Consider the following 121,896-nt stretch of genomic DNA (forward strand, 5'->3'; position numbering starts at 1 on the left):
TGTGGCAATAGTTCAAGTGGCTCATTCACCCCAGGGTCCTCAGCAGTATTCGAAGGGTAAAATCATGCTTCCTTTGGCCACATCCTTTCCACAGCTGGTAGGCCACAGAGTTCTTCCTGCATCCCAGGGATCCTTCTTATTACCTATATTTTACAGTCCACCAGGGTGATGACAGTGTGATGCTGGCAAATTCATCAGGGAACATCAGTATTGGGGGAGGGTCATGTGGGGGTGGCTCAAAGGACAATCTCAGTCATTGTCATTATGTTTTATTTGTTTTCCAGAGCTGAGGACTGAACCCAGGGCTTTGTGCTTGCTAGACAAGCGCTCTACCACTGAGCTAAATCCCCAACCCCAAGTTTTGTTTTATGACAGGGTCTCTTTAGGCATGCCAGTGCACACCTTTAATCCCAGCATTTAGTAAGCAGAGGCAGGTAAATCTTTGTGAGTTTGAGGCCAGCCCGGTCTATATAGTAAGTTTCAGGAGAGCCAAGGCTATGTAGGGAGACCCTGTCTTAAAACAAAAACAAAAACAAACAAAAAAAGACAGGGTTTCTCCGTGTAATGCCTGGGGGATGCTCACCAACCTAAGACAGAGTGCCTGTGTGGCCTGGACAGGTGTTTCCATGATGGGTAAGGTGACCTGCTGACATCCCATGCAACCTAAGTCAGATGCTCATTTTTTTAGTAAAAGGGGGGATCTGTAGGACCCTGGCCCCGTTTTGGGTAACTGTTGCCTTGCTTGCTGACCTTGACCTTGATGTCCTCCCTATGCTGATTCCCTGCCGGGTTCCACCCTCCTGAATACTTAAGGGAAGTTCCTTGTCTGTGTATCTTGCATATTGGGCATCAACAGCTTAGATGCAAGAATGTAGAACATCGGTAGCAAACTTCTACCCTCCGGGGTTCTCCCATTGTGCTGTAAGCCTGTATTTAAGACCTCCTCCCTCCTTCAATAAACGGCATTCGGCACTCATAAATAAATAAATGAATGAATGAATGAATGAACAAATAAATAAAGGTATCATCATCAAAAAAAAAAAAAAAAAAAAAAAGACAGGGTCTCTCACCGGCTGGGAATTTGCCAAAAAGGTTAGGCTGGCTGGCCAGCTAGCCTCAGGGATATACCTGTGTACAGCTCCCCCAGCACTGGGATTACAAGTATGCACCATCATGCCAACTTTTTTTACATGGGTTTTGGGGACTGAACTTAGGTCCTTGTGTTTGCAAGACAAGCACTTTGTCAAGTGAGGTATGTAACCAACTCATTTTTTAACAACATGAAAACTAGTAGACTAGAAAGAGAACTGATTGGCTACTTGTGTTTGGCAGATGTGGTGGCCTGACTCTATAATTGTCTGTATTAGTTGTAACCCCAAGATGCCTCCAATTAACCACATTATTAATTATGAAGGAGCTCAGTAGCAAATTCTAACCTCTTTTGTGTTTTTATTTTTTGAGACAGAGTTTCTCTGTGTAGCCTTGGCTGTCCTGGAACTCACTCTGTAGACCAGGCTAGCCTTGAACTCACAGAGATCCTCCTGCCTCTGCCTCCCCAGTGCTGGGATTAAAGGCATGCGTCACCACCACCTGGCTAGATTCTAAGCTCTTAACATTAGCCAAGGAGGTCCTCAAGAAGCAGGAAACAACTGAAATTTACTCTATTGAGCTTAGCCTTGACTCACTTCAGTGTAGGGCGTTCTGAAGTCTCCACCAAACTGCAAAGGCAGGCTTGGCCTGACAGCAGTGGTCAAAGGGCAAGGTCAGCACAGATGGGTAGTACCCATCACTAAGAAAAGCTTTCAAGTGGTGGGAAGAAGCAGCTAGGGCAGTTCTTTTTTTCTGAAGTAATCATTTTGTTTGTTCCAGAAAAGATTAAAGTGGGTCATCAATCTCCTGTGTCTCCAGCTACCTCCCCCATTGCTTTGACAAGATCCCAGAGCAGAAACAGCAGAGTCACCATGAATACAAATAACTGATGATCCAAATGCATACTTAGGAACATGAAATCATTTATATTTCAAAATAAGATTTACCACAATGAGTAAAGGCATATACACAATCAACAGAGATTCCAATAGAGACTGCCAGCCATCACGTGTCCAGCTCTTACTGTTTCTTACTGCTCAATAATGCATCCATTGTTACTATATTCTTCCTAGAATGCTAAAATACACACAATACTAAGCAATCTGGCAATGCATTTCTATGAAGTTTAGGTTACACTGCGGTTTCATTTGTGCCTTTGTAACCATGAAAAACTCAGAGCAGTAAGATGTTTGTGTTGAGAGCATCATCATTCAACATGTTTCTTCTACAGCTGCAGAGAAAGAGACCAAGGCCAGAAAGGAAAATCAGGACTGAGTAGACTGTCCCCTTAAGCAAGATGATGTAGAAGACACTGCTGGAAAATGTTAACTGCAGGTGAAGGAGGCAGACTGTGTGACATTTGAGAATGAGGTCTATCATACATCAAGCACTATTTTGAGAACATCACTGAGCTCTGGAAATTGGATCATTTCTTTATCTCTAATGCTGGCATCTAGGAATGCTCTAAATGTTCAAAGCACTTTGGGAGGCTACGTTCTCAATAAAGATGAATAATATAACTATTGACTCTTGAAATTTGTACTCCAGGACTGACGGTATAGCTCACTGGTAGAGTACTTGCCTGACATATGTGAAGCTCTGAGTTTGTTCCTTAGTACTAAAAATAAAATAAAACAAAAAGTAGACAAACTAGGAGTGTTGTGTGCCTATAATTCCAATACTGGGGAGGTGAAGGTAGGAATGTCATCCTTAGTTGTATAGAAAATCTGATGCCAGCCTAGGCTATATGAAACATTGTCTCAAAAAAGGAAATAGGCTGGCATGGTAACCTTTAATCTTTAACCCCAGCACTCTGGAGTCAGATACAGGCAGATCTCCGGGCATTCTAGGACAGCCTAGTCTACACAGTGAGTTCCATGCCAGCCAGGGCTACACAGTGAGACAAGGAACAAAAATTGTCAGGAAGGCAAGAATATTGAAAGTTCAAAGCTACTGAAGGCTATAGTTCAAAGCTACTCTGGAGAATTTAGCAAGACTCATCTCAAATAAAACAACAAAAACAAAAACAAAACTAAAATGGCTGGGAATGCCGGGCATGATGTCTTAAACCTGTAAACCCAGCACATGGGAGATTGAAGTACACAGAGTGCCACAAGTTCCAGGCCAGCCTGAGCTACAGAATGAAGGCCTGTCTGAAAAAAGAAAAGGGAACTGAGAAATAGCTCAGTGGTAGAGGTTTTGCATAGTGTGTGAAAGGTTACAGGTTCAATCTCAGGGTCACAATTGTTTCTTTTCAAAAAATTAAAATTGGGACTGGCATGTAGCTAAGTTGGTAGAAGGCTTACCTAGTATAAAACTGCATGTAGGGCTGGAGAGATAGCTCAGAGGTTAAGAGCACCAACTGCTCTTCCAGAGGCCCTGAGTTCAATTCCCAGCAACCACATGGTGGCTCACAACCATCTGTAATGAGATCTGGCGCCCTCCTCTGTATACATAATAAATAAATAAATCTTAAAAAAAAAAAAAAAACTGCATGTAGTATCCCATGCCTGTAATTCAAGCACTTGGAGGGTGGAGACAAGAGGATAAGAAAGTCATCATTCAGCCGGGCGGTGGTGGCGCACGCCTTTAATCCCAGCACTCAGGAGGCAGAGCCAGGCAGATCTCTGTGAGTTCAAGGCCAGCCTGGGCTACAGAGTGAGTTCCAGGAAAGGCGCAAAGCTACACAGAGAAACCCTGTTTCAAAAAAAAAAAAAAAAAGAAAAGAAAAGAAAAGAAAAAAAAAAAGACAGGCCTAGGCTACGTGAGACTGTCTCAAAAATAAATAAATAAATGTTATGCTTATAGATGGGCTTGGTAGCACACACTTGTAATCCTGGCACTTTTGAGCATGAGGATCCTGAGTTCAAGGCCAATCTGTGTAGTGGTAGCCATTCCAACTTGGTTCTGAAGTTCAACCCCATTGAGACTCTGGCAACTGTCACGCTACGAGGCGGACGAGGGAGCGCCTGGGACCGGAGCTGGATGGCAGCGCTCGCTCTGGCGCTCTCTCGTGCGGACGCTGACCAGTGCAGATTGACTGTGTAGAGCTCCGGAGAACACCGTTGACTGCATTACACCTCCCAGACCTGCGACCTACCCATTACTTAATTTGTGAGTTCGCATTAAATAAATATTTTAATAGTGGATGGCCAAAATAATTTCTCAATAAATCTGTCCAGAAAACCAAAAAGGAGGAAGAGTCTGATGGGTGATATATCAGGGACCATGTTGGTAGGCCAATGACATACAGGCTGTAAAAGAACTCATCTAGTCAGAAGTAGCATGTATTAGCTACACTGTGGTATAATGGGCAAGGCAGATAGAAACTATCAGCCGGGCAATGGTGGCGCACGCCTTTAATCTGAGCACTTGGGAGGCAGAGCCAGGCGGATCTCTGTGAGTTCAAGGCCAGCCTGGTCTACAAAGCAAGATCCAGGACAGACACCAAAACTACACAGAGAAACCCTGTCTCAAAAAACAAAAAAATAAAAAAAATAAAAAAATAAAAAAAGGGCTCACCACAATCACCCATACACCCATACTAACTGATATCCATATTTTGCAACTGGAGTTGTTATTAACTATTTCTGGTGAGATAATGGTCCTGTTCTGTTTGGAGGCAGCAGCGACCTTGCTCTGAGTCCAGCCGGCTGTTCAGGAAAAGCAGCCTTGTTCTGCGGTTACAACAGCTCAATGCAGCCATTCATCTCATACGGTATTCACACTGGGGAGGTAGCGCAGTGGTAGAGTGCTTCTCTAGCATGAGCAAAGCCCTGTATTAAGTTCCCAGCACACACACACACACACACACACACACACACACACACACACACACTGCACTTTCAAAACAGACCTAGAGCTGATTTCTTCTTTTTTTTATTTATTTTTTTATTTTTTATTTTATTTTATTTATTTATTTATTTATTTTGGTTTTTCGAGACAGGGTTTCTCTGTGTAGCTTTGCGCCTTTCCTGGAACTCACTTGGTAGCCCAGGCTGGCCTCGAACTCACAGAGATCCGCCTGTCTCTGCCTCCGAGTGCTGGGATTAAAGGCGTGCGCCACCACCGCCCCGCATCTTCTTTTTTTTTTTTTTTAAGATTTATTTATTTATTTATTTATTTATTTATTTATTTATTTATTTATTTATTATGTCTACAGTGTTCTGCCTACATGCATGCTTGCAGGTCAGAAGAGGGCACCAGATCTCATTATAGATGTTTCAGATGTTTTTGAGCCACCATATTGTTGCTGGGAATTGAACTCAGGACCTCTGGAAGAACAGCCAATGCTCTTAACCACTGAGCCATCTCTCCAGCCCTAGAGCTGATTTCTTGAAGATATTTACAAAATTCTAACTTAAAAAAATCAACAACTGTCACACATTATGTAGAGGGCCTAGGTCGGTCCCATGCAGGCTCCTGGGCTGTTGATCCAGAGTATGTGAGCTCCTATGAGCCCAGGTTCGTTGTTTCTGTGGATTCTCTTGTAATGACCTTGACCCCAACCAACCCCCACCCCGCCCCACCCCACCCCACCCCTGGCTCATCCAATCCTTCCTCCCTCTCTTTAACAGAATTCCTGAGCTCAGCCCAGTGCTCAGCTGTGGATCTCTGCATCTCTTTCCATCAGTCAGCTGTGTAGCTTGATCTACCTGTGCAACTCCTAGAGGTGGGAGCAGGGGGCCTGGCCCTAACGCTTTGGCTGGCTTCCAGGAACCTATTCTAATCCTGGGTTGCCTTGCCCAGCCTTAATACAAGGAGAGGAGCTTAATCCTACTCAACCTGATATACCATGCTTTGTTGATATCCATGGGAGGCCTGCTCTTTTCTGAACAGAAACAGAGGAGGAGTGAATTGGGGTTCAGGGAGGAGAGGGAGGGGGAGAGAATGGGAGGAGAGGAGGGAGGGGAAACTGCAATTGGGATGTAAAATAAATGAATAAATTTAATAAAAAATCAACAACAACCAGTGTGGTGACTCACACCTGTAATAACAACACTCTGAAGGCCAGCCTGGGCTGCATGGTGAGTTCCAGGCCAGCACACCTGGATTCAATTCCAGCATTGCAAAAACTGGGCACAAATGGCAAAAGGATCAGAAATTCAAGATTATTCTCCTCCACTACATAATAAGTTTGAAGCCAGCCTGGGATACAAGAGACCTTGTCAAAAAGTGAAAAAAAAAGAAGTTAAGGAAGGAATGAAAGGAAGGAGGAAGGAAGGGAAGAGGGAGAAAAGGGAGGGAGGGAAGGAGGGAAGATCACAGCATTGAGAAAAATTAAAACTGTCAAAAGGTCCCTGAAATTAGCAACAGCTATGGACTCAGTGCTCACACTCCCCATGTTCCCATCTCCCCCATGATGAGGGCATGAAATGTAATTAGCTACAAGTAATTTATGCACTGGACACATTTCCCTGTCATCTGTCTAATTCAGTAAATCCAACCAAAGTAATCCACTTGATAGTAAATGATATCCTCCACACTAATGTGGTCTCCTGGCTAATCACCAACAAGCTTTATTAAAACTGTATTTTAATGCCTGATTTGTAATATCTTTTTTTACTTAAAAATTTTATATACAATATATTTTGATCATTATCTTTCCTCTCCCCAACTGTCCCAGATTCTCCCCACCTCCCTTTCTACTCAACTTCATGTTTCCCTCCTTCTCAAAAACAAGACAAAGGTAAAAACAAACAAACCAATAAGACAAAAAAAAAAAAACCCAAAAGTGCACAACAAAAAAAGGCCCAAATTGGGGGCTCAAACTGCATGCCTTTATTCCTAGCACTTGGGAGGCAAAGGCAGAAGGATCTCTGAGTCCAAGGCCAGCCTGGTCTACAGAGCGAATTCCAGGACAGTCAGGGCTACGAAAAGAAACCCTGGCTCAAAAATATAAAATAATGAAGAATGAACCCAAACATTGAGTCTGTTTTGTGTTGGCATGGGATGTGTCCTGGAGTGTGGTTGATATACCCAGTGAGATTCACTTACCTGTTCCCAGGAAGTGTCAATTGCAAGTACCTTCTCAGTTAGGGGTGGGACTTTGTGTCTATTTTCCCTTCTCAGGGCTGGGGTTTTGTGCAGGGCTATGTGCTGTGCTGTCGCAGTCTTTGTAAATTCATATGTATATCAGTCCTACTGTGTCTGGGTGACATTGTGTTCTTGGAGTCATCCACCACCTCTGGCTCTTATAATCTTTCCACTCCTCTCTTTTAAAGATTTCTAAGCTTTGAGGGGAGGGGTTTGATAAAGACCATTTAGGACTCTCTCTCTCTCTCTCTCTCTGCACATTGTCCAGTTATGGGTCTTTGAGTTAATTACCATCTACTGCAAGAAGCTTCTCTGATGAGGGTCAAGTGATGCTCTGATGTATGAGGACAGCAATATGAGTCATTTTATTGCTATATTCCTTTAGCAGTTTTTCCCTAGGCCCATTACCTACCTATCTAGTCTAGTAGGTTAAGATACGGATGGATTCCATCTCATGGAGCAAGCCTTAAATCCAATCAAAGAGTGGTGGTTACTCCCGTAACATTTGTATCACTATTGCACCAGTATATCTTGCAGGCAGGTCACAGCTGTAGGTCAAAGGATTTGTAGCTGTGTGATACTGATGATTACTTTTCTTCTCCAGGTAGTATGCAAAGTACCTTCTAGCACCATGAATGCTAGTCAGTAGAGGTGATGCTACTAGTTGGGCACCAGCTTTATTTCTATATGTTCAATTACATGAGTGTTGTCTTCAGCAATAGAGCCTTAACTGTTAGATTGTGGAGGGTAACTAATACCCTAGGCAATAGCCTGTGATGTTTGAGGGACGCTTTGGCCAATGATTCAACAAGATGTAATCTAATCCTTGCACTGGAAGTTTTATTTGGTGGTATAAGATGTCTCTTGAGCCATTGTCTCCCCCATTATATGGTGACTTATATAGACATTGCAATATCTTTATTATAAACTCTCTTCACTCACCAAATACACAAAATAATCTCTACCTTTTTTTTTTGTTTATGCTGGGTTTTTTTTTTTTTTTTCAAGACAGGGTTTCTCTGTGTAGCTTTGTGCCTTTCCTGGAACTCACTTGGTAGTCCAGGCTGGCCTCGAACTCACAGAGATCCGCCTGTCTCTGCCTCCCGAGTGCTGGGATTAAAGGAGTGCACCACCACCGCCCGGCTTTGTTTATGCTGTTTATTAAGACACAGTCTGCTATGCCCAGCTGGTCTCACTCATGAGATCCTCCTGCTCATGCCTCACAGTTTCAGAGATTACAGCATGTACTTATATTACCTGGGGCTATTTTGTTTGTTATTGTTGTTTGTTATTTGGGTGGGTTTTTTGAGACAGGGTGTCAAAAATGTCAAACTCACAATGTAACTGAAAATGACCTGATTTTAAGAAATAAATAAATTGTTATGGATGATGGCATAAGTTATAAGTTGTACACCTTTAATTCTAGAACTTGGGGGGCAGAGACAGGCAGATCTCTGAATTCAAAGCCTGTCTAGTCTACAAAGGTAGTTACAGGCCAGCCAGGGCTACACAATTGAGACCCTGTCTCAAACAAAAACAACAACCAAGACAAAAATGAAAACTTGATAAAAATTTTAAAAGAACTTCTGATCGTCTTGCATTCATCCCTCAACCGTTAGGAGCACAGGTGTGTATCACTCAGCCTAGTGATTTAGCTATTTTTGTGAATAAAAATATTATATTCAAACACTAGCTATTTCCACAATGGTACAATCTGAAACTTTTAGTGTCTCTGTTTTAAAAACTGAGAGGTGGCCAGTTGTGGTGGTGCATACTAGCAGCAAATGATGAAAAGGAAGGAGGATTGACAGTTCAAGGTCAACCTGAGAACTCTTGAAAGGTGGCAGGGGGAGGTGCAAGCAGCCAGACTTGTTAAGGCAAGCTGTAATCCTAGCTACTCAGGAGACTGAGACAGGATGATTGAAAGTTCAAGGCAGACTATAGAGTAATTCAAGGTTAGCCTGGTCAACTTAGTGGGCCTCAAAAATAAAACATTTAAAAATGATTGGGATAGAGCCCTGGAGAGTGTTTGTCTAGTATGCATGAGACCTTGGGTTCAATATATCAATTTTTCAAATTTTACTTTACATGTATGAGTATTTTCTTGTATGTATGTATGTTCACTGATTGTATATTTGGTGCCTTTGGAATCCAGAAGGCTGACTTGGATTCCTTAGAACTGGAGTCACAGGTGGTTGTGAGTCACCATATGGGTGTGAACCTGGATCATCTGCAAGAGTATTCAGTATTTATAACTTCTCAGCAATCTCTCCAACTTCCAGTACATCAGCTTTTAAAAGTGAGAGTTGCTGGACATGGTGGCACACGCCTTTAATCCCAGCACTCTCCCTAGTTCTAGACTAGCCTTGTCTACAGAATGAGTTCCAGGACAGCCAGGGCCACACAGAGAAGCCCTGTCTCAGAGAATGAATGAATGAATGAATGAATGAATGAATGAGAGGCAGGGGCTGGGATGTAGCTTAGTGAAATAGCTTATGCCTAGCATGCAGGAGGCCATAGGTTTCATCCCAATGCTAAGAGTGGGGTTGAGGAGGTGGGGAGAGTGGAGGGGAGGGCTTTGGTTTCATTATGAGAGTCTCCAGAAATGCTCAGCCCAGGCAATATGAATGACTACATTGTAGCAGCTAATGAACAAGTCTAGTCTCTTCTTCAGCAACATAATAATAACCTCCATTGTCTTGATTGTGGTTAAGACAAAGATACAAGGAACAGCTGAAATTTGAGGAGTGATGCTAGAGAAAACAGCTTTGTCTTTTTTCCAACTTAATGCCAGCAGTACTAACTAGTAAGTCAGCCATCTCCACTACACTGTTACATCCATGCCTTGCCATCCCATGATGAAGAGCCATTCTCAAAGCAGAGTGGCATCAATCACATAGAGTAGGTTGGAAAGCAGTAAAGCTAATGAATGAGATGACCTAAAATAATTAAGTGACCTCTAGAAAGTTGCCCTACCAACATGGCTCACCCTTCAAGTAACAGGAATACATTTATTTTCTTTCATTTTTTTTTAGTTTTTTAAAGCTTATATATATTATTAACAGAAGTTGAAAACATTTTCTTTTTCTATAAACACCAAACTTGCTCTAATGCACATTTTAGAAGACAGGAGTGGAAAGAATGTAGCTTTGGAAGGAATATCTTGCTAAAGATATCACTTACTTGCTAACTGCCCTTGGGCAAAATTCAGAATAGCTTCATCATCACATAACTGGACAAGATAACACCACATCCCTGAGTATTATTATGAAGAATCATGAGAAGCCATCTGTAATTTCCGAACTCCTATAAACATCATTTTTATGATATTAGAACAAATATTTTTAAAATAATTATTAAAGTATTTTGGTTGCCAGGGTAGATGCAAGCCAGATTTGATTTTCAAATACATATTTTAGCTGGGTACAGTAACATACTACTGGAACCCCAGCACACTTTGACAAGCTAAGGAAAGAGGATCTCTGGCTTTAGGCCAGCCTGGGCTATAAGGAGAATTTGTCTCAAAAACAAAAAAGGATGAAGGTGAGCTGGGGCCATAATATTAGCTCAGTGATTGAGTATATGTCTAGCAAGCACAATGCACTAGGTTTGATCCCTAGTACTGAAAACTATCTTTTCTTTTTTTTTTTTTTTTTTTTTTTTTTGGTTTTTCCAGACAGGGTTTCTCTGTGTAGTTTTGGTGCCTGTCCTGGATCTCACTCTGTAGACCAGGCTGGCCTTGAACTCACTCACAGAGATCTGCCTGCCTCTGCCTCTCAAGTGCTAGGATTAAAGGTGTGTGCCACCACTGCCTGGCGCCAGTACTGAAAACTACCCTTCTGAACAGTTTGTAGCCAGCACTTGGGAGAGTGAGGGAGGAAGATCACAAGATCACTGATGCTACACAGTGAGACCTTTTGAGACAACTTACTTCAAAAACACAAAATAAGATGGTGGTACATGCTTTAATCCAATCTCTGTGAGTTCGAGGCCAGCCTGGGCTACAGACTGAGTTCCAGGACAGGCTCCAAAGCTACACAGAGAAACCCTGTCTCAAAACATCCCACCCCCAATAAATAAATAAATAAAAACAAAGATTTATCAGGTCATGAAAAGTTATAAACATTTCACAAGTACATTACCTATTTTGAACTTAAAGAAATTTAAGCCAGGCATAGTGATTAACACCTGTATTCCCAGCTTCAGAAGACTAAGTCAGGAGGACTGCCAGGAGATCAAGGCCAGTATGGAATACATATTGAGTATCAGGTCAGCCAGCACTACATAGAAAGACTCTGTCTCAAAAAAAACTAAGAAAGACTTTTTAAAAGTGTGATAGTGCTAAAAAGTAGTAAACTGAGCCAGGCATCATAGCACTAAAGAATCCCAGTACTTGGGATTGCAGAGGCAGTCTAGGGGTGGAGGTGGAGGAGTAAACTGATGAACTGATAAATATAAGCAAGGTCTCACTATATAGCTCTGGCTGTCCTGGAACTCACTCTGTAGACCAGGTGGGCCTCAAATTCACAGAGATCCTCCTGCTTCTGCCTCCTGAGTGCTGAGTTAAAAGCATGTGCCACAAACACCTAGACCTAATTTCTCTCTCTCTCTCTCTCTCTCTCTCTCTCTCTCTCTCTCTCTCTCTCTCTCTCTCTCTCTCTCTCTCTCTCTCTCCATGCAGGTGCCAGAAGCATTCAGATTTCCATGGACATGGAGTCACTGATGATTGTGAGATGCCCGAAATGGGTGCAGTGAATTGAACTCTAGTCCCCTAGAAGAGCAATACATGCTATTAACTGCTGAACTATCTCTCCAGCCCTGAGACAGGGTCTCTATATGTAGCCCTGGCTTTACTAGAACTCACTATACAGCCCAGAGTGGTCTTGAACTTGAGACAATGCTCCTGTCTTGGCCTTCTAAGTGCTGGAACTACAGGTATGAAGCACTACACCTGGCTCACAGAGAAGGATTCTAGGAAGCAGCTCAGTGCTTGCATCGTGTGGGTAGCAGCAGTGTTGATGTCACCAGTCAAACAGAACACACTAATAATTACAGTCACCACAGAGAGAACTCAGAAAGTTCTCACCTCAGTCCCAAACTAAGCACTTTTTGGACCCACTGAACAAATCTTAACAGTAATACCTGAAAAGATTACATTCTTGCTAAGAAAATATAATTCTCAAGACCTGCATATTCAATGCAATCCTCATGGGAATCCCAGTGTCATTCTTCACACATATAGATAAAACAATCTTAAAATTCATGTAGAACCACAAAAGACTCTGAGTGGCCAAATAACCCTGAGGGGAGAAAAAAAACAAAGCTGAAAACACTACACTGCCTTATCTCAAAATATCTGTAAAGGCTCAGCACATCAAGAGTGTACTGTGTAGAGTGTAGTACTGGCATAAAAATACTTACTGAGCAGTGAAGCAAGAGAGCCTGGGAAGAAGTTCTCATCCTTATAGACAAGTAAATTTTTGACAAAAGTGTCGAGAACAGGCAATGGGAAAGGACAGTCTCTTCAATAAATGATGCTGGGAAAGTGGATAGAGACATGAGGGAAAATGATACTTATTTCATACCATATACAAGAATCAACTCAAACCAAGCACAGTGCCACACACTTGTAATCTCAGCATTTGGAATGTGCAGGCAAGAGGATCTGACATTCAACCTCAGCTACACAGTGAGCTCTAAGCCAGCCTTCACTACATATGATCCTGTCTCAAAAAAAAAATCAGGCCAGACCAGACCAGACCAGGTACTGTTATCTCAATATTTGGGAGGTAAAGGCAAGAGGATATTAACCTATCATAGTGGTGCACGCCTTTAATTCCAGCACTTGGGAGGCAGAGGCAGGCAGATCTCTGTGACAAGGCCAGCCTGGTCTACTTAGTTCCAAGACAATCAAGGATATGTAGAGAGATGTTCCCTATATATCAAAATCAAAACAAATACCACCCCCAAACAACAACAAAACAACAACCAAACAGATATAAGACCAAGGCTAGCCTGGAATGTGAGACTCTGTCTCCAAATAAACAAATAAAACATGTTTAGCTGATATAGCTCAGCAGATAAACTCACCTGCACCAAGACTGAGTTCAATCCCTGGGACCCACATGGTTGAAGGAGAGAACTGATTCTCAAACATTGTCATCTGACCTCCACCTGTGTGCCATGCCCCCCCACTGCACACAAAATAAATGTTAAAAATCAACAAATTCAGAACTAATAAAGATATTAACTAGTACAGAACATCATTGTATAATAATAATGATGTGATATAATATTCTTGATCTTTGATTGTGGCATAGAGCTAAAACTCTGGGATTCCAGGTATATACTACCATGGCCAATGTTACATTTTATTCCATTCTTTCCTTTTCCTTAGTGACAGTGTGGGAGGAGTCCACTGTTCATAAAAAGCCCTTTCAAGCATACTTGAGTTTATAGTAATGAGGTGGCCCTTGGCGTGTCCCCAAATAGCTTCAGGATAGGGGCTCATTGCTATAGGAAATTATCTAGTGGTTAGAAAACTGGAACTTTAGGACTAGCACGGTGGTGCAAGACAAAAACCCCAGCAGGAAGATCAGGAGTTCAAAGTCATTCTTAGCTACATAATAAGTTTGAGGTTAGCCTGATTGTCTCAACACCCCCTCACCCACCTCTAAAAAAGCAACCAAGACTTTCAGCCCCCACCACCCTAGGTAGGGGAGAGGGCTGGAGATTAAGTTAATCACCGACAGCCAGCGATTTAGGCAATTATGTCTATTTACCTATGTAATGGAATTTCTGTAAGCACCCCTATATTAGGCTTGGAGAGCTTCTGGTCAGTAAGCATATGCATAAAGGGTCTGGAAGGAGCCCACTCCCCATATCTCACCCTCTACATGTCTTCCACTTAGCTGTTCCTGAGTTGTATGTCTCCTTTCTTTTACTTTTTTTCCAGGCCACTGCAAACTTAGTGGAAATAGCTCTTTGGGTGCCACTAATCAGTACTCCCTCCCTCACTAGGGCTAAGTAGCTTAGTTATATCCAGATGCCACACATTTATCCTGTCTATTCCACCCATAGCTGTTCCCAGAGGTGATGATTGGCTCCCCTGGGCAGCATCCTATGAGGGATGTTCAGTATTTACATGGTATTTTTTGACTATTCAGTCACGTCCTTTGGCAAATACTCCCACTGTATTTTTCTCTGGGGAGATAGGGGGGCAAGTTCCTAGTGGGGGTTGTGGTCCTGGTGGGACAGGGGACCAATCCCAGAGATAATAGAAACAGCTGGCCGATCTGGCCCAGGTATACTAGCTTCATAGTTCTTCTAAGGACAGTCTTCTCAGAGGGTAGTATTAGGACCTGAGTGGTGGTCGGTGAGTATCTTTATGCCCCCAAACAATGTTTGCCCACAGCTATGCCTGTCACTTCCACATGTGTCCTCAGTATATTATCTTAGTGCATTTCAGATCCCTCAAAAGATCTTCAGTTCAAGAATCTAGACTAATACACAGATAAGCTGATAGAACCAAAGCCATTCCTTTACTTCTGTACCTGTTTTCCTGAAACTAGAGATGACAATTTAGCAAGAGTCTACTATGAGAGCAGAGTTGATATTTGTAAAACACCTTGGAGCCAGATGTGGTAATGCATGCTTGTAATCCTAGTGTTCAGGGGGCAGACAGGAAGACTGCTTCAAGTTCAAGGCCAGCCTGGTCAATACAGCAAGTATTTTAAAAGCTTTTGAAAGGCAGCACCTATGGCACAGGCGATTGATAACCAGTCAAAACTGCCAGGTGTTGTAGCCAAGCCTTTAATCCCAGTACTCGGGAGGCAGAGGCAGGTCAATCTCTGAGTAGAAAGAAGGCCAGCCTGGTCTACCCAGGGAGTTCCAGGACAGCCAAAGCTACATTGACAGACCCTGTCGCAAAAACAACAAACCCACTCAGAACAACATCAACCACATACCACACCTGATCTTCAATAAGTACGCAAAACAAAGACCTATGTACGTAGGGAAGAAAACGGTAAGTACATAGAGAAAAAAACAACAACACTGCTAAGCATGGGACAGACTGGAACTTTTATGTATATTTAACACAGCAGAAGGAATATGGTGTCAATAAGAAAATACACTCTGTGTTCATGTGAACCCCTTATCAGCTACTAAGAACACTTTGGGGTAAGGAAAAGATGGGAAGGAGCAGCATAAATAAGACTAAGAGGGGAAGTCACTGCTGTACGGGCACACACAGGCAGGGGCACACACAGGCAGGGGCACAGGGCCTCTTCTTTCTGAGAGAGTAATACAGCGGTACAAGAAAACAGTAGCCACAGACTAAGCCTGCAATGCCTGGGGGGCAATGAACACAGGTAAGGGCTGGGGGAGACATGAGGGAGTGGTGAAAGGGGCTTCCTTCTCTGTGGTAGTTCCAGTGCCCCTAGTTAACATCCATGATTTCAGGGTTGGGTGTAGAATCAGAGGCAGGAGAAGCCGGGGTGTCAGATGAAGCAGTCTGGGACTGGCGTCGACCCACATCTTGGCGTTGGTAGAACAAGACATAGGCTGCCTTGGACTGTAGGAAGAGGCCATGGGTCATTTTGGAAGTCAGAAGGGGATAATAGGAAAGGGGGGCAAGTGGGGATACAGAAGCTATACCTCAATCTGATTCTCATTCACAGGTGAGACACTATTGTCATCAAAGTAGTGCCACTGGCCACTGTCCTTGTTGCAGGCAAATGTTGTATCTGAAATAAACAAAAAGCCATTCTTACCACCCTCCTGGCTCTCTGGGTTATCCACATCCACTTTTATGCTCATCCTGCCTTGATAATTTTGTCTCTGGCCCATATACCTAGTCACATATTGGGTATATCCTGACCCCTAGTCTAACCCCCTACCCCCAGGGCATTTCCCTGCCCAAAGGCTGGCACATACAGTGTCCATCACGCATGCCACCATAATGGTTGGAAACTGCGATGAGATCATATTTGTACAGGTCTGGAGCAGACTCATTCTTTGGTTTGATGACAAACTCAGAAAAATCCAGGTCCCTGTGGGTGAGAAGACAGTAAATACTGGTGGGCTCCACCTGTACCTTCCCATTTCCCACACAGTCTTTCTCTCCTGACCGGATAGGAAACTGCACCAGGGTGTCCAGCTTCTCCCGAGAAAATTTGGAAAACGAAAAACGCTTCAGGTGGATAATGAGAACTTCAGGCAACATCCAGAGGTCCAGCTTCTTGGTGGCCAGCTGGTGCTGCTTGCAGGAGGAACAGTACCTACAGATAGAACCCAAGTCAGGAATGGACAGACACTCTGAGCACCTGTCTTGTGTGTTCTTCATGCACACCATCTGGCCTACAGAGCTTCCTTCTCATTCCTTCCCTCTCCCTCTCAGACAGCTTTACTAAGAGACTGCAGGCATGTACCACTTGCTTTCATTTTGTAAAGGATGCTCTGACTTTCAGTATGCCTGGTACTCTCATTTGTTCTTGTTTGTGAGTACTTCTGTTAAACAAAGGCTCTAAACTAGTACCACTCATGGAATCTCTCCTGACCATGCCAGGCCCTCACCAAGGGTTCTCCTTCTCCAGTGTTTCCACAGTGGTAAAGAGTTTGATGCACTCCTGCAGCTGCACTGGACTTTTCTTCAGCATGTATCCCACGCAGTCATGCTTCACATAGCCCTGGGGAGGGGAATTAGTGTCCAGAGGATCAGGCATGAGGAAGGTCAAGAAAAATAGGGCAGTGTGGAATCACAGACCAAGTGAGTCAGAACCTGAGGCCATGACACTCCCAGAAGTGTGCAGGTGCCAAGACCAGGCCGGTCCTGGACCTGAATCTCTTGGCTCTGCTCCTAGCTGAAGTTAGGGGGAGGATGCATAAAGGGTTGAGGTATGAGCTGCAAAGGTCTCCCATCCCTACGGTCCCATTTCTATTTACCTCAGCCTCCACTTCATCGTAGTAACGCTTCTTCATCTCTGGCTCCCAATCCATGGCAATGTATGGCTGAGCTAGGGGTGCAGAGGAGAGGGCTAGGTTCCTGTTGCTAAGAGACCCTTCCTCCTGCTCTCTGCAACCCCAGGCAAATGACATACTTTGAACTTCCTCAGGGGAGGTGGTCCGGTCACTGGTTCCATTGGAATTCACTGTCTGCAGAGTAAACAGTTGCTTTCGTCGTCGCCTTGGGGGCCACTGAGATGTGTGAAGGCTGTTGTCTAAGAGGAATGGGCATCTCCTGGTGACCCCAGAGCTGGGCCCAGCCTGCTCCTGCTCTGCTTCTTGGACACTACTGCTAGTGGAAGGCCCAGGCACTTCCTCTTTTTCTTCATCACTGCTGCTGTCTTCATTGTCATCATCATCCTCATCACCTAGGATGAGAAGGACATCAGGGATGGAAATGTGGGTACTCCAGGGAACTGGGCTTCAACACATATCCTGAAGGACCCCATATGGGTCATACATATCCCCCAAACCTACTGCTCCTCAGCCCTTTACCCCTACGAAGTAAGATACATTCATCCTTATTGGGCCTCTCTCCCTTCTCACCTCCTTGTGGCCTCACCTTTCTCATCCCCATCATCCTCATCTGAGGTGGGTTTGGTCACGTAGCGTCTGTAACAGAGCAGAGAAGACTCCCAAGGCAGGGGCACAAGGATGGTAAAGCATCCCAAGGTTTTACTTGGGTATGGTAAAGAAGTCAGTGGTAAACTTACACATAAACAGGTTTCTTTCTTCCCTTCCTAGGTCGTGAGAATGGTAAGCTAATGCTTCAACACTGGGCTACATTCCCAACCCTTATCTGAAAATTTTTTATTTTGAGGCATTTTTTTTTTTTTGGTTTTTTGAAACAAGGTTTCTCTGAGTAATAATAGCCTTGACTGTGCTGGAACTTGCTCTGGAGACCAGCCTGGCCTCAATCTCACAGAGAACTTCCTGCCTCTGCCTCCTGAGTGCTAGAATTAAAGGCATGCACCACCACCGCCTGACAAGGATGAACTTTTGAATTAGAATGTAGGAGAAATTAATCCAGATAATGTAGCTTTGCTTGCCTTTGATGGTAAGGACTCTGGATTTTAGATACAAGAATAAACTACTAGTAAAAATACATCCAAGTCTGCGGAGCAAAGGGAACACTCCTCCACTGTTGGTGGGAATGCAAACTTGTACAACCACTGTGGAAACTGGTATGGCGGTTTCTCAGAAAATTGGGAATGGATCTACCTCAAGACCCAGCGATTCCACTCTTGGGCATATACCCAAGGAATGCTCAATCATACCACAAAGATACATGCTCAACTATGTTCATAGCAGCACTATTCATAATAGCCAGAACCTGGAAACAACCTAGATGCCCTTCAACTGAAGAATGGATTAAGAAAATGTGGTACATATACACAATGGAGTACTACTCAGCAGAGAAAAACAATAACAGCATGAAATTTGCAGGCAAATGGATGGAACTAGAAAAAATTATCCTGAGTGAGGTAACCCAAACCCAGAAGGACAAACATGGTATGTACTCACTCCTAAGTGGATACTAGATATAAAGTAAAGAACAATCAGACTGCAACCCACAGATCCAAGGAGGCTACATAGTAGCGGGGGACCCTAGGATGACTATAGCTTACAATAAGTTTTGGTTTTACTCAATCACTGGGCAAGCCTCAGTGAAACATTTCACTATTAGACTAAAAATTTATACTGTATCAAGCTGATAATTAAATAAATAGATAGATAGATAGATAAATAAATATGAAAATAAAATACATCCAAGTCTCTCTGTAGAGATAATTACATACAAAATGAAATTCTCTCTCTCTCTCTCTCTCTCTCTCTCTCTCTCTCTCTCTCTCTCTTTTGGTTTTTTGAGACAGGGTTTCTCTGTGTAGCTTTGCGTCTTTCCTGGAACTCACTCTGTAGCCCAGGCTGACCTTGAACTCACAGAGATTCTCCTGCCTCTGCCTCCCAAGTGCTGGGATTAAAGGCGTGTGCCACCACTGTGGCAAATTGTCTTTACTTTATCTTGTTCACCTCTGTATTCCCAGTACCAAAGAGAAGCCAGAGGTTTAGAAAAAGAAAAAGCCCTGAAGTTCTTCTGCCATGTTCAATTTGAACTGTCATTTGGATGTGCCAAACTCAGAACCCAAGTCTGAGTGCTGACCTTGGTCTCCTCACTCAAACCCACTCCCCCAACCCTAGAAAAGTGGTACTTACGAAAGCCGGTACATCAGGATGTTATATAGGCCCTCCCAGGAGAACCGGTCCCGGGGCACAGACACCAGGAGAGGGTGCCCAAAAAGTATCAGACCATAGTAGGAGTTGTTGTAGTCTCGGGATGGGGTGCGCTCTCGCAGGTAAACAGGAACCACAATATCATCTCTTGAACCCTCGACAGGTTCAATCCGACCGGTCACCTCATATCTGTGTGTGTATGGTGAGGGTGGGGATGATTAGTTTATTTTTGACTAAGGAATCACAAGAAAGATTCCCTAACTTTGCCCTCCAATTGCTCCATTCATTCACCTCAGTCCAAAAAAATGTAGGGTTTTCTTTTTTTCATTTATTATTAGTGTGTGTTTTTGAGTATGGGTATTATGACTACATTTTTCAGGAGTCAGTTCCCTCCCCTCCATCACGGGTTCAGGTTGTCAAGCTTGTGCAAGTGTTTTTTTTTTTTTTTTTTTTTTTGGTTTTTCGAGACAGGGTTTCTCTGTGTAGCTTTGCGCCTTTCCTGGAGCTCACTTGGTAGCGCAGGCTGGCCTCGAACTCACAGAGATCCGCCTGGCTCTGCCTCCCCAGTGCTGGGATTAAAGGCGTGCGCCACCAACGCCCGGCTATGTGCAAGTGTTTTTACCCACAGAGCCATCTTGCCTGCCTCCCCCAAATATTTTATCATTGTTATTTTATGTGTATGGGTATTCTGCCTGTATGTATGTCTGTATATCAAACGTGTACCTGGTGACTGCAGAGGCTAAAAGAGGGCATTGGAGCCCCTGAGACTGGAGTTACAGATGGTCGTGAGCTTCCATGTGGGTACTGAAAATGGAACCTGGGTCCTCTGGAAGAGTAGCCAGTACTCTTAATCAGAATAATCTGTCTATCCTTTTCCCAAAATATTTTAAGGGGCCTAAAAATCTGTAAAATATTTATTACTTTATGAACTACTAGATGACTTTCATAGTACTTTGTCTATATGCTGTTTTTAGAAAGAGCTTTGGTAACATGGAAATACTGAGGAGGTTAATAAAAAACAAGGATGAAAACACTTTTCCTGTGGAAAACACTTTGGTTTACAAAGAAAATTTCTATTCACAAAGCACTGTTTAGTTTTTAGTTGCCCAAAGTTTAAAAACTCTATGGAAAGCAAGGCATAGTTCAGTGGTAGGGCACTTGCCTAGCATGCAGGGGGCTTGGATTCTAATTCCAGTACCCACAAAATGGATACATTTCAAAAGGAGCATATTGCTGGACATAGCGGTGTATACCTTTAATCCCTGTACCTGGGAGGCAGAGGTGGGTGGATCTTTTAAGTCGGAGGACAGTCTGGGCTACATTTTCCAGGTCAGCTAGGGCTACACAGGGAGACAATCTCTCTGTCTCTGTCTCTCTATATACTTATTTGTTTAATGATTTATTGATTTATTTATGAGTATAAATATTGGACTATAAGTACAGCTCAAGTACTAAGAGTACTTGCCTAACATACTTCTGGGTTCCATCCCCAGCAAGTCAAAACAAAAGGTGGGGGGAGCTTCCTCTATTTAACCCCCCTTAGTCTTATCACTCACACAAAGATATCATCACGATCCAAGATGCCACTCAGAGGATCCTCCAGCTGGTAGAGCTTATAGAATCGGTGACTGAAGACATCAGCTACTATCATCTGGGAACAGGACAGGGGCATGGGAACAGTCAGTGTGCAAGGCCCTTCTTCCTTTAAATCCTATCTACCCAGCCTCCCTCTGCAAAGTCTTACCTTGTCTGGTGCAACACTTGTGTGTGTGGACAGAGCCACACACAAATCTGAAATATTGCCTTTCTTGGGGACCACAACCCGGTGCTGAGGGAGAAATAACATCCACAGAAGATCAAAAGAGCTTATGGTAGGTTAATGCAAAAAACCTTGAGGAAAGTAATAAAATTCTGACATGTCCCTCATTGTGTTCCCATACCCTCACCTGTTCTGGCTTGCGGCGGGGATCCATGGGGACAAAGAAAACCTCTAAGACCCTCCTGGAGCAGACAGGCAGTGGCACACTGAGGTAGCAGAAGGGGTCAAAGGTCACAGAGACATTGCCACAATCAGGGCACACCAGAGTGGACTTGAAGAGGCCATGGAAAGTATCCACAATCACAGAATCATTTCGTCGTTTATGGTTTTGCCAGGCTTCCTGAGCCACTTCCTGTTGACAAGTGTCATGGTGGGTTAGAAGCACAGAGAAAGGTTGGGGGTGGATTCATAGGGGTTTTAGGGAAAGAGTGACAGCTAGGTCTATCTAGAACCTATGTTTACTGTCAGATCTGGGATTTATGAAGGACAGGAGCCTGATTAGGGTTAACTCTGAGGTAGGTATGGGAACAGACATGGTGCTATGACTAAGGCTGGGGTGAAGGTCAAGGTAGGGGAACTGAGGAAATGGTAAGGTGTTAGGTAGATCAGGGTAACCAGAGAACTCCTAAGGCCATGGCCATGTAGCTTTAATGAGTAGCCTACCAAATCTGGTCGCCCAGCACCATTGCACAGCTCAACATATTCTTTCTTTTTGACTCGATTGAGGTCCTCATGTAACCCATCCAGGAGGAATGACAGTAGTTCCTGTGAGTCATGCTGTTGGTAGCCCAGAAACTGGGATGCAAAATGGCCAACCTTGTTCTGAGGAGACAGTCAAATGGTAGAGTGAGCAGGAGTTAGGAGAAACAAGAGAAAGGAAGGTGGGAGGCCAGGGGGTTGAGTCACACCTTGAACACATTCGGCACAATGGAGCGGTGGTAGCCAGACCAAGTCTGCTTTACCAGATCTGCATAGGCCTCAGCAAGCTCACCCTTCATGCCCAGAGGGTTCCGGAAGTTGAGCTCCTCCAGGTAGCGGTTGTTGAGAAAGTACTCCGTAAGCTGTGGCACATTGCTGAGGCACTGTGGTAGTAGGGCCCAGTGAAAGAGGTAGAGGAGAGGTGAGGTGGCCCAAGTGAGATCAGAAAAAGGAAGGAGGAGAGGGAAATGGGAGAGAGAAGGGGAAGGGTTGGCAGTGTGAATGCAGTAAAAGTATCAGGGAAAGATGTCAGTATCTCTGGAGGAGGGAAATGGTAGTGCCAAAGGAAAGAAGGGAGAATGGGGAGCAAGTAGAGGGAGAAGGTGTTGATACTTCAAGAGAAAATGTGGGCACATCAGATCAGATTCATGGAGCCTTGGCTTTCAACCTGACCCCTTGTACTGTAATCAGCATTACACCCACCATCCCCTAGCTCTGTCCCCAGTACCTAACCCCTGTAGCTGTGCCAGACATAGATCTCATGGCCCAACCTGTAGGGCCGAGTTCATGAAGCACGTGTTGCCCAGATTGGTAAGGCCACAGATGCCCGGCTGGCCCTGGAATTCTTCATCCTCTTCTGGCACGTTGTTCCTGGGGTTGGATGAGAAACCCTATGAGCTAAAGGGCCTACTACAGGTGGGTGCTCTGTACTCGTAGGTTATATCTGCCTACTGTGGGGTGCCCCAACTCTGCATGACACCCCGAGGGCTCACATGCCACACAGCTGTGCGCTGGGCCAAGTGCCATCTTTGTTTCGGGTCTCCATGATGACCAACTGGGTTAGAGGTAGAGAAAGGAAAAAGAGAAGTATTAATGGGAGGCCTAAAGGGCACCCTCCCCTTCCCTGAAGGTCTGACTACTGCCAGAAATCTGTCCACTAGGCTACCTGTACAGAGAAAACTTTCCCATTGTTACCTGCCCAGTCTCAAGAGAGGCATCAAGTAGTGTGATCTGTGTGTTGCACAATCGATCCAAAGAGCCCTCTGAGTTCTTGATCCAGAGGCGTGTGTCTTCCTGAGGCTCCACCAGAAACTGCTCCCGAGCTGTTTGCAAGACTAGGTCTGTGGAGGGTCATGGAACATGACTATATATTCTGGGGCCCCAGAATACTGATCCATTTGATAGCTTTAGATCATTTTCAGACTTAACACACTCAGAACTTGAGACCCTCCCAGTAAATAAACACTCTTTTCCACCCCACTCAAGCAACTGGAATACAGCTCATCCTCTCTGGACTCCGGTAGACACCTAGTATCTGTGCTCAACTTGACCACCACCACTTTAGTCTTCCAGTTTGACTGCTGCCTTCTCAGGATGCTGTAACTTGATCCCCACACATCCTCAAGTCAATGAGACGTGTGACTCACGATTAGAAACAGCAATTTGTTCCAGAGGCCCTGAGACTCACCCAGAGAATCAGTGTGGCTGAACTGAATGGTAAGAGCTGTTTCCATATCACTGTGCTGGACAAGCAGTAGCTCTATTGGGTATAATTCCACCTTTCGGACTCCAGGAAGTTCTATGACCTGTGAAGGCAGAGGGGTACCAACACCCATAAACTTATCCAACTGACAGGGGAATACAGGTACACACAACTCTGGACCTACCCTGAGCCTACATGGTCTTCCTCCTCCCCAACTTCCCATAAAAAACTAACATACAACCCTAGCATCTGCCCCACCCATATACCTTGCGCTCAATAGGAGGCTGGCCATCTTCTAAGCCATACCAGCTGACCAGGTAATTCCAAGCAGTTGCTGGGAGCAGCACATAATCATCTCCTTCTAGCAGTCCCTCCCTGAGGTGCCAGTTTATCTGATCTGCAGGGGGAAGGGAGTGTGGACAAAGCAAAACATGGATTAAGAAAGGAACTCTGGCCACTCCACCAATGACTAAGCATAGAGAATGTGTGTATGGTCACTTGTGGGGACAGAAAGGATCAGAACTCCAACACAAGGTTGATGGGGAGAGGCAGAAGCTTGGTACCTTCGAAGAGCCCAGCATTGTTGATACAGCCAGGAAAGGTGTTAGCATCCTGGTTCCCTTCCTTCACGTACACCTCCCACTGTTTATACCAGTGTCGCTCTACAAGGAACCTGGAACCCAGAAAGACAACAAGGGTGTCATATGATTATTTATGTGCTAGCTATATAACTTTTCATCACTTGCAGAATTAACTATCACTCCACTATAATTCAAGAAGAAAATTTTCAGCAACAAGTAAAAATAAGTGAAAAGCAAAATTTATTCAGTGAAATGCATATTTGGACATCTGATTACTCAATTTTTTTCATTCATTACCCTCTGTTTTTTTAAATGAAGTCTTGTAACACCCTGACAGGCCTGAAATATACTATATATATAGCCCAAGCTAGCCTCAAGCTCTCCAGATCTTTCTGCTTCAGCTTCCCAAATTTCCTACCCCCATTTTCAGCTATGCTATGAATTTGGTTTGGGGTCTCTTTTGAGACAAGGTTTCACTACACAGTACTGGCTGGCAGTGAACTTGTTGCTTTAGCTTCCATGCTAGGATTACAGACATACATCACACTTGGCTTTGAATTTCTGTGTGTTTTTGTTTTTTGACTCTACATTACCCCTCTCCACTCCCCAGACCATGCCATATCGTTCGTTCCAGGAAAACACACATTCCTACCTAGGAACTCATGCCACAAATCTATCATTCAACCTACCAACATGTACATCATTATTCCTCCTTCCAGCTTTACTGGCCTCCACAGTCAGTTTATGAGGTTCTCTTATAAAGTAGAGCAAATTTAGTTAATAATATTTTCAATGCAAAGGGAGGCATGGCTCAACTTTAAAAACAAGATTTTATTTTTAATTATATGTATCCCTACGTGTCTGTGGGTGGAAATGTGCACATGAGTGTAAGTGCTCACAGAGGCCAAAGGCAATTGTGAGCTGCCTTGACATTAGTGTTGGGAATTGAAGTTGGGTCTTCTTCAAGAGCAGTACACCCTTTTAACCACTGAACCATCTCTCTAGCCTCTCAACTTCTTAAAAAGTAGATTTAAAATGTAAATTTAACATTAAAATCACTCTGTAGCAAAACTTTAGTTTGTTTAGGATTGGGAATATAGTTTAATCATAGACCACTTGCCTAGCATACAAGAGGTCTTAAGTTGAACTCACTCACTCTCTCTCTCTCTCTCTCTCTCTCTCTCTCTCTCTCTCTCTCTCTCACACACACACACACACACACACACACACACACAGAGAGAGAGAGAGAGAGAGAGAGAGAGAGAGAGAGAGAGAGAGGAGAGAGAGAGAGAGAGAGAGACAGACAGACAGACCTAGCCAGGTAAGCACTTCGGAGGGAGGAAAATTGCTTTGAACGTGGGCTAGGCTAGAGTAAGACTTAGTCACATAAAAATGGGAAATAAATGTAGACACCACTCTGGGACAGATATCCTCAGAACATTCAGGGCAGGATGAGATCAAAGCAAGGCCACTGATGACTGTTACCTGGTTAGAAAGAATTAACTCTACCAAAAACCCCAATTACAAATGTTCCAGGGCACTGCATCATTGAAACACTGCTTAACTGCCTGCACAGAACACTCCTGCTTCAATGAAAGCCACCTCTTACATAATAAACTCTCTGCTTGTGCCTTTTTCCATCTTAGTAAATTCTTTCATTACTCCTATCATCAGCCTATCACCACCACCCTGCACAACAATTTAAAAAAAGTTACAGGTGATAAATAGAACATTGCTCTATCAAATTTATTTAAATAAGATGAAGTACACATAAAGGCTTACTAGTAAGTTCTTTACTGCCCATTATCCAGTGGTCAACACACCAAAAGATAATTAAGATTTGGGTCTTTTGTATAAAATTACTATAGTCATCTTTTGTCACCAAATTATTACCAATTTTTAGTTTAGTTTTTTTTTTCCTGAGACAGGGTTTCTCGTGTAGTTTTGGTGCCTGTCCTGGATCTCGCTCTGTAGACCAGGCTGGCCTCAAACTCACAGAGATCTACCTGGCTCTGCCTCCCCAGTGCTGGGATCAGGGCATGCACCACCACTGCCCAGCTTTAGTGCTTTCTTTTTCATACTTTTAATTATGTATGTGTGTTTGAGTATGTGCACATTATTTCAGGGGCTCTTGGAGGTCAGAAGAGGACATCAGATTCCCTGGAGCTAGAGTTAGAGGTGTTTGTAGACCACCTATATGAGTGTTGGGAACCCATCTCAGGACCTCTGAGAGCAGTATGTACTCTTAATTGCTGAGACATTTCTCCTGCCCCCTTTTTACAGTCCATTTTTTTTTTTTTTTTTTGGTTTTTTGAGACAGGGTTTCTCTGCGTAGCTTTGTGCCTTTCCTGGAACTCACTTGGTAGCCCAGACTGGCCTCGAACTCAGAGATCCGCCTGCCTCTGCCTCCTGAGTGCTGGGATTAAAGGCGTGCGCCACCATCGCCCGGCTACATTCCATTTTTTAAATAATTTATCTAAATTTATTTTATGTACATTGGTGTGGAGGTGTCAGGTCCCCTGGAACTAGAGTTACAGACAGTTGTGAGCTGTCATGTAAGTGCTGGGAATTGAACCCGGGTCCTCTGGAAGAGCAGCCAATGCTCTTAACCACTGAGCCATCTCTCTAGCCCCTACATTCTATTTTTTGTTTTGAGACAAGGTCTTACTATGTAGTCCTGGCTGTCCTGGAACTCACTATATAGACTAGGCTGGCCTAGTACTCAGAGATTTGCCTGTCTCTGTCTCCAGAATGCTGGGATTAAAGGCAAGCGACATCAGTGTCTGACTGCATACTCTTAATTCATCTCTCTTGTTGAGACAGGGTCCTATATAGCCCAGGTTGACTTTGAACTATGTAAGGAGGATGACCATAAGCACCTAATAATCTTTACCACTATGTTCTTATAAAACTAACTATACTTCTTGTCTTGCTTGTAATGTTTTTCTTTGAGACTGAGTTTTACATTTTTTTTTTTTTATTTTTTGGTTTTTCGATACAGAGTTTCTCTGTGTAGCTTTGCGCCTTTCCTGGAACTCGCTTTGGAGACCAGGCTGGCCTTGAACTCACAGAGATCCGCCTGCCTCTGCCTCCTGAGTCCTGGGATTAAAGGTATGCGCCACCACCGCCTGGCTGAGTTTCACATTGTAGCTCCACAGTTGGACTAGAACTCATTATGTTGCCCTGGATAGCCTCAAACTCATGGCCCTCCTGCTCTAGCTTCCCAAGTGCTAGAATTTCAAACGTGTTTTTACCACGCCCATCTTGTTTTCTAAACATTCTTCCCAGACTGGCCTCAAACTTGAGGCAATCTTCCTTCTTCAGCCCCCCCCCAATGCTGAAATCACACAAATGAGCCACCATGACCATATCTCTTAAGTACTGCTTATCTGTCTTTCCAAACTTGGCAAAAATGTTCTTTTATGTCTAAATTATCTCTGGGAGATAACACAAAGTTGCTTTTCTCCCATAAAAGGATGGAGATATATATATTCATTCAGTTTTTTTTTTTTTGAGACAGGGTTTCTCTGTAGCTTTGGAGCCTGTCCTGGACTAGCTCTGTAGACCAGGCTGGCCTTGAACTCACAGAGATCCGCCTGCCTCTGCCTCCCTGCCTCTGCCTCCCGAGTGCTGAGATTAAAGGCGTGCGCCACCACGGCCTGGCTCATTCAATTTTTTTGAGACAGACTTCACTGTATGACCTGGAACTCACTTTGTAGAACTGGCCTGTCTTTGCTTCCAGAGTGTTGGCATTAAAGCATGTGCTACACCACTGGGAAGTTTCAATTTGAAATTTTTGTAATAGCTTTCATTTTTCCAACTTTTTTTTAAAACAACTTCGAGTGTAGCCTACATTGACCTTGACTTGCTGATCCCCATCTCTACCTCCCTAGTGCTGGAATTAAAGAGCCTACAAGTATGTGTCCGCATTCCAAGTTCTTCCTATTTAAAATATTTTTGAAAATGACACATCAAAAAAAATGAACTTTGAAGGCTAGCAAAGAACTATCAGGCCAGTCTGAGCTACAGTGTGAGACTTCAAATTAAGAAAAGTTTATCTTCCTAAGTACAGTTGATCATGTAGGATTAGCCATATTACAGATTAGCCATGTAAATATCTTTCTTCAACCTTTCTTAATGTCCTCTTCATATACTGTGCACCTCTCTAAACCTAGCTATCCTTCTTCCTTTACTTAGGAACTCCAGCTGGCACATACCCTTGATCCCAACACTCAGGAGGTAGAGGCAGGCAGATCTCTGAGTTCAAGATCAGTCTGGTCTACAGAGTGAGTTTCAGGACAGCCAGGGCATACAGAGAAACTCTGTCTCGAAAGAAAATAAACAAACAACAAAGAACTCCACAGTTGCTTATTCTGTTAGAAAGTTGTCTGTACCCTGTAGAAATCTGCCCAAGGCTTCTCAACTATCCTTGATTTAAATGTGTAGATAAATCATTGTCACAAGAACTAAAACTTTCTAAGGAAGTTACCTTTTTAAAGTTTTGAATGTGGTCTCAAAACATAAGCCCTTTAGGGCTGGGTAAAATGTTTGCTGTTTGGATCCTCAGTATCTACATACAAACTGAGCAAAAAGTCTGGCATTTTGCTAATCTCAGTACTTGCGGGGGAGTGGAGACAGAATATAAGAGGTTTGCTGGTTAGTCTAGCTGAAACAGACCTCCAGGTTCAACAAGAAGCCCTGTATCAAAAAATAAGGTGGAGGGCGGGTAAGATGGAGGTGCTTGCCACCAAGCTGGCTGACTTGAATTTGATCCCCTAGGACCTACACAGTGGAAGGAGGGAACTGACTCCTGCAACTAGTTCTCTAGCCTCTTCCAGCACATTGAGTCACATGGTGTGCTCCAGCCCCCAAATAAATGCATCTAAGAAGTTTAATCATTAAAGACAATTTACTATTAAACCAAGGGTGGGAGGTGCAGACAATACTGACACAGATGCACAACTTGGAGCTAGTCCTTGAGTTCAAATGCTTTATAAATACATATTTCCCAAATATGGCAGCAAACCCATACAGAACTTTGAGATACTTTGCTCTTACCTAATTTAGATAAGCATCAAAAAGTGGAGCTTGGCAAAAATGCTTCATAACTATTCCAACAGGAGAAATAAATTGGCTTTAATATTCAACCAACACTGGTGTGGTAATTTTTTTAATGAAGTGAAATTAACATAAAATTAACCCATTTTAAAGTGAACAATTCATTAACATTTAGTACATTCACAGTATTGTATACCCACCACTTCTACTTAGTTCCAAACATGTTCCTCATCCCAAAGAAGATCCACTACTGGCAGGGTAATTTAAAGACTATTGGCAAAGACGACAGGATTTCATGTCTTATCTACCAATGGAAAGGAACCAAAGCTTTGAGGACTTTTTGGACATCTCCAAATGAGCTACAAAAACAGTCTACTTACTGTTTATTTTCAGGATGGATGGAGGCTAGTTCTTGCTGGAGAACTAATGATATAATGGCAGAAAAACATCATTATATACTCCAGTTTTGGAATTGCAATTTATCTCCCCAATAATGTATACACATTTCACTAGCACTGTTATTTAGAACTCTGTAAAGTGGGAAAACCTGGAAAAGGCCCTAAAATGTCAAGAACAGCAACAGTCTAGTATGGGTGGCCCTAAGGGGGAGGAGCTGATGGGCTGGTAATGAGAGATTAGAGGAAAAAAAAAAGTTAGATGGAAGTAGAGTACCAGCCTCCAAAACCCTGCAGGTCACTCAGGATTTTACCATTTATACTGCACGAGAAAGGAAGCTGTTGGATATCCTTGGGAACAGATGAATATGATATATACATATATTTAAATATATATTTTAAAATTACTACTTAACGGAAGAATGGCATCTTAACATTTGAGAAACCTGGAAGACAGGGCTATAACCAACAGATCAAGGTTAATGTCTCAAATTACATCATACAGATACCATTTACTATGTCATATAAGGGCTCACAATCTATTTCATAAACACAGTCTCTCTCTCTCTCTCTCTTACTCTCTATGTATGTAAATATGAGTGTTGGAAAAGCTTTTCATGATAATGAAACATGTGAAAAGAGCCCTTTAATTCAAAATTTAGGATAACAGTTTCTCATGAAGCAGGGAGAGGAATTTCCATCTGAGAGGAGCACAGGATTTTTTAAGGTAATGTTCTGAATCTTCACATGGGTGATGAATCCACACATAAAACTCTGCAATTTTTCCTAATAAACCCACTGAAAATGGGGGTGGGGGGTGGGAAGCCAGGCATGGTGGCACATGCATATAATCTCAGCCAGATTTCTGAGTTCAAGGCCAGCCTGGTATACATAGTGAGTTCCCTGACAGCCAGGGCTACATAATAGAGGCCCTGTCTCAAAAAAAAAAGGGGGGGGGACACAAAATAATACAAAGACTTCTCTGTATGCCCTTAGATTCCCTAAATCTAACACACTTTACCCATTTGCTCTATTCTTATTTTTCCCATATCAATTTTGGGTTATTTTTATTTACCTTAAAATAGACAAAAATGTGTTCATTTGTGGTATACAGCATGATATTTTGATATATACATTGCAAACACTAAAACAAAGCTACTTAACATATCAATTATGTCAATTTTTTTGGGTAAGAACATGTAAAATCTATTAAGCAATTTTCAAGTATAGAACAGATTACTATTAACTATTATCACCATTTTGTACAATGGATCTCTTGAATTTGTTCCTCTTGTCTAACTTTGCATTCTATGACCAATATTTCCATAATCTATTCCCTTCCATGTGCATTTTTACATATGCTAGTTTTTCAATCATTTGATAAGTTGCTTATACGATGGTTCCTTGTACCTAAATTTTCAATATGTATTTTTCACCAAACAAGGGATATTCTTTCATAAACACATTACAATTATCACAAACAAGAAATTATCAGTAGTAATATTTTATCTACTGGCCTTAGTCAAATTTCATCGATTTTCCAATGAAATTTAGAGTGAAAGAGAAATAAATTATGAGAAAGAACCCTGATTTTTAAAAATAATTTATTTTTCCTTGTTCTAGGATCCAGCTGAGGATCACATGTTGCATTTAGTTGTGACTTGTTAAACTGCATTAATTCCTTCAATCTGGAACAGTTCTTCACCATCTGTCTTTCACGACCTTGCCATTTTTGAAGCATACAAACCATTTCTTTCAGGAGGATGTCCATCGCTTTATGTAAAATGTTATACTATAATCTTTGTAGGTCTTACAAATTTCACAATTTAAAAGACGAGACGCAACTCGGAGAAATAAGAACCCGGAAGCAGTAAATTTTGAGGCACTGATTAGCCTTTTTTTTAAATCAGTAAAGACAATTTGTCAAAGCTATGGATTCTTTTTAAGTAACCATTTTCTACTGATTACAAAATATTATCAAATAGAAAAAATTCTCAAAGAACCTTCCTTTGTAATCATCTGCACTTTCTCCTGTCCTAGGAAGGAGGCCTTGGCTATAATAAATTTAAAAAACAAAAAAACTATCGCGTCACAATCTTTGCTCTTTCCCAGGCGCCATTTTCTGCCCTAGGCACCGCCCCTCCTCCACAGTTTGCCCCACCTCAGACCTTAGCCTCGCTCCCAGGAGCCAGGCACCCTCCCCATACCACCACTCCCTCCGCCCCTCGGCCCACAGCTATAGGCTATGGAGTTGCTCTTCAGCTGACGCCACCAAGCTCGTCTGGTTCACAGGCGCTCCAAGTACTCGTAGGCCGTTCCTCGCAACCGACGCAACGTTTCGTAACACACGCCACGCCCCCGCGTTAAGTACGGAGCCAGCCTCTTTTCCAGGCTCCAGGTTCCCAGACGCAGTCCCCTCTCACCCCCTCCCCAAAAGATGCAGTCTTCTACCTCCAAGGCCGTTTCCCTCACGCCCCACCTCTGCCACAAACAAACCCCACTTTGTCCTCAGGCGGCTGACTGCCCCACTCAGGTCCCGCCTCTTCCCCAAACGTTGCGATTCATTCACTAGCACCTCCACGCCCCCCATCTCCCGCTGGCCCACCAAGCCCCTTCCCCGCCTCGCACTGCTTCTTCCTCAGAATTTGGCTTCTAAGAACCCCGCGGATATTAACGCCCCCACAGTTCCCTTGGCCAAGGCTTCATTGAAGCCCAGCCTCACCAGCTTTCGCCAGCTCGCAGTGGACGCTCTCGCCCATTCTCGACTTGGCGCCACTGTTCGTCCAGGCCTGGCATTGCCTCGCGCTGTCTGTGTCTCTCCTCAGAGGAGGCCGGGATGGCAGCTGCAGCTGGGTCCGCTGCGACCGCCGCCATCACCGTCCGTCCTCCTCCAACTGCCGACGCAACTGAAGCTAGGAAGAGGACCCTCAACTGGCACTTCCGGATTCTGTCCCGGAAACGGAAACAGAGCCCCCCAACAACCAGGGGGCTACTGCCATCTTGGAAACGTCACAATTAGACGGAAATTGAGTGGTGGGTTGTGATCTGTGCAACTAATACCAGGGGTTAACCGTCCAGTTTGGAACTAAGACACTAGTGCCTTGTGGAATTCTAACACTAGGTCAAAAGGTCTTATGGAAGGTGGAGGCCAAAGGTTTTCAAGATGAGCAAATATGTGCGTTTGGGGTCTCATAAAGAGTGCTTATGGCAAGTCTTCCTGACCCTTGCTCTGTTGAGGACTGTGGCCCCTACTGTGAAAGCAGCATTTTTGTTAGCCTAACTAGAATTACCTTTCATTGCACTACTCTTTTCATCCATCAAAACCAAATGTAGGGGCTGGAGAGATGTCACAGTGGTTAAGGGCTCTTGTTACTCTTGCAAAGATGGGGATTCAATTCCCAGTATTCACATAGTGGCTCACAACCATCCAAACACCAGTTCCAGGGGATCAGCAGGAATGCAAAAGGTATAGATACATGCATATAGGGAAAACATTCATACACATAAAGTAAAATGGTTTTTTGGTTTTGTTTTTTCGAGATAGAGTTTCTCTGTGTATCCCTGGCTGTCATGGAACTTGCTCCCAGGGTGTCCTCAGAGATCCTCCTGCCTCCGGAATGCTGAGATCAAAGGCCTGTGCCATCACTGCCCACTCTATTTTTTTTTTTTAAATAAAATACAAAAAGTTTACCACCTCTTGAGAGCCTCACAGCTGGAAGGCTTGCCTTCCTGAACTAGGGTGTGTGTGTGTGTGATCTGTCTTTCCCCAGAACTGCCCCCAACTCTATGAAGCCCAGGCTAGCATTTGATTTGCCTTGATCCAACTGCCTGAGCCTCAGAAGTGTAGATTACAGGCATGCACTTCAACTCTCAGCTACCTGAACTAGAGTTACTCACCAGACAAATCTGAAGTCAGCTCTAAACCATGTGTTTGTTGGAGGCATAACCAATAGCCAGTATGCCCTTTTTTTTTTTTTTTTTTTTTTTGGTTTTTCGAGACAGGGTTTCCCTGTGTAGCTTTTTGCCTTTTCCTGGAACTCACTTGGTAGCCCAGGCTGGCCTCGAACTCACAGAGATCCGCCTGCCTCTGCCTCCTGAGTGCTGGGATTAAAGGCGTGCGCCACCACCGCCCGGCCAGTATGCCCAATTTAAGTGACTTGTTGGATTTAAATAAATGCTTCAGGTGGCAGGTACTGTATTTGTTGGCCCATGATTAACAATGGGGGAAGCCAAGAGCCAGAAATGCCGCATCATTTGTCCCCAGCTAGGATGTGCTGTAGCAGTGTAGACCTAGTTGCAGAGCTGTGATCTTAAACATCAGGCAGATCCTCAAACTGTGGTCACAGGCTATCAGCTCAAAAAACCCTCTTGGGGGTTTCACTAAGTCAACACTATTTCTGCAGTATCTTCACTCTCATAATCATGCATATATAACGGAATTGCCCAGAGGGTACTTTGGAATGAGCAAAAAATCTTTGGGTGTCCTCAAAACTTTATATAAAGGAATCTGAAGCCAAATATTTGAGAACCATTGAACAGGCCAGGGTTTCTTTTGTTGAGTTTCTGATATAGGGTCTCAATTCTGAATATGAAGCTCAGGTTGGCCTTGAACTCATGGTGATCCTCCTGCCTTAGCCTTTCGAATGCTAGGGTTACAGGTGTGCCAGGCTCTAGGCCAGACTTTAATTTCAGCACTATTTTAATTTCTTCATTGTGGGAAGCACTGTAGGATATTAACCTGTGCCCTGACCTCTTCTAGAAGTGGTGGCAACCCTCAAGACAACAAAAGCTGTGTACCTCCAAGACTTTACCAGATGTCCTCTAGTGGGGAGGTTGTCTCTGGTGGAGAAACATCCTACTAGGCTGTTTACCATTTTCTATTAGGGCTCTCAGCCCTACAGGTTGGTGATGACTTTCTCTGTACCACTTCACCTACTTTTCTATTGGCCATTCTCACCTGCCGACAACCCACAAACTCCTCAAGATCATGACTTTGGGGCTGGTTTAGTGATTGCCTTCATTATTAACAAATAGTACACACAGGCAAGAACAAACTTTTAAGACTTGCCTTTCCATACCTACATAAACCCATGTGCATACATGTCTCCTTGCACAGTTCAACCCTCCTCACTTTCACAAGATCTAATTTACCTTAGTTTCAGTTAGCTTCTGTAGGGTGTCTGTTAGTATGATTCTATCCTCTAATCCAACCTGACACAGATGAGGTCATTTCATGAGCCCTGAAGGAAAAAGAATGAACTCCTTTAACTTCCTTCCCACCCCCAAAGAACGTAAAGTATTAAAATGGAGTTTAGCACAAGTAGATAGCTGATCTTTAAACCCATATGAATCCGACTTTTATTGCCTCTCTGCAATCTGTTCCTCCCCATCCCTGGAGCTGGTTTCTTCACCTTCCAGGGGCCAATCCCTTCCCATACCTAAGAATGGGCATAGGAATCTGCTGAGGAATTTGTGGATATCCCATCCATTACAAAACTGACAGAAATGGGAATGTGTCCTTTTTTTTTTTTTGAGACAGGGTTTCCCTGTGTACCCCTACTAGTTGGGTTCAAGCTGGCCTTGAACTTAGAGACCTGCCTGCCTCTGCCTCCCGAGTGATGGATTTAAAGGTGTGTGCTACTACCACTGGACTGTACTTTTTCAACTCTGGGACTGGACAGCCATTGTGGCACACTGTAGTTTCAAACTGAGATTTTTAAGTGCTTACAAGGACAGTGATTAAGAGGTTCATTAGGTCACCACTGCTGTGCTTCCATAAACAGCCACTTGCACTTGCCTGGGCCTGCCCACCCCTTTTGCTTACAAGTCTCTTCTTGGCTCTTCCCAAGATGGTGGGATGGAAGTATTTATTCATGGACAGAGGAAATTAAGGCCCTATTCTCACTTGAAGTTAAGTCTTGGCTGTGCCACTGTTTGTGTGCTGTGTGTACAAAGATACAGAAGCCAGAAGTCAACAAAGGATGTCATCCTCAATTCCTCTCCACTTTATCTTTGTGAGACAGGGTCTGCCACCTGGAGTTCACCAGTTGTTTAGACTGGCTGGCTGGCCAGCACGCTCCAGGAATTCTGCTGTCTCTACTCCCCAGTATTGAGATTACAAGTGCCCATTACACCCAGTTTTTTTTTTTTTTTTTTTGGTTGTTTTGTTTTTCGAGACAGGGTTTCTCTGTATAACAGTCCTGGCTGTCCTGGAACTTGCTTTGTAGACCAGGCTGGCCTCGAACTCACTGAGATCCACCTGACTCTGCCTCCCAAGTACTGAGATTAAAGGCATGCACCACCACTGCCTGGCTACACCTAGCTTTTTAATCATGAGTGCTGGGGAGCTGAATTCAGGCTTTCAAGCTTGCACAATAGCAAGCATGTTACCAACTGAACCATCTCCAAAGCTCAAGCTGTTGCAAACTTCACCATACAGATAATTTCCAGAAACAGCAGTCCAAACTTCTGGCTCTATGACTTCACTCTTGAACTTTTCTAAGTCTATTCAAGGATTCCTTTTATATAAGCAGTGGTCAAAAATCTACTCTCCTTTCATTCTCTAATTGGCCTCTTCATAGTGTCAGCCAGACAATATAGTCATACTGGATCTTTCTGCCTTATACCATTCTAGATACACTGGGCCTTCCAAATTTCTTCCAACTTATATATACTTTCTGCCTCCATTCTGTCAGGCTTGTCCACACTGCTGGATAAATCTAACTCCTTTCTGCTCAGTTATTGATTCCCAGTAACACAATTAGGTCTGCCCTACTGCTTCAACTCATCCCACCAGTCTATGTGCAATTCCGTCAAGTTTTTTTTTCATAGTTCCACCACACTTCCAGGCAACTCCTTCCCAATGATTTTAGTTGATGGGACCAGGTATGGATTCACCAATGTCCCAGTAATCATCCTAGCTTAAGCCCCCTTGCCTTTATGATGATTTACAACCAGACTTTTCATTTTAGACTTTTTTTTAATATTTCATACAGCGATTATGGTGCATTCAGGAACCCAATCCCCCCAAACCCCACTAGAAGGGCACCCTCCCTTGCCCTCCCACCCCATTTAAGGGTCCCAAGGCTTAGGGTGGAGGAAGGGGAGCAAACCATCCATCCAGGAGACTGTCCTTGCCCTGCCTTACCCTCCCATGGACTGGGATATAACAACTGGGCACAAGCTCCCACATGCCCCCTGCTTGTGCACATATACATACTATATATGGCTCCTCACAAAGCTGGTCAATCCTGGCAGAGCCCTACTCAACAGCACCAAGTGGGACAGGGCATGAGGGCTAGGCAGAGCTGGGCTGGGGAGACCCTGAGAAGGAAGGAGGCCCCGGCTACAGGACTGAAGGAGGGAAAAAAATAGGCCCCCAAATATCCATCTCCCAGTCTCTGGTAGTTCTCAGGTCCCCCTATAGCTGGGGACACGAGATGGGGAGGAAGGTGGCTGAGGCATGCTTTCCCATAGCCAATCCCAGGGTCTAGTGATGGTCAGGATCTGAACAGGGTCTGGGTCCCTGCCTCTGAAAGGCTGGGAGTGGGACTTCATTGCACAAAATACTGTAGGAGGGCCAACACTCAGGGAGTAGGGCCCAGCCAGTCTGTATACAGAGATATTGCATTAAAAAGTGAGAACCTCATTAAAAATAATAATAAAAAACAATAAAAGAAACTAACAAAAAAAGAAGGCCCATACAGAGGCAGGTGGGACGGGTGGGAAATCAGGCAGAGGATGCCTCAGACCCAAGGCATCACCACCTTCTACTCAAAGTCAATCAAGGGCCCTGGCCTGGGCAAGCTCCAAACCTCTGGCTGGCCATGGGGTAGTGGTCCTGGGGGAGAGCATGATGAAGAGGGGAAGGCCTAGCCTTAGTGTGGGAGACTGACATGGCCATTCTGTCCGCCGGCAACTACCAAGACAGAGACACATCAAGCAAAGTAGTGGTGAGAGCTTTGTTAGCACCCAGCAGACAGGCCAATGGTTGACTTGACAGGCCAGTGGATGGGTTGACAGGCCAGGCCAGTTGTTGGGTGTTTAGGCAGGTGGCAGGGGACAAGTTGGTAGCAAAGTGTGGCTCAGGCAGGTAGGCAGGCAACAAGCAGGGAGGACTGCAGATGGGGGCTGCCCTGTGAGGGGTGTGGCATCCCTCCAGCTGCTGCCTGCTGGGGCCTTGGTCTGTGGCTTAGAACTTGGCTTAGAACTCCGTATCCACCACACGGAAAGCTGGCCTGCCTGCAGGGGAAAGTAGAGTGAATGGCTGTTAGTGGATAAGCAGACAGGTGGGTGGAGCAAGAGGAGGGGAGGACCACACGTACCTGAGTCAGGCATAGAAGAAGACCGAATATTGGCCTCCTTTTGTAGCTGTACCTCCTTTAGTGCAAATATGGAAGTAGCTGTGGATAGAGAGACATGTAAGTGGGGGATGACCTGTGGGTCTACCCAGAACAAAACTCACATGACCTCACTGAGTGAATTAGAACAAGTTGCCCCTTCTTTGAGAAGCTTGACTTTCTTCTATCAAACTGCCTGTAACTAAAGATAGGACATGGACTACTACTAGAACACTGCATGAGATAAAAAATGTATTAAGTTTATCAGGAATAATAATGTTTGTTTTACTTTTGAGACATGGTCTTTATAACCCTGGCTCTGCTGGAACTCACTATGTAGACCTGGCTGGCCTTGAATTGACAGAAATCCACATTCCTCTTTCTTCTGTGTGCTGAGATTTTTAAGCCAGGCATAGTGGCTCATGCCTGTAATCTCAGTTACTAGGAGTCTGAGACAGGAGGATTATCACAAGTTCCAGGCTAGCCTAGGCAACAATAGTGAAGAGGATAAGAGTGTCCCCCAAAATAAAAACAGCAGCCCACCAAAATGAGGTTTTTAATAATCTTTATAGAAAGCCAGGTATGGTAACATGCACCTAATTTCGGCACTTGGGAGGTGGTGGCAAGACGAGTTCAAGGTCATCCTAAGCTACATAGCAAGCCTAAGGTCTATCTGATTCACATGAATATTTGTCTCAAACCACACCACAAGCCAGGGCTACCTAGCACAACCTTGCCTCAAAAGAATCCCCCAGCTAGCTCTATTAATATAGGAAGGGGCCGGAAATGCCAAATACAGTATAAGGAAGCTTTAGGGGAACCTCTCCCATTGGTTTTGAACTGTCTGAAAGTTATATGGGTGCTTAGTTTGCAAAAACTGTGGTGTACACTTTTTTTGGGTATTGCATCTGTATGTACTATATGAGAATTTTCATAAAAATTGAAAGGAATCCAAGATGAAAACAAAATTTCTTCTAATAGATATAACCTGCCACATGTGCATGAGGATGTTCCCTCCTTAGTGATGGCACAAACCAGCACCCTACATGCCAGCGGTTCTGCTCTCCACAGCCCCAACTTGAGCCACCCACTCATTCCCCAACTACACTCACTGTCAGGAAGTTTGTGGATCCGCTCCCCCAGGCTGAGGAAGAATGGATGTTTCATGGCATCCTCAGCAGAAATCCGATTGCGACCCTCAAACTGAGTTGGACAGAAGAGACTGTATTGGTATATTGTTACTTCAACATAGGTCTCTTGACCTGCCCTCCTCAGAGCCTGCCCTTGGGGAAGGTCCCATTTCCTACACCTGGAACCCCATCCCTGTTAAGGTTGGCCTCCAAAGATAGTCTCACCTGTAGCAGCTTGTTGAGGAGGTCAGCTCCGTCGCTATCAAGTCTAACACAAAGATAAGGAGATGCACTTTACATTGAGTTCAGACATTCTGGCCCCTAATGCCCACCTACCCATCAGCCTCACCGGGGTGCATGGCTCAGAAGGGCCTCAGCTCGGTATTTAGGGTAGTTGTATGTTCTAAACTCTTCATTGGATAGGATGCCTGGCCATGTCTCCTCAGTTGGGGTTCCTAGTATAGAAGACAAGCAAGTTACCCCAAACATCTCAGGTCTTTCCTGCATGTCCCACAGCTCCTTAGGTACAAACTTCCTCCTCACCCAAAATGCGGAAGATGAAGTGCAGCTGTTCTTCCACTGTGGAGCCCGGGAAGAGGGGCCGGCCTGTGGCCATCTCATAGAAGATGCAGCCCACACCCCTGGGCAAGAAAGGCACCATGAGTAGGGGAAGTTGGCTGGGGAGTCACTCCCTTCCACACTTCCACCTCTCCTCACCACATGTCAATTTGGGTAGAGTAGTCTGTGGATCCGAGAAGGATATCAGGGGGCCGGTACCACAACGTCACCACTTCATTGGAGTATGTTTTAGTAGGGATTGACTTGGCACGTGCCAGGCCTGGGAGGAAAAAAAAAAGAGCAGCTGGAATGAGGAGACTGTGGGCAAAGCTTGGAATAGAGTATGACTGGGACTAAGAATGCCTGCCATAATCAAAGTCTGGAGAGGCTGAAGGGGAATGAAGCTGGGTGGTCATAGGGAAGTGAGTTGCTTGGAGATTAAGGCTGAGGAGTCAGAGGGAAGAAAGGGGAGGCTGATGGTACCGAAGTCTGCCAGTTTGAGCTCTCCCCTCTCGTTGATGAGTAGGTTCTGGGGCTTGAGGTCTCGGTGTAGCACCTTCTGCCTGTGGCAGTAGGCCAGGCCACGGAGCAACTGGAACAGGAACAGCTGCAGACCCAGGAATGGTAGGCAGAAGTCAAAAGATATCCACTAGCTCATTACTTGGCAGCAGGCAGGCACTGCTCCCTCCCAAACAGACACTGAGCCCAATGTCTTATTACAGAAAAGATGACAGGCTCCCAATGCCCTCCAAGAGCTCCCAGTAAAAACATCATACAGGAAGACTGTGCCAGGGAGATTTGTACAGTGAGTGGGTGAGTGGGGGGGCCCCTCCTAATCCTGCTTTCTGTCCCACACCCACTTTCACATTGTGCATGTTGATGACATTCCCACAGTCATCCAGGTACTGCTTCAGGTCCTTGTCCTGAGGACAAAAGAATGTACAGGAACAAGAGTCACATACTATGGCTCCTGGCCATTTTCCCACCTCCCTGGGGTCTACTGCTATCCAACCTTACCAAGTATTCAAAGACAAGGGTGAGGGACTTCTCTGTGTGGATAATGTCATGTAGTGTGACGATGTTGGCATGCTTGAGGTCCTTGAGCAGGGATACTGTAGAAAGCATGGAACAGAATTGAGCAACAGTAAGAGCCCCATCCTCAAAATAAAGATAAGGACCAGACAGATATGAGCTTAGAGGTTTCCTTCTTTCCCTGTGTAGTTTAGGGTAATGCCTCAGAGCACCTAGCTCTGATTTACAATATGCTAAGAAGTAGGTGTGTCCACATGTAAAAAATAAGGCTTAGACAAGAGTACCAAGCAAGAGCGTGGGACTACAGCCCCAACTTCATGTGACACTATATTTTCACAATCTGCTTTTGCTTTCTGGGAAGGGGTCTTGTCCAAACCTAAGCACACAGGCTGGAATTTATACTCATTTTTTGTGTAATTCAAATCTATTCCAAGTGATTTTCTGAACACTTTAAGGAGTGCTCGAAGAATGAAAGCAAACACCATAATTTGTAATTAATTCACTTTCCTTGATCCATTTAGATCCCTAATTACCTCAATTATTACCTGGGTATATAGATGGTGGGCACTCTCACGAAGGCTACAATGTTGCAAAGGTAAGGAGAGAAGGTCCGAGAAACCCCAGTCTTTGAATCCTTACTCACCATAGAGAGTGTATGTGTCATGGAGTCAAGAAAGTCTAAGGATGGGGTCTGTACCTTCCCGGATAGCAGTGCAGGGTGCCCCTTCTTCATGTTCCAGTCTGATCTCCTTGAGTGCTACAAGGTTGTCTGTGAGCTTGCTTTTGCCTTTGTAGACAGTGGCATAGGTACCCTGGAGTGTGAGGAAGTACGACAGCAGAGGTGCAACGAGGTTGCATGGAGTTCATACTGACCCCCATCCTCACCATGGTCCTCTTTTGATTGTCTCACCTCACCCAGCTTATCCAGCTTGATGTAGGTCTCCAGTTTTCCAAAGCCAATCTCAGACTGTGGGGTAAAGGAGGTACGCTGAAGCAGGCTGGAGCAGGGCACTGGGAGAGTGGGATAGGTGGGATAGGTGGTAGACAAAAAGATGCTTACCAGGCTAACACGGCGGAGGCGCCGGCTAAGAGGCTTGTCAAAGATGGGGCTATTGAGGGTCAGCTTTTCAAGGTAGCCCTCGGGTAGCCGGATGTCAGCTGGTAGTGACAGGCGTTTGTTGATGTCCTAGCAGCCAAGATAAAAGAGAAGCATGATCATAAGCTCCACCTCCCCAAACACAACCCCATTCTCCAACTCTCCCATCAGCAGGACAGGAATCAAATACCTCAGTGGAGATCTTCCGTGGTGGGTGGTTGCGCATGCGTACTCTCACTGGAGACTGCACCTCATCTGAGGATGTGGCTGAAGCCTGGTCACTCTCCCCATCAGACCCCATCTTCATGTCCTCGTGCACAATTTCTGGTGGTGGGGAGAGGGAAATGCCAGGCCACTGGAGTCAAGAACACTCCCTCCTGCCCCCCAAACAATATATTCCTTCATCATATCCATGTGTATACACGGCCCCTAGAGCAGATTAGGAAATCCAGGTGGGCCCAGGACAGATATGGAATGTCATCTAGTAGAGTATACTCCATCAGAGATGAGCTGAGATGGTAGCTGCCCATGGGTCAGAAGGCTAGTGGTGACAGGTATTGCCAAGAGCCCTGAGAAGGCAGACCCAATGAGACTAAGAGGGGCACCACAGAGTGCAGGAAAAAGGCAGAGAGCAGCTGCAATAGGCAAGGTACCATTCCTCCCGATTGGGGCCTGGATATAAAGTCAAGGATAAAGTACAGAAAGTGTTAGAAATGGATGATAGGGAAGGGGGAGAAAATGAAAAAAGGAAGGAAAACAAGAGTCTAAGGAATGCACTGGGAGGTAGTATCTAGGAGCTGGGGCAGGGAGAAAGAATAATCAAAGTGGACTCACCTGGTGCAGAGCTGAGTGGGCCCCGTCCAGAGCGAAGCTCCCCAGGGGCAACACGGGTAGGGGCCTCTCCAAGGTCACTGCCACCACCACCACCACTCTCATCCAGGCCTATCTGCTCAGGGGCACCATTGGTCTTGTCTATGCCTCGGCCCCCTCGGAGTGTCATTGACAGCTGCCGTTTGATCTTCTTCATCCGATCCATGGCAACCTGAACAGGGGACATGAACAGAAATGTGGACCACATTAGCATCTGCTTGATCATCATGGGTTCCTGAAAGACCACAACAACCTAGAACATGTCAGTGCCCACTCAACCACTACAGATACTTGGAAATTTAGCATGGATAGGGCCCTTTGTTATTGTTAGCCCATCCCTAAGTAGTCTACCTGGGTACTAAGACTTGGGTGGCTGGCTGAGGACAAGGGTCCACTCAGTAGATTGTTGGTCTCTAGGGCAATAGTCTCACTGTGGGAGCATAGGACTCCACAGCAGCTATCCTCAGGTGCAGCACTAGTGACAGATGCAGCCACAGTTGGGACAAAGGGTTCAGTTAAAACCAAAGGACTAGTGACAAGGTCCTGGGTGCGCCCATAGAATGGCATGTTTCGATGGCACCAGCCCCACATTGCCCCCAACTGCCAGGCAGAATGCTCCCTGTGGCCCACAGGGACCCTCTCACTTCCCCCAGCAACCACTGTCATGGTGACTAATGGGTCACCCCACTTCTCTATCCAAATGGGGGAGGGCTGCAAAGACCCAACCACTGGATGCAGTTGTGGGGGGGGTATGTCTCAACACACAGCAGCTATCCTCAGAGCTGCTAGAAAGGTTCGATGGGGTTAGAATCCACAGGGTCCAAATCCAGGTTTTTAAAAAACTAGGTCATATTTCTTTTCTCCTTAGAGAATATACCACATCTTCCTTATCATCCCAAATAAACACAGCAGTCCTCACTGTGGTCCATATGTCTTATATACTTCATTCACCCCCATTACTTCTCTGGTCTCACCTCTTCCTCGATCATTCCTAGTTGCTGTTCTGCACCACACCCAACAGTTTATACCTCAGAATCTGTACACTGGTTGTTTTGAAGACTGTAAAATATTTTACTCCACATCCTCTCCAGCCCATTGTTCAAATATCGCATTTTTCATGAGGCTTCCATGAGTTACCTTATTTAAAGTCTCAGTCTTGAGCTCCTACACCTTGCCAACGTGTCCCCTAGTTCACTACCACCTCAGAAATAATACCTTCTACTTATTGGTCCCCGCCCCCCCTTTTTTAAAACTGTCTGTCTTCTCACCGCCGTAACTAGAAGATGTGCTCCACCAGGGTAATTTCTGTATGTTAAGGCCATGGCTATAGCCTAAAAACCTGGAATAGTGACTGACACTGAGTAGAAGCTCAAAAAGTACATACAGAAGCAGTGAATCAAGGGGCTGAGAGCCTAGGACCAACCTTTATTGAGGTGAGTCCCAGACACAGACTACCCCAAAGAAGACACCCAGGGATGCTAGAATTGACAGGAAGATGACCTAGATGGGCTGCTGGAGGGGATGGGGGTACCAAAAGGTTTAGGTAGACATTCTTCTGCTTATTCCTGGGCTCTGGGCCAGCAAGGAGGGGAAAGACCTGGCTCAGGAACCATCTGTACTCACAGCAGGTCTTGAGATGGCCCAGGGCCCAAGGGAAGTAAAGCTAGATAGGAGGCTGAGGATAAGGCCAGGGATGGATTCAAGAAGAGAAATGGTTCATCTGTTACCTTGAAACAAAGTGCTTACTCCAGCAGTTCCTACTCCCACTTCTGCCTGCTACCTCTAGAAGGGAGGCAGAGTCAGCCTAGCAGAAGAAACCTCAGACAAATAAGGGTAAGATCTACCCACAAAGAACCTAGAATAATACCATAAAACTCTGACCTTGGAGGCTGAACACTGGATCTAAAGTCTAGAAAGTGGCCAGCTCTCAGACTTCCTTTTGTCCCCATATGACATTCATACTAAGTTATTTTGTATGTGGTGACAGGAATAAGGGAAGGGGCTAAGAAAATGAGGGATGGGGAGGGAGCTATGAATTAATTTATGACCACAAACTGGAACCCTCAATGACTGGACATTTTCCAGAACTCATCTTTTGGGGAATTTTAAGAAGACAGGATATTATACAACTCTTTGAGGGGGACAGACACTTAGAATCAGATACACTTAAGCATTTATGAGCAGCAAAACTTAAATAACATAATTTCAGTTTCTGAGCTTACAGACTTCAGAATAAGCGAAGGAGCAAGAATTGGGAAATAGAATTCCACACTCGGGAGGCAGAGGCAGGCACTTCTCTGTGAGTTCGAGGCCAGCCTGGTCTACAGAGCAAGATCCAGGACAGAAACCAAAACTACACAGAGAAACCCTGTCTCGAAAAACCAAAAAAGAATTCCACAACTATATGGTATTTGTCCTTCTTGGCACTTCCCCCACAAAAAGACACACTGACCTGTCCCCAGGCTACTGACATACCAGGACATTCACACTAATTCTGACCACTGAGCATACAGCTGTCATACTCTAATACGCCAACACATTCTATTCTACCCTGACCTCTATTAAGCACACACTAGACCCTCAAGAAGGCTCTCACTACATCTTTTTTTTTTTTTTTTTTTGAGACAGGGTTTCTCTGTCTCTGTGTAGCTTTGGAGCCTGTCGTGGAACTCACTCTGTAGGCAAGGCTGGCCTTGAACTCAGAGATCCGCCTGGCTCTGCCTCCCAAGTGCTGGGATTAAAGGCGTGCCCTCACTACACCTAACTCCTATTAACATTCATGATTTCTCTTTTTACCTCTAACTCCCTTTAGCACTCAAAACTCTGTTAGTGTGTATTTGCCCTCTTTTTTTTGGGGGGGGTGGTGGCTGGAGAGACAGCCGTGGGTGCTGGGAACCGAACTCTTATATTTTTGGTTGTGAGTCTAGCCTTTAATGGCTGAGCAATCTCTCCAGCCCGTATTTGTCCTCTTTAAGCAACTCCTGTCGCCACCTCCATATTCTGAGTCCCTTCCTAGCCTCGATGCTTCTTAGCCTCTCTGTAGCACTGCCCTACCCCAGTAACATAGCGCCCTCTCTGGATTCTGATCCTCATTAACATGCACTCAAGGTGCTCTACAGCTGACCCAAATCGGCATTCTCTGGACCTTCACACTGCTCTGAGTCACATTAGTACATAGTGAACCTTGTACAATCCCTGACCAGTTGTTTTTTTTTTTTTTTTACACTCAGGCCCCTTCACAGTTGTGAGTATCATGTGCACGCTGGGATCTGAACTCAGGTAGTCTGGAAAAGCAGTATATGCTCTTAATAGCTGAACCATTTCTCTAACCCTTACCTTTATAGTTGTGACCATCATTAACATACATTCTGTCCTGTACTTCCACTATACTGTCCTTTCCCTCAGCACAAACTGAATCTTCACTCTGTCTTGACTCCTACTAGCACACATCAGGCTTCACCCAGTCCTGACTCCCTATTAGCATACCTTGAATCCTTACTTAGCCCTACTATTCTCCAGGGACAAACACAGTATTCTGTGTCAGACTGATCCTCACTTATAGCTCCTCTATTTAACCCTGAGCCCCATTAACATACACTTGAGTTCTTCATGGCTCCAGTTCACTTTGGCACACGTTACAGCATCACCTATTCCTATCCCCTCTGCTTCAACCCCTACCCCCTACTATTAATATTAAGCCTTTGGTTCACAATTGCTTTCCTTCACAGCTCTATTTCTTCCACTACACACTAGATTCCCATCCCTCCCCCACCCAAACTGCCCCTGTAGCACTCCCTGATTCAACACACTTCAGTGGCCCATGAACAGGAAGAACACAGTATTCACAGTGTTCTGATGTTCATCAGCATATTTTACTTTATGCTCTCGTCCCCCAATAGCATACATTTAAGTGTCTGTGTAGTTCTAAACCCACAGTAGCAGCCTCTAGAGCAGCGATTCTCAATCTTCCTAATGTTGTGACCCCCCCATCTCAAATTATTTTTGTTGCTACTTCAAAGCTATAATTTTGCTACTGTTGTGGCTCATAATGCAAATACCCGATATGCAGGATATCTAATATGTGACCCCCAGAGGGGTAGTGACTTACAGGTTGATAACCACTGCTCTAGAACTTCATATACAGTACTACCCCATACTTTCTGGAAATTCACATTCTCTTTCTTCACATTTCACTGTGAGCCTTGGTGTGCTGAGCGCCATATACTGGCACTCTCCCATACACATGTATGCACACTTCTGGTACCCAATAGTACAGGCCTGCCTTCCACCACCCCGCCCCATTACACACACCCTCAGGTCCTTCAACAGTTCTGCCTGCAATGGCATATACTGGGTTCCACACTACCTAGATCTTTATTACAACATACCCTTTCCACCATGACCCTCCGTCATCAGCACACACTCAACGTTTGAGTCCATCAACTACCTCCACGAACACACCCGGATTCCAGAAAAGATGCCACCCCTAACCCCGTGGACAAACACAATATTAACATTATCCTGACCTTCATCTTCACATACTGGGCCTCAGAATCCTGACTCTACTGGCCACCTTCTGGTACTTCTACCACTATTTCTCCATTTACACTGGGCTTCTCTGCAGCCCTAACCTCCATTAGCATGTTTTGGGACTGCTCTTACACGCAATTACATGTTTTTGGACTGCGCCCCCCTCCCCCCCGTTATACATCCTCGCGTCCCTCATGGCCCTGCAACCCACTTCCACAAGCACTCACTGGGCCTGAACTCAGTCGTAAGGCTTTTTACTATCCCCTTAGCAACCTCGAATCTTTCACCACTACATTATCAATCCATTCCCATAACTCTAGTCCTTTTATCATCCCTCTCCCCGTTAGGATCCACAGCATTTCCCATCCTCAGCTCCCAGGACAGGGGCCCAGGGCGGGACCAAGGTCAGGGAGGCCCCAAATGACCCCCCGGTGCATTCTGGGAAACCCGAGGGGGAGGGGGCACCTGACAGCCAAGCAGCCCAGAACCCCCTAACTCTGGTCCTAGCACCGCCTAGGATCGGGTCGGTTCTCTAGGAAGAGCAGCCCCCACCCTAAGTATCGAGGACACGCTCACCGGAGGGGGCGCGCGAGTAACCTCAGAGCCGCGGGGCCGGCGCGGCGGCGCCTGGGGCGGCGGCCTGAAATGAGGCCGCGCGACCTCCTTTTCCTCCAGTTCGCCGCAGGCGACCGTCCCAGTAGTCTTCGGCCATGGCTGCTGGGCCCGGGCCGCCGCCGGCTGAGGAGGGAGAGGCGGCGGCGGCGGCGGCGGCTGAGGCGGAGGCGGCGTCCCGCTCAGCCGGCCATGAGCTTGGCCGCTGCGGGCGATGCCCCCGTGCTCGCAAGCGCCCGCTGGAATCCGGGTGTTCACGGCGGCTCCCGACTCAAAGCGGACTGCTCGCGGAGACGCAGAGGATCCCAGGGCCCCACAGCCAGCGGCCCAACAGCCGCGCGCGCCGCGCTTCGCGCATGCGCACGCACGCGCTGGAAAGGAGGAGACTCACCTCGGGCTGAGTGTACCAAAAGACCTGTCTGCAGCGGGAGGGGGTGCGGCCATTGCGTGCCCACCGGGGAATGTGGCGTTGGCCCCGGAACGGCGCCAGGGGGATGTAGAGGTGGGTTAGTAGTCAGTTTTGATCTTGCCAGAATTTTAATAGCATCGAGGTGAACAGCAGCCAGTAGCCTGGCGTACCAGTCACCTATTGCTTCCCCTACAGTCTCACTTGGTACATCCCCATGGTGGCAACCGAGACTTTTGCAAGGAGGAAAAGAACAGGTGAGCCAAGCAGTTCTAGTCCTTTGTGATGCCTCAGGAAACAAGAATTTAAAGGCTCGAGTTGACTTTCTAGGCGAGGTGTCCTGGATTATCATTGGCCTTTCCCACCTAAGATAGGACAATCTAGCCCCGCCCTGCAACCCTCCCTCCACCTCTAGCTCGTTTCCCACTGTGAAACGTAGTAGCCCCGCCCTTTAAAATTTGTCGCTCAGCCAATCGGACTTGCTCCCTGTGGTGAGGCCAAGCAAGAATGAAGGGCGTGGCAAAGCTGAAGAGGCGTGATCTCGCTTTCCCCTCGCTTGCCTCCTCTGCAGGGTTTTTATTGGTTTTCGGGCTCGCCTTTTTGTTCTGAGCGCCTCTCAGAAGTTCTCTGAATATCCCATAATATAATTGGTTCAAAGAGCACTCAATCAGTTGGGTCCCTCCCTTAACCATTCCCAGGTTCTCCTGTAGTTTCTTGGTATGGCAGAACCTAGGCTGAGAGGAAAGGCAGACCTTTAAGAGGGCATGTTTGGAACTTTGGCTTTGGTGAAACTTCTTCGCTTACATGCTCCCCAAATTGTTTTTTTTTTTTTTTTTTTGACACCTTTCAATTACCCGCCACAGTCTTTTTTTTTTTTTTTTTTTTTTTTTTGGTTTTTTGTTTTGTTTTGTTTTTCGAGACAGGGTTTCTCTGTATAGTTTTGGTGCCTGTCCTGGATCTCGCTCTGTAGCCCAGGCTGGCCTCGAACTCACAGAGATGCGCCTGGCTCTGCCTCCTGAGTGCTGGGCTTAAAAACGTGTGCCACCACCGCCTTGCCTGCCACACAGTCTTATTTACTTTACTAGGTTCTGTTACACGGCCAACATTGGCACATACTTAACCTCTCATTCCTCTCTCTAGAAAATATCCTAAACATTTCTGCAGGCCTTATGAGACTTCCTTACACTGGACGCAGGAACTTCCTTGCCTCTTCTGGGCTTGCCTTGGTCAGTCTTCCTGCCTTCCCTCCTTCCTCCCTTCCCAGTTAGGATTTTCAAGCAAGGTTCATTATTGGCAAGGACTTCCTCAGCCATTAAAGTCCTCATTGCTAGGCTAGACATCAGGTCTGTCACTTAACTGACAATCTCCTGCCCTTCCTCTCACAACAGAATTGTTCAATTCTAGTTGTTCTTGAATATAGCAGGCACAGTTGAGCCTCTGGGACTTCATACTTAACTTGCTGTTCCCTTTGCCTGCAATGAATTTGCCCCATATCCACACTCGTTTCATTATGTTGCAATCTCATTATTCCAGATCCCCACTTGGCTGTATGCCTTTTGAAAGTGCGGTTTTTAATTTTTAGATGTTTATTTACTTGCAGTATTAAAGTTCATTCCCAACATTGTATGTGTTCCACTGCTGAGCTAATACACAGTCTTGGTCAACACTTTGTTGTTTTGTTTTCAGACGGGTCTTTTGTAGCTCAAGCTGGCCTTGAATTCACTATGTAGTCAAGAATGACCTTGAAGTCTGGATTTTTTCCTGCCTCCACCATCCAAGTGCTGGGATTACAGGCATATGCCACCACACTTGGTTTTCTTTGCACTCTGCCAACTTCTCCAGCCCATTTGCGCCATAATGCCCAGCTCATTGATCAACTTTTAAACAATTAAAATATAAATTAATGGAACTGGGACTGGAGTAATGGCTCAGTGGTTACAAGCACTTGCTGCTCATCCAGAAGACCTGAGTTTGGTTCCCAACACCAGCATCAAGTGGTTCACAACTACCTGTATCTCCAGCTCCAAGGGATGTCATTCTTGTAAAATACATAATTACATGGAGTGAATAAACACCAATGGACACAAATGTCTCATTTTACATTTTCCCCTTGCTTTTCTCATCAGAGTGTGATTCCCTATGCTTATCATTTTATACAATACGAAACTAGCCAGATGGTGATGGCACTCGGCAGGCAGAGGCAGGTGGATCTCTTTAAGTTCAAGGCCAGCCTGGTCTACAGAGTTAGTTTTGGGACAGTCAAGGCTACACAAAGAAACCCTGCCTGAAAAAAAAAAATCAAACAAAAATATGAAACTAAGAAGGACCTCAGTCCATCATTTTGCATAGTGAGGATGCCCTTTTAGCCTCAAGCATCCACATAGCATACTCTAAAACACATACATACCTGGGACACATTAAAAAAAAAAAAAACTTTCAAAAATTTATAGGCCAGACATGGTGGTGCACCCCTTTAATCCCAGCACTTTTGAGAGGCAGAGGCAGGTGGATCTCTGAGTTTGAGGCTACATATCTAGTTCTAGGACAGCCAGGCTACATAGAAATCCTGTCTCAAAAGAAGAAACATTATAAGGCTGAGAGGATGACTAGCTTAATTGCCTGAGTTCCATCCCTGGGACCCACATGATGGAGAGACCTCCACGTGTGCACTATGCCATTCCCCCCCTCCCCAATTAAATAAATGGAATAGTTTTACAAATGTCTGTGGCACACAAGTGAAGGTCGGAGGAAACTTGCAGGAGTTGGCTCTCTTCCACCATGTGGGTACTGGTGATTGAACTCAGGTTGGCAGGCTTGGTATTTACTTGCTGAGTCATCTTACCAACTCAGCTTGGTTTGAAACAAGATTTCACACAGGCCAGGCTGGCCCAAACCCTTGATTCTCTTCCAACTATCTCCCCAGTCCTGCGATTATAGGTGTGTACCACCACACCCAGCTTTATGCAGAATTGGAGACTGAACTCAGTCTGATGCACGCGAGGCAAGCAGTAGCTACAGCCCTAGTCCATGTTAGATTAGCTTTTTAAAAATGATTTGTGTATGGGTGTTTTGCCTGCAGGTATGTCTGTGTACCATGTGTATGACTGGTGTACAGACCAGAAGAGGGCATTTGGATTCCTTAGAACCATAGTAATAGTTGTGAGCAGGTATGCTGGTGCTGGAAGCCGAATCCAGGTCCTCTAGAAGAGCAGCCAGTGCTATTAACTGCTGAGTATCTCTCCAGCCCTTCAACTTTAACTTATACTTAGTTGTGTTTATTATTGAAGTTTCATAAGCATTAGGACAGAGATGTTTTATCTGCTAATATGTCTCAAATACCTATAATAGTGCCTGGCACAGTCAGTACTAAACAAATGGTTGAGTAATTGAATGGCAAACAGTTCCAGGACAATAGGCACTATCTCTTGGGTCTGTTAGGTACAGGGGGCCCAATAGTGACCCAATGCTGGCTTGCTGAGCCTTGTTCCCTACCAGTCTGGTTTTGTAATGGTATACACACACAGCAGTAAAATGATATGCATGGTAGTGAGCTAAGATACAACCAAGATTAGTGGGGTAACTGGCTGTTCTAATTTTTTGGTCTCATGTAGCCCAGTTCGTGGTCTTGAACTTCTGATTCACTTCCAGAGTGCTGGGATTACAGGCATGGACCATAGTTTCAGAAGCTGGTATTGATGGACAAAGATGTGAGATACCAGGGAATCCAGGAGCAGTGGTGGTAAAGAGACTAAAATGTCCAGAGAATCAGTTATAATGAAAGAGGTAGAAAATGCCCATGAAGGAATTGAGATGGCAGAAAACCAATGTAAAGAGTAGTATATGCAGTGCTTGCCTGGAATGGTGTGAAACAACTGGCAGATGGCCTGGGGTCTTCTGGAGAAGTAACAGCAGTAAAGTGCTGACTTCTCTGCTTACTCTAAACAGTTAGTACCACCACGAGACACCAGAGGTACACCAGAGGTAAAGACCTCTTGTCATCCAAAGTGGCACGATTGGCGAATAAAAAGGTACTATATGAAAGGATAAGGTCACTCTAATACATCAGGCCAAGAAAAAAAAAGTATGGACAAAGACGTAGGCAAGAGCATACACTTGTGCCTAGGGCCAGGAGCTGACTCAGGAGGTAGATGTGGGGACAGGCTGTGATGGGGATCAGGCCAAGTTTGGGGACAGGATGAACTATTCTACTTAAGTGGAGAGGGGTCCTGCTTTTAAATAGGACAGAGAAACTGGTTTTTGGCTAGGTTGGAGACAACAATCAATGAAGGAAAACATCCACCATGGAGATGGCTAGCCAGGTTGGCATTTTCAACTGTTTGGAACCCTCAGCCAAGACAAGGAAAGAGCACAGCAGCTCTGGGCTTGATGGGGGTGTTGATAGACCTCCTGTTACTACCCAGCACTAACCAATTACTCCTTGGCTCCACAGTCAGCTCTTCTCTGGAAGGTAGGAGGCCTGGGCATCTCCAAGCACCTTCAAGGGGCACATATGGGTAAACTGAAGCAGAAAAAAGCACATTCTTCTCAAGATGTCCTTAGCCAAGTATGTCATAAAAACTGCAGTGTGCCCTATCACATCGGTGTTCCTTAGACTGGCTGTTCAGGGCTCCTCAGCATGGACTTGAAATACCTGTACAGGCATTCCTGGCACTGTGGGGAACTTTGACTGTAAAGGATAACCCAGAATCTGGCTGCTTCAAACTGGGGAAGGGATTTGCCCAAAGGATGAAATGCCCAAAGTACGCTAACTTAGCCCTTGCTTAGCCCTGTTAAGTATGTTCATAGTGGATGGAGGCAGTTAGGACATGGAGACACAGGGTTTGAACTCAGCTCAAATCACTCAAATCACACGGACCCTGGTACCTGTTTATATAACTTCACTGGTACCTCTTATCTACATAGAGTAGATAAGACATATCAACTCCCATTATTCTCTGTCCAGGAAGCTTGTACCTGGAGTAACTGCCCATTGGGCTACTATCTGAGCCAGATAATTCCAGGATGCTCCTTCCTTCCCTGGAGACAGCCAGGATGGCTATATCTGGGTTATTATCATTTTATTGGGATTTAGGTTCCAAACAAGGTACAAAGCAGTGGTGAGAGGGTCTTGGGTTGCTGGGTAATAAGGGAATACCAGGCTTGGCTAGATGGACCACTGCCAGAGGCCAAATGGGAACCAGGACTGGAAGGGATCTGGGGAAGGAGGACTGGGGCTTAGGGAATGCACAGAGATCAACGAATAGTATATCGTACATAGGGGACCTCGACGTCCTCGCCACTTTCGTCGTTGCAGCACAACTCAAGCACCAGTGCTCGCACATGGCGGCCCAGTTTTCTCTTTGACACACGGCTCACAATCTCTGTCATCCTAGGGAAAGGGGTGAGGGTTAAGGGCTAGGAGGACAAAGCAGGAGAGGAAGGGAGGCAGGTAGGGCATGAGAGGTGATGGGTAAGAGTAGAAGAGCTCCAAGCTGAGGCTCCCCACCCAAGGCAAGGAACACAGGGCCTTTCCCAGCCTGCCTGGTAATAGCCTACTCACGGCTGATCCAACCGTTCCTTGAGCTTAGCAGCTGGCATGAAGAAAGAATAGAGCATGGACACACCCTGGGACAGCATGGTGATCTCTAATTTGTGCTCTGTCTGGAGGGCAGAAGGAGGAAATAGCAGTGTTATGATTGTGGGAAGGTCAAAAATCATCTATACATCCCATCCTCCAGGTGGGATGAGAGGGAGAAAGGGCCTTACCTTAAAGTAATCAAGGAACTGTTTGAGGGTCATCTCCTCACCATTAGGCTGCAGCCCCTGTACTTCAAAGCGATCCCACAATGTCCATTCTTGGTTATAGTACTGCAATGCAAAAAAATACCCTCATTCATGCAAACTCAGTAAGTCAGATTAGAACCTTTTGTTCAAAGCCTCATGGCTCCCATGTTACTCTGAGTAAGCACTTAACCTTCAATTGAATGACAAGGTCCTATGCCACAAGAAGAGAATCTTATTCTCATCTTCTACCCCTTATCTTCTCAATCACTCTGAGCTACTGACTTTTATTCCTTCAACATGCCAGGCATACTTTACACCTTAGTATTCTTGCAAAAAACATGCAGGTATATTTCAATAGGAACTCTGACCTAGTGACCGGGTCTAATGCAAACCAAAGCCAGTTTTATTAAGATACACTCCACTGCAAGTCCCATCTTCTGAGATGGGTACCTACCTGGTGACGAGGTGCAGCAAGAGGTTCAGAAAACCCAAAGAAGGGCAGGGCCAAGTTCAGGAAACCATTTTTGTAGGAGTCAAGCTGTTGGTGCCCCTGCACCACCTTGTACAGCTCCAGACACACAAGGCCAACAACAGCTGCTGTGGTGGTGGCGATGGCTGGGATGATCTTTCCTGCTATCAGCTTGCTCTGAGAAACAGACCAAGGAAGATGTTAGTTCTAAGTTGTAAGAGGCTGAAGGGCTAAAGAAGGGCACGGATGTAAGGAACTCAAGCCTGGAAATGGTAGAACATCAGGTCTAGAGTCCCCTTACCTTGTGCCGGTCTGCGGGAGAAATATCATAGTTTTCAGCCCGAAGATTGGATGCAGCCACAATGAAATCCATGTGGAAGTTGCTGTCATCATCCTGAGCAAGAGGAATAGATCAGATGAAAAGTTTTCCTGGCCTCCTGGGATATAAGTATCCCCCAATGTAAATTACCTGCTGGGTCTCTCCCAAATCAGAAGGAAAGCTATGTGGCAGCCATAAAGGCCTGGACTGGCTCCACATTCCTAGATCCCCATTCTTTACAACCTCGTCTGTGCTTAGCTCAACCCAACTGTCCTATCCGGGGCCCCTTCCAAGCACCTTCTCAAAATCAATGGGGTACATCTTAAATCCCGGTAACTTGTCTGGGCTGGGCAATGTGGCTTTGAGCTCCTCAAGACGGCTGTCATCTGCACAAAGAGAAAAACACAACCCTTTAGATGCATGGAGTGAGGCTGAAAGCCTAGGTAGGGCAAAAGGAATTCAGTGAGATACAGAATTTGGAGAGAGAGATATCCTAGAATGAAGGGGCAAAGGTAAAGCCAGAAAGCCAGAGCAGAACAGAGCAAACCTGAAAAGGGCAGAAGAAGAGGCACTCCAGATCTGGAGAGACACCAGGAATAAAGACCGTAGGAGAAAGCGGAGGTGAGGTGGAGTAATCAGATAAAAGGGGTTGTCAGTCTTGGGTAGATACTGTATATGGAGACACAGAAGACATGGTGGGGGTATACAGAAGTCTATAAGCATGAATATATAGGAAGGATCTGAGAGGAAGGTGGAGAATATATGAAAAGAAGCAAGATGGAGGATGAGATAGGGAGGAGGAAACATATGAGAACAAAGTCAGAGGGAACCTGTGGAGGAGGTGGAATAAAAGGCTAAAGGAAATACACAGAAAACAGTAAACAGCGGGTATTTCAGAAAGATGGAGAAGAGGGAAGGTCAACATGGGGGGCGGGGGGCAGTATACAGAGTCATGAATACATTACAGATATCCAAAAGGGAAGGCAGGGGGACTAAATTAGGATGGACAACATTAGGGTGAAGACATAAAGAGCAACAGGGTGGGAGGGATGCATAGATGGGGAGACATGGGGCATCTGGAAGAGACAAAGTGTGGGCAAGAGTCAGAGGAGGCAATCCCTGCTGGAGATCATACCCCCTAGATGAACTGTATCAAGGAGAGGCAGAGAAAAGAATAAAAACCAAGGCAAATACACACCAAGCAAGAACCAAGTTTGTTTTCCTGGGTGCTGGAGTGGGAACTCCCCAACAGATTGTCTTCCTTTCAGGGGGAGGGAGGTGCAAAGGAAGGTAAGGTCACAGAGGTACTAGAAAAGGACTAATGGGGCAGTGACTTCTGACCAAATGGCCAAACACCCTTACCAACAGAGGCATTGGCACTCTGCAACTCCTGGTCAGAAACATGGATCTTGACACCAGACTTGGGGGTGAACTCTGGAACTTGTACTGACTGCAGGAGTGAGGCCACGGCAGCTCGGTCTTGAGAGCCAGTCAACCCATAGGTCTGGGCAAAAAGGTTGGCAGCAGCCATCACATAATCCAGATGCAGTGTCTAGGGGAAGGCAGGGCACAGTAGGGTTAACACATCTGACCTTGGATAGGAAGCCACCACCTCCTTCCCACCTACCCATCCTCTACCTGATTCCAGGAAAACCCAACAAGGTGACTTACATTGTTAACATCAAAAGTAAGTGGATGTGGACAACGTTTGGGTCCAGACCAGAATGGGGCCCCTGAGCTGGTGAGCTAAAACAAAGAAAGAGAGTTTCAAGAAGCAAGATCTAAATGAAGGCCTCTTTGACAACCCTGACTTGTCACCCTGGCTCTGGATGCGCCCCACCTCACTATCCTTGGCTGGGTCCTTGAAGGGGGCTGGAGTTAATCATCTAAGACTCATACTGCAAGGTCCTGGCTGAGAAAACCACTATCAATTCTTAGATACTTTCTTCACAAACATGTTTTATTAATAAATACCAGTGAGACAGATCACAACTGTTCTTCCTTCAAGCTAAAGAAAGGAACAGAGAAGTGACATGCCCAAGTTCAGAGTGCGCTGGGATTTGAATAAATGGTGACACCCGAATCTCTGCTTCATGGTCCACTACAGCCCTAATAAAAATCAGCCTCAGCCTACACCACAGTGAAGGGGAACAGCAAAAGAACCAATTATCTTGCTCTAAGAACTATGGGAAGAAACAAAATATCATTCTTCTGACATCTCTTGCCTCGGACACCAGCCACATCTGGACTAGTAACTGGGAGAAGTCACTTGTAGAGTCTGCAGCAAACTCTGCTCACAAGGAAATGCATGCTGCCAAATGGACACATGAGTGAGTGAGCATTACCTGGTCTGGAGGAAAGTTGTGCAGCAGTTGTCGGATGTTGTTACAGTACTGGGTGTGCCAGTGGTGGCAGGCCCAGGCCACGCAGTCCCCCCAAGTCTGTGGTCGCTGCAGCACCAGGCTGCGCTGCACAGCCTCCAGCACCTCCAATGGCTGGGTACCCGCCAGCCGCAAGGTCCGTTCCACAAACTTGGGGTCTCTATTAGGGAGTGGAGGGGGCCGAGGGGCAAGATTACACAGTGGCCCCTGAAGTAGGCTCTAGGGCAATCCCATTTTCTCCACAGAAAGCTCATCTTGATCCCCCACAGCATGAGAATTGAACATTTAGAGTCCTTTGAAAAGTGTGCCTAGTGCTGAGGGTGACAACTGAAAAAGCGCAGAATGTCTTTGGTGGCAGGCAGGAGTGGGGTGTGTAAGTTACTCACGTGAGGTACTGATTAACATTTTCTGCTGGCTGCTTAAAAAGGCCTTCAAATTCATCCCGGGCCCACTGCAGACAGAACAAATGGATTTTATGGAATGATGGACAAAATAGGTTTCCACAGGTAAGTGGGAGTCATCATAGGTGACCCAAGTAGGAAATACACAGCTACTTGGGAAAGAGAAGCTCCCAATTTTCCCCACCCACTCCTTCATTTCTGGCCTCTCAATTTAAGTCAGTGAACTTGATCTGAGAAATAACTATCCCGATGTATGTGTGAAAAAAAATGCATCAAGAACTGTACACGTGTACTATGCCTTGATGAAAAATGTGTACTGGTTAAGTGTATTTTACAACTTAAAAACAACATTACTGCAAGTTCAATGCTGGGCACAATTGCATGAGACCTTGACTCAACAAAAAAGGGTAGAGAAGTGTTCGTTCGACTAAGTCCTAGGTTTGGTCTGCAGCACCAAAATACAAACAAGCAAGCAAGCAAACAAACAAAAAATAGATTCAATCCAACAATGATTCCTATCTATTCTCTAGGGACTTAGCAGAAAATAAGACAGTGGCTTTATCCTCTTCCCTAGGTACACCTAAAATGGTGCCTTATCCTCTTCCCTAGGTACACCTAAAATGGTGCCAGTTAAACAAACCAGTGTGAGAGAGGAAGAATATAAGGCACAAAGAAGTGAAGTTCAAGGTCACACATGCCCTAGTGAGACTGGTGGCATACAAAATTGACACAACCACTTTGAAACAGTAGGGTCAGAAGGGGAAGTGGTAGATCTCGTCCTACCCCTCTATTTCTACCCTTCCTCAACATGTTGGTCTCTAACTATAGCTATCCTTGTGGCCTGGGTGCTCATCATGTAGATATGGTCACTTCATAACATTTTAGCTTCATGATATGCAGCACTGTTCCGTATGTGTATCATATGTAGAATGTCATTGTGACATACCAGCATTAAACTCATTTTGCACAATAGATGGGGAAATCTGAGTATCATGTACTAGAGACAAATAACTCGAAGAGAGTGAAGGAAATGACTATTTTGTTTAGCATGAAAACAGTGCTTTGGAGCCAGACATGGTGGCACATGCTTATAATTCCAGCACTTGGGAAGTGGAAGCAGAAGGATCAGTTCAAGGTTATCATCAGCTACACAGCAAGTTTGAAGCCAACCTGGAATACATGAGATTATGTCTCAAAAGAAACAAAGAGGAAAATGTTTCGGTTAGACAGTAGTTCTTTTTTGTTTGTTTTTTTTTTCCGAGACAAGGTTTCTCTGTGTAGTCCTGGTTTGTCCTGGAACTTGCTCTGTAGACCAGGCTGGCCTCAAACTCAAAAGTTACAGTTGTGAGCTGTTGTGTAAGTACTGGGAACAAGTAGCAAGTGCTCTTAAGTACTACGCCATCTCTCCAGCCCCAACTTTAAATGTATGTGTATGGATGTTTCGCCTGAATGTATGTTAGGGCACCACATGCATGCAGTACCCATGGAGGGCATCAGATCCCCTGAAACTGAAGTTAACACCATTGTGAACTGCCATGTGGCTGCTGGGAACTGATCTCAGGCCCCGTGGAAGAGCAGTCACTGCTTTTAACTGTTGAGTTATCTCTAAGTTGTTAAGAGTTGACATCTGATGAACAGAAGTCAAAAATCCACCTGCCTCTGCCACCTCAGTGCTGAGATTAAAGGTGTATGCTAACACACTCATATCAAGCCAAGAAAATATGGCAAGATATTGTTAAACTTAGGTGAGGAATGATATTTCAGTATTCATCATTCTTTATTTTGTTTTCTGAGATAAGGTCTTGCTTTGTAGTCCAAGGTTGCCTTGACCTCACAGCAATGCTCTTGCTTTAGCCTCAAGTACTGGTGAGCCACCATGCCTAGCAACAGCATTGGTTTTTACCTGTCTCTGTACTGGGAAAAAAAAGTCAAAAGTAGGAATTACAAGAAGAATAAGTCATTTCAGAAGTGCCAACTGCCAGGGGGAAAGAAAGATGGTAGAAGAAAACATGTCTTATACTTAAGCCATGATAACCAAAAACCAAGGGCCTGGTGGACATTCCTCCCTTCTGAGCACCACTTACCTGCAGAGTGTGTTCAATGGCATTGGGAAAGTTTTTCAGGGTGCAGATGGGGATGGATTTCTCTGGTGGATCCTGGCTAGAGCTGTATGATTCTGTCAGGAAGGGGATCACCACCTGTACGTTGCCCTTCGTGCCCAGTGTGCCAGACTCCAGCAGTGGCTTTCGATAGTACACACAGCGGCGATCCATGTACATGCCTGTATGATTGGTTGGGGACAATAATGTGAGAGCCAGAAGACAAGGAAAGGCACACTGGGAAAGAACAGGAGGGCCCCAGACTCTCACTCTTTTTGCCCTTGTCTTCTTTACCAGCCTTCAAACTTACGGGCATCTACATTGTCCAGGGCATTGGCCACACCATCCAAGTTTTGGAAAAAATCATCATCATAGATGCGCTCCGTGTCAGCACCTACACGGTTCTGGTGGCTTGTCACCTGGATGTAAGGATTCATCTGGCGCACAGCTGCAGCGGCTGTGTCAGACTTTAACTTCTGTGAAGTCAGGAGAACGGGGGACTCAGTTATTGGTGGATTCACTCAGCAAAATAAAGAGCTATCTCAATGAACATTCATCTAATGTTAGAAGAACCAGCCCAAGTTCAGGAGGCTCCCTGGTTTAGCAGGATATTCAACAACAATGCCACATGGCCAGGGCTGAGACAGATGTGGCAGTGAGATGGAAAAGGAAGCAGAAATAGGCATTGTAGACAATGAACTAGCCACCTGTTTGTTTTGCTTACCTGATACCTACTATTCTTTTAGGGAACAGTACTGCAGGTTGGAGATTTCCCCAAATATAACCAGATGTTAGACAATAAATAAGCAGAAGTGTTATGAAGCCAAAATCAGGTCACATCCCTCTTCTGCTTAGAACCTTTCCCTGGCTCTCATTCCCACTTAGGTAAACTGAATTGGTTCCCAGGACCTCTCAGAGTAGACACTCACCACACCTTTGAAGAAATGAGGCCTTCCTTAAGGAACCAATGAAAACTGTAAACTAACCTCTCCAGCAAGCCCAACTTGCTCCTTTACGCTTTGCAAAGTACCAACATTGACTCCACTATCTCACTTTTATATTGTATCTTTATTGTTTTGTTGCTGTTTTGAAACAGCGTTTACGGAGCCATGGTCATGGAACTAACTTTGTAGACCAGACTGGCCTCTGACTCAAGAGATCCACCTGCCTCCAGAGTGCATGGGTGGGGCCGGCTGCACCTATATTGTATTAATTATGTATCTGTTCTTTACTATTTACCTTCCTCGACTAGCACCTTTATTCTTGTTTATTGAGACAGGGTTTCTTTTTGTAGACCTGGCTGTCCTGGAATTTACTTTGTGGCCTAGGATGGCCTTTAACTCAAGAAATCTGACTGCTTCTGAGATGAAATGTATAAGCCACAATGTACTGCCTTTTTTTTTTTTTTTCTGGAACTGAGGACCGAACCCAGGGCCTCTAGCAAGTGCTCTACCACTGAGCTAAATCCCCAACCCAGCCTTATTTTATTCTTCAATATACCTCAAATATTTACAACAGTAATTCCTAAAGTAACTATTCAGCAAATAAATTAACGAACAGGAATACTGGGCAGTGAAACTGGCCTTAGGGAAGGCCTCACAGACTTCTGGTACCTCAGTTTCAAACTGCAGAGAAGAGTTACCTGGCTGACTACAATGCAATCCTTCAGAAGGCCTACTTCCAAAAGTGGCCTTTGGCTGGAGTCTAGGACCTTGGATTTTAGGAAAAGTTCCCATCATTCCCTCACCTAATAATAATGGCTCAGTGTGCCTGAACTGTTTGTGTGAACAGTGTGGTTTATGTTAAATACTGTCTTTCCCTCTAGAGTCAAAAATTCTGATACATAACCAGATCCCAGTAAAAGCCCTAGGTACAGATGAGCAGGTTTCCCTAGGTAGAAACTTTTCAGGAGTATTGTTATATTTGTTACAAGGGAAATGAAGTCCATTTCCTGCAACTCTACTGGGAGATACCTCTTAGATATTTGCTGCTGAATTCATTCCGAGAGCCTTTCTTCCTTTGTTGATTATACTGTGTGCTTTTTCTGCAGTAAATCAGCTACTAGTTCTCCTAGGCAGTCACTGAGTTTGGGGATATTTTTGCGAACTCCCAACACACTGTCCCAAAGCAGCACTGATAAGGGCTGGAGTGATGGTCTAGCGGTTAAGAGCACTTGTTGGTCTTCCAAAGGACTCAGTTTTGGTTTGCAGTATTCACATCTGATGGCTCACAACCTCTTATAACCCTAGAATTCCAGTTCTAGAGGATCCAACACACTATTCCAGTCTCTTCAGGCACTAGGCACACACACGGTAGACATACATAATACATGCAGGCACTCACATGTACATATAAAACAAACAAATAAATATATCTTTGTTGCTGTTTTTTGAGATAAGGTCTCACTGTGTAGCCCCAGCTGTCTGGAACTCAAGAGATCTGCCAGCCTCTGTTTCCTGAGTGCTGGGAATAAAGGCATACCACACCACACCTGGCAATAATAAATAAATCTTTAAAAAAAATTAAGGAAAAAGTAAAAGGAAATGAAGGGGCAGGGGCTAGACTAAATTCCCAGTACTGAAAGAAAAAAGAAACTGACTTGATGGTTGCTCAGAGATAAAAATGACTGATTCAAGGTAGGGCTACTTAATGTTTGCTGAATGAATGACAGAAAGAGAGGGCAAGAAGGGCAAAAGGAAGATAAGTAGATCTTTACTAGAAATACCAGGGACAAGAAAAAGGCAGGAGGAAAGTGAAATGTCAAAGTTCCATCTCCTACTCCCATCTATCTCACCGTGACGTCCCAGGGTCGGAAAAGAAACTGTCGGTTCAGATTTGATTTCTCAATGGTGTCCATGTCTGTGACAACGACCTCTCCACCTTCTCCACAGCCTAGCCCAATCATGGCAAAGTTCTTCAGCAATTCACAGCCAATGGCCCCTGCACCCACCTAAGAAACAGCCACGAAGAGACACAGAGGCAAGTCAGGGTAAACCAAGTAGATACAAAGCCATCTGTTATTCCTCATGCCTGCCGGAGGCAAAGTGATTGAGCAAAAAGGTGCCATGTGTTTAGTCCCAGGGTTGTAAAGAGACCCCCCCTCCTTCAGATGCAGAGGGAAACCCCAGAGGGGGTGGCCAGAGACCAAGGGAGGTGAACATGCTAGGTGTCCAATGAGGTCACTCACCAGGAAGTACTTTTGCTTGCCCAGCTTCTCTTGAAGGTCTGAGCCAAATACAGCTACCTGCCCATCATAACGGTTCTGACGCTAAGGAACATGAAGTGAAGAGGGTCAGAGAGAAGCTTCCCCAGAGATACCCCCAACAATGCCTTCCTTCCAGCCCATTCACATACTGGGAGGCACTTATCCTCTGTAAGAGCCTCTTTGTCCTCTGGCAGACATTCAAGAGCATCAAAGTACAACCACTGCATGATGGGCATAAACTTCCCAGAGCAGGCCTAGTGGAGGAGAAGGAAAGAGGAGGTGGCTGGTTAGGTGTTAATTAGACCCTGACACATACGTACAGCAAGTAATGAAGGCAAGGAAAAACCTAGTCCATCCCCACCCTGTTCACCTTCATGACTTCCTGGGCAGCAAGGCCCCCAATGAAAGCATTTATGGGTGCCAGGTCCCCAGCAGCAACATAAGCTAGCTTCCGTATAAGGTCTTCATCCAAGTTGTCCTGCTGCACTGCAGGTGGGGACCGAGCATTCACAGCCTGAGCTAGGGCCACCAGTTCTGTTGCATCTTCCTGGTAGGGCAAAGGAAACAAGTAAGAAATTCTCAGACTACTGTCAGGGGATGGACATCGGACAGACAGAGGCATGGTGGGCCTTTAGCACCACGGATTTCTATCCTGGACGGCTGCTGGCCCACCTACCTACCTCATTTCGTGGTCGTGGTGGTCGGTTGTGCTGAGCACAGAACTGGTGCAGAGCTTGGAAGCCAATGTGCAGTTGGGCAGGACGAGAATACTTTGCAAAGTCAGTCATCACAAAGTCAGGCTCTGCCAGTGATGCTGGCAACGATTTCTAAAGATGAGAAGAAAGGAACAGAGAATCTGGAATGGTCTAGAACAGTGATTTTCAACCTGTGGGTCATGACCCCCTTGGCAAACCTCTATCTCCAAAAACATTTGTTACGATTTATAACAGTAGCAAAATTAACAGCTGTGAAGTAGCAATGGAATAATTTTATAGTTGGAGGTCCCCACAACATGAGGAACTGTATTATAGGGTTGCAGCATTAGGAAGGTTGAGAACCACTGGTCTAGAACCACCCACCAAGGACCACTATACCCAATACTCACAAAGCTAATCTTTTTAGGTACTTTGACCTGACTGACGATGCCTCCACGGATGTAGTCAGAGAAGTTGGAGGTGTCACAGATACTAAAGGTATAAGGACCTAGAGTGGATAGGGAGGCTGTCAGTCCTATATACCCTCCCCTTCAAGTCCACAAAACTCAGAAACAAAAACAAAACAAAACAAAACAAAAACAAAAAAAACCATGCCTGACCCAGTGCAGACCCCAGGTACTATCTTTCAACCCCTGGCCCCATTTGGAAATCAGAAACTATCTCCTCTGCCCTAGAGCCAGTTCAGACCCCATGAGACCCTGTTATCCCTGTTCCCAAGTCTACACTGGTAGGCTGTTCTTACCCAAACCAGCTTAGATATGAGCAGATCTTCTGGTCTGCCCTGTTCAAAATACAGGAGGCTCCTTCACCTCAACAATTCAAACATAGTTGGTCCTTCTCCCCCATACCCGTCAGCTCTGATAGGATTCCAGATTCTCTGACCTACCCCAGGCACTTAGGCTATGGCTCTCCTCATTCTGAACTCAGGGTCTCCTCCCTTTGATCTCCTAACCAGCTCCTCTAATATGCTCCCATGGCCCCAGCTCACCCAGCACTTTGATTTCTATGGGCTGACATCCATTGAGTTGGATCATGCCCTGTACTTCTGAGAATGAGACAAAGTCACCACTCTCAAATCCATGTCGGGCCTCGTCAAGGCAGGTAACCACACCGGGATTGTCCTGGTTAAAAAGGAGTGAGCCTCAGAGGCAAGTCAAGGAATAAGAGCAGACACAGGACTGTCATTGCCTATCTGTCTGCCAGGATCCCTGGGGCTGGCCTCCTTACCTTGGTGACCATTGAAACCATAGCACTGAGTGGCTGCTCCCCATTGGAATCTGTGAGAACCATTTCCTCTCCAAAGTCACAGAAAAGTTGCCTGTAGAGAGTGACAAGGGGACTGATACCTGAGGCCCACACAAGTCCCCAGGCATCCTTCAAGGTGCACTAGATATCTGCTGAGGAAACTTGGCACATCACAGTGGGCATATAACAGCACAATATAAAACTTGAGTGGCAGAAGAGGAATGAGGGTCTTGGCCTAGGAAAGGTTGTGGGGAGAAGCATAGGGAAGTGGCACTTACCCAAATAAGCCTCGTGTATCTGCCACCACTAGCTTGATGCCATGGCTATGACAGAACTCACCCACTCGCAGCTGGTCTTCCAGGGGGCTGTTGGTAAGGACCACCACCTGTGGAGAAGTAGAGCTCAGGTCAAGAGCCCAGAACTAAGGGGAGAAGAAAGAACACTGGCAGAAGACCGGTGGAAAGGTTCAGGCAGTTCTGAAGGCAGAGTTGTCTGGGTTCTGCTGCTCCTCCAGGCCTCTTGTAAAGACCTTTTGGGGATCAGACTCAGTGAGAGGAAAACACAGCAAGGAGCAAACAAAGGCTTTGTGCATGTTGGGAAAGGTACTGGGCACAGACTGCAGAACAGCCGACTCATTTGTTTGCTAACTGTCTACAACCCTGCCATGCCCTGTGAGACACAGGTAGGACAAAACTATCTCCAAAGTCTGAGCTCACTCATACCATACCTACCTGTCGGTGGCTCCCAAGATGCTGCCCACTCCACCACAATTTTTGAAACTGCTCTCCACCTTCTCCAGGAACATCTATCCCTGCCCACCAGGATGAGCTTCTACAACTGTGTCAGATTTTTGTTGCTGTAGTACCTTGGCCCTTGGGGACCTTAGCCCCATGGGACAGACTTTCAACTCTCACAGCTTAGAATTTTTAAACTAGCAAATGCCTATGCCACCTTCCCTGTGTCCAAGTTGCTATTCTTCATGCTTAACCCTCATAGGAACCCCATGAAATCAGTACTGCTGCCATTCCTGTCCTGAAAATGGAAAGAGAAGGTCCAGGATCTAAGTGACCTGCCTAAAATTACACTAGAAGAGCTAGACACAGCAGGGCGGTTCATAACTACTATGTTGTATAATTGGTGTGTCCACATTTTTCCCTCAAAGGCAGGCTCAGGGTCTCATCTTGCCTGCGTTCTCCCTGCTCTCCAGCATGATGCCTGATACCCCAGACTGCTCATTAAATAGTGAATAGTACCAAAAAATACCAAAGACGAGTTCCAAGAAAATCAAGCAGGAGGCTGAGCAGTGGCTAAGTACCTGGAAGCCACTAAGGAAGTCCTCAACAAGAGGCCCAGTGTAGGCAGTGACAGGCACATAGCTGTTGAGTTCAGCAAGTCGGGGCTGAGATACCTCAGCCCGATTTTTACCGATGTCCTCCTCTCGAAGGTAAAACTGTAAGGGGGCGGGGGGTGACAGAAGGATAAGAAGTGAGATGGCTGTGGCACACAGAGGCTGGTGCAGGGGAAAGAATGTTGGGAAGAGGTACCTGGGAGGAGAGATCAGCCCATTGGGTAGTGCCTTGGTCATGTAGGGTGACAGCCTTGACCCCACCAAGGATGATGTTCTTAGCGATTTCCACACCTAAGCCCCGCAAGCCTGAGACAAGGACGCTGGATGTCTGGAGCCTCTTCATCGCCTCATGGCCCAAAACGTACCTGTCAAGTTAGAGACTCCAGGTCATGGTCTACCCCACCTGATCCAATTATCTCAGTGCCCCTTCCCATTTCAGGCAGACTTTGGCCCAACTTACAGCTGCCGGGAGTAAAGGCCCTCGTCTATGTCTGCTTCACTGCCGTTCTTCGCCATTCCCTGGGGATGGAGAGCATGAACAGGTTCAAGACAACATGCACGAGTGGGCTGTGGGGTGCAGGCAAATGGAAAATGATATGAAAGACTCCCTGTCCCACCATCATGCCAGCCAGTCTCCATGGGGAAGATACTCACGTTGGTTGGCACTGAGGGCACTTCGGACAGCACAGACTGGGCAGGGGAGCAGTTAGAACCCGGCTTTGGATCAGGCCCGGACACGCGACGTTTCTTGGACAGCGGCGAGCTGGACATCTAAAAGAAAAAAGACAGGCCAGAGGTTAGCCTAGGATAGACAGAGATATTTTTCTGGTATTTTTTGTTTGTTTGTTTGTTTGTTTGTTTGAAAAGCCCTCATTGGCCTTGTACTATTTTTTCCGCTTATTACTGGTTAATAGTGGGAGAAGACTTAAACATTAGTAAATCTACTTTAGAAAAGAAACTGGCACAGAGAGATGAAGTGGCATGCTCAGGTTCACACCGCTGTCAGACCCAAGAGGTGGTTTGGCTTGCAAATCCACACAGCTGGCTGCTAAGTCATTTTGTCTCTCCCTAGCCCCGCATAAGGGAAAGGCTCCAATCCTGTGGAGTAAGAGGAAGACCATTCTGGAAAGATCAGAGGACAGATGTGGACTCGAGAAATACTGAGGTTTTAAATCTTGACCCCTTATAGGTATCACGTGGAGCTGTTCCCTCACTTTGTAAAATGGATGATGATATGGCTCCATGGTGTTGCTGAGATGAAAAAAGATACAACCACAGGCCCTAGGGGGGCTCAGGGCAGAGCTTAAAGCTCTACCCTTCTCCCAGTTTTAGGGATAGAAAACAACCCAGGCAAATAAAACAGGCTGAAGGAAGAGAGAAAATGTACACTTCTAAAGTCTCTTCTACATGTGAAGTCCTTCAACAGATTAGCAGCAATGATAAATGAATATTTACTAGGAGTCCTCTCTGTCAGAAGCCACACTAAGCACTTTATGATCCTTGTCACTGTCTGTCCTCAGGGCAACCCTGTGGGAATTGCACTCCTATTTACCCCAGCTCACAAGGAAGGAAAAACTTCATTCAGGGAGGTTTGGTGACCCGACCAAAGTTCCTACTCGTAGTGGCTGAACTGGGATCCGACCAGATCCAATGACTCTGAAGTCCAAGCCACTTCTCAGAGTTAGCAAGTATCATGCTCCCGACTGTCCTGTCCCTGCAAGGCAGGGTTTAACGTCCTTGTTGAACAAATGAGAAAACCTGAGCTCACATGATCAAGTGACGCTAGATCCCAAAGGGGAGAAAAAAAACCCCAACAATATAGCCTGCTATTAGAAGTGAAGCCTAATGGTGGTAGATTCAGATGCTTGTAAGTAGAAGACAGAACCCAGACTCATTTCTGCTTCTTCAACGCCCAACCTGGTCTTCTATTCACACAACTGTTCTTACTCTAAAGCCTTTTCTGACCCTCAATACCACCAACTGCACCAACATACCTAAGATTCCATCTTGGCACTGTCATATTCTAATATGAACAATGACAAGAGCTCTCTACTATCTATCCCATCAGTCACAAGAGTAAAGGGCTTTGTCTAACTCTAACAATGCCTGTGAACTACATAACCCTACGTTCCTACCATAAATAGAAAGTGAAAGCTTAGAGAACTCCACTCACTTGCCCTGGATGTCACTTGCCCAGTGTCATGCAGTTGGTAGCAGTTTGTGTGACTTTCTTAGGTAAGTAGTGTCAGTATTTGGCTCTGGGTCCAACCCAGACTGCTCAGAGATGGGAGGTAAAGATAGGGAGAAGAGGGGAGGTAGGTGGCTGTCTAGGGCCAAAATCTGCCAGTGAAATTGCTGGGAATGCTTAGATCCACCTTGGGTAGGAAGAGGCTTGATAAGTTAGGAGGTAGCCAAAGGCAATTCCTATTTTCCATTTACTGGCAGTGACTTGGCATGGAGATCTCATTTCCTCTAAGCCCATTTTCTCCAAAAGCTGGGAGACAAAGAATTGTCCTCCTGATGAGGCTAAAAAAAAATCTATCTGTGGTTTCAAAACTCAGGGACCTGAGGATATAAGCTCCACCCCAGGCACCCAGAGGGGCCTCCACTACTTAGTTATCTCCCTTGCCTTGTCATTGGCTGGTTTGTCCAGGGCATATTCTTTCTCAGCTCTCTACATAAGACAAGATCGAGGTCCAGAGAACTCTTTATCAGACCTTTTACCTCTCCACCCCTAGTGCTGGCAGCAAGTCTAAGCAGGGTTGGGATGACTGTTCAAAAGTGGACTTTGAGCTGGGCGGTGGCGGCGGCACAGGCCTTTAATCCCAGCACTCGGGAGGCAGAGCCAGGCGGATCTCTGAGTTCGAGGCCAGCCTGGGCTACCAAGTGAGTTCCAGGAAAGGCGCAAAGCTATGCAGAGAAACCCTGTCTCAAAAAACAAAAAAACAAAACAAAAAAAAAAAAAAAAGGACTTCGAAGCCAGGTGTGGCAGTACATGCCTGCAACCCCAGTGCTTATGAGGCAGAGGCAGGAAAACTAAGTTTGAGGCCAGCCTAAGCTGCATAGTGTGTCAAAAAAGAAAATAAAAAGGGAGATTTCAATTGCCAGGTGTTGGAGAACACCTGTATCAAGGCAAGCAGGAAGAATCTAGGGCAGAGACCCCTGGATAAGAGCTAAAGATTCCCCATCCCCGTCCAAAAAAAACAAAATGAAAAAACTTCAAATCCACATCCTCTCTCCATCAACATGAGCTCAACCTTCTCTGTTGGAATATATCTTCAATAACTTGCCTGGCAAAGCTGAAATTAAAGCATTTCAAAACTTACCTGGGGTCTCCAAACTGATGACTGAAGCCTGAGAATATTCTACTCCTAAAGGCTAAGCAGGGGAACCCTGGAGTAGGCTTAGGAGGCACAGAGCCAGCTGATTAACTGGAAGAAGTTACAGTACTGGGGAGGATGCTGAGTGAGGCCTGTCAAGCTTCCTTGGAGGCGTTAACTGAGAAGTCCTTGAGAGTGTGAGAAAGGCATCAGGAAGTGATTGAATTCAAGGATCTCTGAAGGAAATATGAAAGGAGACCCAAAAGAGACCTCAGCAGGTCTTACAAGTGCTGGTGACATTGGGCAAAGTCTTTTTTTTTTTTTTAGATTTATTTATTATGTATATAGTGTTCTACCTACGTATCAGATCTCATTATAGGTGGTTGTGAGCTACCATGTGGTTGCTGGGAATTGAACTCAGGACCTCTGGAAGAGCAGCCAGTGCTCTTAACCTCTGAGCCATCTCTCCAGCCCCCAGGCAATGTCTTAAGAAAGATTTACATCTTGGGTTTTTAGAAAGAGGTGGAAAAAATGCAGAACCTGAGACTACTGCAGGAAGATGCTGGGGCTGAGAAAGTCTCAGATTCTAGTGATAGAACCCTTCACCAAAAATAATGGGAATTCACAGAGAAAGGTCTCTGATGCTGACACTAGAGTGCCAGGAAGCTTTGAGATTAAGTGCTAAGAGGCTAGGAGAGGTCTCTGAGGGCCCCCTCTTGAAGAGGGATTTCTAATGGAGCAACAAAGGCCTTGTGTGGTTCTAACAGGCACCACAGCTGTCCTGACAGGATGGAAAAGGGAAGACGAGTTTCAGATAGCTGAAGCCTTAAAAGGTTATGAAGTGCTGAGCATGGTGGTGCACACCTTTAATCCCAGCACTAGTGAGGCAGAGGCAGGATGGTCTCTAAGAGTTTGAGGCCAGCCTGGTCTATATTATCTATATATTTCAGGCCAGCCAAAGCTACATAGTAAGACCTTGTCTCAAAATAATAATTATAAAAATAAAGGTTACCAAGCAAATGCTGGCTAGATCTCCATGTGGAGTTAGGTTTCTCTAACCAATTCTATGACTCCACAGCTCATTAAAGAGATATTTAAGTTTTCTACTCTGGTGGAAGATAAGTGGGTCTTTTGGAGAAAGAGGTATCTGACAGTGATAGTGGGGTTCAGTGAGGCCAAAAGCAAAAGCTGAGACCTTCTGAATGAAGATGCTAGGAACCTTTAAAAGGACGAGGGCAAATTGCAAATTCTGAGGCCTGCTGCTAGATTAAGGGATCTATAAAAAGAGAAGCTACAACTCTGGTCTGCCTTTGAAGGCAGAAGATGGTCTAGGATGAGACTGTCAGGCAGATGGGGCTACAAATCAACAGGGTCTGAAAGAGTATATGGTGGCAGGAGATTACTAATGGAGAACTGTGTCCAAGCAGGTCCTCCCTAGTGTCTAGTCCCCTGAGAGGCTCTAGAGGAAAGATACTGGAGGTTAAGGATGGCTGATGGAGAAAAAGATGAGGCCTATTGAGGACAGCCTAAGAACAATGAGATCGTGAAAAGGGGGAATCCCTGAAAGCAGGGAAAATCTCTAAGGGCAGATTCTAGGAACTAAAGGAGCCTCTAAATGCAAATGCTAAAAAGAGTCTGTGACTAAGAATGCCAGGTGTCCACGCTGGAGGATGCTATCTATGTAAAGGAGGTGTTTGTTGGGAGACCTCAAATGTAGGAATGAGTCTCCAACAGGAAGGCCAGGCAGATAGCTTTTCACCGGGTGTAATCCAGATGGCAGCTCTAAGGACAGATAGTATCCTGGTGGGGGGGGGGAGGGGGAGATTCTGGATGAAAATGCTAGACAAGGCGCTTTCGGAAATGAAGGCCATGCGGACCCTTCCTGAAGGGCTAGGAGGAGTCTCAAGGGAGATTTCGGGGCAGGTCTTGAATAGCACACAAGTATGGACGGCTTTTTACAAGCAGCAATGTTGAATTTCTGTGCCTTTGTAGGAGACCGTGGAGAGTTCTGATAGGAAACGCAAGGCTCAGGACGCGATCAAGATATCTCGTTATAGATTCTGAGCCAGAAGTCTCCAGAAGCAGAGATAGGGGGTCTGATGTCAAGGTCAGATCTCTGAGCCCAAGGGAACAGGGTGGTCCCAGACAGAAATGATCTACCCCGCCCCAGGCTTTGCATTGCCCCCCCCCCACCCGCTTGTCTAGTGATTCCTGATATCCACGACACCGCAGCGCACCCAGACATCGGGCTGGCAGAGAGCCAGCAGGGACCCTCCCATACCTCCCAGAGCCCTTGCTTCGAGCCAGGTGCAGAGAAAAGCTATTACCAATGCCGGTTCCCCGGGTCGCGCCGCCGCCAACTCCTCAAGGAGCCGAAGTCAAGCTCGGCCGCCACCCTCCTCTTTCTCCTCCTCCTCCTCCCTGCCGCCTGGGCCAGCTAGGATCACTGCTGCCTTCTCCTCCCCCGACCGCTGTGGCTGTGGTCTTCCCTGCCACCTCCTTCACCCCAGCAGCCGACACAAGATGGCGGCGGCAGAGCCCAAGGCCGGAACAAAACCTTGAGCCCCACCCCCAGAAACCCGGATGCAAGAGGACCGAGCCCACTCATGAATCATGTATTTTTCCTGCCCAGTTTGGGACTTCTTTAATTAGAAGGAGAACAGCTCCACCTTGTGGCTCTGGAGGCAGTAACTAGAAAAACAGGTAGAGCAAGAGGCCACGCCCCCGTAGAATATGAATAAAGAATTACTGCAGCTAAGCTGTCAAAGAAACCAGGGAAGGACCTCAAGGCCATTCTTCCTGATGGTGAATTATGAAGCAAGGTGATGGGTTTATTAAGACCAGGCAACCAGATAGTAGATGTTAAAGCATGACAATCACATCCCATGCTCATGAATAATGAATGATCTTGCTGCTGCCGGGAATCCAGAAGACCAAAGCTACATCTTACTCATGAATAATGCATGAGGCTCAGTGGGGTGGAACAAAAGAGGCAGGCCTGCCTTATTGCTCCATCTAATACCCAGTAAGCAAGAAATGGGGCTACTGTAGGGAAAATGTGCTCCCTTGGCTCCTGAATACTGAATGCTGCTGCTGTAGCAGCTCAACTTGGAAACAGAGAAGTCAAGGAAGGTTGCACCAGAGGTGGTGGTATACGTCTTTAATCCCAACACTGAGAGGCAGAGACAGGCAGATCTCTTGAGTTTGAGGCTAGCCTGGTCTACAGAGCGAGTTCCAGGACAGCCAGAGCTATACATAGAGACCCTGTATAGGGTGGGTGGGTGGTTGAACCAAAAGAAAGAAAGGTTGCACCCAGGCAGTACATGTGTAGTGGCATACACATGTAATTCCAGCACTATACTAAGGGAGATGGAAGCAGGAGGATCATTAGCTTGAAGCCAGCCTGGTTATCATGAAACTGTCTCAAAAAAAGGACAAATCCCATGAGGCCAAGGTGACAAATCCCCTCCCAGCCAAGGTGACGCTGCCCAGAAAGCGGAGATTATGAGACAATAAATAGTCAGTGCATGTGTCACAAGGGATAACCCTGCAAAAGCAGAGGGGAGCACAGACCTTGCTACTCATCACTGACCATTTAGGGGATTATCTTTTCCCAATTAAATCCAGACTCACTACATGCCTTTGATAGGCAATGACAGTATTAGAATTAGTCCACCTTGGGTTGGAGATGTAGGCTATGGATAAAGCACTTCCCCAATACCCTGGGTTCAATTCATAGCAGCATAAAAAACAAAACAAAAAACCCCATACCAATTCCCACCTCAAAAAATCCATCCACCTCAGACTGATAAACTGTGTTAAAATAAGTACAGAAAAGGTCTTAGAGCAGTGCTGCCACAGGCATTATAACAGTTTTCAAATATATGTAACTAAAGTTAATATGTAAGCATATTTGAATTAATCTAAAATTACTTATATGTGAAGATATATCCAGCCATTACAGAAAATATCAGCTTGAATGTTTTCAGATCCAGAAAATGGGAACTAAGACCAAGAACTTAACTTGTGATTGAATTTCAATAAGTAAAACAGTACCTGACACATAGTACCATATAATTAACCTGAGCACTAGCAACATTATTTTCTTAAAAGACAGGGTCTTGCTGGGGTGAGCTAGCACAACTCCTGTAATTCCATAGTACTTGGCTAGAAGAAGCAAGAGGATCACTAGTACCAGGCACGTCTAGGGAAAAAGATCCTGGAGAAAGAGACATAGAAAAGCAGACAGAGAGGGAAGAGAGGGAGAGCAGAGAGGAGAGAAGAAGTGGAAAGAGCAGAGAGGAGGGAAAGCTGAGAGAGAAGAGAGAAAGGGGAAGAAAGAAACAAAAGGAGAGAGTTTTGCTGTGTTGTCCATACTGTTCTCAAACACCGTTATTCAAGAGATCCTCCTGCCTCCACTCAGCATCCCAACTACTCCTTGTAATTCCACAGTATCTGGCAGGCTGAGGCAGGCAGGTCCCTAATTCTCTAGCAAGCCTGTGGAAATAGTGACAGCCTGGAGAGAGAAATAGGACACACAGAGGGAGAGGAGAGAGGGAGAGCAGAGATGAGTAACACGGAGCCCACTAGTAATAGTATCATTAAATTGGCTTGGGGAAGGGCATTATCCAACTCTGAAACCAGGTCAGATTTGAATCCTAGTTCAGTCACTCACTGTGCGACTTTAGGACAAACTACTTACCTGTCCTGTGTCTCAGATTCCTCATCTATGAACTAGGATGAAACCTACTTTTGAGAAGTTGTGAAGATAAAATGGGTTAATAAAAGTAACTAAATGGGTGTAAACTGTTCATATTATCCTGAATACCCACTTTTCGTGCTTCCTAAAAGACTTACCAAAGATCCACAACCATAAAGATGGATGGGATTTGAATTCAGAGTCTCGGTTAGTAATCTAGAATTACTGAGACATAAGGCATGAATAATACCCGCGGCATCATCTCCGATAGATCCTAGGTTTAAATCCTGGAACCTGTGAGGGAAAGCTAACTGCGGATCCCCGCAGAAGCTGTAAAGGCCACGCCCCTCATAAATTATGCATAGCACCCGTAGAAAAGCTTAAAAAACAAACAAACAAAACCAAACCTCGGGGCGCTACTCACCTTCACAGATTATTGTATGGATTATCAATAAACTCTAGTTTGTGAGGCAGACTTCGTGATACCCCGTCAACACGCCCCTTCAGCACGCTGATCCGCCCCCTAGAGAGTAATTCATAAGCTGACACTTCTAGTGGACCAGGTGCGAAAGAGAGTTCGCACCGCAGCCCTACCCCTCCTGAATGAATAAAGCGGCAACCAAATTACCGCTCAGTAGCCCGGTGGCCCTATGTCTACTCGGAAGAGCCCAGCAGACAGTCTTTCCCAGCCTCGGTTGAGAGGCTCCTCTCTTGGCGTTTGGGCCCCTGATATGTCCTGGTCTCACAACCCAGGGTAACCAGCCGTGCAGACCTCATCGCCTAATCAGAGGTCACAAAGGCCACTGATACCACAGTGCCACGTCGGTGCTGAACGTTCCCACTGTCACCCGGTCCGGTCCTAAGACAAGCCCTCCCCAACTCCCGCCTTGACTTTAGTAACTTCAAACTTCTCTCCTCTTAGAAAGCCCAAAAATCCTGCCCACCAACAGAGTACTCATACACAGACCCCGAGCCTCCCACTAAGCCCTGCTTCCAAGGAGTATAAATCTGTGTCTGAGAACTACCCCATAAAACAGACTCTTAAATGCCACCCGAGTCCCCAAGCACCGCCTCCTAATGGTCTCCTCAAAAGCAGACACCTTCTGAATGCCACCCGGGCCCCACAACCTCTAAACATGCCCACTGGGGATCCCAGAAGTTGGGATTAGGAAAGCACCCTCTTTCAAATGCTGTCCAGGGGTTTGGGGGCAATGTGCTCCCGCTCACCCCCAGTGCTGGGCGGAAGCTTCGCCTTCCTTCTGGAGATAAGCCGAAGCCACAGGGCAACGGAAGAGCAAACCACCTCCGTCGTGCAAAAAGAACTAGAGTTTGCGCGGAGCTCGGAAGCGCGGGGCCTTAGAGGGCTGGGTCTGGGGTGTACCATAGATGCCTGAATAGAGGGGCGTCTCTCCCTGCTTCTGCGGCCCTGGCTCCGTTTCAGGCCCATATATCCCCTACAGGTTGTGGTACGACCCCAATGCGCGGTGCATGCTGGGAGTGGTAGTCCTGTCCCGCTAATGCCCGGTGCACGTGGTGGGCACCAGCCCCTAGAAGATGGGAAATTGCAAGCCTGGGTTTATTTCCTGGAACTGTGTACTCTGTGAGGGTGGAAAAAAGAACGGAACATGATAATGCCTTAGATTAGAAGATACATCCAACCTAAGCACGGGAAGGTTGAGACTCCGGTGGCCAAAAGCATTCATTCATTTTTTTTCCGTTTGTGGAGCTCAAGATGTGGACCAGGTGCTGGGACTTATTCCTTGCCCTCATAGAACAATATTCTATCGTGAGAAACAACCGATAAACATAACAAAAAAGCAAACAATAGCCTCACATATGCCCATGCATTATAATAAGTAGCCTGTAAATACGTAAATTATCATATATGAACATTTATATGTGTGTGCATATTTTTAACAGGATCTCCTTGTACAATTTAGGTTGGCTTGGAACTTGCTGTACAACCCAGGCTGACCTTGGACTTATGATCCTCCTGCTTCTTCCACCAAGTGGAAGTGGATTACTTACAGGCATGTACCACCACGCCCAGGTGCAAATGTTAGTATGTAAATGCTTTACATCTGTTTGTATCTTATATTTAATACATTGTTTATATTATATAACAGTATAACTGACTATGCATTGCATACACAGCATAAAAGTAACTATTGTATATATAATCATACATCTCTTAACAATAGTGATAGTTTTTAAGAACTGTGTCCTTAGGCAATGTCTTATATGAATTTACATAAAACCAAATGGTACAACCTTTGCTCACCTAAGCTATATGGTTTAGCCCAGGACTCCTACGCTACAAACTGTATATTTGTGGACAAGTATAAGAGTGGTATTTGTGCATCAAAACACAGTAAAACTACAGCAAAAATAGTAGATTATATGGGGTGTACTTGGTGGTAAAATGCTTGTGTAGAATGTGCAAACCCTGGATTTGATCCTTGGCACTTCAGAATAATAATAAAAATAAAATAAGTTAAGCAAACACTAAAAACAAAATATTGGATAATAGGGATACTTTCTGTTCATACATGGCTGTATATAATTGCTGAGTGCTATGGAGAAAAATAGACCACAGTAAAGTTAATTTGTTGGGGCAGGTTGCAGTTTTACAGAGTGGTGATGTGTGAGCAAAGATATTTAACATAAAATGCTTCTATCTCCTCAGATTCAGTCTTTCAAATATTGCCAAAGACCTTCACATTTGCTCATCTGAAATATTGAACACCTATTCAGTGCAGAGTTCTGGGAACACAACAGAGATTCTATCCTTGCATTAGCCAATAACATTCTTCCCAAAGATCTTTCGCTTATTTATCTCTTGCATAGGAACAAAGGAAAGATGTTGTGTAGAGGGAACATTGGGAACAAAAAGACTTGGTTGGCACATGTGAGAAAGAACACAATGGTTTGTAGAGTTGGAGAGGATGAAGTAGGGGCATTAGAAGATGAGCTTGGGGACAGATCAGCCAGGGTCTTGTAAACCAGATTGAAATGTTTAGCATGTAAGATTCAGGAGAAGGGGCTGAGGGATATAGCTCAGTGGGTCAAGTGCTAACTGCTCAATCTTGAGGGCCTGAGTTTGGTCAGGACTTGAGCACACGTATAAAAAACTCGGCATGGTGGCTTAGACCTGTAATTACAGTATTGGGAGTTAGTAACCTTGAAGCTCACTGGCCAGACAGCCTAGCTAATAGATGAGTTGCGGGTTTAATAAGAAGCAGTTCTTCTAAAAAGTAAGGTGCATGTGGGAAGGAATGGGAAGATAAATAATACTAAAGGTGTTTGAAAAAGCCATAGGGAAACATACTACTTTAAAGGCTTACTTTATATATGTGTGTGTGTGATATATACATATACATACGTACCTTTACATATTATAATGGAGGTAGGTCACAAGGAGGGATGATGCCCACCCTTCCCCAAGAGCCATAGACTAACAACCCCCACCCTCCAAGTGCCAGGCAAGGGAAACCTCCCTTCAGTTTTTCATGGAGGTGAGGGTCCAAGAGAATCCCCAAAATGTAGGCTATTGTCATTGCCCTTTGCGAAATTGAAAGTAAGACACTATTGCTTAAAGATACCACACACTTTGGACACAGGACTTGGAGGAACTGAGCTGAAATTGAGCTAGACCAGTGGTTCTCAACCTTCCTAATGCTGCAACCCTTTAATACAGTTTCTTATATTGTGGTGACCCCCAACCATAAAATTATTTTCATTGTTACTTCATAACTAATTTTGCTACTGTTATTAATAATGTAAGTATCTGATAGGCAGGATATCTGATATGAGACCCCTGTGAAAGGGTCATTTGACCCCCAGAGTTGTTACAACCTATAAGTTGAGAAACACTGACCTAGAACTTTTCTCCCTAAGGACTAGCTTTCACAGTATCTGAAGGTGCTATGCAAGCTAATAAGGAAGAAAATAATGAATAGTCCTACCCAGCTGAAAAGCCTATGAACCAGAATGACCAACCTGGCAAGATAACCACAGTGGTACAAATAATGGCACTTTTATCTTGGGAATAACTAAACTAATAGCTGTCTAATTGGGCTTAAGGCCCACTCATTGGGAGGGAATTTGTGCCTGGTACTATAAACCTAGCCAACTACCTGTGGCTGGACAGGTCATAGGCTTTAGAAGAGAAACTACTACTACCACTATAGTTTCTACACACTTATCCTTATATTCAGGTAAGTGTAGCTATCATGCCTCACCAAAGCTTTATTTTTGCAACAGAGACTTTTTTAAAATTTATTTCTTTATTATGTATACAGTGTTCTGTCTGCATGCCAAAAGAAGGCACCAGATCACATTACAGATGGTTGTGAGCCACCATGTGGTTGCTGGGAATTGGACTCAGGACCTCTGGAAGAGCAGTCAGGGCTCTTAACCTCCGAGCCATCTCTCCAGCCCCAGACAGAGACTATTACAGAGATCCACAACAGGTCAAAATTCAGAGAATAAGTGACTATTGGATGTCAAGCTCCAATTGGTACATCTATAACACAACCCCTACACCTAAGGGAAACTCAGGGAAAGGGGGTGGAAAGATTGAAAGACCAGGACACATGATACTAGATAGTATCTTCTAGACATGATGGGGAAGCTGCATCCATGAAATTCCAATGTGGTTGCCTAAACAAGACCTGCATAACGACAATACCAGTTGAGATGGAAATGTGAATGGGCGGCGGCGGGGGGGGGGGGGTTGTTCACAAGTCTCCACCCCTTGATGAAGAGCTACAGACAATCAGTGACTGCTAAAAGGAGAATCAGTTTTCTTCTGAGACATGCCCCTTGACAGGTTATCCAATCTCAAGTGATCAGCCTTACAAGTAACACTAAATGAACTCAGAATATATATGGGTGTTATGGGAGGAGTTGGAGGGGGGACAGGGGTGGGAATGAAGTAACTCAGTACTCACGCATGAAATTCTTTGAAAAAAATTAAAATAATAAGGTGGGGCAGGTGAGATGGCTCAGCAGGTAAAGGTGCTTGCTGTGAAAAGCTGACAAACTGAGTTTGATGCTTGGAATCAATGTAACGTTGAAAAGGAGAGAACCAATTCTACAAAATTGTCTGCTGACTTCACATATGACACACACCAATAATAATAATAATAATATAATAATAATAATAATAATAATAATAATAATGTTTAAAAATAAGGTGGAGAGTGACAGATGATATCGGCCTCCATACGCACATACAGGTCTGCACACTCGCACATATACATGCACCACACACACATACAGTCTATGAGCTGTAACGATTTTCTTTTTTGTTTGTTTTTTCAAGACAAGGTTTCTCTGTGTAACTGCCCTGGCTGTCCTGGAACTCAATTTATAGACCAGGCTGGCTTTGAACTCACAGAGATCCACCTACCTCTGCCTCCTTAGTGCTGGGATTAAAGGCGTGTGCCACCATGTCCAGCTAGGATTTTGTTTTTTGGGACAGCATCTTGGGAACACATTTAGATAACAGGGGCTGCCTAGAATTTTCAGTAATCTTCCTAGCCCCCCAAATGCTGGGATTATAGGCATAAGACACCATATCCAGTTGTAACAGGATTTTAAGCATAGGAATCACATAATTAAAACATTTTATTTTATTTTATTTTATTGCAGTGTTGGGGAGGGAACCCAGGGCCTTACACATGCTAGGTAAGCACTCAACCAAGTCATACCCCAGTCCAAATGAAAAAATAGTCTGAGTGTGTGGAAAGAACATTCAGTGGGAAGCAGGGAATGAAAACCACTGGAAGTTAACTGTCAAGAATCCAAGAATGCCAAAAGAACAGCCACAGTAAGTAAAGTAGAAGCAGAGAGGAGGGGTCCTATTCTGGACTGATTTCAAACTTAAACACGCTAGATTTACTGAGAGATCAATCATATTTGAGGTATGAAAAAAATAACACCATTGCTGACTCACCAAGTTTCCAGCCTGTGTAGCTGGAAAGATGGAATTGTCATCCACAGACAGGCACAGGAAATAATCTACTAGAAGCAGGCATGGGGCAAGAGGAAGAGTTTGATTTTGCCCATATTACATTTAAGAAGCCTGTTAAGACACCCAAGGAGAGATGTTCCTCTAGAGAAGAGTTGAGATCAGGTGGTTCACAGATGTATTACCAAGGCTCTGGAGGCTACGATGGGAGAATTGCTGGGGAGATTGAGGCCAGCTACACCATTGAGTACCAGTCTGAGCTACTGTGAGACTCAAAACCAGCCAGGTGAATGCATACAATTTCTTGGGAGGTAGAGACAGGAGGATCAGGAATTCAAGGCCATCCTCAGTGACAGAGTTCTAGGCTATCCTGGGTTACATGAGATGCAGTTTCAAAAATATAGAAAAGCCAGGAAGTAATGGTACATACCTTTAATCCCAGCACTTAGGAGGCAGAGGCAGGCAGATCTCTGTGAGTTTGAGGCCAGCCTGGTCTTTTACAAGTCGAGTTCTAAGAGAACCAGAACTGTTACACAGAGATACACGGCCACCTAAGAAAAAATCTACTTAAAAAAAATACTTGTAAAAAAAAGAAAAACGAGAAAAGTTGAAGACTAAGTATGAAATTCAGAGTGAAGGCTACACTGGAGATGTGAATTTGAAGACCAGAACATGTGGCAACTGAAACTAAGCATGTGAGTATGTTTTTAATTGTCTTTACTTTTACCAGTGGGATACATTAAGGACATAGTGTATGTTGCATATACAGATGTACTGTATATACAGTAATTGAAGCAGGATTTGGACTTGGAAAAAGCAAGAGGGAAGGATATTGCAGTTAGAAGGGACAACTCAAGAAAAATTGTGGAACTGGGAAAGTATGGAAAAGAGGGGTGGGAGGTACGAGTATTGTACCATTTTGACCTCCTCCAGAAATGTGTGTGTGTTCCTTCATAGCCTCACTGAAATTTTTTTGTCTGGAGCCCTAAGAATCTCCTCTCTTTCCCTCTCTCTCCTCCCAAGGTAGTCGTTGTCTTCCTATGTTGCTCAGGCTAGCCTCATACTTTTGGGCTCAAGTAATCCTTTGCTTCATTCCAACTTTCCATCCCCTGCCCAAGTAGCTGGAGCTATAGGCCTATGCCACCATGTTTGACTAAAAGCTTTGTTCAAAATGTAGTCCTAAGGGTAGCAGTGTCTCTCTGTGGTAAGAACACTTGCACACCATGTATGAGGCCCTGGGTTCAATCTCAAACACTATATACACAAAACAACAGATTCCTGAGAATGAGAGAGATTCAGAAAGTTGTGGTGTGTGCATTTGCTCCTGCCTCCAGGTGTGATATGTGTCAAACTCTGTTCTAGGCAGTGGTGACATAGTAAGAAGCAAGATAGACAAAAGTCCCTTCCATCATGGCTTTTGTTCCAATTCAGGCAACAAGTAATAGAACAAGAAATATATAGGCAATAAATATGGAAAAATAAGATTTCCCATGACAGGACGTATTATAGAAAGTAGCACGAGAGCATACACGGAACATGGCAGGGGAGGGTTGAGAATTTTACATGGGGCAGACATGGTAGATCTCACTATGGAGGTGGTGCTAGAATGCTCAGGTGGCATGTTTCCTTCAGTCTTCCCTTGGTGTTCCTGACCTTGATGCTTTTGAAGATTACACGCCTTTTTGTAGCTCACCTGTTTGGGTTTGTCTAATGTCACCTGACACAGGTTAGGCTCTGACTTGGATAGGGGACTCAACCAGGTGATGCTGTGTCTTTCTCATCCAGTCTTTTTGGGAACAGAATTCTAATACACCATAAAGGTGGTACCTGCCAGGTCTCTCTATTGTAAAGTTACTATTTTTCCTCAGTATTAAGTACATTTAGGGGGCTAAAGAGATGGCTCTGTAGTTAAGAGCACTGGCTGCTCTGAAAGAGAACCAAACTTGGTTCCTAGCACCTTCATGGAGGCTCACTGCATTTAGTGCTCCATATTCATGAGTTCATACACAGATTCAACCATGACAGAAAATATTCAGGGGATGGCTGAGAGTATCAAGGAAGGCCCTGGGTTGTTCCCAGCACCAGTAAATAAATAAAAAAATTAGGGGAGAAATAATTACATCTGACTTTTTTTTTCTACACATAAGACTTTTACTTCCTAATTAATACTGTTTAAGAACTTAGAAAATATATATTGTACCAAATACTAAAAATCATACATAGATGATTCTAAGTGTATACAGGTTCTATACAAATATTCTACCATTTTTGTATAAGGAACTTGAACTGGTGCCACATGTCTATAATCTCAGCATTTAGGAGGTAGTAGGAGGAGGATCAGTTCAAACCCAGCCTTGTTTACATATCCAGTTTGAAGCTAGCCTGGTTTTGAGATTTGTCTGAAAACAAACTTCAGGTAGGAATCCTGGTGTTTTGGCTCAGGTGGTGGTAAAGATACGGTAGAGAGCAATAGCTATCCATGAACCTATTTCCTGCAGATAAGTGGCACTGTATTTCTACCTTCTTCCTTCTGTTTTGGTGGTCTTTTCCTTACTTCCTGTATAATCTACGTATGACAAATGCCATCCTTGCCTCATCTCTGTTCTACCAACTACTATCACCCTATTGCTTTGATTTCCAAGTTCCATATTAAAGGAATCTTCCCATATGTACCTTTGTGTCTGACTTTTCACCTAGTGGTGTCTGTGAGGTTCATTTGTTGATACTTCTATTAGCATTTTCTTCCCTTTTGTTGTATCTCATTCTACAAATACATCAAACTTATTTGTTTTGTTAGACTTTTGGACTATTCCCAGTTTGGGGCTATTACAAATACAGCTGGCACAAATATGCATACAAGCCTTTTCATTTATGTTGGCTAGATACTTGGGTGTGGAATTGCTAGGTCACAGGGCAAGTGCATGTTTAACTTCACATGAAGTCAGTTAGCCATACCATTTTACCCTACAGTTGCCGAGGTCTGTGGGTTCCCTGGGGATTCTGGTAATGGTGCTCTAGGGTAGGAAAGAAACACACGTGTCAAGTTAGGCTTGTATTCCTAGTCTCATTTTGCAGCTCAGCTGACTGGGGTTTAGAAGGCAATTCCAATTTTATGCTCCACTACATGGAGAACCTCTGCCAATAACATATGCATAACCTGGGAGTCATGGCTGTAGAGCATGGAGTGAGGTACCGTGTTTACAAATATGGATGAAGGGAACAAGGGTGAACTTGACTGGTGCTCATGAAGACATCCTTGGGCTGAGGACTTACAGGCCAAACTTCCTGTATTCCTTTGGGGTCATCAACATGTTGAGGGTATAGGGACAACCAGGGTTTAAGCATCTGTTGGGTTCTACATATAGATGCCTGAGAACATTGTCCCCAGCCCAGGAATGGCAAATCAGTTTAGTCTAGGGACTATAGGCTAAGAGCAGGTGAGGGCTAAGTGAGGACAGGGGACTGGGGATTCCCAGTGCAGGTTCTAAACCACAAACTTCAGTTTCTGACAAGGGCTGGGTCATGACCAGAATCTTACCAGCTGGAGTGCTGGCTAGAACCCCATGTATTTACAGTCACTATTGCCATCCAGCTTAGTCTAACAGTTATTTATGCATTCTGTGCCTGTGTAATTACAAACCATGCTAGGGCATGAGAAAGTAGAGATGGAAGATGCAGGCTTTTTAGATTTTATTACAAAAGGAACATGATTTGAGCCCAATTTCCCAGCAAAAGTCACCAACTCCAAGTCTAATTTGGTGAGAGCTTCTCTGGCTGGGGAGCAGGCTGGTAGACAGAAGAGCCTCCCTCAGACCACTTCACACCTCATCTTCTCTGTCCCTGGATGGACACACCCCATGCCTGTAGAAACTGCTTTCAAAGTTGTTCACTGGGCCTCATTGAAGCGGGTCACCATTGTCTTGTGCAGTGTCTCCTTGTAGGATTCTGTTGAGGTGACCCCATAAGAACTGCCCCGGGCACCCAGGCCAGAACCTCGAACCCGTGTTTGGGCCTGTGTAAGAGAGGCAGGTTTTGTCAGGCTGGTAGAGGTACACTGTAAGTGTCGGGAACAAGAATGGGTCATAGACTCACCTCAATGGGTGTCACAATGCCCTGTTTCTTCCGACCCAGACCACTTCCTTCTTTCCAGCCCATGGCCTGGAGCATGCGACTGCCAATGTTGTCACTGCCTAATCCATCCCGAGTGGGCTGTTCAAAGTCACTGCAGGTGACAGTGTACAGTGTGAGTGTTGTGCCAGCCCAGAGTCCCTCACCTGGTACCTGGCCCTGCACTCACACAGAAGCTGTAGATATGCCACCGTATTTCCTCCTTTTGGGCTCTGGTGGCTCCGGGATACCATACTTCTCCCTGCGTTCAGCTGCACGGTCTCGGTACTTCATTTGCTACAAATTAGTGCATGTGAGGATGTTGGAATTGGCTGTCATTTTCAGTAAACATAGGCATGGATGGGGTTGCGGGGTAGGCATATAGGTCTCTCTGTCTGGCCTGGTCTTAGGTCCTGAAGGTCAGGACATGATGGAATGGGAATTGGGAAGAAGTCTCAGAGCAATAGGATAACACATGGCTGCCAAGCTGTATGTACCTGGCTAAGGAACTTTAAGTCCCACTGCCTGGAGTGACAGGGACTTGGAAGGGGCAGATGGAATGGAGCCAAGGAGTGGGTCACACCTTACCTCCATGTCATTCTTTTCTAGTGCTTCCAATTCGTTTTCTGACAAGTGGGCTCGCCGATGAATCTCAAGGTTTTGCTGTAAAGGGGGACAGGAGAGTAAAGCAATTGGGCTGGAATGGGCTAGACACAGGATAACCTGCCAACTCTCTGCTCAATTACCTTGTGGAGCCCAGAGAGCTGCTGGTGCCGGATGAGTGCCTCCTTGCTGGGAAACTGGCGGCGGCAGAGCAGACAGGCTAGCTTCTGCCAGTCTGTGAGCTTTTCTTCCCGCTCAGGACCTCCTCGCTCCTGCTCCTCCTCACTGTCACTCTCCCCACTGTAGGCTGCAACTAGACCTCGAGGTGGACTCTGTAGAAGTTGAGGGTGGACAGTCAGTCAGCTCTGCTGAGATCAGAGACCCCTGCCCCTTTTTGCTCTGACAACTCACTGGGCGGTCATCACTGGCCAACTTTGGGAGATCCATGCTGGTGTGCTGTCTTTCAGCTAGTGCTCCCTGAGATAGAGGACACAGAAATTCAGGGCTCCACAGAGGACCCTAAGGAGTGATGAGATTGTAGGTGGGGTGCAGATGGACAGTTACAACACACCTTCTTCTCAAGGATGGCATAGCCTGCATCTGCAGTGGCCGATTCCCGCCTTTCATCATCTCGTAGGGCACTAATAGGCTGGAAGCTGTTTTTGAAGTTTTCTTTTTGCTTGTTGAGACTACGGGCCCACCGCTCCATGTCCTTGGCAATCTGGGGGGTGGAGTGGGTAGAGGTTAAAGCTGCCAGAATTCCTCAAACTTGGAGCTCTATTCTCTCACCCATGACCCTTGCAATAGCAGCCCTGTAGCCTCAAATCTGGTACCTTTCTTATCTGAACCACTGTAAAAGGCTGTGTATCCTTGGCTTCTGGACTATAGCTCTTGGGCCTCATCCTTGTAGAACATTCCTTTACAAACCATAAACATACCCAAATAACTCTACCTCCTCCAAACCATCTTATTAAAAACAAACTCAAGGCCAGGCGGTGGTGGCACACGCCTTTAATCCCAGCCCTCGGGAGGTAGAGCCAGGCGGATCTCAGTGAGTTCAAGGCCAGCCTGGTCTCCAAAGTAAGTTCCAGGAAAGGCACCAAAACTACACGGAGAAAACCCTGTCTTGAAAAACCTAAACAAACAAACAACTCAAACTCATGCCTAGGAACCCTCCCCTCTACTGGCCCCATTTCCAAACATTTTCCTGTCTCCCAACTGTTCCATATGGTCTGCAAAGGCAGCAGCAGAAGTAGAGTGGGCAAGGAAGGCAGAGCAAGCAGGTCAGAAGGGCAGGGAAGCAGTATTGCTGGTATAAGAAGAACCTACTTTCTGTATTGGCCAGGGATCCTTTTTAAGCCCTTCTCTCTGGTTATAACCCCAACTTTTTCTTTCTTTTTTGGGGGGCAGATTTATTTCTCTGAGTAGCCCTGGCTGGCCTGGAACTCACTCTGTAGATCAGGCAGGCCTTGGAGATCCATCTGCCTCTGCTTCCCAAGTGCTGGGATTAAAGGCCACTTCTGCCTGGCTGCAACCCCAATTTCTGATTGGCACTTATATTACTATTTGTTCTTTCATTTTTACTTTCTAAATGCAGAGAGCTACATACTTGTGTACTATGAGGGTGGGTACTGGGCCTTGCAACATACTAGACAAGCACTCTTTCCACTAAGCCACACAGCCTTGTATATAATTTTAATTTATGTGTGATGCCCTGGTTGGTTTTTGTCAACATGATACAAACCTAGACATAGCTGGAAAGAGGGACTCTCAATTAAGAAATTGCTTCCAACAGATTGGCCTGTTGGTAAGTTTGTAGGGCATTTTCTTTTTTCTCTTTCTTTTTTCTTTTTTTTTGGTTTTTCGAGACAGGGTTTCTCTGTGTAGCTTTGCGCCTTTCCTGGAACTCGCTTTGGAGACCAGGCTGGCCTCGGCCTCGAACTCACAGAGATCCACCTGCCTCTGTCTCCCGAGTGCTGGGATTAAAGGCGTGCACCACCACCCGGCTCTTTCTTTCTTTCTTTCTCTCTCTCTCTCTCTCTCTCTCTCTCTCTCTCTTTTTTTTTTTTTTTTTTGGTTTTTCGAGACAGGGTTTCTCTGTGTAGCTTTGCACCTTTCCTGGAACTTACTCTGTAGCCCAGGCTGGCCTCAAACTCACAAAGATCCACCTGTCTCTGCCTCCCAAGTGCTGGGATTAAAGGCGTGCGCCACCACCGCCTGGCTGCATTTTCTTAATTACTGACCAACATGGTAGGACCCAGCTCACTATGGGCAGCATCACTCCCTAGGCAGGTGGTCCTGAGTTGTATAAGAAAGCAGACTGAGCAAGCCATGGACAGCAAGCCAGTAAACAGCACTCCTTGATGGTCTCTGCATCAGTTTCTGTTTCCAGGTACTTTCCTTGACTTCCTTTCATGATGAAAAACCCTCTTATGCCCATATTGCTTTTGGTCAGTGTTTATCATAGCAACAGAAACCTAAGACATGTGACATGGTGTCATATTTAATGTTTTGTGTTTTTCCCAGGACATGAACCATTTTCATAATTCGTCAGGTTGCTGAGGATTTATTGCTTGCTTCTAAGTGCTGTGCTTCAATGTCATACCTTCTCTCCACAGAGACACTGAGGTTCCCTCTAACTGCTCTCTACTTGAGTGAGCTTTTTGGAGCCCACTACTTATGATGGGACACCTTGTGCAGCCTTGAGGCAGGGGAAGGGCTTGGAATTGCCTCTCCTGGATGTGCCTCCCCATGGGAGGCCTTGCCTTCTTGCGGGTGGGAGTGAGGAGTGGGTTGGGAGGGGGAGGCTGGGGGGCGGGAGGAGGGAAGAGGGGGATCTTTGCCGGGCGGCGGTGGTGGTGCATGCCTTTAATCCCAGCACTCAGAAGGCAGAGGCAGGTGGATCTCTGTGAGTTGGAGGCCAGCCTGGGCTACCAAGTGAGTCCCAGGAAAGGCGCAAAGCTACACAGAGAAACCCTGTCTCGAAAAGCCAAAAAAAAAAAAAAAAAAGGAAAAAAAGGGGGGGGAAATGGATATTTTCTTTTTCTTGACTGTAACAATCATTGCATTATATGTGTGTGTGTGTATAAAATTTACATTTTGCCTCTTAATCATTTATAGTGGAAAATAAAATTATAAACAATAAACAGCATATATGGATTTAAAAAAAAGTAAAAGAAAACCCTGCAGTAGTTCTTTTCCTAATCAACTTCTTATGGGCCTATGAGAATTTATCTGGGATCAATAGACATCTACTAGCAACATGAAGGTTCCCTTCGTGGGATGGAGAAAAGCTGCCAGAGCTCACTCAGATGGCACAAGTCACTTCATGGTGGTAGGTGGTCCAGCTACGGTACCCCAAAAAATTGATCTGGCTCAACTGTCTGAAGCAGTTACTACCACTGTCCATGCACACCCACTACCCTACTTTTCCATAGCAGGAGAGGGCAAGGGGTGACAGAACATAGACTCCAAACAGCCAGATGATGGCTGGAGGGTCACCTGTTGGGCTGTCTTCGTCTTATGCTTCTCTTTCTTCTCCTTTCCCTCCTTTGATGATGCCCCTGTCTCCTTATGTCCATCAGCAGACTGCTCCAAGGCAGGTATGTACGTCCGCCGCTCCCCATCCCAGTATAGGTACTGTTGGCTCTGAGCATTGTAGTAATACTGAGGAAGAGAATGGGAAGAGGGGGCATGAGGGAGGCCCTCTACGGCTAGCTGCCACACAACCACAGTCCAGTTTTTCCTAGGCTACTCTGTCACCTACCTGGGAGTTGGGGTCATAGTACAGACCAGTCTGGGGGTCATAGTAGTAGCCAGATGTCTCATCATATTGGTAAGTAGAAACATCAGGGACAGCTGGAGGGAGGAAAGGCAAGGTTGTCAAATTCCTCCCTGTTTAGAGAAGAATTCCACACCCTTACCCACAGGCTACTCACGGTACTGGCTGTAGGACTCTGGGACAGTGGGACTGGTAGCTGGTGGTAAGGCAGAGCTGGGATGAGTAGGGCTCTGGAGCTCAGACTTGAGCACAGCAGGTGACATGATGGTATATGACTGCTCATGGGTCACACAAAGGAACAGGACTCAGTGTTTATTAATACCCCCCTGCTCCCTGCTCACTCAGGATGCATCTGCCAGCCCACCAGCCTCCCCAGAGTACCAATGTCACCCTCACCTGGCTGTTGGAAGCTGTGCCCTGGCCACTGCTTCCCTCAGCTGATTGCTGATAGAGCCCAGGGGCAGCACCAGGCTGGGCTCGGGAGAAAGCCTGCAGTGACACAGAGTCTGCCCCAGCCTCAAGGGAGGCCTCAGGACCTGAAAGGAAAACCAAGGAGAATGCCCATGAATGTCAGAGCATTCTGACATAAGGCAGTAGGCCTCTAGGCTCCACAATTAGGCTCTGCAAGAGAGAATGAGGCTCACCTGCTCCAGCTGGGTCCCCTTTGGTCCCAGTCATGCCAGGGCCCTTGGTGTTCTTAAGGTAGCCATGGGCATAGAGGGAATCTGTGCCCTGGCTGCTGCCATAGGCCTCATCCTGTTGATAGTAGCTGTAGTCGACCGGTGGCTCCTCAGGGGCAGCCCAGGCACTCTCTCCACCCTGGGAGGCCTGAGAGGCAGGTGGGAGATCATTAGAACAGAAGGGGACATAAGGGAAGAGATCTGCTACAAGCATCTGTCCTACATGTGGAGCTAGCATTTCTACTTGACAGAAAAACATGTAGTCTTTAAGGTAAGTAAAAAGCAAGGGGTCCTGACCACAAGATAACAGCAGAGAAAAAACAGACTAGAAAAAGAATACATGCCCAAATGCTCCCCTGCCCTGAGCTGATACTGATGATGTACATGTGTTAGGCCTCAGACCAAGCAAGATACCCCCAATCTCTTTTTTCCTATTTTCTCCCTCCCCCCATGACTATGTAGCCCATGCTGGCCTGGAACATGTAGCAATCCTCTTGCCTTTGCCCCCACTGCCCACATTAGTGCTAGGATTACAGGTATTCATCATATCTTGCTATCCTCCTAGTCTTTATTCTCTTCTACCAAATTTTTCACTTCCCTTTCCTTTTTCTAGTCAAAGACTGGCCTTCAACATCTGATCCTCTTGCTTCCACCTCAGAAGAGCTGTGATAACAGCTGTTACCACTACACTTGCCTCCCCAAATTTTTTAGATACTTATTAAGTTCCTTTTTATTCATAGCATACATACTTACATAAACAATGCAACACACACACACACACACACACACACACACACACACAATGCCATTTCAGGACAATTGAGAAGGCTCAGCAGGTAACAGCACTTGTTGCTCTTGCAAAGGACCCAGGTTCAGTTCCCAGCACCCAATTCAAAATTCTAGGTCCAGGTGATCAGACACCTTCTGACCTCTGCAGACACTGGGCACACACATGGTGCACATACATAGATACAGGCAAAACACTTATACACATAAAAATAATGTTTAAAAAAAAAACCATAAAAAAGAAAAAAGCCCTAAAGGTGACTGGGAAGGATATAGGATGGAGTAGGAATAGATCACTGTCTACAGAGTCAGGAGCAAAGTGGAAGGCCTACAACACCTGTTATAACAGGGCATAACATTTTGATAACAAGCCAATTTTGCTGTTTGCAGAAAGAGGACAGAAGGGTTATGAAAGTCAGGTGCCAGGGTGATGGGGCAGAGAAGGCTAAGTACCTGTGAGATTGCCCACTGGGCAGCAGCAATGGCAGTGCTGGCCACAGAGGCAGCATTGATGCGACTGCCTTCATTGGAGGCCATATCCCTGGGGAGGATAGTAGAAACTGGAAATGAAATGGGGAGCCCCAAGGTGGTGGTGGGGGATAAGCTGTAAGGGGGCTTAGGTGGGGCTCTGACCTCTTAGAACCCTTGGCAAACTCCACGTTGATGGTCTTGCCATCGATGGTGAGCGGAGGGTGCAGGGCCTGCAGGATCTGCAGCAGCTGGGCTGCCTCCTATGGGTGGACCAAAGGGTCAGGCCCGGGGAGGCCCCCCGGCTCCATTGCCCCATTTCTAGATTGGTACCGCGGTGGGGGTGGGGTAAAAGGACCCTCCTCCCTACCCTGGGGGCCGGGACCATAGCTGCCCGGCCCCCCCCTGTGCCGCCCTCACCACGATGGTGGAGAGCTGGATGAAGGCGAAGCCTCGGTTCAGCTGGGTCTGCTTGTCCTTTATAACACGCACGTTGGAGGAGGACAGCACCGCATAGGGTGCTAGGGCCCCCAGGATGGAGTCCATGGTGCTATGTGGGTTCAGGTTGCGCAAAATAATGGCTGTGGGAAAGGGCCCAGTGTTAGGATGCACCTCTCACAGTCTGCTCAGGGACCCAAGTTGCCTCTATGCTCATGTACCTTCTGCTTCCTCTCACCTCTTCCTCTCACCTAAATCTGTTTGTCAGTCCAAGTGCCAGCTCTGTCTCTCATCTGCTAGGAACCCTCTCATACATCCCCAAAATTAGTTTGCGGACAGTTCCCTCCCTTGCTCTCTCTGTATCATGTGTTTATCCCCACACCAGGTAGAATCATTCCCCCCAATAAGGACAAGTTTTGTTCATTACCATTTCTCTGGTTTCAGAGGTCCCAGACCAGATGCCCTAGGGCATAGAGGAAGGAGGAAAGAACAACTGACTCACTGTCATTGGCGTTCTCGGAGCTTGGCTCTGAACCCTGTGACAGGGCTTGGGAGGTCAGTACTCCCTGGGCCTGGTAGGGTTGCGGCAGTGGGAGTAGGCCCTGGCTTAGTTCCCGCCCGCCCAGCGGCAGTGCCTGCTGATCCAGCCGGGTGCCAAGGGGCAGCTTCTGCTCTGCCTCTGTCGGGGATGGTGGGAGATAGGCTGGTGACAAAGGTGGAAGCTCCATGGCTGGTCACACTCCCCACCCCCCCACACTGGCCCTTCATTCCTCTTGCCATTCCCAGTTGATATGGCTCACCTGATTTGGGCACACCACATTTGAAGCACTTCTCACGCCGTTTGAAGTTCTGGACACCACACTGTGAGGCACAGGCCAGGTGGTCAGGGCTTTCCATGATATCCTCCAAATATGGGCCCACAGAACAACATAATAATCCCCAGGAAGGGAGCTTTTGTGGTTGGGGTGGCAGGAGTCTTCTGGAACTTTCATTATTATTTTCAATCCTGTGAATCTTCTCTGACAACTGGTTCCTAGCACCAGTCCTCTTATTTCAGCAATCAGCAACTCTCACATGTTACAGCAGTTGCTTCCCCCCCTCCATCTTGTTGAGACTATCAAATCTCAGGATTGTATCCCATGATTCTTCTTCCTGAGATTTGCTTACCTAGCAGAAACTTTCACTGTTTCCCACTAGAAGATTTTGGCCAGATCCTTTCTATTCCTTCTTGCTAGGACTAGGTTGAATGAAACTACTTTTGATTTTTTCCCTTGGATATTCCAGCTACCAAAGACCTTGTCTAGCTTCCATCACATTTTATCCCTGTTCCAGTCAGGTACTAAGCAGTGTGCCTGTGTTAGGCACACCATGTGATCAGGACAGTCTGCTTAGACTGTGCTGTCAGGGGTTAGGAACAGAGATTAGGTGGAGGGGTCACAGGTCACTGGGCTGGACAACACAGAATCGGGAAGGTTCAATCTGGGAAGCCCAGAGGTTTAGTTTTGATGGGAAGGGATCTTAGTAGAGGGACTAAGAGACTTTCTACAGCTGGTGAAGGGGAACATGCAGAGATGAAAACCAAGGCTGGCAAGGGAAGATGTTGACAGTAAAAGGAAGACCTCATGCTAAAACTAGATGTTCTTAGAGTTGTAGACAGGGAAGGGAGGGCATGCTCAGAGCTGGCTTTCAACTGCAACACCACAGGTGAGGGTGGAGAAAAAGGGATGAGGCTAGTGTAACGAGGAGGGCTCCGTGGGAACTGGTTGGGAGGGTGCAGGAACTGGCATGAACTGTGAGAATGGCAAAGAAGGGAAGGTGGCTATTCTGAGACAGAAGTGACAGGATCTGGTAACCAAAAGACATGTGGGACCCAAAGGAGAGGAAGAAGAAAATATGAAAAAAGATGAAGATCCACTGTCACTTTGTCCCTCTCTTTCCAGAGGTTGAACACCTCCCCTGTATAAAGGTGACAGCTACCACTCTCCCACTAACCAGACTGCTTCTCAGGGAGAAGACAGGGTGCTCCACTAGCTCTCAGCCTTCCTATTAGATTTTGGGACTACCAGATAGCCCTGGTAGATGAGGCTGTAGAATCACAAAGCTGGCCTCAGGGCAGACCTAAGGCCACTTAGGGAACAGGAGGTAGCCCTGTGAGCTAAAGGCTCAAGTATGGTTCCACCTTTCTGAGCCTCAGCTTCCTCCTAGGGAATATGGTGGTGATCACACAACCTACAGGGTGGACCTTCAAGGCTTAATACTGACATGGCTGTGTCAGGGTAGCCTTTAAGGTTGAGTTACCCTCAGAACACTCTGTGCTTCTTTTCAAAGGTAACAACAGCTACTTAAGAGTTGAATGTGGGCCAGAAGTCCTTTTCTATGCTGCTCCCCTATCAACAGTTTCATTCTCTCAACAACTTAGTACTCACTCTCACCTCTTAAAGATGAGGAAAAGTGATGTACAGCTAGGATAAGCACCTTGACCACCATCAAGACAGACCTGAGACAGTCTGCACGCAACTTGGCTCTGAAGCCCATGGTCTACACACTGTAGTAGGCTTATGTTGTCACGGATTAGTCACTTATGCTATTATTTCTTTTAAGTCTACTAGGCCTTTAGGCCAGGCTGTGTTTGATGAGGGCAGAATCTTGCTGACTGGGGCTAGACAGCCTGTTTCCAAGACCACACTTCCTCTCACAGGCTCCGAGAGAGTGAGTTGCTGCTGCTCCTGCTAGGGCAGATTCTCCCCAGCACCAGCTGCCCACCCAGCCCTGTACCTTATTACATAGCCAGTCCTCATTGATCTTGGGCTTGGGGTCGCTGTAATGCATGGATACCTTCTGGCCCAGGATGTTGAGGGAATGCTGTGGGAAAAAGCATAGCACAGTGAGGCCTAGGTAGCAGTGCCCCACGTACCGTTTCAGCAAAGGAGAAGAGAGTGAGCGAGCCCTTCAGCTGGATGGATGAGGGACAGGGAATGAAGGGAGTTTGGAGAACTGATGGAGGGAAGAAGGAACGGAGGGAGGGAGGGAGGGAGGGAAGGAAAGCACCACAGCTCTCAGGGCACAGCTGCTTACTGCTTACACACACATTCATATTCTCTCTCTCTCTCTCTCTCTCTCTCTCTCTCTCTCTCTCTCTCTCTCTCACTCACTCACTCACTATCAGGCACATGGTGCTTGGTTGACCAACGACTGCCGAGTTGGGAGTGCTCCCCCAGCTTGGTCTTGACAGTGCCAGGCCACACCCAGGGCCAGCACTACACGGGCTACACTGGGAACAAGGGGAGATGGGCAGGGAAGAGAGAGGAGGGGAGAGAAAAAGAGAAAGAGCGCACGAGCGCTAATGCTGGAAAAGGGGAAAAAGAAAGCCAATTTAACAGATGGAGGTTTCCTGCCATGAGGCCACCTTCCCAAAGTTGGCAGGGTCCTGGGCCCACCGCACTAGCCTACTGACCCGACCCACAGAGCAGGCCACAGGGTTGCCTCTGCCAGGACCCTCCACTTCACCACGGCTGCCCCTTCCTCCCCTGACACTTCTCTCCAGTGCTCTAAATCAGTGATAGGCTAGGGCTGGGTAGCCAGGTTAGACCCTTGAGTCTTGGAAGGTCCCAACGCAGTTGAGTTGGGATCCAGTGCCAGGCTAGGGGAGCCAGCTCCCTCCGTTGCAGACAGAGCACAGTTCCTTATTGAGAAGGTAGAGGTGGGGCCTCCTGTGGGTGGGGAGGGTGCTGTGAATGGGAGGGACCAGTGAATTGAGCCCAGCGTGTCAATAAAACTATTAAACTTGACTGGAACTTTCAACCAAAAGCAGTGCTGTCCCTCTGCATGGAACTCAGAGGGCCAAATTCACATGCAGGAGAGAGCTAGCAAAACAAGTCTTGCTAGTTTGTGTGCCAACATCTATGTTCCCCAGTGGCAGGATTTCAGTGGTCCTGAGAGCACAACCAAGTTCTGGCTCTGCTGACTCGGGAGCAGAAGGGTCCCACCAGGGTGTGGGAAGCTATGGGAAGGAACCCACCCTGGCAGCTCTTTCTCTGAAAGCTCAGCCAGGAGAGGTGAGGGAGCACTAGTGCCTAGCAGTAGGATGGGGTCAGGGGACGGTGTTGAGAGTGGGCCCCAGATGGGAAGCCCAGTGGGTAGTGAGAGATGGGAAGAGGAAATAGTGGGGGTCAGGAGGGGGGAGAAAGAGGGCAGGGGTATGGGACACAGGGCCACAGGGCAGGGAACTGTGTCCATAAGATTCAGGCGATGGGGAGCGCTCGATTATAAAGTAGTATTTGTTTGGGGGGGGGTTCAAGTGCGGCAAAGCAACCTGATTGGCTTCCATCCATCGTGTAGCGTCCTGCAAGTGACTAAACTCGACGAAGGCGAAGCCCCGGCTCTGACCTGGAGACAGCATTCAGATACAGACGCAGTGGGTTAGTCAACAGCTTTGGACACACGGCGTTCCCGGGGGCAGAACCCGAGGGGAGAGGACCAGGGGCAGAGAGGGAAAGGGGAAGAGGAGAAAGGAAGAGAAAAAGTGATCGGAGAGAGAAAGAACAGGGAAGATAGGAGTCAACGTAGATGGCTGGGAAGGGCAGGAAGGAGGGAAAAGGGAAGGGGAGAAAATAAGAATAGGAGAGTCAGATCAGGATAGGAAACATATATCCCAACTGTGCAGTGAGATGGGAGGCTCAGGCAGACTTGCCTAGCCAGCTTGGGGTGACAGATGGAGAACTGAGAGGGAAGGGATACATGGAGAGATATGTCGCTAGAAGAGGAGGCTGCTTTGACTCCATATAGGCCAAAGCAAATAGTTCATGGGCAAGCCTAGAGCAAGGCCAGGAGGATTACTGGAACAGGTGTTTAATCAAAAGAGCAAAAGAGAAGCCAGGCTAAGTTGGTCTGTGAGGCTATTATGGGGGAGAAGGGTGTTCCTGGCCAGTACATAGGAAACCAGGGGGTGGTTAGGAACACAATCTCATCTTAACCTTAGTGTAGGTACAGGGGGGTGGGGGATAATCGCTAGAGAACCACATCAGGGCCACAGTGGGAAGACTATAACCACTGACAGTCAAGATTCTCCTAAATAGGCAGATGGTGGCTGGAGCTGGCCAAGAGGATGTTACAGCTAAGAATCAGCAGGTGCCTAGGAGAAATGTCCAAAGCCACTGAGAGGCCATACCTGGGATGCCTCCTTAGGGAAAGAAACACAGATTCTGTCAGTGAATGGTACAGCTGGAGTAAAACAGAGCAAGACCTACATGTCACTGAGACAGACTCCAGGCCTGGCCAGGGCCTTGGGGCTTACAGTTCTGGGAAAGTAACTCCTTCAGAGGTAATGATGAAAGGAGGCTTTGAATGTGGTGGGTCTAGAGGGCATGCTTGATCTCCAAAAGAATCGCCATCAGGATGCATGATGCATGGGAGGATGGAATAGTATACGGGGGTGGGGGTGGGGGTGGGGGTGGGCAAAGGAAGATGGAGATAGGGAGGAGGTGTAAGGAGGAGAGAGACTGAGATGGAAAGAGAAGCCCAGGCAGAGTGAGGCCCCACTGTGCCTGCCTTGGGGAGCCTGGGCAGTGGTCCTGCAGAGACATTTCCACCCACCCTGCTAAAACCTCAGGCCAGCTCCAAGCAGCCTGCAAGAGGGAGGGAGGGAAGGAACAGGCGAGGCCAGAAAGTTCTGGCTGCTCCTTAGGATATACTTCCGATGAGAGCCATCCCTTGCCTCCCCTCTTGGGACATATGGGTGGGTCCATGTAAGACCTACTTTTGGTTAGAGGCTGTCAAAGTGATGTGGAGGAGACCAAGGGGCAGAGGAAGGAGAAGGAAGTATATGTATTAGTAAGGGTCACCGCCTCAGATACTCAGAGTCCCAAAGAAGAGGTTTTCCAGAGCATGGCTCTGGCCTTGCCCCCGGGGAATAGTTGCTCAGCCCAGAGCTGCATCCCCTTCAGGACAGCCCCCCCTGTAGAGGCTGCTGGCTGGAGCTGTGAGAGTAAGGGATGGGAGAGAAAAAGAGGGTACCCCCCAAGCTGCCCATTCCCAGCTATGGCAGGAAGGGGAGTAGGGAGGGGAAGAGGGAGGGGAAGGCAGAGGCAGAAGGGAGATTTGGAGGCTGAGGCTGGCCAGCAGAAGGGGAGGGCACTGGGAACGAAAGCTCACCTGAGGATTTGTTCCGCATCAGCCGGACCTCCCGTGCTTGGACACCATGGGACTGCAGCTGGCCACGGATCTGTTCAGGAAATAAAGAAGTGGGATAGGTTTAGCAAAGAAAGCAGCTAAGTATATGAGGCCAAAACACAGACACACACAGACACACAGACACAGACACACACACCCTCCTCTGCCTCTTTCAAAGATTCCCCCAGTAACAACTGCAACCCACACTAGTACTCAGTCTTGTTTCCAGCCCTAGACTCGCAGAAAGTGAGTCAAACAAAAAGAGAAACATAGTACAGGATAAAAGATGGCAGCAAGATGATCCCCAGGGGCACAAAGACAACAGGAGAGCAAGTGAGGCAGCAAGCCAGGAATGGTGGGCAGGGTGATCTGACAAAAGGCTTAGTAGTAGCCACGGAGCATAGAAGCTGGAATGCAATTCTTGTCCATCACAAAGGAATTACTCCCTCTCCCTGACTTGCACTGAAGGCTACCTACAACACAGAGAAGTACAGAGCCATTTCAGCCATGTGAGGAGGAGAAACTTAAGACAAAAAGGCATGGTGGTTGATCTGGAAAGCTTTCTCAGTGAAATGAGCCTGAGGGATACTACGGAGGCAACTTAGGACCCCAGGTGAAGCAGTCTCTAGGCTGGCAGTACCTCTTTTTGTAGATGGGGAGTTTATGCCAGATACTTAGTGGGGAGAACAACCTGTGCTTTTGGGCATCAGCCCCCCATCAGGGTAATGGACAAAAAATTAAGCCTCATGCACATAGGTATGCAGGAAGATGAAAAGTCAAGATACACAGATCTTATCAAGACTCATATCAGGGAAGGCTTAGAAAATAACAAGAACATGAGCTCTGGGGTCCAGCAGTCCAGGTTTAGATCCCAACTCTACTTCTGCCACCTGCTGGAACATGAAGTAAGTCACTTTGCTGATTGGCTTGGGGCTATGTGGGACTGACTATAACTCGTACCTTCTAGAAAGAGCCTGGCACATGGCCTATCCTACCATAAAACCTCAGGTAAAATGTCAGCAATCAGCTTGATCCTAGAAGGATTTCTTCGGTGGGATTACTACTGTCACAAAATAGGCAGCTAGCAGGCTTTCAGGGAAGTACTGCTCAGAGAACTGACTGGGGCTGAGGGCAGCAAGGGGTTCAAGGATCAGGGAGGCTAGTCAAAACTCTAGCAATATACTCTTGGATTTCGAATGTGGCTTGCCATAAGACATCCCCATGAGAAGAAAATGAGTGAAGAGAGGAAGATGGAAGGCAGAGAATGTCACAAAGGCAAACAGGGTCAAGAAACTATCAAGAGCCACCTATGGGGTAGCTGTGGCCAGGCTGTCACTGCTGACAAAAGGGGAGGAATATAGAATTTCAGAAAAGCCCATGAGCCCTAACATCTCACTCTCATGGGTCTCTGCCACAAGAATATCTAACACTGGGCCTGGCCCTCTATTCACATATACGAAAAGGGTGAAAGCCAATGGAATGTGCAGGAGGGATGCTCTTCTCTCATACCCACCAGCACCAGACACCCACAGCTACTGCCCCTAGACTAAGCCAGCCTGTCTGCTGCTTTCACCCTTCCAGACCAGGAACTGATGGGGCCCATCCCAGAGGATGGACAGTACCGGGGGACAGGAGCTGGTGGGGGAGAAGAGAGGGAAGGTGCTGTGGTTGGTTGCAAAGGATGGTGGAGAAAAGCTGAGGGCCCTGAAGAAGACCCAGCCTGGCCTCCTGTTCTGCCACCTGCCCAGAGCCATTGGGGGGGCACGTACATCATCCTCAGTGGCTGCCTGTGGCAGCATCCTCAGCATGACGATGTTACTGGCCTTCTCCTCCTCCTCCTCCTCATCCTCCTCCTCATCCTCCTCCTCCTCCCCTTGCTCGGTCCGATAGTCCTGGTCCCGATAGTCGCCGTCTCTGGGGAAGCCTGGCGGGCCAGTGGGACTGTGCCTGTGCCGCCGCCGCCGCCTACGCTGAGTCTCGGAGCCCGGGGAGGCCTCGTAGGAATCCTGGCCGACAGAATAAGATGAGAGACACCAGACGGGCAGTCAGTCTGGGTGGGCCTAGTGGCTGGCCAATGGCTCTCTGAGACAGGCAGGCTCTGAAAGCCAGGGGTGGGCAGGCGGGCTCCGGTTAAAGGCTCAGGCAGGCAGGGTGGGTAGGCCTTGGACTGTGGCCTTTTTAAGGCTGCAAATGTTCCACAGGATACTTTGGGGAACTGCCTTCAAAGAATGGCAGTATTGGTGTGGAGGAGGAACTCCCAAAGGCAGGCTGACAAAAAACACAGCTTAAGCCTCCTTGGGATAAACTAGCCTGAATTCAGCAAACTAGACTTTGCCTTCAATTTCTTCCCTTTTCTTCCTTTGCCAGCTCAGCTGGTATGTGTACAATTGTTTACTGTGCCATTGAAAAACACCTGTCTCCTATAGTTCCCAGCCTAAGATTAGGCCCAAGATTAGGAACCAAGCCAGCAGTTTTAGGAACAGTTTCAGATATGGGTCAGAGGCAGCCAGCAGAAGCTGGTGGGCTACTATGCTTCCCCTTGGTTCTTGTTCCTCAACCCTAACAAAGTCTCTGTTCACTATCAGTTTCTTTCACAATACAGTGCAGTTGCTGATTCTTAACTGTTGTCAATCTACTAATTTCAATACTAAGCAGCTCAGGCCTAAGCCTACACCCTCCTACCTGCACAGGACAGGTCCAGACAATTGGATGCTGTATTCTATACTTGTCAATGATCTCTTCCCAGGGTCCACTGTATCCATAGAAACATTAAGAGTCACTGCTCAAGAGCAGGCAATGGAGAAGCCTGGATGCCTATAGGCCCTGGCTAACCAAACAAAGCTGGTGGTCTACCAAGGGAATCTTCAAATAGCCCCCCACCCAGAGGGTAGAGGATAGTTCAAATACAATTCCTCCCCAGGGCTGGGCTTACAAGTGTAACCTTTCCATCCTACTAGACAGAGAGCTGCCTGTCTACCTGCTTGTATCAGGTCTTTGGTCCCCTCAGACTGGAGTTCTCTAAGGCAAGGGTGTTTCTAGCCCTCAGATGTGGGCTCTCTCATGGCAAGCATCTTGACTCACCCTTTAGGCTAGAGGACTAGTCCCACACGGAACTGGCTTCCCCAGAGGACCTTTCCTTCCCTTCTGTCTAGAGGTTTTGTCAAGACCAGGAACACCCAGTATTAACTTCCCAGAGTTGTTTGACTTGGGTGATATTCTGTTCTTACGCTGTCTTCTTAACCCTAGATACTGGATCCCACAAAAGAGATCCTTTTGAGTGCCCTAAATTGGTGGGGACAGGCAGTATAGTGCTTGCAGTGAACCAAAGGCCAACACTGAACACCAGGGAAGAAGGGAAAGAAGTAGTGGCTAGGAGCCCTGAGAAATACAGACTGAAGCAGTGTGGAAGCCAGGGAGACCCAACTCAGAAGAGCCCTCAGAGAAGGAGCAGGGACAGACCCTCCCCTAAGTGACACAAAGCAACTGAGCAATCCAAAGGCACAGGAGCAGAACACTGCTTACACCTGGTGCTGCAGCCAGACACACAGGCCTTTCAGGAACATTGCCTCCAAAGCCTGGCTTTGCCCTCACCTCTGCACTTTGCTCTTCAGATGAGTCGTCATACTCATGTTTGCCCTCCTGACTGCCATACTCTCGGGGGTATGAGCGGTAGTCCATGTCTCTATAATCATGGTCCCGGCTGCGGTTCTCTCCATCATCCTGTGAGCGATCAGTGGCTCCATAGCGGCCAGTCCTGTCACCACGACCACCTCTAGGAAAAGAAGGATAGGGATTAGAAGACTATTCTTCCCCAAAGGCTCAAGATGTGAGAGTTATCCCACAACCCTCTCTCTAGAACCTCAGTCCCACTCCCCAGAAAAAGGACTCTGAAAAATCCCACTCCACTGCATGGACTAACTACTACATGCTCTTAAAGCCAACCCACTTATCTCCATCCCTTCCTCACCTCTGGTCCACATGTATCTCAAGTTTTCTAAATGGATTCCTCACCTCTATATAGGCTTCTCCCAGTTCTGTCTCTGTACCCAAAATCCCAAATATGAGTATTCTCTAAAGTAAAGTCAATCAACCCAACCATGTCATTCAATTTAGTGATTTCCTCTAAACAAACAGATAAAACACCCAAATTTTCATCAAGATCTCACCCAGCCTACAAGGTAAGGTCTCTGCAGACCTATCCCTGTATGCTCTATGCATGCCACTCTACCCACTTCACAGCCATCTTGCTAGAACTAGCAGGTCTTCAGTTAAAATTTCTCCAACTGTGAGGAACTTGTAGAGGACCCAGATTGGGCAGCCTATAACCCCAGCTCCACTGTCCTCTTCTGGCCTCTGATGGCATATGAATTCATATGTGCATACTCCCACACAGGCACATACACATAATTAAAAATAAAAAATTTTCTCCAATTATAGTTAACTGTAAAATAATTATCTCAAAGTTGATTTAATTTGTCAATCTTTGATGAGTTAAGAGATTACTACAGGGACTATGGGTATAGCTCAGTGGTAGAGTGTTTGCCTAATATAGGAAAATTGATGACTTCCATCTCAGACATTGGGGAAAATTACTAGGGGTAGTCCCAGCTGCTCAAGACCCTGAGGCAGGCTTGAGCCTAGGAGTTCAGGGTTAGCCTAGGCAACATAGCACCTAAAAACACATTGATTGTAGCATGTAGTTCAGTAGTGCACAGGCCCAGCATGCAGACGGCCCTAGGTTCTATTTCCCACGTCACAAAAAGTTAAATTACTTAATGATGAGTTCTAGAAAATGATGGCCCATGCCTGCTGAGTCCTTATTTCTATCTTATTCTTTAATACAGTGTAAAGGACTCAGTGGGTAATAACAATCAAGTATCTTATGGCAGGTATACCTATAATCCCAGCACTTGAGAGGTGGAGGCAGGAAGATCAGGAGTTCAAGGTTAGCCAAGGTACAAAATGAGTTTAAGGTTACACGAGACCCTGTTTCGGAAAAAAAAAACCCAACCCAACCCAAACCAACCAACCAACAAACAAAAGAATCAAAACATGTTCATTTAAAAAGAAAATATACTGCTATGGCTGTTTAGCTTAGTGGTAGACCACCCACAAGACCCTGGATTTAATACCCAGCACTGAAGAAGAAAATAAAGGTGTAAAAAAGAACACAGTCAAGCAAGAACCAGACCCCACAGAAGAATGCAACAAGATTCCATTTATGAGCAGTAACAATACTTGAGTGCCCACTGACACCACTTTTTTTTTTTTTTTTTCGTTTTTTCGAGACAGGGCTTCTCTGTGTAGTTTTGGTGCCTGTCCTGGATCTCACTCCATAGACCAGGCTGGCCTCGAACTCAGAGATCCACCTGGCTCTGCCTCCTGAGTGCTGGGATTAAAGGCGTGTGCCACCACTACAGGGTTTTTGGTATTTATCTCAGGTTGACCTTGAACTCACTATGTAGCCAAGACTAGCTTGGAACTCATGGTCCTCCTTTCTAAGCCTCTTAAATACTAGAATTACAGGCATGGACCACCATGCCAGCTTCAATAAAAAATGTAAATGGAAGAAATTAAACCATAATAGAAAAAGGGGGGAAGAGGACCAGGTGTAGTGTCACATGCCTACAATCCCAGCCCTCAGGAAGTTAACAAAGGAGAATATAAATTTTGATGCCAATTTGGGCTATATGAAAAAAAAGGGGGGGTGGAATAGGAACTTGAGAGACATGGCTTAGCAGGTAATGGTTGGTGCTTAGTGTCCAACAATGCAAGCTTGACAATGAGTTTGATTCCTAGAACCTACAGGAAAGTGAAAGGACAGAACCAACTCACAAAGTTGTCTTCTGACCATCATACTCACACCGAATAATATAAAAACAAACAAACAAATGGGTGGGGATATAGCTCTATGTTAGATCGCTTCTGTGCCATGCACAAAGCCTTAGCTATAAATCAGAAAAAGAAAAAAGTAAATTAGAAAAAAATATTCATAATCTTTTATATGTTCTACTCACTGAGCCAAATCCCTTAGACCTATACCTTTAAATGGGAAAAATTAATAACCCAAACCCCAAGGCATAGAAAAAAAAGATCATTCAATTAAACTATATAAAAATAAAATACTGCTGGGCGATGGTGGTGCACGCCTTTAATCCCAGTTCTTGAGAGACAGAGCCAGGCGGATCTTTGTTTGAGTTTGAGGCCAGCCTGGTCTACAAAGCAAGTTTCAGGATAGGCTCCAAAGCTACACAGAGAAACCCTGTCTTGGAAAAACAAATGAACAAACAAAAATACTTAAGCTTGGAAAAATCCAGAGACCCACAAACAATCACAAGTAATATTAAAAGATAAACAATACAAGGAGCTAGAGGTGTAGCTCTAAGGTGACTAGCACACACAAAGGCCTAGGCTCTGTACAGCACCGAAAATAAAGAAAATGAATGAGTGCAAGCAAGCAAATTGGGAGTGGTGGCAGTGTATGCTGTAATCTCAGGACTCAGGAGACTGAGGAAGGAAGATAGAAATGTTGAGGCCATTTTGAGATACAGAGGGAAACCATGAATCAAACAACAAAAAAACCAAACAAGTAGTAAATAAATACAAAAGAAGAAAACATAGCACCAGTGATTAACACCTAATAATAATAGCAGCACTCAAGGAAGCTGAGACAGGAGGATCACAAATTCAAGGCAAGCTCAGACAATTCAGTAACAAAAGGTCTGGGGACATAGCTCAGTGGCTGAAATATATCCTGAGCCCTTACCCACTACTGAGTTGGGATGTTTTGTTTTCTTGCTATAAAAGCTCTTCACATGTTCTAGATAGGAATCCCTTACCAGATGCATGATCTGTAGATATGTTCTCCCATTCTGTGGGATTTCTTTTCATCGATAGTGTCCATTGATCTGAAAGTTTCTAATCTTGATGAAGTCAAACTTATTTTGAAATATTTTTTGATTTATAAGAGTTCAAAGATAACACTTGTATACCCTCTGCCTAGCTTCCCCTAATACTTAGAGAACTTAAGTTAACTAAACAAGACGTTAGGATTCCACCAATTTTCTCGTACCAGTCTGTCTCTTTGTAAAATTTATTTTTAGTTTTAAAGTGTATGTTCATGCATGTATACATGTGAGTGCAGTTGCGAGTGGAGGCCAGAGTGTCAGATTTCCCTGCAGCTAGAGTTAAAGGTGGTTGTGAGCCACCCAACATGGATGCTAGGGAACTGAACTCAGGTTCTCTGGAAAAGCAGAAGCGTACTGAGCTATTTGCAATATGTCTTGTTTCAAGGATATCAAAGCCTTCTCTTGCCTATGAAAGTCCCCCCCCGCAGGGTTTCTCTTTATAGTCCTAGAACTCACTTTGTAGACTAGGCTGGTTTCGAACTCAGCAATCTGTCTGCTTCTGCCTCTTGAGTGCTGAGATTAAAGATGTGCACCAGCACTGCCCGGTCTCTGAAAGGTTCAAAATATGTATATATGTATGTATGTATGTATGAATGTATGTATGTATGTATGTATTATATCTATATATCTTTGTAGTTTTTTTTTTCTGAGACAGTTTCTCTGTGTGACCTTGGCTGTCCTGGAATTCGCTCTGTAGACCAGGCTGGCCTTGAACTCAGAGATCCGGCCTGCCTCTGCCTCCAGAGTGCTGGGATTAAAGGCGTGCACCACCACTGCCTGGCATCTTTCTTTCTTTTTAAGGATAGTAATGATTTTATGATTTTGTTTGAAGTGATTTCTTTTTGTTTTTTTTTTTTAAAGATTTATTTATTTATTTATTTATTTATTTATTTATTTATTTATTTATTTATTATGTATACAGTGTTCTGTTTGCATGTATCCCTGCCAGAAGAGGGCACCAGATCTCATTATAGATGGTTGTAAGCCACCATGTGGTTGCTGGGAATTGAACTCAAGGCCTCTGGAAGAACAACCAGCATTCTTAACCTCTGAGCCATCTCTCCAGCCGTTGAAGTGATTTCTTAATTAGACTTGAGGTTATGGGGTTTTGTTTTGTTGAGAAACAACAAAAGTGAGAAGCCCTTCTGATTATATACTATCAAGTAGCAGCAGCATTACTTCTCAGGCGATGTTTACCTTGATCAATAAGGTGGTATTTATCATTTTTCTTAACCCACAAAAATTCTGGTAGAGTACCTGTGTAGTAGCATACATGAAACCCTCAGTTTGGTTACTATGTAAAAACCAGGCATGGTAGTTCATGTCTACAAATTCAGCACTTGGGAGGCAGAGGACCGGAAGTTCAAGATGATTCTTGGCTTCATGGGAATTTGAAGCTGACCTAGGCTAGAGAACCTATCTCAAAAAAAAAAATTCCTATTTTTTCCTTTCTCCATACTCTACTGTTTAATTTAGATGAAAGTCACTAAAACCAGCCCACACTCAAGAGAGGAATTAAGTTGTTTCTGAGTGAGAAGAAATATCTATGTACCTATCTTATTTAGAATCTATCTTATTTGGAATGTTTCTTCATTCCCTCCCTCCCAGAATTCTTTTCTTTTTCTTTTTTGAGACTGGGTCTTACTATGAAGCCCCGACTAACCTGGAATTCACTATGCAGACCAGGCTGTCCTCAAACTCAAGAGATTCACTTGCCTCTGCTTCCTGAGTGCTGGAATTAAAGGCATATGCTATCATGCCTGGCCTTGGAATGTTTCTATAAAGAAGATCTGTGACAGAGCCTTTTGTTAATATAAAACTTTTTTGTGCTTTTGATAATTTCATACATGCATACAATGTATTTTGATCACACCCATCCTCCACTTCTCCCTAACTCCTCTTGATCCACCTAACCCCTCCCAATTTCATGTCCTCTCTCTTTTTTCAATAGCCCACCGATTCCAATTTGTACTGCCTACATACTTATATGTGACCACTAGAGAGTGGTCAACCTATCAGAGGCCACCCTTTGTAGAAAATCAACCCTCTCCCTTCCCAAGAAGCCATCAATTGCCAGTAGTTCTCAGCTAGCCACAACCTACAACACTTTTTTTTTTTTTTTTTGAGACAGGGTTTCTCTGTAGCAACCCAGAACATTTTTTTTTGGGGGGGGGAGGAGAAGGAGGGTCTTTTTAATGATTAAAAATAAGTACAGAAGTTTGAATACATATACCACCTGGATCACATGTAATATGAAATCTGAAACAGGATAAATGAGAAACAACACTTTACTGTATGTTAATATTGGTGAAATAGTACAACCCAGAACATTTTTAACACAGAAGACTTAAAGAAGTTCAATGTTTGATAAAATCACACACACACACACACACACACACACACACACACACACACACACACACGGAGGGGGGAGATTTAGTATAAAAAGTTATGTTTCAAATTAAGAAGGCAATTGACAGCGCCCGATTGGACTAAGAGAGCCTTTGTCCAGTGACTGATGGAGGCAGATGCAGAGATCCACGGGCAGGCGCCAGGCTGAGCTCTGGGGATCCAATCAATGAGAGAGAGGAGGGATTCTGCAGGTGGGGGAACATCGAGATCATGATAGAAAGACACACAGAGATGACCAGCCACACTAGAGGAAGCCCATGAACTGTGGACTGGTGGCTGTGGAGCCCCCATGGGACTGCACTAGGCCCTCTGGACACAGAAGATGGTTGTTGGGCTCGAACTGTTTGGGGGCACCCAGGCAGGAGGATCGGGATCTGTCCCTGGTCTATGGGCAGGCTTCTGGAACCCGTTGCCTAAGGTGTGACACCTTGCACAGCCTTGGTGCAGTGCGAAGGGGCTTGGACCTGCCTAGGCTCAGTGTGCTGGGCTCTGCTGACTCCTCATGGGGGGGCCTTGATTTGGGGGATGTGGGGTAGCTTGGGAGGGAGGGCTGGGGATAGGAGGAGGGAGGAGGTGGGATCTGTGGTTAGTATAGAGTGAGTAGAAAATTTCTTAATAAAGAAAAATGAAAAAAAAGGCAATTGACTAGTCAAAAAATAATAGTATCTATCAATAAATAGTATCTAGGCAATAAATAATAATAGCTATCTGGTCTAGTTATAATCAATGGGTCAAATATAGTCTTTTTATTCACTTTTTAAATTTTCTAAGACAGGGTCTCACGTAGCCCAGGATAGAATTGAACTTTTGATCCCCCTGCCTCAGTCTCCAAAGTGTGAGAATCAGAGGTATGTCCCACCTCTGGAGAGGCTGAAACAGAGCATTATGGGTTTGAGACCACCCTGGATTACACAGTAAGATTCTATCAAAAACAGGAAGCTGGATGTGGTGAGGCATATCTTTTTTTTTCCCCTGAGACAGGGTTTCTCTGTATAGCTTTGCGCCTTTCCTAGAACCTGGAAGTCACTCTGTAGCCCAGGTTGGCCTCGAACTCACAGAGATCCGCCTGGCTCTGCCTCCTAAGTGCTGGTATTAAAGGCGTGTGCCACCACTGCCTGGCTAGGTGAGGCACTTGGGGGGCAGAGGCAGGCCAATCTCTGTTAAGTCTGAGTCCAGTCTGGTCTATATAGAGACCAGGTCAGCTAGAGTGCCAGGACAGCCAGAACTACATAGAGAGATCCTGTCTCAAAAAACAAAAATAAACAAACAACAACAAAATCAAGTCTACCCCAGCAAGACCAAATCTTGAGGACTTAGTGGTTAAGAGAACTTGCTGCCCTTGCAGAGGACCTAGGATTGATTCCCAGTATTATATGGAAGTTCACAACCATCTGTAACTCCAGTTCCAGGGAATCTGATACCCACTTCTAGCCTCTGCAGGTACCAGACACACACATGGTACACAGACATATATACAGGTAAAACACTCCTATACCTTAATTGTTTTTTTTTAAAAAGAGACCAAATCCAGAAGTTTAAAAAAAAAACAAAAACAAAAAACAAAACGGCACAGCAACAAACCCCATGAATCTATATGACTTTGTAAAAGTTAAAAATAGATAACATGAAAAAAAAATGAACTTGGAAGTGTGAGATGTGTGTGTGGCAAAAATGAGACTCTAGTTGATAGATAATTGAAAGAATTTACAGTGAATGCCTATGTGCTTGAAATTTCATAATAAAATATTAGGAAAACAAAGTATCAGCTGGGCATGATCCATGCCTATGGGGTATGTGTGTGTGCACTTGAGGAAATAGCTCAGGTAGTAAAATGCTTGCTGAATAAGCATCCAGGACCTGTGTTTAATGTCTAACACCCATATAACAAGCCAAGTAGCAAAGGAGAGGAAGATAAGATCCCTAGATTTCACTGCCACCTGCTGGGCATAGTGGCAGAGGTTAAAGCCAGCCTGGTCTACATAGTGAGTTCCAAGACAGCCAGGGGGCTATGTAGAGAGGCCTTGTCTCAAACAAAACAAAACAAATCAAAAACAATGTAGGGCCAGAGAGATGGTGGCTTCTTGGGTAAGGCACCTAACACCAAGCCTGATGACTTGAGTTTGATCTCCAGAACTTATATGGTATTTTCTCAATTGACTCCTTCCTGCAAGTTGTCCTCTGGACTGCCACCTGTGTGTCATGGTACACGTGGAAGCATACACACACATACACACACACACACACACACACACACACACACACACACACACACACACACATACACCAAAAACAAGGTAGGTGGTTCCTGAGAACAATGCTCAAGATTGACCTCTGGCTTACACATACACACCTGCACATGACTGGACATGTACACACATAAATACGCACACACTCACCAAAGGCGGGGGAATAGCAAGTGGTAGAACTCTTGCCTAGCATACTCAAGGTTCTGGATTCTCTCCCTAGACTGCAAAAACAAACAAGGCCCAGATGCCTTTTTTTTGTTTTTTTTTTTGTTTTTCAAGACAGGGTTTCTCTGTGTAGCTTTGCGCCTTTCCTAGATCTCACTCTGTAGACCAGGCTGGCCTCGAACTCACAGAGATCCGCCTGGCTCTGCCTCCCGAGTGCTGGGATTAAAGGCATGTGCCACCACTGCCCGGCTCCAGATGCCTTTAAAGGTAAGTTCTACTACGTTTCAAGGTAAGAATAGCTTTTTTTTTTTTTTAAAGATAGGGTCTCACCATCTAACCCTGGGTGGCCTGGAACTTGCTATGTAGACCAGGCTGGCCTTGAAGTCACAGAGACCTGCCTGCCTCTACCTCAGAAGTGCTAAGATTAAAGGCACGCACTACCACACTAGTAACTCTCACACAAGTTTCTCCCAAAACAGCAAAGATTGCCTAATTTATACCATGAGGCTACCTTGTTTCCAATGCCAACACTACACAGATATAAACAACCAAACTAATACAATAGCTAACTAAACTTAGTAGTCTTAAAATAACACTGCTGGTGAGGAAATGGATAACAGTGAGCCTTCATAGACTGTGGTTGGGAAAGTAAACTAGCCCATTTACTATGAATTCTGTATGGAGGCTCCTCAGAAACTAAAAATAGATCTCTCAAATGACCCAGCTTTATCACTGCTGTGTATTTACCTGAAGGACTTTAAGCCAACAAATCAGAGACATTTATACACTAATGTTTATTGCAGATTATTCACAACAGCTAAGTTATGGAACCAACCTAGGTGTCCAACAACAAAGGAACGGGTAAGGAAATTGTGCTTTATACACATAATAACAATTTCTCTAGCCACAAAGAATGAAGTTAGGCCTTTTTCAAGACTTGGGTGCAACTGAATAAAGACATACTAAATGAATTGAGCCAATCTCAGAATAACAGACATAATGTTTTCTCTATGGTCCCTATATTTTATATAGATACATAAAATCATGCACATATTTAACATGAAAGTAGAAGCAAAACTGTCTGAGAGAATAAAACAGACTAACATGAAAAATATACCTGTATTAAAATGACCTTATGCAGGCAGATCTCTGTGAGTTCGAGGCCAGCCTGGGCTACCAAGTGAGCTCCAGGAAAGGCGCAAAGCTACACAGAGAAACCCTGTCTCGAAAAACCAAAAAAAAAAAAAAAATGACCTTATGTGACAGTACTATGAATGATGACTACACATAATAATTTTCTAAAGAATAAAAAAACCTAGCAGGGCTTTTTAATTTAAAAATTTATTATTACTATATGTGTGCATAATGTATGTGTGTAGGCACACGGGCCACAGCATGCATACAGAAGTCAGAGGACAACTTTGGTGAATTTGTTGTCTCCTTCAAGCTTTATATGGGTTCCAGAGAATTGAACTCAGGTCTCCAGGTCTGTGCAGCAAGTGCTTCACTTACTTGCTGCACCATCTTGTTGGCACCCAAATCAAGCAGCTTTAAAAACATACACAAACCCAGCTAGGTATGATAGCACACGCCTTTAATCTCAGCACTTGGGAGGCAGAGGTAGGTGGATCTCTGTGAATTTCAGGACAGCCAGAGTGAGTGAGAGTGAGTGAGTGAGAGAGAGTGAGTGAGTGAGTGAGTGAGAGAGCGAGCGAGAGTGAGTGAGTGAGAGAGAGAGAGAGAGAGAGAGACAGACAGACAGACAGAGACTGACTTTGTCTCAAAAACAAAACAAAAAACACAAAATCAAAAACATAGAGGAAGGTGGGGGGTGGGGCTGGGTATGACATGGCTGTTGCACTTTTGAACTCACAGCAGCTGTGATCACCTAAACAGGATTTCCTTATGATGGGGCCCATCACACTCTGTCACAGACAGAAGTGTGAGAGACTCATGGGTCCCCATACCCCCATGATGGTTTATAGGCAGTTAACAACTCTGATGAAAAGTACTGGGGATGGGGCACAAGATGGATCAGTGGGTAAAGGCACTTACTGCCAAGGAAAGAACTGAGTCTCACAAGTTGTCCTCTGACCTACACACACACACACAGACACACACACACACACACACACACACACACACACACACACACACACACGCCTTTCCTCAAAATAAATAAATATACTATTTTTTCAATATATGTGAAAATAGAAGAGGATAGTTGGGAAAAGGCAGGGGACTCATAGGAATAGAAGGGGACAACAAGGAGTGAATATGACTGAAATATATTATGGAGACATATTAGCTCAATGCACTGCATGATTCTGCTTAGTTGGTTTTCTTGAGACAGATCTCACTACACAGCCCAAACTAGTCTCAAACTTAGGAGCCTCCTGCCTCAGTTTCCAGAGAGTGGGATAACAAGAGTCCTGACTTATTAAAAGCTACATTTTAAAAATTCCAATGTGTGCATCTATATATCACACTTTATTAGAGAAAATTTGACTGGGCACAGTGACACATGCCTTTAATCCCAACACTTGGGAAACATAGGCAAGTAGGTCTTTATGTATTCCAGGCCAGCCAAGGGCTACAATAGTGAGACCCTGTGTCAAAACAACAACAACAACAAAAAAACAGAAAACAAACAAACAAAAAAAAAAAAACAAATGAAGCTGGGCGGTGGTGGCTTGAAGTCTAGCACTCAGGAGGCAGAGGCCGGTGGATCTCTGTGAGTTCAAGGCCAGCCTGGTCTACAGAGCTAGTTCTAGGACAGTCAGGACTGTTACACAGAGAAACCCTGTCTCAAAGACAAAACAAAACAAACAAAACAACCCCCACCCAAATAAAACAAGAGAGACATTTTGAACATATTCCTTTAAGACTAGGGATAGAGATCTGCTGCATCCGACACCTACTACTCTCATTTCTCTTCCCTCCTCTTCTTCTCCACTTCTATCCCTCCACTTGTGCATACATTCTACCTGAGTTAGACCCACAGTCAGCCCTCAATATTTTGGGTTTTTTTTTTTTTTGGTGCTGTTTTATAGAAGGCAGTGTCTCCAGCAGGCTTGGAACTCACTAAGTAGTAACTTGAATTCCTAATCATCCTGTGTCCATCTCCTGAGGGCTAGTTTTACCTGCTGTATGCTACCACACCCAAGGTGACCCCAAATAAACACACACACCCACACACACACCTTGGTTTTTTTTTTTTTTTTTTTTTTTGTGTGTGTGTGTGTGTGTTTTGAAATAGAGTTTCTCTGTATAGCCCTGGCTGTCTTGGCACGTGCTTTGTAAACCAGGCTGGCCTCAAACTCAGAGATCTGCCTGCCTCTACCTCCCAAATTCTGGGATTAAACACGTTCACCATTACCACTGGGCTGAATATTCTTAATTTATAAAAAAAAAATTTGATGGGTCAAAATTAGTGTGTGGTTTAAATTGCATCTCTTTATCATGCCATGAGTATTGAATCTTAATCTTCTGGTCATTAACTGTGCTTTTTTTCTTTTTCCCAGTTGATTCTTCTTATTTGTAAAAGTCCTTTGCATATCGAATAAATAAGTCCTTTGCTGACATATAGGTTGTAAATAAATAAAAAAAAATCCCGTATGTGAGCCAGGCGTGGTGACGCACACCTTTAATCCCAAACTATATATATATTTGGAATGTTGGGGATGGAACCCAGGGCCTCACATATGCTAAGCACATGCTCTTTGATTAGTTTTTTTAATGAAATAAAATGTCACAAATGGTTAAATCAACTTTAAAAAATAAGAGCAAAGAGGGAGCTATTAAGAAACCGTATAGCCGGGCGGTGGTGGCGCACGCCTTTAATCCCAGCACTCGGGAGGCAGAGCCAGGCGGATCTCTGTGAGTTCCAGGCCAGCCTGGGCTACCAAGTGAGCTCCAGGAAAGGCGCAAAACTACACAGAGAAACCCTGTCTCGAAAAACAAAAAAAAAAAAAAAAAAAAAAAAAAAACCGTATAAACCCATAGTAATGAAAACAGTAAGGTAATGGTATAAGAATAAGCAAAGAGATAAATGGAACAACTTACATCACTCAAGATGGAGAGAACTTGAGCAAAAATGAACTATTTAGGAGGTGGTACTCAGCAAATTGCCCACTACATGAATGAAAACAAAACTAAAATCTATCTTATACTTTATTCAAAACTGGATTCTAAATGAACTAAAGATGTGAATGCAAAAGGTAAGACTATATGGTGAAATTCTTTGTGATGTGAGATAGGAAAAGAAAGGATTCTGAAAACACAGATATGGCAAGATCTGGATGGGGAGGCACATGTCTCTAATCTCAGCACTTGGGAGGTGGCTTTCTGTGAGTTTGAGGCCAGCTGGGTCTATGTAACAAGTTCTAGGACAGTGAGAGCTTCATAGTAAGACCCTGTTTCAAAAGGGGGGGCAACAAAGTAAGGATTTGTTAGGAACAGGTAGTCAGGAGGTTGAGGTAGGAAGATTACCACAAGTCTCAGGTCAGTCTGAGCTATACGGTGGGTTCCAGGCCAGCATGGATTATAGTGTGAGATCCTGTCTCAACAACAACAAACAGAACAGGGCTGGAGAGATGGCTCAGAGGTTAAGAACACTGGCTGTTCTTCCAGAGGTCCTGAGTTCAATTCCCAGCAACCACATGGTGGCTCACAACCATCTATAATGAAATCTGGTGCCTTCTTCTGGCCTGCAGGCGTACATGCAAGGCAGAATATTGTATTCATAATAGATAAATAAATCTTTAAAATTGGTAAAACAACAAAAAGAACAGTAACTATTCTTGGCAGGCACACAGTATTAAGTAAAATTTAACACACACATCTCATGGTGCAGCAATTAGAGACAAAGTATTAATATATAAATGGCAATAGAGACAGCTAAAATACACAGTGCTGAGTATTATGGAAATTCAGGAAACAAAAGACTGTAGCACTATGCTGTTTATGAGAACTGAAAACTGACACTTGAGACATTTTAGAAGGATACATATTAAGCACAACAGAGCTGCTGCCTACAGAGGTGGGAATTGGGAATAAACTGATGACCGATCTATGATAAAACCTATTTAGAACTGGAAAGTGTGATTAACTCAAACCTCTGCATTTTGGATTCTCTAAAAACCAGAAGAAAACCAGTGGTTTCCACTTGGCAACAAAGTCCAAGGAGAGTATAGCTACCTGAAGCTCAGTCACACAGCACTTATAGTGATTATGGTCTACAAATTCATCTTCCCCTAAGGGAGTACTGTATTGAAATTAACATTTCACACATGCTAAGTAAGCGTTCTACCATTGAGTATATTTCTAGCCACCAAATGCCTTGCAAAAGACAGTTTTTTTTTGTTTTTTGTTTTTCGAGACAGGGTTTTTCTGTATAGCTTTGCGCCTTTCCTGGAACTCGCTTTGGAGACCAGGCTGGCCTCGAACTCACAGAGATCCGCCTGCCTCTGCCTCCCGAGTGCTGGGATTAAAGGCGTGCCACCGCCGCCGCCGCCGCCGCCGCCACCACCACCACCACCACCACCACCACCACCACCACCACCGCCCGGCGCAAAAGACAGTTTTAAAAGTAGGTCAATGCCAGGCATGGTGGCACATGCTAGTCCCAATACCTGGGAGGCTTAGGGGTGGTGGTGGTGTTTGCAGGCAGATATAAACTACATGGTGAAACCCCATCTCAAAAATAAATAAATATGGCCTGGAGAGATGGCTCAGCAGTTAAGAGCACTTGATTGCTCTTCTACAGAATCCAGGTTTGATTTCCAGCACCTACATGATGGCTCACTCACAACTGTCTGTAACTCCAGTTCCAGGGGATCCAATGCCCTCTCCAGAATCACCAGGGAACACATGTGGTGCAAAGACACACGCAAGTAAAACATTCATACACATAAAATACAAATTTCATACACACAAAAAACAAACAAATAGATAAAATAGCATTTATAAGCTGGATCTGGTGGTATAGGCCTGTAAACCTAGATACTCAAAGAGACTGAGGCAGGACAGTTGCAAGGTCATGCCTGCAAATCTGGTCTGAGCTACAGATTGAGTACAAATCCAAGCTGGGCAATTTAGAGTCTATCTCAGAATAAAATGTAAAGGGCTAAGTATATAAAATAGATCAGTGGTACAGCACTTGCTGAATTGTGCAACCTAGGTTCAATTCCCTGTACCCCACTCCACAAAAAGACATTTCAAAACCACTTTCAATGTTTCATAAATTTATTATTTTTTTCAAGTCAGGGTCTCATATAGCAAAAGTTGGTTTTGAACTCCTGATCCTCCTGCCTCCACCTCCTAAGTGTTAGGATTACAGGTACACACTACCATGTCCAGCAAATTTATTAAGAACAGATTTTCTTTTTTTTTTCTTTTTTGGTTTTTCGAGACAGGGTTTCTCTGTGTAGTTTTGGTGCCTGTCCTAGATCTTGCTCTGTAGATCATTCTAGCCTCGAACTCACAGAGATCCTCCTGCCTCTGCCTCCCGAGTGCTAGAATTAAAGGCGTGTGCCACCACCACCCGGCCAAGAACAGGCTTTCTTAATCTTAAATTCGGTTTGCCTTCCTGGGCTCTTTTACAATATGGTGGATAGGTCACTTGCTTCAGAATCACCCGGGGCAGTAATCTACCAGGATGCCAAAGGATCTTATACTTACACCCAAAATCTTTAAATTTTACCAAGTGTTTTAAATGTTTGTTTGGTATCAGAGTTGAAAAGCAAAACAAAACTATATAAGCTCAGTGAGATGTCATATCCCCAGCTATTCAGGAAGATGAACTGGGAGGATCACTTGTACCCAGGATTTTGAGAGCAGCTTAGACAACAGAGAAAGACCCATCTCAAATAAAAAAACGAAGCACTCTGTATGAATTGGATAAGCTGTCATCCCAGCTCTCTTAGGAAGCTAAAGTAACAGGATCACAAGTTGGTCAGTATGGACTATAAAGGGAAACTCTGTCTCAAGACAAAGCAAATTCCACTCTCATAGGCCTGGAAGATGGCTCTTTCAGTAAACTACTGTGGTTTAAGTTTGAGGGCCTGAGCTCAATTCCCTGTCACCCATATAAAAACACCAGGTGTGGCACATGCCTGTAATCCCAGTGCTGAGAAGGTAGAGAAAGGAGGCTCCCTCGGGCTTGCTGGCCAGCCAACATAGCTAAATCTGTGAGCTCTAGGTTCAATGAAAGACTGGCCTCAAAAAATAAAGAGGGGAAGCAATTGAGGTAGATACCTGGCATCACTCTCTGGCCTCCACACCCATACTAACAAGAAACCTACCCTCACATTCAGCCATGGTACTCATCAGGCTGTTTGGCAATCACCTGTAAACTATGTGGTCTTCCTTGTAAGACCATACATAACAAGACATGAGGAGACCTACAATCATTATGTCTCATTCATCTTTGCATTCTCAGAGCATAGATACACATAATGCTGAAAAGAAACCACTCCTTTGCTGTGTTGTTTCTTCTGCCTAGAAGTAAGTGCCTCTCAGCATCTTCCTGGATCAGTGCTTACATGGGGGTATGCCTATAGTGCTTGAGAGACAAGGGAATGGATAACTCACCGTCTTTCATACTCCATGTCCTGATAGGATCTTCGGGAGCTGCTGGGGCCCCGCCTCAGTTGCTGGCTCCGTTTCACTTCCCAGCCACCCCCGCTGCTGCCACCATGATCTGCCAGCCTGGGTGATGCCTCCTGCAGAGACTCTGCAGAGAATGGAAGGAAGAAAGGGGTCAAGGCAGTTGGTGAAGAGAGGGCCACCTTCAGAGACTGTCATTGTCGAAGCTCTCTACTGTCCTATAGCCTAAGGACATTGTTTTCTACTTCCGTGTGCTCCTGTGAATCAGTGCAGGAAGACAGCCCCCATTTGGCTCTCTCCTTCCTTTCCCCACAAGCATGAGGCAAGATTCCACTGCCCTAGAAAACAGTAATGCCCTTATCAAACAAAGAGCATCTTACAGAGATTTGGTGGGACCACTGGCTATGTGATCAAAGCTTTGCATTCTTAGGTCAAGTGCTGAATGATTTGCCTGGATTAGGCATATTAGTAACAGAAATAAAACCACAATAGTTGGATGGGGAAATAGTTATGGGGCATAACACTTGACCAGCATGTTCAGGGCTCTTAGGTCCCCAGCATCACAAAAACAACTAGTAAAACACCAAAAGACAAAAGAGTAACAAAAGACTTCACAACAATGGGAACCCCAAGCTCCTTCCCATGGGTTAAGGTATCATTTCATCCTCTCAACAAGATGCCAGCTATACCCTGAGAAGGCAGTCAGAAGCCTTGAAAGGCTTTTGGAGGGAGGGAGGGGGTGATTGTGTGTAGGGGCTAACTTGACAACAAGACAGCTGCCACCTCCCTGGGCTCCTGGCCAACACAGCTCTGGTCTTCACACAGCAAGTGGCTCAGCCGTGATGTGCAGCCAGGTCCCCAGGTGGATCTCTCCCCAAGGATCATAGGCTAAGCTTTCCAGAGGCAAAAGGGGCCTCTTTCTGAAGTGGTTCCAAGACATCTTGTTCTACTGAGTTGAAGGGATCAGTCACTTCATCCAACTTCTGGAGCTGTCATGAGAACTACAAGTTCTGAGAGTGATGCGACCCAACCAGGGATCAGAAACAATCCCTGAATCTTCAGCTACCATCCATATACAGGAATCAAGTAAATAAAGCAAGGTAGTTACAGTACCTGCACAATACTAGGTTGTCACCACATCTTTCCACCAAGTACACATGTGCCTATTTTCTCTTCCACCTCAAACCACGGGGTACCAGTTAACTGCTCCCAGATGGGGAAAAGAATCAACCAGGAACCCTAGTGGCTGAGAACCTGATGCAAACCCCTCAATGGCAAAAGGGTGAGTCAAACATTGTCATACACACACAGCACAGATAAGAATCAAAGTTTCAGGCGAGCCCCCAAATAACCAAGAGCCAAGATCACAGAAGGAAACCCACAAGAGACATAATCAAATGATTCCCATTTTAATACTTGAACGTCAGTGTCAGATACAACTCCCAAAAGAAGAAAAGTCACATATATAGTCTGTCCACTACACCCTCCCCAGCATTCCTTAAATAGGTTGGGGTCGGCCAGTAACAGCTTCCTGACAGCTAAGGACCGAGGTCACATATATACCCCAAGGATTAAAACCACAGTCACTTTCTTCGCGCTCGCCACCCCCATCCCCGCCACATAAATGAATAGAGGCCGCAGCCAGAGTATTTCCGTGTGGGTAATTAACACAGGGCAGCCAGCACACCCCGATCTAAGAATACCCCCTCAAAGTCGCAGGCACGCACGTTCCAAAAGATAAAAGTTCGTTGGAGCAAACACAGTTAAGTCACAGTACCCCACTCCCATCTGTCCGCCCCTTCCCCCACCCTCGTGTACCCATCCCGTGTCCCAAACGCGCACGCGCTTTTGCTTTCATAAGAAAAAGCCGGGGCGGGGTGGGGGGGGGACACCCCCTCTCAGGTGCATCCCTTGGCTCTGTGAAAACCCCGAGTGTGCAGTCTGTCCCCGCGCCTCTTCTATGCGAACCGCACCCCCACTACCGTGCGCACGTCCCGCTCCCTTACCTCGGCCCCTACCACCCTCAACGGCTCTCACCTTCTCGGCCCGGGCTGTCAAGGGAGGGCTCCCAGGCATCACCTCCACCAGCCGCCACCTCCTCCAGAACTGCTAGTTCAACGGGAGCCGACGCCTGCAACAACCAAGTCCAAGGCTAAGAGCAAAAGAGAGGAAAGGGGGAGGGGAGACGCGCCCGACGCGCTGCCCTCCCAAGGAAACTCAGTGCCGCCTCCTCCTAGCCGGCCACAGTCACCAACACAAAATGGCGACGAGGAGAAGGGAGCCGGCGCTCCGACCACCATCCACCTACTAAGGGAGCGCGCTCTGGCCGGCCTTGACGATTGGTTGCTGTCCGCCACCGGCTGGCCCTGGCTTTCTCTGATTGGCAAGCATATGCTACCACCCCATTCCCCGTGAGAACGCCCCGGGAGTCCAGAAAAAGAGTAGCTATTGGCTACCCCTATGAGGCCCGCTTTTTAGAGCTTGCTTTCCTTTGAAGTTGAAAGACAAGCAGAAGCTCCACCTCTTTCCTCACAAGGCCGTCTAGATGTCACCGCTTTCTTCTTACGAAGAAAATAAACAGACGTCTCAAGACCAAATTTCTCCTAGCCTGACAGAAAGGATAAAGTTAATTTGGTGGCGATACGAGGTGGGGAGTAAAACAGAGTCCACACCTCGCTATGCTCGAAAACAAACTTAGACCAAGGATCTATTTAGCGAGGTGAGGGCGGAGCGACAAAAATCGCGCTGGGCTCAACCGCAGCTGCGCACATCGCATTTCCGTGTCCTATCCCCCGCCCCCGCCCCCCCCCCCCGCCCCAGCAGCACAAGCTGTCATGGCGGCCCGGCTGTTAAGTTTGTATGCTCGCCGCCTTTCCGCAGCAGCGGTGATACGAGGGCTTCCAGCTGCCCGCGTTCGCTGGGAATCCTCCAGGGCTGTAATCTCCCCATCTGCTGTGGAGAGAAAGCGGCAACGAGAACCGACCATGCGCTGGCAGGAGGACCCAGAACCCGAGGACGAAAACCTCTACGCGAAGGTGAGAGGGAGGGGGAAAACGGGATGCCGCAGGGGCCAATCTGGGACCTGCAGACCGGTGTCAGAAGAGAATGTTCTCCAGCTTGAGGCTTGCGCCGTGGACAAGATCTTCAAAGATTAGGAATTTTGGCTTGTTTTCCTCTTTTTTTTTTTTTTTTTTTTTTTTTTTTTTTGATATCTTCACTCTAGTACTCAAAGCGGGGATTTGCTTTATTTGTAGACAGAAATCACACTTAAAGTGGGCAGCGCCCAAAGCGCGTTAAAAACATAATCACTGTAATACTAAATTCTGAGATGGCTCGTGCTCGGTGCCAGTCTTTGCTAGTCACTTTGTATCTATTAACTCATCTAAGTTCTGAAACTGTGATTTTGAAGTAGACACTACTACTGTTACCACTTTGCAGATGAGGATACTAAAACAGATAAATTGCTTACTCAAAATCACATTAACTTAAGTAGGTAGTGGAACTCATATTTGAATTTAGGACTAACTGGATTCCTGTGCTTTTTGAATAATTGAGACTCTGGAGTCAGACACCCTGGGTTGGAAATTATTCACTTGATGACCTTGGGCAAGTAGTTTATAGTCTCTTGGTTCCTTAGTTGCTTTGTAAAGTGGGAAAAGTAATAGGACAGCTAAAAAATAGACCTGCTTCATATGATTAAATGAGTCAGAATGGTCACAACAGCTCCTGCCACTTCAGAAGTATTCAGAATTAGAAGATGTTTATTATTGCCATTCCCACCTTACTGGGATATGTGAGGTTTGTATATTTGAAAAGGCCTAGCATATAAGTACTTCATCAACACTAACCTCTGGTTGAGGGTCTTAAATATATAGGGTGTTATAGGATAAGTGGTCCCATAGGAAATTACCAATATTCAGCCATTTTTAAACTTTATTTTCAGAGCTGAGGACCAAACCCAGGGCCTTGCACTTGCTAGGCAAGTGCTCTACCACTGAGCTAAATCCCCAACCCCATTTTTTTTTTTTTTTGTTTTTTTGAGACAGGGTTTCTCTGCGTAGCTTTGCGCCTTTCCTGGAGCTCACTTGGTAGCCCAGGCTGGCCTCGAACTCACAGAGATCCGCCTGGCTCTGCCTCCCGAGTGCTGGGATTAAAGGCGTGCGCCACCACCGCCCGGCTCCCAACCCCATTTTTAAACTTTTATAAATAGCACTTCCCAAGGGTACAACTTAACAGACAGGGTGATTAGGTAATGTTTCCCAAACAAGTAGGTGAGGCCAATTACTCATTTGGAAATAAAGTCAAAAACCTTGGATGAGGGGATGGCGATGGATCCCACTCTGATTAGATTTGGAGGAAGGGCTTTCTAGGTAGTGGGAGCAGCAAATACCAAAGCCCTTTGGTGGAAAGGAACTTCACATACTCTAAAGAATAGGAAAAGGATTTTAGTGAGGAGTAAGAAATTGGTCTGAGGCAGATCAGAGACCAGATCATACAGAGCCAACATATATGTTCATGACACAGCAGGAAGCCCTTATTGACCTCTCGTTTTTCTCAGAACCCAGACTTCCATGGTTTTGACCAGGACCCTGTGGTGGATGTCTGGAATATGCGAGCTGTCTTCTTCTTTGGTTTTTCCATCGCCTTGGTCTTTGGTACCACATTTGTGGCATATCTGCCTGACTACAGGTATAGGGGTATTCCAAGAGAGTAGAGTGGGTAGAGGCAGAGACAAGGGTAAAGGTCGAAGGAGTCTCTGGCCAGAATCCTTGTCCTGCACTGGTGGGGAACGGGTGCTGAGGTGGGGAACTAGTGTCTAGTGAGGCTCTCTCATATCAGACCATACCTGTTGCTGCTTCTAGGATGCAAGAGTGGGCCCGCCGGGAAGCTGAGAGACTTGTGAAATATCGAGAAGCCAATGGCCTCCCCATCATGGAATCCAACTGTTTTGATCCCAGCAAGATCCAGTTACCAGAAGATGACTGATGAATTGCAGAGCGGGGCTTAAGAAGCATTATTTTGTCCATCCCCACCCCCCTACCCCACCCCCACCCCGCCTATTATTATTCTGGTTTCTCAGAGCACCTTATTAAAGGGATTGAAAGAATGACTGGTTATTGTTTTTGTTATGGAAGAGGATATATGAGAGAGTGTGTGACAAGCCTTACAAAGGCAATTGCTGCCTTTCTTGGTTGTCTAGAGCTGTGCAAGGTTTGGTGACTCTATTTCATGGCCCTGTGGGTTGCACAGTAAGGATGTTTGGCTCCTCTTGGATCCCAGGTGGTTGTTAGGTAGTAGCTAGGGCTAGAGTCATCTGAATCACATCTGGTCTATACAGCCAAGGTTTCTAAAAAAACAACACATCTGGCACTTCAGT

General features: G+C 45.7%; 5 protein-coding genes across 18 annotated transcripts; 1 reads left to right on the top strand and 4 right to left on the bottom strand.

The window, feature by feature from the left end:
* Window positions 1-15,184: 15,184 nt before the first annotated feature.
* Usp11 (ubiquitin specific peptidase 11) lies at window positions 15,185-32,557 on the bottom strand. The gene is made up of 21 exons (XM_028884832.1): window positions 32,339-32,557; window positions 24,146-24,255; window positions 23,849-23,979; window positions 23,568-23,685; window positions 23,075-23,220; window positions 22,873-22,934; window positions 22,651-22,750; window positions 22,090-22,263; window positions 21,845-22,003; window positions 21,309-21,533; window positions 21,107-21,190; window positions 20,919-21,013; window positions 19,345-19,551; window positions 17,693-17,742; window positions 17,226-17,498; window positions 17,071-17,141; window positions 16,702-16,814; window positions 16,257-16,406; window positions 16,063-16,178; window positions 15,784-15,872; window positions 15,185-15,700 (listed from the first exon to the last, which is right to left on the bottom strand). Exons 1-21 carry the CDS (start codon window positions 32,488-32,490, stop codon window positions 15,566-15,568), a joined length of 2,760 nt encoding a protein of 919 aa, XP_028740665.1. The 5' UTR covers window positions 32,491-32,557; the 3' UTR covers window positions 15,185-15,565.
* Window positions 32,558-36,581: 4,024 nt separating this feature from the next.
* On the bottom strand, window positions 36,582-48,257 carry Cdk16 (cyclin dependent kinase 16). 4 transcript variants are annotated; one of them, XM_028884843.2, is made up of 16 exons: window positions 48,175-48,257; window positions 42,606-42,813; window positions 41,962-42,095; window positions 41,736-41,861; window positions 41,586-41,642; window positions 41,373-41,487; window positions 40,661-40,755; window positions 40,504-40,566; window positions 40,127-40,250; window positions 39,803-39,923; window positions 39,629-39,726; window positions 39,435-39,540; window positions 39,311-39,353; window positions 39,068-39,158; window positions 37,941-38,018; window positions 36,582-37,857 (listed from the first exon to the last, which is right to left on the bottom strand). In XM_028884843.2, the coding sequence occupies exons 2-16, from the start codon at window positions 42,805-42,807 to the stop codon at window positions 37,820-37,822; spliced, it is 1,491 nt and encodes a 496-aa protein (XP_028740676.1). In that variant the 5' UTR covers window positions 42,808-42,813; window positions 48,175-48,257; the 3' UTR covers window positions 36,582-37,819. The 4 variants fall into 4 exon arrangements, with proteins under 4 accessions (XP_028740676.1, XP_028740691.1, XP_037054724.1 ...); XM_028884858.2 differs by lacking the exon at window positions 48,175-48,257 and adding an exon at window positions 47,748-48,157; XM_037198829.1 differs by lacking the exon at window positions 48,175-48,257 and adding an exon at window positions 42,993-43,223.
* A 4,993-nt stretch (window positions 48,258-53,250) lies between these two features.
* Uba1 (ubiquitin like modifier activating enzyme 1) lies at window positions 53,251-75,483 on the bottom strand. 3 transcript variants are annotated; one of them, XM_037199445.1, is made up of 27 exons: window positions 75,403-75,474; window positions 74,600-74,698; window positions 66,811-66,927; window positions 66,617-66,675; window positions 66,353-66,521; window positions 66,124-66,258; window positions 65,087-65,193; window positions 64,791-64,881; window positions 64,552-64,684; window positions 63,953-64,050; window positions 63,528-63,674; window positions 63,218-63,394; window positions 62,997-63,101; window positions 62,830-62,910; window positions 62,437-62,592; window positions 59,953-60,118; window positions 59,628-59,824; window positions 57,529-57,593; window positions 57,107-57,302; window positions 56,433-56,507; window positions 56,124-56,313; window positions 55,059-55,147; window positions 54,744-54,836; window positions 54,428-54,619; window positions 53,956-54,057; window positions 53,750-53,850; window positions 53,251-53,578 (listed from the first exon to the last, which is right to left on the bottom strand). In XM_037199445.1, the coding sequence occupies exons 3-27, from the start codon at window positions 66,925-66,927 to the stop codon at window positions 53,443-53,445; spliced, it is 3,177 nt and encodes a 1,058-aa protein (XP_037055340.1). In that variant the 5' UTR covers window positions 74,600-74,698; window positions 75,403-75,474; the 3' UTR covers window positions 53,251-53,442. The 3 variants fall into 3 exon arrangements, with proteins under 3 accessions (XP_037055340.1, XP_028740654.1, XP_028740643.1); XM_028884821.2 differs by lacking the exon at window positions 74,600-74,698 and having other exon boundaries at window positions 75,403-75,483; XM_028884810.2 differs by lacking the exons at window positions 74,600-74,698; window positions 75,403-75,474 and adding an exon at window positions 71,804-72,021.
* An 8,339-nt stretch (window positions 75,484-83,822) lies between these two features.
* Rbm10 (RNA binding motif protein 10) lies at window positions 83,823-119,230 on the bottom strand. Of its 9 annotated transcripts, none has more exons than XM_037199386.1 (25): window positions 118,828-118,927; window positions 118,557-118,650; window positions 116,505-116,646; window positions 100,772-100,952; window positions 98,950-99,186; window positions 97,163-97,232; window positions 95,325-95,398; window positions 93,788-93,874; window positions 91,813-91,873; window positions 91,515-91,715; window positions 90,995-91,155; window positions 90,740-90,837; window positions 90,560-90,647; window positions 89,285-89,468; window positions 89,037-89,176; window positions 88,798-88,915; window positions 88,626-88,717; window positions 88,361-88,525; window positions 85,431-85,580; window positions 85,271-85,336; window positions 85,003-85,191; window positions 84,845-84,919; window positions 84,447-84,553; window positions 84,242-84,371; window positions 83,823-84,161 (listed from the first exon to the last, which is right to left on the bottom strand). In XM_037199386.1, exons 3-25 carry the CDS (start codon window positions 116,519-116,521, stop codon window positions 84,036-84,038), a joined length of 2,817 nt encoding a protein of 938 aa, XP_037055281.1. In that variant the 5' UTR covers window positions 116,522-116,646; window positions 118,557-118,650; window positions 118,828-118,927; the 3' UTR covers window positions 83,823-84,035. The 9 variants fall into 9 exon arrangements, with proteins under 9 accessions (XP_037055281.1, XP_037055282.1, XP_028740593.1 ...); XM_037199387.1 differs by having other exon boundaries at window positions 91,515-91,691; window positions 118,828-118,926; XM_028884760.2 differs by having other exon boundaries at window positions 90,998-91,155; window positions 91,515-91,691; window positions 118,557-119,230.
* An 84-nt stretch (window positions 119,231-119,314) lies between these two features.
* On the top strand, window positions 119,315-121,626 carry Ndufb11 (NADH:ubiquinone oxidoreductase subunit B11). Its single transcript, XM_028884803.2, has 3 exons — window positions 119,315-119,554; window positions 121,078-121,208; window positions 121,382-121,626. Exons 1-3 carry the CDS (start codon window positions 119,354-119,356, stop codon window positions 121,503-121,505), a joined length of 456 nt encoding a protein of 151 aa, XP_028740636.1. The 5' UTR covers window positions 119,315-119,353; the 3' UTR covers window positions 121,506-121,626.
* The last annotated feature ends 270 nt before the right edge of the window (window positions 121,627-121,896 follow it).

This window comes from Peromyscus leucopus, chromosome X, assembly GCF_004664715.2.
Source record: "Peromyscus leucopus breed LL Stock chromosome X, UCI_PerLeu_2.1, whole genome shotgun sequence".
Lineage (NCBI taxonomy): Eukaryota > Metazoa > Chordata > Mammalia > Rodentia > Cricetidae > Peromyscus > Peromyscus leucopus.

What these genes read in the sequence shown, in the direction of transcription:
- Usp11 (XM_028884832.1), bottom strand. Translation starts at nt 32,490, where the DNA reads ATGGCGGCGGTCGCAGCGGACCCAGCTGCAGCTGCCATCCCGGCCTCC. An exon ending in CTGGTGCAGTTTCCTATCCG is followed by an intron (nt 16,179 to 16,256) that starts GTCAGGAGAGAA and finishes TCTCACCCACAG; the next exon opens with GGACCTGGATTTTTCTGAGT. An exon ending in TGGCATGCGTGATGGACACT is followed by an intron (nt 15,873 to 16,062) that starts GTATGTGCCAGC and finishes TGTTTATTTCAG; the next exon opens with ATACAACATTTGCCTGCAAC.
- Cdk16 (XM_037198829.1), bottom strand. Translation starts at nt 43,208, where the DNA reads ATGCCATTCTATGGGCGCACCCAGGACCTTGTCACTAGTCCTTTGGTT. An exon ending in CTGCACTGCTATCCGGGAAG is followed by an intron (nt 40,756 to 41,372) that starts GTACAGACCCCA and finishes TGCTTTCTACAG; the next exon opens with TATCCCTGCTCAAGGACCTC. An exon ending in CTTCTGAGCCATGCACCCCG is followed by an intron (nt 39,354 to 39,434) that starts GTGAGGCTGATG and finishes TCTTTGTGTTAG; the next exon opens with ACTTGATAGCGACGGAGCTG.
- Uba1 (XM_028884821.2), bottom strand. Translation starts at nt 66,927, where the DNA reads ATGTCCAGCTCGCCGCTGTCCAAGAAACGTCGCGTGTCCGGGCCTGAT. An exon ending in TACCTAAAAAGATTAGCTTT is followed by an intron (nt 63,675 to 63,952) that starts GTGAGTATTGGG and finishes TCTCATCTTTAG; the next exon opens with AAATCGTTGCCAGCATCACT. An exon ending in CTCCCGCAGACCGGCACAAG is followed by an intron (nt 54,620 to 54,743) that starts GTAAGGGGACTC and finishes TCTGTTTCTCAG; the next exon opens with AGCAAGCTGATAGCAGGAAA.
- Rbm10 (XM_028884791.2), bottom strand. Translation starts at nt 118,595, where the DNA reads ATGCCTGGGAGCCCTCCCTTGACAGCCCGGGCCGAGAAGGTGAGAGCC. An exon ending in ATGTGGTGTGCCCAAATCAG is followed by an intron (nt 91,692 to 91,812) that starts GTGAGCCATATC and finishes CATCCCCGACAG; the next exon opens with AGGCAGAGCAGAAGCTGCCC. An exon ending in GGCATATCTACAGCTTCTGT is followed by an intron (nt 84,372 to 84,446) that starts GTGAGTGCAGGG and finishes TGTCACCTGCAG; the next exon opens with TGACTTTGAACAGCCCACTC.
- Ndufb11 (XM_028884803.2), top strand. Translation starts at nt 119,354, where the DNA reads ATGGCGGCCCGGCTGTTAAGTTTGTATGCTCGCCGCCTTTCCGCAGCA. An exon ending in ACGAAAACCTCTACGCGAAG is followed by an intron (nt 119,555 to 121,077) that starts GTGAGAGGGAGG and finishes CGTTTTTCTCAG; the next exon opens with AACCCAGACTTCCATGGTTT. An exon ending in GCATATCTGCCTGACTACAG is followed by an intron (nt 121,209 to 121,381) that starts GTATAGGGGTAT and finishes TGCTGCTTCTAG; the next exon opens with GATGCAAGAGTGGGCCCGCC.